This window comes from Carya illinoinensis, chromosome 8, assembly GCF_018687715.1.
Source record: "Carya illinoinensis cultivar Pawnee chromosome 8, C.illinoinensisPawnee_v1, whole genome shotgun sequence".
NCBI lineage: Eukaryota > Viridiplantae > Streptophyta > Magnoliopsida > Fagales > Juglandaceae > Carya > Carya illinoinensis.
This window is the reverse complement of record NC_056759.1, coordinates 966,062-1,083,974: the sequence shown is the minus strand read 5'-3', so window position 1 is coordinate 1,083,974 and position 117,913 is coordinate 966,062. Positions and strand designations below refer to the sequence as shown.

Genomic DNA, 117,913 nt, shown 5'->3' with positions numbered 1-117,913 from the left:
TCGATACTTGAAAGAATTCGGATTTTTGAAACCCCGAATTCAAGTACCCGAGCTGACCAAATTTCGCAAAAAGTCCACTTTTTTTTTTCTTTTTTTGGTGTGTTTAGTTTTTAAATTCAATTAAATAGGCTGTATCCAAGTTAAAAAATAATACCGAATTGTAGGTACCAAGTTTTATACCCAATACCCGCCTCCCATTATCTACCCGAGGCGATAACTGCCTTGAATTGGATTCCAATTTTTCAGATCATGTCGATGAAAAAACTGATTCTGATGAATACTTCCTATACTAAATTATCATGATTCGTTAAGGGATTCTCACCTTGGAATTTCTCTCTCTCATCCAATATTAGCTTGGTGTAGAGAGGAGTTTTTTAATGTTTATTTTATTATTTTAATATTTTTAAGGCAATATTGAGTTAATTGAATTGAATATAGACAAAAATCAATCCGATTGGTAGCAATGATCAAATACAGAATAAATTGACGAAAAAGAAAGAAGTCATTTCCAAATTTTGCAAAGTATTTTAATTGTAATTATAAATTTATGAAAATAACATTAGAGTTACATGCTCTTATTACCAATCTAAAAGGTTATATATTATTATTACAATCTAACATACTAAATTATAATATACAAATTCTTAAACAGATTCATTAGAATCAAATTAATATTCTTAATAAATGAAAGTTGGATAATATAACTCCTTCATCTAAAATATAAAACAATGCTATAGATTATTTAAAATATATAGACAAAATAACGGATGGATCAGTCCAAATAATTTTTCAATATTTTAGAAGAATGTTTTCATATTATTTTTTATCATCTCTATCTAATTATCACACACCAATATCTATTACTATTTCAGTCTCTCATAACTGATCTCATAACTTTAACACATTAAATAAATAATACAATCAAGAAAAGATTTTATAGAAATAAATTTATTAAATAATATAAATTTATATGATATATTAAATTTATTTTATAATAAAACTAAGTTTATAATATAAGGATAATAAATTTGCTTATATAAAAACAACGTTTATCTTCTCTTGATAATCGTACTCCAAGACATGTCCAATGTCCATGCAATAAATCGTACTAAATGACTAATACAAAACAAGACGTTCTTTCTTTGTGCGGTGAAGTGCAGTGCGGTTCGTCCTGTCCTCCCCCACACTCCCACCTAAAAATAAAAATGTTTTTAAAAAAGGAAAAAGTTACTGTACTGCCCGAAATGTAAAGCTGCAGTGTATCGCACTTTTTTTATTTAGTGATTAAAAAAATAATTTTAACTATATTGATATATATATATATATTTTTACTTAATAATTAAGAAAGTAATCAAAAAATTATTTAAAAAAAAAAAAAAACCACTGGTAGTGGGGCGGCATAGTAGCCGCACCCAAAAAAGAAAAAGAAAATTAGAAGACAAGACAAAAGGGGGGAGCTTTCTCTTCGCGGGGGAAGGGTTGTCTGAATACGATGACAGCTGCTAATCGTATCCGTAACTACGTTGAACGGTTGGTTAGTTGGTCCTCCCTTTTGGATCTATCGTTAGGTAACTTGGGTTTCCCTGTCCTTCCCTGGCCTACCCCTCCCCCAACACCGCGCCAACCCCACCCACCCCCCCCCCCCCTTTCTCCTCCTCCTCTCTCTCTCTCACAAAATCACTGAGCTTCGAATCTAACAAGTCATGGATTTCGAAGTTGATCAGGGAAAGGAAAATCAATCTGTTCTAATACTCCTAGAGACGCTGAAGAAGGCCTCCAAAGATCTACAAAGCAACTCCATTTTCCTAACCAACAACAACGATTCGAAAATTACCGTTGAAATCCTTTCTAGGGTGGTCGAAGCCGAGGCTGCTACTGTTCTTCCCTCAGACCCTAAACTTCTCAACATCTCTCAGCTGCTCTGCAACCTCAAGACCTTACTCGAGAAGCTCGAAAAATTTCAGGGCTACGGCCTCAAATCCATCCTTCACCGGCAAATCACAAACTACAAGATCTCCCAGGTTGCTTTCACGACTGAGGCTGAAATTCAATCATTTCTAGACCGCAATATCGTTCAAATCCTTGCAAGAACGTTGAAGGAATCGGCGGACGAGGACAAGAAAGTTAGGGTCTTGATTGAGTTCAAAAATCGGGTGTGCCAAGGTTTCGATAGAGCTTTTCAACATTTGATTTTAAGAGCGAAGGTATTTTCGATTCTTGAATCTTTACTTTGTAACTCAACGTGTTCGAAGCGGGCTCGAGACCATGCGGCTCTGGTCGTAGATGCTTTAGTTAGATTCAACAGGAATGTTTTTGTGGGATTGGTGCTCATGGGTCCTACTGTTGGGGCCTTGATTTCGATGGGTTCATGTCGTTCGGCCAAAGTTCTTTGCTCACTGATCACATTTATCAGAACTCCATTGGTAGATGAAATGGAGTCTAACGGTGAAATCCCAAGAATTATTAACCTATTGAGCTCGGAAGATTTGTCTATTCGAGCTGCAGCCTTGGACTGCATTCTCGAACTTGCTTATTTTGGGAGGGAAGAAGTTATCCTAGCAATGCTTGGAGAAGATTTGGTCAGGAAGCTCGTGGAGTTGCAAAGATTGGAAAATGGAAGTGGTGTACTTGAGAAAGAGAACGGAGGAACTTATGTTGGAACAGAGTCAGACACGAAATTAGACGAAAAAGGGAGTAAAAACATGGAGAATCATCCATTTGAAAGCTGTGTTACAAGGTTTGCAGTGCAAGTGGAAGTGGGGGAAGGATTGAGTAGCATAGAGAAAAGAGAAGTTAAATTGGAGATTCTGAGGAGAGTCAGAGAGACCTCTATTTCCGATGCAGAGTCAGCCACCATTGAGGCTGAGGTATTATGGGGTTCTTCTCCTTGAAATTAGATTAAAGGATGGCCCTTTTTGTCTTTTTTCTGTTTTTAATTTTGGGTTTAGTTCGGAAGGAGGAAGAACCAGCCAGCCCACCATTACGTGATCTTGTTTAACTATGAGTAGGTATCATATCTTATTTGAAAAATAGTTTACCCACAATCGGATTGCATAAAAATAAATACATAAATTATTGTGATTTAATATAATACGTCAAATTATAAAATTATTTTTATTATAAAATAAATCTAACAAATTTTATAAAACCGTTTTAGTTTATAGGTTTATTTTGTATAATTTTTTTATATCTGTAATAATTCTCAAATTATTTTACAAACAAAAAATTACCTATATTGTGTAGAGTGTGTCAAAGTGTGTTTCCGCACTTATTTATAAAATATGATATTCTAAATCTATTTACAACCATTTTTATTGTCACGATAAAGTTTCGTTTAGTTATATATATGATGAGATAAAAATTAAAAAATTAAAAAAATTATTAGTAGAATCTATTTTTTATTTTAGAATTTGAAATTTTTGAATTGTTTGTTGTATGAGTTTGAAAAAATTATAATAATTAAATGAGATAAGATAATTTTCTAAACATATTATCGATACAGAAGTCTATGATATCAACGTACATAAAAAGTGATAGTATTTTGACTAATTTATGAATATAATGAATTTCGTAATAAGTAATCTATTACCTACTAGAATTGTCAATGGTATAACTCATTTTCAACATAATAAATGATGGACCCTCCTCAGTATATGTCCACGACAACACTCATACCAATAACACTGATATTTTTGATAGGTAATAACACTGATATTTGAAACCAGCCAACAGGGACAACACGAGTGCCCCACTAGCTTAAGAGAAAAACAAGAGCACAAACTGTGCCCCAGAAACCAGTGGCGATGGATATTCTTTGTGTAGATACTGAAAGATATTAGATGGGGGTGAAGGTGCTACTGCAAAAATTAGGTACTGAATTTGATATTTTAAACAAATTTCTAAATGAGCAATGTATTGCTGCTATGTTTGAGAAGGATGTCAAGTACCGACACTTTTTCAGGAAATACAAAATCGATGTCAAGTACTTGCTGTTTAATGAAAGGCTGTCATTTTCTCATGTTCTGAAATAATAGAATCCATAGTATAAATCATAATTCCCTTGCTCTCAACAGCCCTTCATAAATCGTGACTAAAAACCAAGCAAAAGAATAATAAGAGGATCTTCTACCTACACACAAAATCCGAAATTGAATTATCAATTTACTCTCAAATTTAACATGGTTTATAATTTATTTTTGAAATGAAAGCCCCGCGTACTCAAATGCTGGAGAACAAAAAAACATTTGCAAAATCCTAAAAACTTTTAAGAAATGAAATTTTATGAAACAAGCATTGCTGTTTAGGGGAGTGAGAGAGGAAGCCGCGAAAAGAAATAGAATTTCAGCTTTTCGGGTCTTCCTCTCCGAGAGGGTAGGGACTAGAAAAAGAAAGAAAAACCGAGGAAAATGGGAGAGAAAATGTTAGGAAAAGATACCCAATGGCCCAATATTCTCTCTTAAAAGGGAACAATTTTAGAGAGAGAGAGAGAGCGCGAGCGGCAGGAACTATATTAATTAACCACCAGAAGGTTGGAAACTTAATTTTAACACTTCCCTCTCATTCTTTCCGTCCCCGTTCCCTGTGCTTTGGCTTTTTATTTTTTGCAAAGAATCCCCTCCAACAAATCACACACACACACCCCCCCAAACAACGTCAACGCTCTTGTTGTTTCACACACCAGCAGCCCCAACTGTCTTCTCTCCTTCTCTGTCTCCCGATATCTTATTTCTACATGTCGGTGATCCACTGATCGGGGAAACGAAAAAGACGTTTCAGAGATCTGAGCGGACCACTGCAACGCAGATCTTTGGCAATTCCTGTAGACTCTGTATCTGGGTCTTGTTTGATTCGCTATGAGTTGGAAATACAGGGCTGGGTTGTTCCTGATAGCTGCTGTTGTTGTTATATGGGTCTCCTCTGCAGAAGTCACCCAGGTCAGCTTATAGCTATATGCACTCTAATTCTCTCGTTTTTATTTTATATATTTAGTCGGATTCGGGTGAAATCTCCATTCATGATAATGCACTTATGTGCCCTTTTGTTGGTGTTTGATGGATTATAACCTCTTGTTTCTGGTTTGGGTTTGAAAATGATGGAAGATACCATGTGTTTGGATCCATTGGCTGAAATTCAAATCTATCTGCTTGGTAATAGCTTGGATTATTGTCCACCGAACGTAAAAGAGAAAATTGCGATCCTACGTGGTTGGAGACGCTTTTGCATCGTATTTCAGCATATATTCATCTCAAGCGTCATATTCGTTTTCGTTTTTTTTTTTTTTTTTTTTTTTTCTCACAAGGGTCTTATATAAGGTTGTGTTTCTTGTTTCTTCAAGTGTTTGCATAATCATTTATGGGCAATAGTAAGTCGCAATATTTCATCTCTCAGCATGTTTGACATAGCGCTTAGTTATTTACTTGTTGGCATAATACAATATCATGCCAGCACCTGAACTACTTCTCGCGTCAGGTTTCAGCTGACTGCTATCTTATTTGCAGGGCATATTTACAGACTACAAGCAGCCATTTGCAGTAACATATCTTGGAGCTTCTCTTTTGGTAGTCTACCTTCCAGTAGCATTCTTAAAGGATTGGGTGTGTAATATCCTAAAACGTCGGTCTTCTAAAAGTGGAAAAAATGCAGAAAGCATGAATGATTTTTCTGTTGGTTTGAGTTCTACTCTAAAATACATTGGAGGCCAGAAGAACTTTGAATTGGAACTTCAGGGAACCTTGAATAGAAAAGATAGTGAAGCAGACCTTTCACCTCTCGAAGAAGGAAGGCCATTGGTTGCTAAACACAAAGATGATGCCCACATACTGAAACAAGATAGAGAGCTTACAACCAGAGAAATTGCTACTTATGGATTTTACATTGCCCCGATCTGGTTTGTAACCGAGGTAAGGCACTTCCTTGGCTGGTTTCATCAAAATTATATCTCCCGTCCTGTTTTATAGAACAGTTTATCATGAATATTGTTTTCCTAGACCATTTAATTTTTTGGATAAATGTTTGATTTGAATCCATTCACAATTTTGGACAAATGTTTAATTGGATTTTTGGATGAGCAGAAAATGATACTTCCTCTGCATGTATCTTGATTTGTAGAATGATATGAGGCAACACTTGTGTCCTATAACATAAATGTTACAGTAACTGTTCTCTTTGTAGGAATAGTTCTAAGCATTATTGATTGCTCCCCACTTGTTGGATGTGTTAGTTGGTGCTTGTGCTTGTGAGTTGGGAGAGATTTTTTTCCTATAACCGCAAAGGGTGCATGTCCTTTATGTGAACTAGTCTATTACTTTTGGCAGTTTTGTGATGTCTCGGGTGTATGTTTTGTCATGCATTGGCTGTTAGGTGCAAAACAGGTTCTTCGGTCAACTGGAAACTGTATTTTGATTGTTTAATCATGTTTTCTATCTTATAAGGTTCTCAAAACCCCTAGGGGTTGACTCAAGTGGTAAAGGTCTTGGTCTTAGTGGTAAACTCCCTCTAGGTCTTCCTCTTGGATGCAAACAATTTTTAGGGGCCATCGGATTGGGAGAACTTTCCCTTGAATTACTGGAGATGCACTTGCGAGAAACTCCTTGTCGAGGGCCTATGCACCTTCGGGATTAGTCGGGACTTTGTTCTCAAACACCTGGTGCCGATTAAATAAAAAAAAAGAGTTCTCAAGGTGAAGAGTTTAGGGAGGTGTTGTTTATTGCAAAACATGTGTGTCGTGGCATTGACCTAAATCAGGTATCCTTACCTTGTGTGAGGACATGTCTGACGAGGAGGTGAGTGCTTCCAAGTCTAGGCTTACCAGCCTACCTACTACTGGACTGTGGGGCACGCAGGTGAAGAGGAATTTGTTCTAATGTTTATATTCTCCACTATAAGTGAGGGTTTTTTAACAAACTTATATGGTGCCACTCTCTTGAAAAAGAATTCTTAAGGTGTATATCTATACGATATCAGTATTGTGTATTCTTTTGTTACCTATTGACATTGTTTTCATTGACTTTGCTATTGCAAATTTTGATTAATGCACGGTTAGTGGTATTTTCAGAGAAATCTTGTTATTTGATTTCTTAATGGTCGTAAGGCTTTCAATTTAGTATGAAGAACCCACAAATACTTCTTACTTGTGCTCTTTTTTTTTTTTTTGGCTCACAGTATTTATCAAATGCTGCACTGGCACGTACAAGCGTTGCAAGTACGACAGTATTATCCTCTACTTCAGGACTTTTTACCCTTTTCATTGGTGCGTTTCTGGGCCAAGATTCTTTAAACATAGCAAAAGTAGTTGCTGTCTTTGTAAGCATGGCTGGTGTTGCCATGACGACTCTGGGAAAAACCTGGGCTACTGATGATTCACAGACGAATGCTTCTGCGTAAGTGCTTACTTCATGGCATCATGTCCAATCTTGACTTGCATTATACTTAAGACCTATTTCAAAGGTAGATGAAATAAAGGGCTTTATTGATGGTGGTTGATATGGTGTCTAATGTGACAATTATGATGTTGGAATAATACATTATCGAAGTAAATGTAGAGGTAGCAAGGCCTGCTGTTAGTTCAGGGAAGGTGTTAGTTTTCTAGTGGCAAAGCTTTCTTGTTCTTTGCTTACATGTTGGTGTGCTGGCAGGGGTCTAAGATTCAGCCATTCCTGTTAAAGAGATACTTTTAGTAACTCTCTATATCTAGATGGTATAACAGATAAATAGGTTGGCTGTAAATAGACTTGACGTGTAAATACTTAACATGTACAGTAAAACCAGCAGCAATTAGGCGCTGGAATCACGCTGAACATTCGGCGCTCGGTTGTAACTCTCTTTTATACAAATGAAGGAAACCAATGGAAAGGGGCATTGAGACCAATCTTGACAATTCCGAGTACCAATATGCAACTTTACCTATTTATTGACAGATAGGCTGTCCGCTCATTTACCATAATATGAAAATTGTTATTTAATCTCTGTTTCTTTCTATAGTTTCCTTTGCTTATGCTGAAGTTTTTTGTTGGAGCTTTAACTATCAAAAAAGTTTTTAGTTGGAGCTTTTTTGCCGTGCCCAAGATCTTTCCATTCCACTTTATGAATTTGAGAGAAAATATCCCAAGCACTTAAGTATATGAATGCAGATTATGCCGGATACCTGTTTCACATTTCAATATATATATAGATATGTATATGTATGTATGTATTCTAGTTGCATATAGTCAGTTTGCTCTTGTAATGCATGTTTTGGGTGTTGACAGTTGATGTTTGTTTTCAGCAATGGGAAACGTTCTCTTGTTGGGGATCTTTTTGGCCTTCTCTCGGCTATGTCATATGGTTTGTTTACAGGTCAGGAACTGTGTTTGTTACTCAGTTTTAGCATTCATTCCAAATTTATATTGACAAAAAGTATGTAACACTTTTTTACGATCAATGCCGCAGTGCTTCTAAAAAAGTTTGCAGGTGAAGAAGGAGAAAGGATTGATGTGCAGAAGTTGTTCGGCTATATAGGATTATTTTCACTTGTAGCATTGTGGTGGCTCGGTAAGAATCTTGATTAGCTACAATTTTATTAATCAGCTGTCAAGAGTGTTTATAAGGTTCTTTATTTGCTCCTCCTTTCTTTCTGCAGTGGATGCTGACAGTGGACATTTCTTGTCCTTACTAAATGTTTGCTGTCCACGGTCTCACTTTTGAGAGTTAAATTGTTGGGGATTTCTTCCTTCTAAAAATTTGGCAATAATGATAATTTAAGAGACATATAATGGTCCACTTCTTCAAATCAAGCCACTTGTTTAAACGTACAGAAATCAAAGATCTACTTTGACATCCTACTCTTGAATATATCTGAATCCAGGGACACTTAGCATTATATCTCAGTTGTGTAAACTTTTCCTTTTCTGTTTGTACGGCTAACTTAGTGTTTGAAAGGTGTGCGCACTCTCTCTCTCTCTCTCTCTCTCTCTCTCTCTCTCTCTCTCTCTCTCTCTCTCTCTCTCCTCCCTGTGCTGTCTTTCATGTTGAGAGAGTAGTGTAGGATTCTGTTTTTATTTTTTATTATTTTTTATGTTGGGGAACCTCTCCAAGGCAAGGCCTTCGGACCCACCCCTACAGAGTAAACCCTAGTCTCGTGCACTGCATCCTCGGAAGTTTCCCTATACAGAATTGGTTAAATCGCTCACTCTTTATTAGGGGGTGTAGCCCCAAATGATTGTTTGCACCCAATAGGTGTTGAACTTTGGACCTTGATATCCCAAGAACAGGGCCTTCACCATTTGGACCAACCCCTTGGGGTTATTTTTAATGAATATATATCCTTTTGTTTTTTTTTTTCCTTTCAGTTTGGCCATTGACAGCTTTGGGAATTGAACCCAAGTTCACAATTCCTCATTCTGCCAAGATGGACGAAGTTGTTCTTGCCAATGGCTTTGTAGGAAGCGTCCTCTCTGACTACTTTTGGTATGTAAAAGCTACTGCTTCTAAATCAGTGGTGCGGAGCTTACATTTTCTCCTTTGTGCTAAAATATCTCATATCTCCATAGGGCACTATGTGTTGTATGGACAACTCCACTTGTAGCCACCTTGGGCCTGTCACTCACCATACCTCTTGCTATGTTGGCTGACATGGTGATCCATGGTCGTCACTATTCAGCAATTTACATTCTTGGTTCAGTTCAGGTAATGATATTGATAGAAAGATGCATTTTCTTTGGTTTTTGTTGTATCTTGTTAAATCCATTTTTTGAAGGCTTCTAGAATCTGTCATTTTTGTGAATTAGGTGGGGAAAGTGTTGTTTTTTGTAGGGCACGAGTTAAAAGTAGAAGACTAGGGTGTTCATGAATGTGATCTGGTTGCTTCTCTTTTCTAAAAAGGAAACAGTCAGTGTTGCATCCATGTTTTTTTGTTCTTATTATATATATATATATATATATTGAGTTGCTGGAAGAGATATGTTCCAAGTCTATTCATAAAAAATATTGGTGTCACTCTTTCAATGTAGCTGATTTTGATCGAATATATTTTGACTTCGGTTGAAGAGCCAGCTAGTACTCAGCCACTCATCTCTCTCTTGAAATCTTGAACACCAATGAGCGAACAAAAAACTCTTGTTTTATAAAGAACTCTCAATATGAACTAAAAATATTTAATTATCAAACAAGTTTACCACGTCCCTTTCTATAGGTTACAAATCCCAGTCCTACTGCAGATAGAAATCCTAAGAAAGAAATTACTTGAAAACTACCATTCCTTTCAATGCAAGCTACTCCTAAACATTCTAGGAAACCTAAAAGTACATCAATTAACGAGGATGAAATACTGACACCATCAATATCAGTCGCTGTTTATACTAGTACTACACTAGAGAGAGAGAGAGAGAGAGAGAGAGAGAGAGAGAGAGAGAGAGAGAGCTACCCTGCAATGGTGTTCTACTCTGCATTGGAGAAAATTATTAGCTTATTTAATCTCTAATTTATTTTGGTAATCATGCTTAGATCTCTGTATTACACCGTGGTATTCAGAATACACTTTATGGATTCAAATTTCTGAGGCTGACTGTGTCTAAAAGTCTGATATTTCTATGTTCATTTGGCGGTTCATTGCAGGTATTTGCTGGTTTTATAATAGCTAACCTTTCAGACTGGTTCTCAAAGAAGTTGGGATTATAGCATTTCGTTATATTCTTGTTAGCTTAATATGGGAAATCCTAATTCTTTCTACATTGTTTGATTTGGATGCCACATTCATAATTATCGTGACCAAAGTTCCTTTCCGGTATATGCATCAATGGCATCTCAGAAAGTGGAAAGTGATGAATGTTACTGCACTATGGTTGATTGTGTAAATGAAGGTTTTGTCTTTTCGTTGGGTTTGAGTGTTGGCCCCATGTTATAATAACTTCTCATTTTGGTCCGATGAAAATATTTATTTTCAGGCATTTTTATCAATGTTTTTCACCAATGCAATGTTGATTGATATTTTACCTGCAGACCTGGCAAGAATATGAAAACAATGATGATAAAACCATTAACAAACCAACTGATGTGATAAATATATACCGACCCACCAATTGCATCATATCCCATCGAAACCATATTGAAAAGTGTTAACTCAATTATCTTTATATCATTTTTTAATATGACATTGACATAGTATTTAATTTAATTTTAATTATTTGATAAATATAATACAAAGATAATTGAGAGAATGATAAGCAATATTTTTTTATCTGTGTTACCTATTATCTTATAGTTATTTCTGTAACATTACATCTGTAAAAATTTTCATAAAATTAAATTTATAGATCGATATGATTTCATGAAATATGTTAAATTTAATTTATAATAAAAATAATTTTACAATTTAATGTATTGTATTAAATCATGTTAGTTCATGCCAATGGTCTGATAACATACTATCCGTTTCTACAAGTGGAATATGGGTTCGAAACTTCTATTCTTATAAAAAAAATATCAGTTCATGAATTTATTTTGTGAATTTTTTTATTTTAGATAAAACATTTTATTTATTTATTGTGAAATGAACCGTTATTATGCATGGACGGTCTATATTTCACTTATGGACAAACATTGACTCATTCATCGACGGTCCAGAGGAGCCCCACTCTCTCCTTGTTTTATGCCATCCATACAGTCAATTGCGAATGCATGATCAAAAGAACACGGTAAGGTCAGTAACACTGGATCGCGCAATAATAACGAAACGAAACGGTGAGTTCTGAGAACACGAAGAAGAGTCCCCGTCGTATTCTTCTGGCTCTGATTTCTCGTACTTTCCGCAGCCTGTTCCTACGATCTGTGTTATTAGCGGAAGCGACCATGAGATCCACACCGGTTATTCTCTTGCTTTTGCTTCATTCATTGTTATGCTTCTCCTCTCTGTCTTTGTCGCACGCCATATCAGCCGGGTAGGTTTTCTCATCTTTTCTCCCTGTCAATAAAATTTCTTCTTTTTTTGGTTTCTTTGAATGGAAAGCGATCAATATATATAACTGTAGCTTATATATATATGTTGATTATGTGCTGTATCTTAGGCACTGAATTAGAAACATTTTATCAGTTTTGTAGGATTTGAATTTTAGGACCTCAACTTTAGTTTCTTTGTTACTTAATTTAGTTGTTATCGTTTCGTTTTTGTTCTTTTCATTTCCAGTGATGGGTACACGATCAACGGTCGGGTGAAGCTTCGAAGTATGTTGTTCTTTTCCTGTTTGATTTTTAAGTGCAGCTTTGAAAATTGGAACTACCATGGGCTTTACAATCCGACTAATGTGTAAATTGTATAAGTTTGCGTTAAATTCAGTTATTGAGTGGTTGGTTTTAAACCAGAACATTGAAAAACGCAATATAGATGGAATTTGTGTTATTACAACATTAGACCACGAATCAAAAGTTGCTTGTTGACCTTTCATTGCTGCCGTAGGTAAAAGGTTTTGGATATCTTCCCCCCTAGACGTGGTACTTCTTTCTTTGCCACCCCTTTTAAGAATTCATCTATATCATTTGTGAATTTATTTGACAGGTATGGGTGCACAAGGTTTTGGTCTTCCTGGAAAATTATCAAATGTCAAAGTTATACTAAATGGAGGCCAAAGGGTTACTTTTCTGAGACCTGATGGATATTTCTCGTTGTATCCTATTTTTCCACTTTGACATGTATCCTGTTTTTTAACTTTGACATGTGTTATTCTGTTAAAACTATTTCAGGATACTCGGTGTTTTCTGTTTAAACACAGCAAATTTCTCTTCAGAAACCCCGTCCCTATCTTTTAATCAATGTTTGTCCTAAAAAAATTCTCGTTAGTGTTATAATTGTTGAACCATTTCTTTTTCTTTTGTGATTTCAGAAAGTAAATTGGAATATTGAACCTTTTTGCTCTTGCTAAATAGGTATAACTATTGTATACACCGTGGACTTAGATTGCTTTAGTGCTTATTAATGAAATCATCTGACTTATAAAAAAATGTCAGAATGAAGATCTGTGCTCTTCTTTTATGATTCCAAAGAATTTTATTTTTTTTTCTTTTAATTCTACTCTTTTGGGAGGGATGCTAGTGAAGCATACTTTAAAGACTCTTAAGTGTTTCCTTAACACGTATGCTTAAAGCCATAACGTGCCAGCAGGAACTCATCTAATTGAGGTGGATGCTATAGGCTATTTCTTTTCTCCGGTTGGACTCGAAACTTTACTATTTCCTGTCATTTAATTTTCTTTAATCATTAATGGCCAATAAGATTTTCAGGATTACACTTACAAGACAATATGATTTCTCATGATTGCACTCTCTTAATTGTTGTTTAGGTCCGAGTTGATGTCAGTGCCAGAAATCCAGGTAAGGTTCAGGCAACACTTACAGAGAACAGGAGGGGTCTGAATGAGTTGGTTCTAGAGCCGTTGAGAGAGGAACAGTATTATGAGGTTTATTTAGACTAAACTTTTCCTGTTTCTTCTTCTTAGGTTGTCAGTTTGAAGTTATTTTCTTCTCTGACTAATTTTATTTATATTTTTTTCTGCTTTAACAGATTAGAGAACCCTTTTCCATCATGTCTCTTGTGAAAAGCCCAATGGGTCTGATGATGGGATTTATGGTGGTGGTTATGTTTCTAATGCCCAAATTAATGGAGAACATGGGTAAAGTGCTCTGGTTCATAGTGTTTTATGTTTTAAGTTTTAACACCTGGTCTTGAGGCTCTGACTTGCTGTAGTTTTTTCCTGGTTGGCTTGGCTTGGTTAATGTAAAACAGATATGAGTCCATGGTTTCATGAGAGTTTCTCAAGGCTAATTGGGTTTGTTGTGGGTTTCGAGTTATCTTATTGACTATATCCATTTGTTATGTTTTGGTGGCAGACCCTGAGGAAATGAGGCGAGCACAAGAAGAAATGAGGAGCCAAGGGGTTCCCTCTCTGGCGAACATGTTACCTGGTGGTGCTGCCAGGAGTTAAGAGGATTAGTTTGAAAAACTGTGAACCACGGGCCCCTTCTCTGTTCCAAGGCTGAAAGGTTATGAAAAGTTTGAGGTTGGAGCCCCTTTAGGCCTTTGTTATAATCAAGCAAATATGCTCTGGGACATTTATCTGAATTTATGCTCTCAAATTCTGCTTCTTTTTTGTTGGTACATCTGAAATAAAGGTTTTTAATATTTGGGTTTGTGATGTTGACGGTCTCGTTCACTAATTCTTTAGCTCTGTCATCATTGAATTGTTTTCTTGAAAAATTGGTGAGAACTATTCTTCAAGCCCTCTCTCTCTCAATCCGTAATTGTTACCTGGCTGATGTTGATTTGAAGCTTTGAGTTTTATCTTTGCATTTTCGCACTCGTGCTTCTAAAAGCAGAGAAGTACTTCTCCAGACGCTAAAATGTGATTATCAATCAAGAGAAATAACACAAGGAGGATTCCACCAGCATGCTTTCCTTTTCCTACCCAGATAGGCCAACTTTAAGCCAATCTGCCCCGCCATCTAATTTGTTGGCCATGGGGGTGCGATGGAACCATCCGAGGTCTGATTACGGTTCTAAGGGGATTCAGGATTAAGATCTATGAGCCTAATTCATCATTAATATCAATCGCTCCACCCCAAAATTTGTCTGAATAATGCTACTTGACCATCTGAAATTTATAAGAGAATCTATGATTTCAATTTTGTTCTTTTTGCACTTTAGTATATCTTTTTTATTTTAAATATATATTTTTTTAATAAATCACGTGATAACCATGGTGGTGCTACTTCAAAAGAAAAGCTAGAAATGGCCAATTACTCAATTTTCCTACTTCTTCCAACCAAGTTCCGTATCATACATTCTCCTAAAATGCAGGGGGACAAAAAGAAAGCGCACCCTAAATCTCTCTGATATATATTCTCAGACTTCATCCGCTTCACATTCCTAAATGGTTTTTGGGTGTAAATTTGCATTCTGGCATGCTTGTAGAGATACTAAAAGAAAGTTTAATATAAATAAAATATTGACCCAAACACAAAAAATATACGATTATTAATATCATTAAAATTGCATGCTCAGCTTGAATGGTAAAGTTATCTGTTCTTGTATGTAGGTGTGGTCATTCGTACACGAGAAATGTTCTATTTATAAAAGAAATTTTATATAAATAAATTTATAAATAGAGAGAGTTTGATGTGATATATTATATTATAAAATTATTTTTATTATAATATATATTTAATGTATCATATAAAATCATGTCAATTTATACTTTTTATAAATATAACGCTTCTTACACAAACATATGGAAATGCATCCATATTTATAATTAATTCGAATTTCAGATTGAAAAGAAAAAAGAAAAATAAAGGAAAAAAGGTCGCATAAGAATGGGTTCGGCCCACTTATCAAATCTACAGGATTCAAGACTTTAATTACTGGATATTAGATTAGATATTATTTCTATAACTATAAAAATCAAATCATTTAATTCATATTAATATTCAAATTAAATTGCTTAATTAGAAATTTAGAATAGACTTCAAGGCTGTATAGTCTATAATTTACTCTCCCTCCCTCTCCCTCTCCCGGTCGAGATGGAGAGCTTACCAACGACGATGAAATCAGAGCGGCGGTCGAGATCTAAACCTCTCCAGTCCTCCAAACCCTCGCTTTTCATGGCTTTCTTCTCATGCCTCGCTTGGCTCTACGTTGCTGGCCGGTTCGTCTCCCTCTTCTTTTATCCATTCCTCTTAACTCGGACGGAAAATTCTATCTTTCAGCTTTTGCATCCATTTTGATTTCCTGGAGAATAATTTCTCTTCTAAAATGACCGAAAGATGATAGTATCTAGGATGTGTTTGGCTGCAAAGAATTGGAATTAGTTCTCTTTGTAATTGGAGAGATGGGGTCTACAGAATTCAAGTGCAATTCAAGTGTCATTGGTATACGTACCAGCCTAACTAATGATTTGGAATAGGATCCTCCCTTATGAATCCCATAGCTCCATCCAATGGGGAAAAAACGTAGCCTTCAATTCAGCCATCCAATCTATACATGTTTTTTCTTCTTCTTTCTTTAGTTTCGCTGCATAATATGATCAGTAACACATCACTAATCTATGCGTTTTCAATCGTTGATACCTTCTTTTTTTTTTTTTTCCAATAATCAGGTTGTGGGAAGATGCAGAGAACAGAAAATTGCTTACCAATCTTCTTTACAAGAATGCCCTCCAGGTCCTTTTTTTTGGTTCCCCTCCTTTTATTAAGCTCTTACTTCGATAATGAGGAAATTATTGTACCTCGACAAACAATATTAAGCTCATCTTAGCCTATTAAAAGTGTTATGATTGATGATAACTTTTTTCACATATATACATATATACATATATTTTTTTTTTGGATAAGTTATACACATATACATATATATTTGTCATAGAGTTCCTGAGCTTTCAAATCGTGGGATGTGACTTGTGCAAATGTCTGTTTCGCTTCAGTTTTTTTATTCAATACATCTTAAATACGTTGCTGTGTTATTACTCTCAGAGACCCAAGGTTCTTACGGTTGAAGATAAGCTAATGGTCCTAGGATGCAGGTAATTGCTATTTGTCGTTTGATAAGTACCTCTCTTATCTTTCTTTGTAAATATCTCTTTTTAGAGTTGGATGTGCTTCAGTTTCTATATAGTGTTTGTGTTGGAATCTATGGTGTTGATTTTTATTTTTAGAGATTTGGAGAGGAGGATTGTGGAAGCTGAAATGGACTTGACATTGGCTAAGAGTCAAGGGTATCTCAAGGACAAATTGCAGCAAAGTGGGTCTTCTTCTGGCCAAAAGCTTCTTGCTGTTATTGGAGTTTATACTGGATTTGGCAGTCGCTTGAAGCGAAATGTGTTTAGAGGGTCTTGGATGCCTAAAGGTCAGTGGGAATTCTAATTGCTCATTATGCTGGTTCTAACCTGAATGCTCATTATGCTTGATATTCCCAGTTTACTGGAGCTGTGGTAATTTTGGATGTCTGGTCATTGCTGTCCCCAATTTCTGGATCTCTGGCTCTGTCAAATTGAAGCTTCTGACTGTACTTAAAAGTCTTCTTAGCAAAGATTGCTGAATTTCTTTTCATCATATATCTGTATAATTGAGAGCTTATGTTAGTTTTTAAATTATCTCCTCTAATCATAAACTATTAATGAATTGAGCCTGATGACGGGGAAGACACTTCTATTGCTTTATCTAGACAGTAGATCAGATTTGTAGCATTACTCAATTAGACTTCAGTAAATAATTTATATTTATTTTTATTGAAAAAGTTGAAGGAATATTAAAATATAAAAAACTGATCCGTCTGGAGAAACTTCAAAGATTTCTTGTGGTTTTGAATGGAGTTTCTATTGTGTATTGTCTACGAAGTAGAAAGCTAAACAGTAGATTGAAGAATTGAAGGATTGAGACCTTAAACAAGAACGTGCCCAAGGCTTTGAAATTGGATTTTTTTTTATAAGTAAATGAATTTCCGTATAAGCACAGAGGGGTACAATCCAGTTTTCAGTCCAATCAAGACTACTAATGTTTAAGCGTGGCATTTCATATGTTCAAGGAAGGTCATGAAAATTTGCAATACCCCATCCAGTCGTGATATACAAAGCCTTAATTCACAATACCTTCAAAGCTACTTAAAATTTTTGTTTTCGTTTTACTTATAACCAGTTGCTATGCATCTCTATCACTTTTACTTTATATAAATTTTTAGATTTTGTATTATACCATGTCTAACACTAGTGATAATATATATATATATATATGCCATGTCTAACACTATGAGTCCCTTTTGTGAATGGAAATTTCAAGGATATATAGATGCCTCTTTTTTTAGCAATATATTAAAGCACCATTATTGTGGCTTTTACAGGTGATGCCTTGAGAAAACTTGAAGAAAGAGGAGTGGTCATTCGTTTTGTAATCGGGCGGAGGTGTTTACCCAAAAACACATAATCCTTAAAATAGTATTAGTATATGCTTTCTTTTTCCTTCATTTTTTTGGTTGGTTCTTTTAGAATTACCAGGTCTACACTTTGGTTAGTGAGAATGGTTAAATTTCTGTATTAACCTTTAACTTTGAAACTGGCAGTGCTAATCGAGGTGATAGCTTAGATCGCAATATTGATGAGGAATATCGCTCAACAAAGGATTTCTTGATTCTTGTGAGTTAGAAATTCAAATGATACTACAATTTAACTCATCAATCTTTTACATTTGATATATGAACTAACATATAACCTTAATAAAGGGTTCATCATAATGATATATTTCAGTAACGTGTTTTGAAAGGGACAACTTGAAATTTAAATTGAAGCAACTGTCTCAAAGGAATCTCTTTTTTCTTTTTCTTTTTTTTCCCACTTTTAGTTGTTACACTTTTGTAAAAATCTCCATATTCCATAGTCACCAATTCTCATAATCCAAAATTAAACTTTTATTGAAAGATAAATCTTTGATTGCTTAAAGTTTGATGCATTTGCTCGAGTTTGAGTATTTGCTACTCATTTTATAGCTTCATAACATGCTTTGCATAGAGTTTGAACATGTTTTGTTGATATATATCAGGAAGGTCATGAGGAGGCTCAAGAAGAGCTGCCTAAGAAAGCAAAGTTCTTCTTCAGTACTGCAGTTCAAAATTGGGATGCAGAATTTTATGTAAAAGTTGATGACAGTATAGACCTTGATCTGGGTAAGCTCTTATATGTATCTATTTTTTCAGAAAGCTAAAACTTGGTGCATTCTGATATATTCTTTCAGAACTTTTTGATACATCCTTTGCTCTATTTTCTGCTCTGGCAGAGGGGTTAATTGGACTTCTCGACCGTCGTCGTGGTCAAGATGGTGCTTACATTGGGTGCATGAAGTCAGGAGATGTGATATCTGAAGAGTATATATTTAGCATTTTTTCTTCAGATACTCTAAACAGAAAACATTTATAATCCAAACGTTATTGAAACCAGCTTTTCAGCATATAATTGTTCTTTTCAGGGGAAAGTCTTGGTATGAACCTGATTGGTGGAAATTTGGCGATGAGAAGTCGTAAGTGATCTAGCTTGTGAATGAGAATTTTCCTCTCCCTTAATATCTGTTGCATAACCTCAGGAGTCAGGAGGTGACTAGTGTTTTTGTTTGTTACATGATAATTATTTCTGAGGAGTTGGGAGTCTGAAAATAGTTTGCAAAAATTAGGCAGTCTTCATCTATTTTTAGATATTAATAATGTAGTTGGCTTTTCTCATGATGATGGTGCTGCTTGCTGCTCCAATTGCCATGATACGACATTTGATCGTAGTTACTTGTCTTCATTCAGGTACTTCCGACATGCTTCTGGCTCTCTTCTTATACTCTCCAAGAATTTAGCTCAGTATATTAACATCAACAGGTTAGTTTTCAATGATTCAACGACACAGGGTCTGGTTCCAATAGGCAATTCTGTTAAAGTTTTGAGCTGATTACTTTCAATGTGTCTGTCATTAGAGGCTTACTGTAATTTGCTGATACTATAAGAAACTCAATAACTAAATCCATTTGAAAATTGGAACTTGATGGTCAGTTCATTTGATTTTTCTACAATTCTCATTGGTTGTCAACTTGCTTGCTTATTTTGAAATGTGCAAAATGATGACATAATTGATATTTCAGTTTAAATAATGAGCAGGTAATTTGTTGCTCCTTACATTGCATCATTTATTTCCCTCCACTGTATCAAACGGAAGTTGCGGAACCTATTATTACAGCTTTATCATTGTGTTCAAGTGCACATTTCACTCCCATTTCCTTATCATGTGCAGTGCATCTCTTAAATCATACGCTCATGATGATATATCAGTGGGTTCATGGATGATGGGCCTCCAAGCAACTTATATAGACGAGAACCGCCTTTGCTGCAGTAGCATTAGACAAGGTAAACTTTTTGTCATTCTTTAATCGATAGCTTATCTAAAAGTAGCGACCAGATCCTGCTCTTTTGTTTTAACATATGCATCCATTATTATTTAAAAGAGAATAGAAAGAATTTTGGGCAATGGATCCTTATATAAGGACTCTAAAAGGAAGAGGCCTTGAAGAAAAATTCTAATCAGCGGAACATTTTTTTAAGCATCAGTCAGAGCAGGTGAATTTTATGTTGATTTGGGTCAGGGTAGTGGTCAATCTTAATAATTATTTTCAATGGTAATGTTACATGTATAATAGGGAAACACCTTTTTTGATAATTAATGAAGTTTAACGTGTAAAAAAACGTAGTGCTACCCTTATTTTCATGCCATTTACTAGCTATGCAACTTGTATTTAGTATCTAAGCTTCTTATTTCCAGACAAGGTGTGTTCCCTGGCTTGATCAGAGGAAATAGCTTCTTATCAGAGAAATTGATCCAACTACCTTCATGATTCATTCATTTAGCACTCAGCAAGTTTTGCATAAGCACATTCAGCAACTTCTAGGCTTGGTCAGTGGTTGTCTTATTGGTTCATTCTGGGGCACATATCTGTCTTGTCCGTGGGGGATTTGTTAAAGCATCAGCAAGATTATTTTTTGCCTAGGATCAGGAGATTAGCTGCAATTTTTATACAATGGATTTACACATGTTTACCGGACTGTCCTCTCCAGTTGTTGCTCGGCTGTTTGAGCTTAAGTGGTAGCTGAATGCTATTGTGTAAAGTCGATGAAATATTTCATGTTTTGTTTAGTCAATAAGAAAGCTTCTGTTTGCCAGATGCCATGCCTATGCCTTCCCCCCCCCACCCCCGCGGGCGGGCGCGCGGGGTCGGGTGTTGGTCAATTGAACTTTAGCAGCATTTCCTGCTGTGTATAATTTTTTTTTTTTTTTTTTCTTTCCATGTTCCCAACCTATGCAAATTTGCATTTGAGAGCAGAACTTGAAAGAAATCCTTTCAACAAAGCTCCTCTTTCAAAAAAAAAAAAAAATTGCTTTCAAATTAAAGTTCCCAAAACAATGGGACGAATTTTTTGTTGCAACATTCCTCGCCCAATATCCTGGAAGTGACTCTCTTCATCGTTGTCGACGACGGGTGATATGAAACAAATCGAATTATCGAGGAGTGCTGGGTTTAAAAAAAACAAAGCAAAACAAAAACAAACTTTGAATGTCTGACGGGCCTTAACAACTCGGCGGCCCATCGACACTCCTTAATTCGAGTGGGCCGTTTTGGGCGAAATTATCGAATGTGTGTCCATTAGATTCGACTCTTGATATCTAAATGGATAATTTGCAATTCATATGAATTCTGGCTGGGGGCTGCCGAAGCGTACACCCAAAACCACCGCTAAAGCTCAGAAGAGAACCCCGTAATAGCCGGAAATGGCTACGCTCCTCAAGTTTTGCAGACCTTTCTGCCCCATCCGTTTCCCTAACTTGACGCGGAAGATTCGACTCACCACTCACCTCTCCCATAATACCCTCTTCTTCAATCCGAAGTCCGGGAGGAGCAGCCTTATCCGATGCACTCGTCTCAGTTCTTTGAGCTCGTCTCAGCCGTCGGAGCTGTGGCTGTACAACACAATGACCAAAAATAAGCAAGTGTTCGAGCCCAAATTGGAGGGCCAGGTCGGCATGTATGTCTGTGGAGTCACCGCGTATGATCTCAGCCATATCGGCCACGCTCGCGTCTATGTCACTTTTGATATTCTCTACAGGTCCTTACTTCTATTAGCTTCCTCTATATATATATCTGTATGGAGAAAAATATGAATTTTTATTTTTGAATTTTGGTGATGTATTTATATTTGTTCGCAAAACTTTGTGTTTAGGCAGATATCTTAGGCATTTGGAATATGAAGTCCGTTATGTTCGGAATTTCACCGACGTGGACGACAAGGTGAGTTGAATTTACAAGTTAAACTTCGCTTAAGAGTTACAGATTTAACATTGTTTTATCATTCTTGCTTGGTAAAGCGTGTGTGGGCTTGTTGGAATTTCGAGTAACCATGAAGATTGAGAATCCTCTTCATCCACCCCACCCTCCGAATGTGTTTTTCTGGTGTATCTCGTTTCTTTCTACAAGATTTTAACACCCATAAACTTTGGGTTTTTTTCCACGTGATTTCTAATCTTTGTGACTAATTGTTTGTTCACATTCTATAACTTGTTTATTTTGTTTCTTACTATCCTGTTAGACACTCTTGTAATTTGGGTTGTAGCTCTTAAAATCTAAATAGGGTTTTATGTCATTGTGCTACAAGAGCTGGATGCCAAATACCAACTTCCTCTTTTCACATTGGTATGACAGGATAGCTGAGTCTGCGTTTTGCAAATTCTGTAGATAATTGCTCGGGCAAATGAATTGGGGGAGGATCCAATCAGTTTGAGCAGACGCTACTGTGAAGAGTTTTGTCAAGATATGTTGCATCTTCATTGCCTGCCACCTTCTGTTGAACCACGAGTATCAGATCACATGCTTCAAATCATTGATATGATCAAGCAGGTGCCTTGTTTAGTTTTTATCTATTTTTGTTGTATAATCACAATATCAAGGGATTCTACATTGAATTGACACCATTTTTAAAACTGATCTCTTGTCTCAAGCTGCACATCTAGAAGTGTTTTTGACTTGTTAGGATACAGTACACTTTTCTTTAAGTTTTCATTTTTTTTTTTAATTTGTAAGGAGTGTATTTGAGTCTAATATTATACCTCTCTTGTGCTCTCTCTTGGATGCTTTTCCTTGAAATATGAGATTTGTTGATTGTGATTTGCTGACATGCTTCTTGGCAGATTCTTGATAATGGATATGCCTATAGAGTTGACGGGGATGTTTACTTCAATGTATACAAGTTTCCAGAATATGGACGATTATCTGGGCGAAAACTAGAGGATAATCGAGCTGGTGAACGAGTTGCTGTCGACTCAAGGAAGAAAAATCCAGCTGATTTTGCTTTATGGAAGGTAACTGGTCGCTAAAATTAATGGAGAAGTACTTGCATTATGAATGCAAAGTATTAAACAATCGGAGTTTGTAATTATACCCGTTTATGTGTGCTAGTTAACCTGCCTTGCTATTAGCTGATTACAGGGGACTTCACTTTGTAAATTCATGCATGTGCTTTTGTGTGCCCACATGTATGCCTTCATGTTTGTGAGTGGTTTAATGACATATGTCACACTGGTTGTTGTTCTGATTGGTTCTCTTTTTAATATGATTCAGTATGTGCATTTACATGACTTTCTCTGTTATCTTCTGTACTAGAGGCAGATGGACAGAAGACAGTGAACATTGTTATTTATCTTCAGTTCAGAATTTGTTTGTAGTTATTATATAATTTTGCAGGCTGCAAAGGAAGGAGAGCCATCTTGGGAGAGCCCATGGGGTTTTGGAAGACCTGGGTGGCATATTGAGTGTAGTGCCATGAGTGCTGCTTATCTGGGTTACTCTTTTGACATTCATGGTGGAGGAATGGACCTTGTGTTTCCCCACCATGAGAATGAAATTGCTCAGAGCTGTGCTGCATGTAAAGAAAGCAATATAAGGTACTGGATACACAATGGCTTTGTCACTGTTGACTCCGAGAAAATGTCCAAATCTCTTGGGAACTTCTTTACAATACGGCAGGTACAGGATTCTGTCCGGCTTAGAGCATTTCTTTGTTATCCTACTTTTTTTGTGTGGTAATTGACTTCATCACCTTGCTTTGAGCCCTTCATTTTTTGCATTTTAGAAAATTTTGAAATCATCCTTTGGGGATAAGCACATATAATGATTTAACAGGTTATAGACCTTTACCATCCACTGGCTTTGAGACTTTTCTTGATGGGGACCCACTACCGATCTCCAATCAACTACTCTGACGTACAGCTTGAGAGTGCTTCAGATCGTATTTTCTACATTTATCAGGTACCAAAGACACAACCCCCATCTCTCTCTCAGAGCGGATTTTCTGGAAGTTGTTTGATCATTTTTTTTATATCTATTAATTTTGTCTTCAATTTTGAGTCAGATTCATTTTTTGGACCAATCCTTGGTTATTAGCTATTGTTCTTTCTGCTTGGGCCCCTGATGAAAGATATCGTTACAACATGGGGTTTCATTGGGTTTAGTTTTTGGTGATGCATTGCATCATTTGAACTGATCTACTGATATTTTTAGATTTTTTTTATAATTCTTGACACTGGATTTCATATCAAATATGTGATCCAATTGATTGCAGACATTGCATGATTGTGTAAATGTTCTAAGCCAGAACGATGCAGCTGTTCGAGTGGATCTTATCCCACCAGATACTGCAAATTGCATCAATAACTTCCAAAACATTTTTGTGGATTCAATGTCAGATGACCTTCACACTCCTGTTGTTCTGGCTGCAATATCTGACCCACTGAAGACTATCAATGATCTCCTGCATACGCGTAAGGTATTGTGTTTCTGATACACTTGTTCATTTGCATGAATATGTAACTTTGTTGTAGTAATTTGTTTGAATATGGTGTGTACGTCATGAAATAAACTCATAGGATGTATTGGTTTATATTTTGGCATGAGTATATTGTAGTTTCGTTTTATATTAAAGTTTTTTTTTTAAAGTAAAAAGCAGAGAGCAGAATAAGATTACATTGAAGATGTTTTAAGTTAAAGATCGCCACCTGTGAACCAAAAAGATTCATGACCAGTTTTAGGATCTTGTTTGCAATCATCCAAATTTCCGCCATACATATATATATTTCTTTGCAGTAAAGTTGTATATGATTGAGATTCTCTCTTTGTTGCTTCTTCCTACAGTATGATTAATACACCTGGTTCTTGCTAATGATATAATTCCTAATCTATCTTCCATTTTTCTTTCTTTGTGTCCTATGTAACTGAATAATCCAAACAGGGGAAGAAGCAAGAGTTTCGAATAGAATCACTTGGAGCTTTGGAAAAGACAATCAAGACTGTTCTGACTGTTTTAGGACTAGTGCCCACAAGTTACTCAGAGGTACAGAGTATTCATGTTATCAGAGCTCTCTGTTGCAAAATTCAAATTTCTACTTTGCATTTGCAACCTCTACTAAAATTGATCTTTTCTTTACCAATTCACATATTTTCTGAGTTGGTCCTTTTGTCACTGTTTCTCCACCATTTTTGCACTTGTTTCTTAATCAATTCCAGATACTTAAATAGTTTTGGATACCGTACTTCTTATATCCCCCGATTGCTGTTATCTGATGTTTTAGTACTTTATAGTTAATATTTACTTTCTTATGCTACAGGTTTTGCAGCAGCTTAGGGAAAAAGCTTTGAAGCGTGCTAAGTTAACTGAAGACCAAGTTTTGGAAAAAATAGAAGAACGGACGGCAGCAAGAAGAAACAAGGAGTACGAAAAATCAGATGTAATTAGGAAAGAGTTAGCTGCTGTTGGGATTGCTCTTATGGACAGTGCGGATGGGACTACTTGGAGACCAGCGGTTCCACTTGCACTCCAAGAGGAGAAAGTGACGGCAACTTGAATGGCTTTTTGGTCCAAATCTTTTAACTTGTGATGATTTTGTACCTAAGATTTTGAGGAATGCATTATTTAACTGGCATTTAAGGACGGTGTTTTGGAATTTTGGGTTGTGGAATGCATTAGGAAGGGTAGCACGTGCTCTACTATGGAGAGATGTCACACACTGATAAACAAAACAAACAAGACAAAACAAAACAGTTAGAACAAAACGAGTTCGTAGCGAGTTTTGACGCCCATGTAATGATTGTCAATTGATTCATTTTGTTCTGTACTTGTCTAATCTCGTTCCAAATGAAAGCAATAAACTGTAGCCCTATTAGCATTCGGTCCTGATTTGGAATCTTCTTCAATGGTATTATCCCTGTAAGCATTTTTCTCCTTTCCTTCTCTCTGCTAGTTGAAACATGTAAACATTTTATAGCTTACGTTTCACCATCTTATAGAATAAGATTAGAGGAAAAAAATCACTCATATTTGTGACCACTTCTTTGTCTCCCGTACAAATTTGGGATATTATTGTACACGTGCAAGTGGGATTTATCAATATTTGTCGGTGCACTTAACTACATGCAGAGAGATTACTGTAAGGTATTTGAACAAATACAACAGAGAAAGGAGCAACAGTTACTGGATCTGATTGGTTTACATTTATTGGATCCAAGGATGGAATAGCACCAGAAGAAACTACTGTGAGTATTTGCCCATTTAAAAGCACTGTTTGGCTGTGTAAATTCCTATCTTTTGCTGTTAAGTGGTATTCTTCTCTAGTACCATTGCCAATTTTAGACCCTGAAGACATTGTAGCAAATTTTGTTCTTGGATTTTGACTTTCTTGTGAAGTCGAAGTACTGATGCTAGTATCATTTTCTGTCGAAATGTACACTTGAACTGTAGTGGTACCATCTAGGTTGATCAAGAGCAATGTGATTCCTTGCTGCAATGATGAAAACTTGATGAATCAGCTAACTTTCTCTTTCATTTTCCTTCATCAGTTTTTTTTTGGGTGAACTAAACTTTAGATTATTCTTACCATTTTCTTTGAGCAGTGAGCATAAGCACGAATTTTTTTGGTTCCGCGGAAGTTTGTGGATAGAACATTGTTTCCCATTAAACGGTGCCAAAGAAGTGCACTATAAAATGAAGCAACAATATTATAGCTTTGGTGATTTATGGAAAGATGCATAATTCTCTAATTCTGGCTCTTTTGTAGTTATTGTAGGGGCAGACCCATTAATAGATTCGCTTTGGAAGAGAAATATTATACTTGGAATTTAAAGAATAACCTGTAGTAATCAGGGTTTGGAGCGAAACTGGAAGTGTCGAGTAGGCCATAGTTTCCACCAATCAAGGATTGTCTACAATATGTTTTGGTGTCAAAAGAAGACGCCATTCCGAGCTGGTCCAAGTACCTGTTTGTTTATTTAGATGGCAAACAAGATCCTTACCCAACAGCATATTCAAATGGTTATGGAAAAAGAGAGTAAGAAAGTGAGCGTACTGTTACCATAAACTGAAAACAAATGCATTAGTGACAAGATTGTGGCCGCTGTTATAAGCACCGCCTGCTTCGCCAACCCACGCAACTGCTCGAGTCCCACTACTCTTCAGGATGCTCTGAAGGCTACTAAATGTATGCGATACGCTGTCTAGACTAGATGGATCCAGGATCATGTCAACAAGGTGATCACCCACACCTACATTAGAGAAAACAAAAGAGTTATCAGATAAATTCTCGGGCAGCTATAAATGCGGTGAGGCTTACTTATTGTGTTTATGTTTCTCTTATTCTAGAGAATCCAGATTGGAGAGGAATGTCATATAGAAATAACAATATTTTGTGGTGAAATATCACTTCCCCCATATTCTTTTAGTACATACTAATTAATGTACCTGGACCAAGGCTGTAGATGTGGAATGTCACCACCTGAAGAGATTTAGGTGTTTTCTTGATGAATTCTGAGAACCAGTTTGCGTCAAAGAAACCTCCTGGTGCAATGACTAGTGGTTTTACTTCGAAACCAGCATAAATATTCTGCACTATGTTTTGGAGAGAGTCTATATCAGATGCATATTGATCTGCTGAAACTTCTGTTCCAATTCCATTACCACTCAGTTCATTTCCTATCAGGGAAGAATATTTACATCTGAGATTATGTAGCCTTCGGCAATACACTTAAAAAGTAAGTGGGATGTATGTTCCTAGCTAGCTTAGATTACATTGAGTTTATTGATTAAATGAAGAAGGTCACCATGCGTGTTCTGTTAGTTTACAGTTTAGGAGGCAAATGATAATATATCTATTGTGGCATCAGAAAGACTGTGAAAAGCTATTATAAAGCGGCATATACCTTCCAAATATGTGCATAAGATGTCTTACCAAGCTCCCAACCATGAATAGTATAACCCTTTCTGACACTATATCGTATAAGAGACTCAGTATCACTGGAATTCCAAGGTCCAACGGCAGCACCTCGGTTGTCTATAGTCTTGCCGCTTAGCTCATTTAGACCAAAAACAACAACAGCCCTGGATTTCAAACCAAAATGTGATGATGCCATGTTGATAAACAGTTACTAATTTATAGTATTTAGGCCTGTGCAGAATATCCGAAAACCCGACCCACCCTGTTCAACTCGACATGAACTGAACCAAGAAAGATCAGTTTTCATTAGTTCGGTTCAGTTCATGTTAAGCATATATAATTTCAGTTGATTTGACTGACAAAGTTGTTACCCGGTTTTCTTGAAGAAAAGGTTGAGTTCGTCCCAGCGAGACATTGATAAGCAGCCTTGAGAGAATCCCAACAGCTCTGAATTATTTTTGACAAATGAATTGCATTGTTGTCCATTGCCTTCTGTCTCGTATATGACTTTGTTTTGTAAGGTCCCACCTAATCTAATTTTTAAGGGAGAAAAAGCTGCAAAAGATCAAAGCTTATGATCAGTCCTAAACTTGGGTAATATAAGAAATTGTTCAGCAAGTATTTTATTTAGTCGTGACTACTTTACCTTTGATGGCATTCAGTAATATAAAGTTGTTTAGGTCCTACAAAGAAAGAAAGAAAAAACATTAATTTCAACGAGGAAAATGAAACGTGAGCTTGCTCCTTACGACATTGACCATAATCTTGGGAATTAATTGGGTTAATTTAATTTGTTTGACAAGGCGCCCTTAGGAGTTTTTGTTGTTTGTTTTTTTGGTTAACTCTCTTTAAATTAAGGAAAAAGCACCTTCAACCTGCAACGAAAAGTTCACCCAAGAACAAGCAAGCTGAAAGTAATCAGAAGTCTTTAGAATCCAATGTTGGGAAAGCTCCTTAGAATTTGAAAAATTGAAAACCCTTTGCTCTCAAAGGGCAAGTTCAAAATTTTTAGTAGATATCCACTTGAATGCTTTTTGCTTGAGTTTTGCAAATAGAACAGTCAATATTTGATTCATGGACCAAGCAATTTTGTGATGTCCAGTACTTCTGGCTCCTGCCATGCACAGTAAAATCACTCTAAAATGTTTCTGATCTGTTGTTGATAACTAAAAAATTGATGCCACCCCTACCACTCATATTTTGCAGATTTTGGCCATACTTGAGTAATGGTAATCCCCTTTTACGATCAGTGGTCAGTGGTCGCTATCTTCGATCCTAGCTAGATATTCATTCCGAGATGCGAAGTATAGTTTTCGTGTTTCTAATTTGGCATGAGAAAGTGTTGGTCTGTTCGTCTTCCTCCTAAAAATTTTAAAAGGAGGATTTAACTCAAAGGTGGCGATCATGACTAAAAAATTCTAAAAAAGCTTTGTAATATGCAATTGTGGACAACCCTTACCTACCCAGTACCGCCACCTTTGGAAAAACTCTATGGCCAATAATCTCAGTGAAACTATTTATATTTTGAATGATATCAAAGATCGATGGCCGGAATGATGGGGACGGGGTACATACTGAAGTACTATGCGAAGGATATTGATCGGCTTGCTTACTAGATTTAGTATAGAAGCTCTGCCCCAGCTACATCTTCCATAGTCGCATTTCTCAGGAGGCCACCAATCCAAAGTGGCACAGACAAAATCATCATCTATTCGTCCAATTGAAGTTTCCCCATTTATATAAGCCACACCTTCAATGGTATTTCCAGCCGTACTCTTTGAAGACATATAAGAGGTGTGAATGACCCAGTAAAGCCAGAAACACCCACAAAAGAGCAGACATAGAGAACCCATCCCATAAGACAAAGTCCTCTGCATGCGCTTATTTTGTACCCGTCTGCTGCAATTCCAGCCGTAGTTAATTTTAAGATATTACATATACATACATAAATACATACATACATACATACATGCATAGACACAGAGAGAGAGAGAGAGAGAGAGAGAGAGAGAGAGAGAGAGAGATACCAATTGATTGCAGAGGGGAAGAAGAAAGAGAGAGAGAGATGTTAACCAATCTCAAAATCAAGATCACCTGTAGTTGAATATATCAATATAGTTGTTAGGAAAACCTCACCCAGACAATCCAGATAATTAGATATGAAGAAAAACCTCCACCAGAGACGACATTTTTTTATGGACATTTAGTCACTAACAAAACCATAATATAATCAATTCAAGGGTCAACGAGCTGGGCTCTCTCATCTGACATGCAAAAATGCATGGATGCTTCTTCTTACTGGTTTTTGTTATTATTCACAGGCAACAACCCCCATCGAATTCGATTCACTGTCCCTATCACCTTCACGATGATCGGGGATAAGGGTTACTTTTAGATCTTGGAAAAGGAATATTAGGGGTATAGGATTCATCATGTAGTTATGTTTATCATACGGTACATGACAGTGAAAGCCCATGCATAAGTACTGCAAGCACCTAATGAAAACTCTTTTTCTGCTGCGTGATCACGAGGCTAGCGAGTGATCTGTGATTGTGTGGCAATAACAAGATCATCATAAATCGATGAAACCCGAAATACAAAGATTGTATATATATCTTTGAAGTAGCCTGTTTTTTCAGAAAATTATGTCTAAACGCTAAATAAGTGAATTTGGTTGAGTGTGACAAGCAATAAGCATGCACTTACTCTAATAGTACTGCTGCAGGTTGAAGACAATGGGGCTAGCTGCATGGCCAACAAGACAGCTCATTCCAATCGCCCTATCCAAATTCATGGGAGGTTCTAATTACTTCTCTTAGGTCGGCACTGGATTATAAGCCACATACATAGTCAATATAATATATATATATATATATTGTCAAAGGCCTTTAATATTTATTAATATTAGGGGCAGGTACAGGCGGGAACTCTTATAATATGCAGTACGTAAGGTTCGCGGAAGGTTCAAATCTGTCTTTTTGTAGGTGGACGCTGACTATAAAGCCACAATCGAACCAAAAGACTTTTGTCCCTGCTTACTTTAGATATACAAACCATTTTATCTCATTTCATCATCGTTATAATTATTTTAAATTTTCACACAAAATATAATAAATAATTAAATTTTTTTAAATTTTTAAATAATAATAATATTAAAAAATAATATTTTATTCAACTTTTATTTAAAACTATTTTATCTTATTTCACTATCCAAACCAAACATCATGTACTGAGAACCTTGGTAAAATCCAGACGCATGCTGCATGCATTATGCTTAATTTCCCACGGAAAAATCAATCCCAACTAATATTCTTACCCTTTTTATTATTGTTATTATTATTATTATTATCATACGTTACTTAATTTCTGGTAAATTATTGGAATGAATTCCAAGAATAATTTATGCTAAGAAGTCTACAGAATCTCTATCTACCACTTGTGTTAAAAATATATGGCATGGAAGTGTTCAGGCGGCACAACACTTGCAGATTATGTAATGCTACGTCGCCCTTGAAAAGCAAGGGCGTATGTTCTCTCTTGTAAGTTGTAATCCACTGATTCGATATTCCTCGATCAGGAATATTATTTTCCGGGATATATCTATAAATGATAAGAGCTTTGCAATACATAATTCGGTGTGTTACCACATATATTATTTATAATATGACTCATTATAACTTTAAGAAAAAATAAAATACCAATTATTTTTTGAGTAATACTACTTATCATCTCAATTTTCATCATTCCATAACGAGTCATTAGATGATTGGAGATTAGTTATTATATTTCACTTATAAACCTATCATCTAATAACACGTCATGGGATGATGAGAGGATGATAAGAATTGGGATAATGAATAGATTTTTTCTTATTTTTTAGCACAGTTGATATGAAAAGCTTTTACATATATAAGTGGTGTGTTGGTGTATAAAAAATAAGGATTCTAACTAAATTTTCTCTCATTAATATCCATTGGAAAAATTCTACTCATCTTGATCCTCACACTATATACTACGCATAATTTTTTTTTTCTTACCAAATTTGTGATGTATAGATGATAAGTAAAAGAACTCAATTACTGTAGAAAGAATAAAACGAAATAAAAATGAAATAAAAAAAATAAATAAATGTGGTGTGTAGGGATAATAAATAGCAAAACTCATATATATTATATTGGTAAGTGGATATTTGTAATTAACAATACAGCTTTCATCGATTATAGATATAATTATACTAATTAAGTCACATATTAAATATTTATTAGGTGAAATTTAATTATATAACCGATTACAATTTACAATAAATTATTGGGTATCACGCAAATAATGTGATTCGATCACTGATTAGGCATAATTAATAATAATAATAATAATAATATTGGCGAGATTTTTTAGATTGTTTGCATATGCGATGGCTATATTCAAGGAAAATAAAAGTTCTATATGGAATATTCAGGGGGCATGATTTGAGGAAATTAAGTTCTAAATTTCTTAAATATTCATCATTTAACACCACAAAATCTTGAAGAATTAATACTGTTTGGAAACGGTATATATCTAAGATTGACTAATATTCCCTTACCAAAACTGTTCAAAAGACCTCTATTATTTATAAGTAGATCATCGTCGAGGAAGTCACTTGAATCGATTAAAACAAAAAAGAGAGTGATCATATATCATGTCTCCAATGGCTGCCATCATCACCAAAAATTCATTCCTAGTTCTGATCTCTCTGAGTCTGATCATTGGCCTAGGTAGGTATATATATGAATATTTCTATAGTTTATGCATTGCATATACCATCATTTCTTATGATTTAAATTATGTTTATTCAAATTGCAGTCCATTGCCAATGCTCTCTGGAAAAAATTGGGATTACCCAAACTGATACCGGAGCTACAATTCATAATAAACCGGAGTGGAAGGTGACAATTCACAATGTCTGCCCTTGTTCTGTATTGCACCTGAAATTAGCTTGCAGTGGTTTTCAAACAGTGGAAGATATTGACCCTTCAGTCTTGAGCATATCCAATGGCGAGTGTCTTGTCAACAATGGTCAACCCATCTATCCTTCTACTACATTCAGCTTCACCTATGCTTGGGATACTTCGTTTCCTTTCACACCATTGTACTCTGATGTTGCTTGTTCTTAAGGAGTATCAAAAGGCCAAAAGAAAGATGACACGTAAATAAGTTCTACAGTATTTATTCATGTTCAATTTTACGTGTTTATCTCTTTTCTACAAAATTCAATAAAAAGTCAATTCGAATTCCTAATGTTTTTTTAGATAATTTGAGTTTGTTATTGGGTTACTGTTATCTTGGAGAGGACCATTTGTTGATTGTCATTTTTTTTTCCCTTCGCAAATTTATGTTTGTCTTGCCCTAAATAAAAAGAGCTTGAATAAAGTTGCAAAAAAGTGCGATATATATTTTTTTTTTGACACTGGGTGCTCAGGAACAACGTCTCAATTAATTCGAGAGTGCACAAGCTCTCGACAATGAATTTCTTGCAAGTGTATCTCAAGTAATTCAATGATAAAATTCCTCAATCCAATAAGCCCTAAAGATTGTTTACTCCAAAAGGGATTTGATCCTTAGACCTGAGAAAAAAAAGTGCGATATTAAAATCTTCAAAAAGTTTTTCCAATAATTTTTTAAAATCTCAATCATTTTGAAATTAAATGATTTAAGTTCTGCAAACTCAAATTAAACTACATAATAGAGCAGTAGAAATATAAAATAATAAAGTTGATCAAGTGCTACATATTAATTCTCCAGTCTGTTGAAAAGGCACGCTCGAGTTCTACTATCGCAACATTCCCCTGCAACCCGACTAAAGGTGGCCAAAACATTTTTTCTTTTTTGTTTGTTTTTCGATAAGTGGCCAAAACATAAGGAACAAAGATACAAAAATCAAACTTTCATTTCCTCTTCTTCGCAGGTGGCTGAGGTGTCTCTTCCTCATCTTCCTCCTCATCCTCCTCTTCATCATCATCATCATCATCTTCTTCTTCCTCCCCATCATCATCATCATCATCTTCATCATCCTCATCTTCACTTCCACCATCACCATTTGCTTCAGGCTCATCTTCGGGATCCCCATCACCGTCACCACCATCATCATGTGCTTCATCATCATTGCCTCCATCAACTTCATCATCATCCGCAACATCATCATCATCCTCATCATCTTCATCATCCTCTGTTTCACTGGCATCTTTGTTCTCGGGACCAGGTTTTTTCACTGCATGCAGCTCAGACAATGGAAACCTGAAAAATACAATAGGTTGAGTACCACCCTTTCCAGAAAAATAGAGCAGCAATAGCAAAAAGGTGGAAGAAATTTAGTCGCTAACCCTCCAGATGAGTCTGGCTCTTTGTGCAAAATATCCATTCCATTTGGCGAAAGTCCCATCTGAAAAAAAAAAAAAAAATCCAGACTCATGCCAATTAATAAGATCAACTAAAGAGTCCATACAAAATGCTAAAAACTTGGCAGAGGAGTTAAAAAGGTAGCGTGAAAAAAATCAGTAGAATGCCACAGCAGGTCATAAACACAATTTCTACAAATTCTTGCTTATTGCAAATTACCGACTAAAAAGGTAATAATAAATTGGAAATTTTATTGAAGGGTGCAAAGGCTTAGCCCAAGTACATAGGAACTTATTAAAAAAACGCTTATAGGAAATGATGTATAAAAAAAAAAAACGCTTATGTGTGAAGGTACAAAGTGTTGGCTTGAAGTCAGACAATGGTTGTTTGAAGTATTAATCCCACATATCTTGTAATGAGTAGTGTGTATATGACCTGTACCTTCACACATAAGGATAAAGGTCAACATGAATACAAATTAAACATGGCAATTGATGCAAATCATTTTGGCAACTAACTAGAACAAAAAACTAATAACATTCTTCGGGGAATCAGTTGTATGATAACGTGTATGTTGTTTCCTTGGAAATTCAGTTCAATCAGACAGTCATTCCCATGCATATTCACAAAGGAAATTAGAGGATGGTCTGAGAGAGAGAAGTAGCGAGTTGCAAACCCTCTCTACCAATCTACTCCCCACAAAATGAGCATTGAGCACCTACATGTTAAGAAAGAAAAGTGAAAAAAGAACCCACTCAACTAGTCTTCGTAGTCCAAGCCATAAACTAGAACATTATAACCTAGGCATAATACCAGCTAACAAGAGGTAATCTAATGGGTATACACACCTATGACAGCCCATGAAATATGTAAACCCTAAACTAAATTTTATAAAATTTGGTCATGGTTCTGGGTTGAAATTAACTAACGTCGTCAAGCTGGTGTAAACCTTCTACCAGATTTACCAGGTGTACACAAAAACTCGCTTATACAATTCCCACACAAAGGCCCATTAAAATTCCCACGCAATATGTTTCAAGAAACTTGGAAACAAAGATTTCAACACAAGAATTCAAATACAAAAGACCACAATTTTCTGATGCAGATAATCAGTGAAAACACTGAAAATGCTGATGCCAGAATTTGTTTTCCTATCTCCCCCCCCCCCCCCCCCCCCACAAAAAAAAAAAAAAGAGTACAACATAACAAGGGAAAAATCTTACCTTTCGATAACAGATATTGTTCACACTCACAATTCCAAAAAAATAAGAGGAGAAGACGAAAGAAAGAAATCCAGTTACAAACTCAAGTTAGGAAAACCAGAGGTTCGCAGCGTAAAAAATAGAAATATAAAATGCCTATATACTAAATTTAGTCTATACCATCGAGAGAGAGAAAGCAAGAAACTTGGCAGCGACAATGGCAGTCTCAACCACAACAGCCTCCATCACAGAGCAAAGAAAACACTCCAGATCAACGGCGTTCGAGCGAAAAGTATCCATATCCATCTCCCGAGCAGACTAAGATCCTAGAGAGACCAAAAAACCCTAATTGGGAGAGAAGATATTCGAAGCGTAGAAATTTCTTTATAGGGAGAGTTTCCAGGGTTTTAGAAATTGAGGGGGTTAAAATTAGGGTTTTGAAGATGGGGACATTTCATTGACCGCTTTGCCGCTTAGTCTTGGGATAATTCGATCCATCAAGGACTCGTTAGTTGTTACGTCACAAGATGACAGGTGGAATCTGGACCGTTCGCTATGCAGATTCTGAGCGCACGAGACTTCTATCTTTAGGCCGTGCGATTTGCCGGTCACTCTAGCCTGTATAAAATAAAATAAACCTTTTTACGTATTTTATTGACTTAATTGATTACAAGATCAAAATTGTTTATACAGTTATTTTTATATATATTTTATTTATTTTATTAATATAATTGATTATATATTAAAAAAATTAATATAATCAATCACATCAAAAAAATATATAAGAAATACATAAAATAATTATATATAAAATTATTCAAAAATCAATTAATCTTGCAGATAGAATATATAAAAAATATGTAAAAATAATTGTATATATATATATAACATTACTAAAAAAATACCTTAGAATTTCTATTTACGGGTAGCTTTCTAACTTTTTGTGGAAGTAAAAGGGAATCTGGACCGTTGAATTTGCAAATTCTGAATAGACAGCCTAGAAGTAAACGTTCGTAATAAACATTTCCAAAGATTGACGAAGAAACATTGATCATAAGTATAATTCTAGTCCCAAGCTACCGCTGGGAATTTTATTTATTTTTCTTTTAAATAAGTGTTTTTTTAATAATGTTATGATTTAAAAAAAAAAACTAAAAACAAAATATTGAAAAGTGTTAAAAAAAAAATACATGTAATAAAAGTTTAAAGAAACCACATCAAAATAACTAGCCTTTATTTTATGAAATATTTACTGCTCAGGAAATATTGATCATAAACACATCAAAGTATTTGAAGTATTTTGGGCCATCCCGGATATTCGTCTCCATATGTTTCCTTCGTAAACAGCTAATAAACTGAATAAGCAGGCAAGCTTTACTGTCACAGATGGACATCAATCAAAAGTAGAGCTTTCTTCATTATGAACAAATCACAGATCTGCTTTTGAATCGACAAGCTTCAGATTTAAAGGCCAATGGCGACTGTTATTGCAGGAAGCTGCCCCAAAAGTGTATTACTGATGAAAGTAGAATGCCAGTACAAAAAAGCAGCAGGAGAAGAAAGAATGCCAGTCAAATAAATTTATTTCAGATCCAGGCTAAAGGCAAGCAATTGGTTTGTTATTCTTGCCCGGCTAATTGACCAAAAATCAAAAGCATATTTGACTAGCCTAGCAGTTCAAAAGTTCCTTGGCCATATTTTATTAAATTGCAACAAATATTTCAGCATGCATGTAACTACGTAGCTGATACCAAAATAAATAGAAATAGTCCGATAAAGTAAGGCAGGCAAACTGTTTTCCCTGCACCATCAGCTCTGGGGTTGATCCAAACCAAAGGCAGCTCGGGGACACGCAATAGAACTCAGTGAGGGGGGGCCCCCCGGGGGGGGGGGGGGGGGGGGGGGGGGGGGGAAGGTAAGCCCCATTTTCCATCTGATTCCAGCACCTCAAATACATTTACCCCACAATCAGTTAGAATCCTATGGCAAACTGGTTTCGTTCTTGTGGATGTGCAGCTACCACAAGTGAGTATAGTGAAGAACTGCATCAACATGGGCAATGAGAGAAGAAAAAGAGAAAATGATGCCAGCATGCAATTGCCCACCGTTATCATACATATGGAATACCGGCCCAGTTGCCACTGAATGCAAATGCAAAGGGCTACATATCAGAACCGTTAATTCAAAAACTGCACAAGCATTATGCAGAATTAGGGAGATGAGAATAAGAAGTCCCATTAAGTATCAGAATTCGGCTATTGAACAATGGATGGCAAGCAATGCCAAGCAAAGCTGATAGCCCATATGTCAAACTTAATGAGGCATAGGCCAAGTACCTTCACGAATATTGGCAAAGGATCACCGAATGCCTGACATCGAATGGAAGATAAGCAGTGGGGTTCATCTGGCATCGTAATTGAAGATTTGAAGCACCAAATACACGTACATTTCCATCCAAAAAGCTGGTATAAATTAACTGGCTATCAGAAGAGAATATTGCATGGGAGATTGGTGCTGGAGGTTCTTTTACAGTCCACTGGAAACACGTAACTTTGTCAAATATTCTGGACAAGATTGATGGAGAGGGGGAGCATGGTGGAAGGAAATTGCTTATTTCCTTCAAAGGCTATCCACCTCTCAGAAGCTAGAAAAGGCAAAAGTAGAAAGGCTTGCCTCCAAAACAGAGAAGAACAGAGAAAGTAACAGAAACAGAGCACCAAAAGCTTAGAGACTCTCCATCTCTGTAAGAAAATTTTCTTTACTAGATGATGCTGATGGGGGACGGTCATCAGAGAGATTTATAATACGAGGCGGCACTTTCTAGGTATGATAAGTAGAGGTACTTATCACGATAGCATTTTAGGTGATCACTGATTACGAAGTGATCGAAACTGGGAGATCAGTCCGATAGTTGGTCGTCTTAGCTGTCTTTAGATGACCTTCTTTTTTCTATACAAGTACGATTACTAGCTTTGTACCATGCTTGTCAAACCAGTTTTTATTTATCCTGTTCTAAGATCTTGATTTCACAGTTGAGCTTTTTCAAAAACCTCTTTATCTCGATGTTTTAGCTATGCTTTCAGAAAGCTTCTGCCTTTTCTCAAGTCTTACCTTCTTTTTCAATGTCCATCATATGTTTCCTACAAGTTAAAACCTCTTTTTTTTTTTTTTGTTTATTCACAATGAATGAGGATCACTCCCTTGCCAGTTAGCATGGATTTTCTTCCCTTCCAGCAGAATGTTCCACTCTCGTGAATGCTGCAATTATTTTCGTGTCATTATTCGAAGCACATTCTGCAATTATTTTCTTGTCATGATGGACACGATGTGCGGCAGGAGTCGGAGGTCTTTACTATAAAAAATCGTTTGGACTTTCAAGTTTATATGTTTGGGTATTAATTATTTGAAATCTAACGCAAAATACATCAGATTTAGATTGACGCTGATCGCATTGGTTCGTGCCAGAGAAACTGACATGTCATTACTAACAAAGCTATTCCAGTGTTTGCACTAGAGCAGCACAGAAACTGGAAAAACGGAAGAACTACTAATGCGTATGGATAGGGACCTCAATCAAGCATTCTGAATTCGTTTTGTCGTTGTTTCTCCGGATACAATGAATTATGGCTGGAAGTTGAGAAGACAACAATTTTCAAATTCTTACATAACTTTTTACAAGCACATGTTCTACCTTCTCAATTAGACCCACAACATTAAGAGGACGTCTCAAAGAGCATAAGCCAGATTACAAACAAACAAACAAACGACACTGTTCTTTTGATAAGTAGACAAACAAGTGACACTTTTGTCATTACACAATGTTTGTTCATCACAAAATCACGAGGATCCCGCTGGCAAAACTATTTCATTGGCTATCTAATTGTACTGTTCAATGCGTTCATCTCAACGGGGCATGACGAGTTCAGCAAAAGGGGAAGAATGTAATGTAAAGATAAAGAAAGATGGTATCATTCTGCTATATATTTAAAACCCACAAATTCTTTCAACTCAAAAGTGAGCAAACAAACAAATACAGTACACAACTTACAATAACGCAAACCTTATTGGGTAACAGTGTTACCCCTATTTATTGTTTCAACCAAACAAATTCAATCATATACCCGCTATCTCAAACAGTGAACAACTGAAATTGCTCCGGGGAAGAAAAAATAGAATTCCCAAAAAATGAATGACATGATCGGCTTCATGGCCTAACAACTGACGCTCTCCTCAAAACCAACATACAGACACAGGTCGTCTTTTGCTCCCATAGCAAACAACGAGCTAAACACAATAATCCATGCAAAACCTGCATTGACATTGATGACCAAAAAGAACATGTTTTATTCAGTCCATTTATGCTAATTAGATACTGGCATCAACATAAAGATAGAGCAATCATAATTAAAATGAATTTACAATGTATAATAGGGGGAAAAAAAACAAAACAAACAAACAGAAATCATCAATCACTGAGAAGGGAGATCTAGGGGCAACTAATGGATAGAATAAACTCAAATAATTCCCCCCCGGGATATCAAGAAACTCAAATATGCCAACATTAACGTCTTGGAAAGCATTTTTGTCCAATATTTTTTTATGGCTATCAGTTGATGTTCTATTTTTTTTTTTTTTAAATTCCTTCACTCTTTCAATTACAATCTGATTGTTCTGGTTAATATATAAGGTTAGCTGTTGTTATATAAATATGTATACACTAACTGCTCAGGAAATTTTCAATTTCTAATATAAGAACAGATTAGTATAGATACAAGTTACAACTACTTGTAGTCTTAAAAGAATGCTTCACAAAACCGAAACCAAAATCACAATGCAATAAACTTGCTTTACTACTCTACGTAGAACTCATCTGAGGTTTTATTGCAATGACCGGCACTAGAAAGAGATGTGCAATTCTACTCAAATGCCAAAATCAATCACATCCTAACCATGGTTGCTAAAATCCATGTATGTTGTCAAGCATGAGCATTCAAAGTTTTACCTAGTCTCTGTACTTATTCTACTAAATACAAATGTTTGAATATGTTTTATTATTCTCATGAATAACAGTAAGGTAGCGTGTAGCACCTCATTGTTGAACACTTGAATGTTAGGGTGAGGCAGTGTATATGACGTCATGGTAAAACACTTAATATAGATTTCTCTAACTCAAACTCAAAGAGAAGTGTGATAAGACATAGGCTTACCTATGTTAATCCACAAAACATAGCTTTTTGAGCAATGAACTAGAGGAAGCTGAAGCATTTGTTCAGTGCCCCTAAAAAATATGCAGCGCATCAACAGGAAAAAAAAAATCAAGCATGCTCCAAGACTGAATGAAGCTTTGGAACCCGCCTACGAAACAATGGTTCAAGTCGAAAAGATGGAACACCAAATTGCCACCTCTTGGCATCATACATCTCATTCCAGGCTTGTATTATCTCATCAATTTTGAACCCAAGACCTGCATGATTGCAGATTATTAAGATGTTTCACATAACTAGGGAAGCAAAATTTTGCGCTTGTTTTTATATTACCTTCCAATGCAGTATTATTGGAACAATGATTCTTTATCATAACAGCTATATCTGTGGGAGATGCTCCTGCAAGTTCGAACTTCTCAACCGCAACCTCTAAACATTCTTCCCAAGTTGGTAGCACTAGCTTATATTCCACAATTGAACGCTCATAAAGCAAGGTACCCCATAAGAGATATATCTGTGACGTCATGTTTGCAGCCTGCTCTGCAGCTTCGTCAGCAGAAATATCTTTAAATAGCCCATTCAACCCCATTTTCTCCAGAGTTTCTTTATATTTTTCCGATTTGGAGAGTCCATTTAGACGCTGCTCTTCCATCTCTTCCCACATCAGCATGCCTTTCTCCATGCTGTCCTCAGCCTTGTTATAAAGCTGTAGGACCTCTGAGGAAGGTTCAGTCTCTAATTCATTCTTCCTCCCAACTGCATAGTACCAGCAGAGCTTCGCCTGCTCAAACTGCTGCTGCCCAAGTGCAAGATAGCCTTCATAGAAGTCTGGTTTGATTTGAAGAGCTTCTTCATACCTTTTTTCTGCCTTCACATACTCTTTATGTGCCCACTCATATGCAGCCTTAATCTGCTCAAGTACACATTCTCTCGAACTCTCTTCTGAAATGAGTACTCGCTTCCTTGCCCTGGACAAGTGAACATTCCCCCAATTAAACAATGCCAAAGCTGCCATCTCTTGGAACTTATCTGCAGCAATTTCAAACAGTTCTTGAGCATCATCAGTTGTCACGGTATCCTCCATAGCTTCTGAGTATAGCTTCATACCTAGCTCATGAAGATCCAAGTACGAATCAGAATCAAACCCAACATGGTTCTTGAACAGTCGTGCAAACTGAATAATCCAGTCCTCGATAGAAGTCAACCCTGTCTCAACTTCCTTGCCTTTCCCCACATCCCCAATTTCAACAACATTACCTGATTTTCTATCATCCTTATGCACCTTCTCCTCATTGTTCATCCCCTCATAGAGTGGCTCCTGATCAGGACTAACTTCTGCTACATACAACCTAAGAGACCCTTGTGAATCACCAGATGATTCGGCCAACCTCAGCTCATCAGTAGTAGTGATCGTAACCAAATCTCCCTCTTGATCCCTGTACTTCACAAGAACGCCCGTGAGTCCTGGAAACCTATCCTGAACTATATCTCTTACCAACTTCATGCTACAATTAACTGGTACTTGCGCCGCCCTAATATCCTCCCCAAATACCAACTTCACCGACTTTGTAACCTCTTTTTCTTTCCTAGCAGTCTTACTAGCCATTTTCTCTTCCTCGACCATCTTTGTAATCATTTCCTTATCCTTAACGGCACTTATCTTCTCCTCCACAACCACCTTATCCTCTGTTTTCAACTCACCTTTCCTAGCCTTCTTCTTTCTTAATTTCTCTTTCACCACTTTCCGCAACTTTGCAGCACCGTGCAGATCCACATTAGCCAAACCAATTACTTTCTCATCAACAGTTATACCTTTTTCACTCATCGTCTTTCGCAACCTCTCCAAAATCTCCAGAGCGGTGATATTATTAGGTTCCATACTCAAAACAGTATTAACATCTCTCAATGCCAAATCCAATCGATTCAAAGCTTCATAACACCTTGCTCTCTTTAACAGTGCTTTACTATACCTTGGCGACACCTCTAATGCTAAATTACATTCATTGATTGCTCGAGGGTACTCACCGAGACCCAATTGCATATAACAAACAGCCATATTGCAACGTAAATGTGCAACGTCAATGTGATTTCTGGGTAAGAGTTTGAGGGCCTTTTCATATTTCAACATGGCACCCTCGTGGTCGCGTTTTTGGAAGAGTTTGTTACCTTCTTCTTTGAGCTCTTGGGACATGTTGATGAAGATTGCGGTGTCTTCATCCTGGGCTGTCGAGATTCGATCGGAGGGCTTGCTTGGCTTACCGTTTGCATTGCCAGGCTTTTGTTCTAGCTGATTCTTCTTCTTCCCTGTTGGCTTTCCCATTGACTACTATGAAAATGAGAAATGAAAGAAGCAGTCCCTCCAAATTAAAACCAGCAAGCTCTATTTAGCCCTCTTCACCAACCGACTATTATCATATGCATACAAAGAAGTAGAGCCTGTAAGCAAATTTGTTCCAATCAAAACCAGCATGACCTGTTCGTGCAAACGACCACTAAAAATTTTTAAAAAGAAAATATTCAGATATTGAAGAAAAAATAACCCAAAAAGTTGATGCTCGAAAGAAGTCCCATTTCTTTCTAAACAAAACACAGCAGATATTCATGCATATATAAAAACAAGGAACACAGATCCCAAAAACCGAATTTCAGAAATTGTAGACTGTAGTAGCAATAAGCCGATAACAACCCAAAAAAAAAAAAAAGAGTAAAACCTTTTTCAATTTAGTTTATCCGTCTCCAATCAGAATCTGATTCTACAGGTTGGGCTATGTATTTGGGGTAGAGGGGGGGGGAGGGGGGGAGAGGAAGAGGGAGAGTGGACGAAAATGGTATATTGGGTTGCAGAGAAAATGTCTGGCAATGACACAGTTTCTGAGCTCTCTCTCCCCACTAGGGTTTCCAAAACAATAGGTCCGCGTTCCAAAGTATTATTAAATTTCCCACCTTCCGTCGACACACGTGAGATGCTCCTCAGCACCCTGTTTCGACAACTGTTCGTTTTCGACATTCGATGTGAAATGTGAAATACACGCGCCAAAGAGAGCTTGGGCATTCATGATTCAACCAAAGAGCCAGAGAAGCAGGGGCATAAGACAACCATATTTTCTACCTGTGGTATTATTTTTCTTTAAATATAGAATCCGGGCTGAAAGGACACAAAGTAAAGCGTGTTGTTGTCGGTTTTAAACTTTAACGGGTGAAAAATGATTATTAATCCGTTATAATTTTTTATAATTTTATAAAATTAAGATTTATTTTTAAAGACTTCTAAATAAATTATAAAACAGTTGTTAAAAATTTACAGTTCCATCGCTACCCTTCGAAGGGTTCTCGACTTTATCACGGAATATAACTCAACTATAGAAAATTAAAATATGATCAAAGAAACATATTCGATTTTGCAAAAATTGTCACTGTTTTTTAGAAATGTTTTAACCAAGTTTTATTTATAAAAAGTAAATTTATATACTAACGTAATTTTATTTAATATATTATATTTATTTTATAATAAAAATATTTTCATAATTTAATATATTATATAAAATCACGATAATATATATTATTTTTATAAAATATTTTTATAATTACAGCAAAATTTACTAAAAAATCACGATTCGGTAAAATGTCCTCTCGTTTGAAGAAGTTTTTGTAATTCAATGATTTTAAGGGTTTGTTTGGATATTGAATATTTTAAAATATTAGTGAATGATATTAAAATTATTTGAATTAAGTTGTTTTATTGGTATTCTAAAAAATATGGAGACAGTATTAAATAAAATATTATAAAGTTGACAAATTATTTAAATATTATTTTTATTTTAAAATTAAAAATATTGTATTGTTTTTTATATTTTATTTAAAAAATTTTAAAAAATTATAATAATTAGATAATTATTTTTATATATTTAAAAAAATAAATATTTAAGAATACCTAAAAATATTTAAGTATATAAACAAGATCGAAGGATCTTGTAAACGAAACTTCTTTTTATTTTGATTATGTTATGTAAGTATCTTATTTAATAATTCTAGACCATACAAACTTAATAATTCTAGAACTTTACGGAATATTCCAGGAATATCTTTAGCATATATATTTTTCTTGCCTTTTCAGCTTGAGAAAGTCGAATAAGCCGTGTAAATGATAAAAGGGCCGTAACGATGGGGACAAAGGGATTGACCAAAGGAAAATGATACTCTATTCTCTTCGTTATTAATGCCACAGTTACCAATTTTACCATAAATGTTTTACAGATTGATGTGCCGTTATTTAAAATTATAAATTAAAATGTCCAGTTAATATTTATTATTGATTATTTTATACTATACATTTTATATATTTTAATTATTTTATTTTATTATTATTAATTTAATTTAATTGTTCTACTTATTATATTTATTATAAAAAAATAAAAATAAAAATAATATATAATATATGAAAATGATAAGTAAAATTATTCGTAATAAATTTTTATTAAAAAAATTCTATAAATTGAAAATTTGGTTAATCAGAATTCCAGGTCCAAAGCAACCATCCAAATATTAGAAGATAAAGCCCAATAAGGGGAAGGGCGAGATGGGCCGAATGGCCCCTGACCTAGGCCTGCAACCCGGTCAAACCGTTTGGGTTTTTTGGACCGACCCGTGATAGCATGAAACGAACACGGTTCGACCCTACACAAAGTCGGATCAACCCGTAAATCAAGATCAGAATACACCTAAACCCATTCCACCATTTTGCCGACAGCGGACACCGATTGCTACTCGTTCTCTCTTTCTCGTGCATATTCTGCAACCTCAGCTTGTATTCCGTATTCCTCTTACAATTCATTTAATCGTGACCCTTAGTTCGAGAAAGGAGAGGCTTCAAGAACAACTCACCGAGCAGCAAGCAGCTATTCTACAGAGTTGGCTGGGTGAACAGCAACACAAATTTCAGGGGTACAAAGCAACCAAAAATTAGGCGGAAATATGGAGGTGTTTCACAGCAAAATCAACGAAAGAAAAATATAGATCTTGTGGGGCTTAGCGAGAAGAAATGACGCTGTGTGTGGTACTGCTTTGAGGGAGAATACGGGGAAAAGATGGTTTTTTGGGCAATAAAGTGAAGGAGAATCACGGTGGGGAGGGAAGAAATTGGATTTTGGAAGGAAGGAGGAGGGAGAGAAAGAAGGAAAACCAGAGAATGATGCTATATGAAAATCTAAGCTATAGACAGAAAGTTGGGGGAGAGGGACTTACGCGGCTGATGATGAAAATCTTGGGTGTCTTTACACTGGTTTCACTACCATCGATTTACAGGGCTGCGTTCGCCAATCTTGGTTGCTTGCGGTCTTATCGTGTTGGGACTTTGCTCTTGATTTGTGGAGCTTGGCTGTTGTTGCAAATAAAACGAAGAAGAATCAGTGTGAAAGAACAGAAATGGTGAGAGTCGGATGACTCGGATCGTTTTGACACTTAGCAGGTTCGACCCGCAAGCTGGTTCAAACCGTCTTTCTCGGTCGGATCGGATCGGGTCGGGTCTCACGAACGGTCCGGGTCACAAGCTTTTCTGCACAGCCCTACCCTGACCTACTACATAAGACAACCCCAGGGCCATTACAACGAATTTGTGTTATTATCTATCTACCACTTAGAGTATCCACATTGATTTATACGTGTGTGTATATATATATAAAATCACATTTTTTAGAGATCTAATTTGCTATATAAATAAAATTTTTACATTAACTTATGTAAGTTTGAGATAAAATAATAATAAAATATTATCATTTTATTATTTTTTTTACTTTTTTTAATAAGGTTTGATTTTCAAATATGTCAAATATTTGAGTAAAATATTTTTTGACGAGTGAATGAGTAAAATACGTAGAAAGAGAGTGGAATGAGAGAAAAATAATAAATAAAATATATTTTAGAGAGTGAATAGTAAATCTTTAAACATGTAAAGATACTGTTTATAATTATATAAATATTTAAAGATGTATAATCTAATGTAAATGAATTTAGACTTATATTATGTATATATGACTTTGCATATGCATATACATAGACTAATGTAGATGTTCTTAGCCATGGGACAGAAAATTGGGACGGTATATAAACTTTATTCATGGGGGGTCTGCATGTCCTTGTTAGTACGTTATGGTCCTAATTAGGTAAAAAATTTAATATTATCTCCAATGAGATATTTTAATTGTAGCAATATTTCAATTAACTTAAGTAATTTTCATGTACGGCAAAAGTTTAGAGTCCCAGGGTAAAAAATCTATCAAGGAAAATAACTTTCATGTCATTCAGTTTTATTCAAACTTATTTTTTTCTTCTCAATAACTTTTATTCATACTTAGATATGAAGGAAAAAAATAGATAATTTTTTTAAATAATATTAAGGGTATGTTTGAAAATATTTTTTATCACATCTCATCTCATATTTTTCGATTTATTCTCAAATATCGTTCAAATATCAATACTTTCAAATTAATTATTACAACTTTTTCAACTTTTTAAATAATAAACAAAAAGCAATTTAACATTTTCAAATCTTAAAACAAAAATAATATTAAAAAATTATACTCTAATAATATTTTAATTTTATAATATTTTTTAGTCAATTTTTTCTATATCTTTTTATTAAAATCTAATAAATATTTGTCTCAAACTATCCTACAACTATTCACAAACTATCTTATTATTATTTATAAAATTCTCGTATTATCTTATTCTTCAAATATCTCTAAGTTGACCTCCAAATGTGGGTATCAAAACTATCACTAATATATATTTTGTTTAAACGTAATAAAAAAACACAAATTCATTTTTTTAAACATTTAAGCAAAAAAAAAAAAAGTACACTAACTTTTGAGGCACATTTGGAGGCGAAGCATTTTCCTAAATTTTTAAGTAACAGTATGTGATTTAAAACTTGGGAGGCTCTACCGCCACAGTTGGGGCGCTCGACAGTCGACAGTGTATTTTATCTTTTATTTTATTTATTTTTTTATTTCATGCATTTTTTAATATTTTTAAATATTTAAAAAATTCATAATATTATTAAAAAAATACTTCATTAATCATTATGTTAAATTAAAAAAATCATCAGGAGCCCCCGAGAGTAGCAATATTTCTATTAAAACATAATGAAAATAAGGTTGTGTTATCTCAAAATGAAATCTATTACTTTTTTAACTTTACATACAAAAACTTAAAACTCATTTTATTTCATACTTATCAACTTAAAAAATAAAATTTATCTCAATTTAAAAAAATTAAATATATTTTAATAAAATTTATAAAATATTATTATTGACAACTAACTTATACCATTATTCACAAGTAACTTTTAACTCATATTAACGTCTAAACGTAGCCTCGATGTTATTAAATTTCCATTATAAGCCCGGCCCCTCTGTGCACAGTGCGGCCACATGGTAAGGTACTAACTTATTAAGGGTATCTGGTAAGAGTTTTTCTACATGTAAATATAATCACGTATTAATTTATATATTAATATTAATTTATTTATATTTAAAATTTAAATTAATATTATTTTTAATAAAATTTATTTTTTAATCAATCATATTATATTAATACATAAATTAATATATAATTATACTTATAATTATATTTTTTCATTCTCTAATCGTCCACTAAATTTGGTTGGAATTTGCATGGGTAGGGAAGGATGAAGCATTGTCTGTCATGTCAGTTACGGTTAGATCATTTACATCCCACGGGCTGTCTGTCTAAAGAAGAGACAACACATGTGGCATTACATAAAAAGTACAGCTGTCCTTAAAAGGGAAAACTTTACTTTCGTCGCGCCCTGAACCTGAGGCCCTCCTTAATTTCTTCCTACCATATGGGCTCCTTTTTAAGTTGAAGGTACAAATGAAAAAGAGTGGCTCTACAGCCCCCACATGGATTCCAGTCCCGACAGTGCAAAATCTTTTGTTTTTTAGTAGCTTTTTTAATATTTTTAAATATTTTTTAAAAATTTAAAATATCATTAAAAAATACTAGATTTTCAGTCCGGAATAGCCACCTATGGCTTTAGTGAAAAATTTACTTTTTTTTTTCTTTTTTCTTTTTAACTGAGATGAAAAATTTTAAATTACCCAGTAAACTAGTTTGATATATTCATATATCACAGGTATCCGTTGTTCCATATAATATTATTGCTAAAGAAACAACATCCGTGTGATGAACAAGGAGAGACGCGATTTGGATGTTCAATAAATATACCATTATTGCCAAACGAAAGACGTGATTTGCACTTCTCTCTCACTTTCCAGCTCTTTTTCAAAATTTCATCTCCATTGAACTCGCATCATTTTTGTGATGATGCGCACTCATCTCCTGTGAATTTTGTGGGTGTCGATAACGCGCACTCACTTGTCTCCTTTTTCTTCACAAATTCTTATTCAACAAGTTTATAGATTCCACTATTTCTTGGTGGGTTTTTTTAAATTTTTAACATAGTCTAATATCCAAACTTCTTTCCAGCTAATACCACAATCTTTTTTTAATTCAATAAATCTTTATACGTAATATTCGTAATTTTTTTAACTTGTTATAAATACTTTAACATCTTAACATTAAAACTCATTTCAAGTAGACTCTATAAAACTCCTTCCACTATTTTAACTCATTATTATTTTTAAAGAATACAACTTATCTCAATTCAACTTAACATTTAAATAAACCTTAATTGAAGAATTTTGTTTTCCTGCATAAACTAATTTTAATTTTCTCGGCATGAGTAGCAGTTATGGGAAGTTTCTGTTCCAAAAGACCCTCATTTTTTCCTAAAATTGGGTCACAAAGAGACTCTTTGGAAGAGCCAATTCTCTACTCGAAGTGGTACTGTAGTCTGTACCACGTCATATTTTTAATTTTTCATTTATTTTGAAGTCTAGTTTTCAGATTCGAATCAGAGCCCAGATTTGAACTCCATGGCGTCACACCTGCAACAAACCCCACAGGAACCAAACGTAATACATGAACATGGGCAAAGAAAATGAAATACATAAATGAACAAAAATAAACAGGGACAGAGAATCATACATACATGATACATACCTGCCTCGCAGCGAAAGCAACGTAACCTGATAAACGATAACGGCAAGGGTAACGGAACTGACGATGATAAACGGTGACGACGAACGGCACCGTCAACAGGGATGAGGGATGTCGACGGAACGCACGACGGGATTCCTGACGCTGCAAAGAAGTGGACGGAACGCGACTACGGGTCTCATACAAACCAGCTAAACCCAACCAGTCTTTGCTGCCAGTTTCAATCAGATTATTAAATACTGAATTATTCTCAAAATTGATACTAATTAATTACGATTGTTATAATTTTACTAATTTGTTGGAGAAAAATTCTCAAAATTGATACTAATTAATTACGATTGTTATAATTTTACTAATTTGTTGGAGAAAATATATGATGTCCAAAAACTCTCCTCCCACAGCAAATGATATGTACAAAAGAAATTTTCTCTTCGCTACCGCTCCAAAAAGAACAACTACGGTTTCGGGGCGCCCCGACTTCCGTTTTGCAAGAGTTGGCTCGGACCGCTCGGTTCCATTTCTATAAGTGCCGCACAAGATTTGATCCGGATTCCTCATTACTGCGCCGTACTTTGGCATTCAAACTCGCCGCTGACGACTACGTTGACAAACTCCTCCGTCGGATTCCGACTTTCTCGCCGGAATCTAGGACTCGAAAACTCAAAGATGACCGGAAAAGCATGAACCAACCTGTGCACAACAGAAAGAAACTCACAGATCCTCAGCCCTGGACATGATCGAGAGCCGGCTCGGCGTGGGCTCGAATGCGGCTCTTCTCCTTAGCTGATGAGACGAGGGCCTGATCAGAGCGGTCAATGCTCTCTTGACCCACTCTCCCTCTACGCCTCCGATCCTAACCAGCGAGTTCTTCATTGCCGATCTTCGCATGTTCAGCCCATTGTTCGGATACGGCGCCGCATGATGGCTCCCGCGACTGTTTGACGCTTTTTTGTGTAGATGACAGCGAAACGAACCCGGATGAGTCGTCGGCGCGCACGTACACGTCTTTTTGGGGATCGACATGTGGCCATGGTGGCTCGTGATGACCTGGCTACGGTTTGGGGAGATTGAGCGGTGGTCGATGGAGAAGCGGACGGAGGGAGAGAGGGAACCCGAGGTGTAGACGTTGACGCGTGTGGGAGAGGCAGATCTCTGGTGATGGTGGTGGTTGTTGTTGTTGTTGTAGTGATGTCGGTGAAGGTCATTGTGGAAGAAAGTTGTTGACGGTGAAGAGAAACTGGAGCTTGTGTAGGAAGCGAAGACTGAAGAGGACGAAGAAAAAGAAGAGTTTGGAGCAGTGGGATAGTAAAGCCTGGCGGGGGGCGAGAGAGAGCGCAGGACTGGACCGCTCGGTCTGGTTTTTGACGATGAGGTAGCCATTGTTGTTGAGAAAAAAGTGAGAGGGAGAAGGGAGAGGTTTTTCGCCGGAAACTTTTGTTTTTGTTTTTTTCCTCCTAGACCCCTAGGGCGGTTGGTTTGGCAAACTTGACGAGTCTCGAGCGCCTAATTTATAGATAGACATTGGGCCGGATAGTAATTAATCTGGAAACTCCGTGGGTAGTGTGGGGTTTTCGGATTTTTGGGCCGGTTAAGTTAACTACGGTTTAGCTGACCAGAGGTTGGATAGGGGATAACATAGTTTTTGGGACTGATGTGGACCGCGCATGGCGACGAAATTTGGAGGCCGTTACGGGCCCGCTAGAGCCTGTTTGAGATTACGGTTTGAGATTTAAAATGTACGGATAGAATGGTATATAGTATTTATATAATATTATTTATCTGTTTATAATTTCACATTAAAATATTTTTAAATTAAAAAAAGTAAAAATTATTTTTTAATAAAAGTATCAAATTAATTCTTATTTTATCGTGTTATATACATTATGAAATGACTTTCATTATTTTAACACAATGATAATTTTGTAAATCTATATTTTTTATTACTTTTATACAATTTATTTAAAATTTTATCTATCAATATTTTTTATTCTTCTCCTATCATTTATGTATCGTTGAATAAATTTTATTTTTCATTATAATTATTGAAAAATTTATTAAATTATTTTTGTTATTATGTTATTATAATATTTTATTTTTATCAAGTATATGTCATTTTATATCATTTTTATAGTAAAAAAATATTTTTTAAATTTGTTTCTATATAAATTAATATGTTTAAAAATATTATAAATATACGGATTCTAAATAATAAATAATTTTTTAATAACAAAATTTATTACATTAAACTTTAAGTTATAAATTTTAAATTAAAAATAATATTTTTTACCGTAAACATTCACTTAGTGTAAAGACTCTAAACAACTTTTGACCGTGACAAACGCCTGCCACGTATATGGCTATTAAGAAACGGACAGAAATAAAAATGATTTGGATACAAACTATCACTTTTGTTTATTTTTATATATTATTAATTTAATTGATTAAAATAATTATTTAATATTAAAAAATTAATACAACTGATTAAATTAATAAAATATATAAAAAATAACTGTAAAATTTTAAATAAAAATACTAAAATACCGCTTATGTCTCCATAAATATCAATGTCATTACTTTTTTTTTTTTTTTCACACAAATTTGTGTGTAATTGAGAAATGAATAATTATATTTAAAAGCCTCTATGCCATACGTAGTAATTCAATTTAAAAGATAAATTTTTAATTTTATGAATTAAATTATGTAATTAATGTGTGATCTAAAGGTCTTTTTAGGATCGTAAAACTATTGATCTAGATCTGAAAAAATGATCAAACCGAACCGATAATCTTATTAGTTGGTCTCCGGATATGGTAAATGGTTTTTTTAGACCAGATCAAGACTAACCAAATGTATATATATATTTTTAACTATTTTATATATATAAAATAATAAATTAATTATATAATTTTCATCAAAGCGTTAACCATTAACTATATGTACAATAAAATTATTTAATTTTAATTAACCATATATAAAATGTAAAAAAGATCACTTAATCGTAATTTTACTTTTTCTTTTAACTTTTTGTATTAATTTTCTATCAAAAAAGAAAAAAGAGAAAAAAATATTTATAGACCAAATCGAACCAAATGGATCAGTCCAGTCCAACAAAAATGATGGATCAAAAGTTTCGATTTGTGACTCCCCCAAACCTAACTAGACTGATTACATCTCTCGATCTTTCAAATAATACTTCTCAGTTTTAATTGACACAATAATTTGATAAACTTAATTGAAAATTTTTTCCTCCAAACGGTAGAAAGCTTGCCCTATATAATAATTTTATTAAAGGTGTATAAGAAAATAAAAATATTAATAAATATTTAAAAATTAAATAAATGAAGGCCATATAACTATTTATGAAATTATAAGTTAGATTTACTTTACGATAAAAAAATTATAATTTACTTTATGATATAAATAATTTTATAATCTATATAAAATATTGCACTAAGTGATTTATATTTTAAGAAAAAGTCAATTTATGGGTTATATTTTTGTAATATATTTTAAAAACTAAATATTTATCTTTTTCTTAATACCAAGTAACAATAAATCGGTAGGAATCTTCCACCATTTGACTTAGAAATGGGTTTACGGGTGAAAATTGGGAATGGGAATTACGGCAAGACTCTCCTTATATAAGTTATTATATATATATATTGATTTAAAACGTGTTGAGAATTCTACATACAATATATTAAGAAAAATATGAAAAAGTAAAGAAATTTGAAATTGAATTGGTCAATGTCTACATTGTGAAGTTTACAGTTTTTGTTACGTTGGCATCATGAAAGAATATTTGTTCAGGAAGTTATAGTTTAATGGGACGCGTGCGCTCTAAAATTCTCAACGACTATTTTCGTGGACCAATTCAAATCAGTGACCCGAATTATAATTGTAAGCAGTAGACTAAAGTGCTTTGATCCGACTTTTTGCCATCTTCGATTCTTCTACATCGCTTATGCACCAACGTCGCTGCTTTTCACCATCAATGATATGCGCGCGTTCTTGTATCGGTCAAGTTCCACACACGCGCGGCACTGCCGGCCGCAAAAGTTATAACGGATTTGGAAAAAATTATATTCATCATATACACATATAATATGCTACACTTTTTTATTTTTTTATTTACCAAATATATGATATATTGATAATGAAGAAAATAATTTAATTACTTTTAAAAAATAAAAGAAAATAAATATGACGTATAAATATGATGAATAACAAAACTTTTATAAAAAATATTTAAATATTATAAATCAAATAATATTATATTCTCGTTTAGCTGATGGTGTGTTATTTATATTGACTTTAAATATAATAACACATAATTTTGATATTTCAAGACAGCGACTTATAATATTTATATATTTGATTCTTTATGATTCTTCGTTTTGAATAAAACAATATTCGAATCTGAACAATTAAAAATCACAACAAAATATATATATATAATGGAATCAATATTATCTGCTTTGTCATTTTCTTTTATCATATCATATATATAATTAAATATATGCATCTTCCATCTTTGAATCATTCGACTAACTGCTGAAAGGTGAATCTCAAACACAACGTCAATAGATTAAAACGATAAAATGTTATTGAATTTAAATAAAAAGAATAGTATAAACTTGTTGAGAAATCCAATGTAAGTAAAGATCTACATAAAATCTAAACAAACAATAATACAATAAATAAATCAAAATGTGACAGCTATACATGATTAGAATGATTAAACCAGTAATCATTAAATATTATTGTTAAAAGGAATAATATTTCGGAGACTATTGGTGCATGATGCTCGATCTTATCTCTTGGAACGAGGGACACACTGTCACTTTCCCTTATTTTGTCCCTGACTCGGTTCTTCTAAACGATTCTTTTGACATATCTAATTCTAAATAAAAATTAAATAAATTACTATAGATATAATGTGATTTTACAAAATCAAATTTAATTTTATGTGATATATTATATCTATTTTATAATATAAATAATTTTATAATCTAATATATTACAATAAGTTATGTTAATTTATTATGTTTATTTTGAGTATAATTTCTTGTGATATGTTATATTTATTTTATAAAATAAATAATTTTATAATCTAATCTATTATAATAAGTCTAGTTAATTTATTATGAATTTATTTTTATAAAATTCTTCTATATCAATACATTTCTCAAAAATTAATTAAATGAAATCCGGATTAAAGAGTAAAGACAATGATTTTTATAGAATCTTCTGATTTTTTCTTCTAGGCTAGTTTGGATCGATAGTAAAATCATCTCAATTCATCTTATTTTTAACTTTTTCAAATTTTAAAATAAAAATTATATTATAATAATATTTTAACTTTATATTATTTTTATTCAACTTTTTCACCCTCATTTTTTAAAATTTTATAAAATATAATAATTTAAACAATCTCATTATTATTTATAAATTATTTTATTACTATTTACATGTCATCTTCTCTTAATATTATTCTTAAACGGTGGCAGAAAATCACTTAAATATCTTGCTTCGACAAAAATAATGCCTTCTAATGATTTTAGTGCTAAATTATTTTTGCAGATATTGTGAGGCGCTGCTCGACAGGTGTTGTGTAGCCGGCCCTTTCAACATTTTGTTGGAGCATTCTCTAGGGTTTTGGCTTGGCTTAATTCTTTTATTCATACAATGCGTGACAGCTATTACTTTAGACGAAGGGGTAAAAAAAAAAAAAAAAGATGAATGATCAACTGTCCTTTTATATTTATTTATTAAATTATTTGTATCGCAAGATCTAGTTTCCTCCTCTCTCTGTTTGTGCTTGTCTAGATTTGCAAGATCTAGGGCCGTTATCTCTCAATAGTGATAAACATTAGGAAAGGGATTAGCTTTCAAGTGTGATTTCTCCGAGGCATGACGGCAATCATTTCATATTCACGCACTATATTATATTGTAAATATTTTTAATATAAAATATCATTTTATTGTAAATTTATATTTATAATTTTTTTTTTATAACTGTAGTACTTATATATTCTCGTTTTTATATTTTGATAACTTATGTTCTATCATAACTTATCACGATAATTTTTAAAATAAATTTCAGATTGTCCATTCTGCCAATATTATTGTAGATTAAATAAAAAGATCTTAGATATCTATGTAATTTATCATCAATTAAATAATTGACATTATTCCAATGCCCTCTGGCACGACGTAAGGTCGGATATTACTTGGCCGACTCAATTCGCTTTGATTTTAAGTAACAAGATTTTCGAATATCTCAAAAAAAAAAAAAAAAAAAAAAAAAAGAAGAAGAAGAAGAAGAAGAAGAAGAAGAAGAAGGTCTCTACGTTCTTATCAGTTCGAAAATGAAAAAAAATCTATTAATTATTTATTTTCTTATCATTCTCTCACTATTTTATAATATAATATTAGATAATAGATTCATAAGTGAAATATAATAAATAGTTTCAAATCATCTAATATTGTATCACGAGATAATAAAAAAATATTTGATTCAAAAATTCTATATACCATATTACTATTCTACTAAATAAGATCTGGTATATTTATAATTATTGAATGACATTTATTCTATATTTTTATATCATTAAATAATGATAAATACGTTAAATTATATATAATAAAATATAAATAAAATGATGATATAATGTATAGTATTACTCATTCAATTAAATGTATTTTTAAATATATAGAATTGCAAAGTCTGAAGCGTGATATGGTAGTGACATTTGACGGTACATAGATATGGGAGTCCATTTTAATTCATTAGAAAAACGGAACAGAATAGGGCTGGAAACTTCAGGTGGCTACTCGTAGCCCATGGCCTTCATACTAGTCGGTATTTAAGTATTTGGGATATCTTAAATTTTTCTACGTTCTTATCATTTAGGAAATTAATATCCAATTGAATGGTGGGAGTCCTATTTCTTACTTCTATGATCTATCCTCAGAAAATGTAGACGGGAAAGCTGATGCTGTTTTCATAGGTTGTTGTGTAACTTTATTGCATTTCAATTTCTTCACTCAACTTTCCTTGATAATTTATGGTTGTATTAAGTGCTTATTTTTCAAGCAAGAAAACCCTTAACAATGTAAGTGCAACCATCTCAAAGATATTTTATAATCTATGATATATTACGTCAATTTATAAATTTATTTTTATAAAATTATTTTATCAATAAAATATTTGCCAATAACGAATAGATAATATCCGTTTGGGTGTTAAAACATGGAGTAATTAATTATTAGTAATAATTATGAAACAAATTAATAGTAAATTATATGATAGTTTGTATTAAAATAAAAGTGCAACGATTATTCATATTCGATTTCGAAATATTTTTCTTTCTTTTTTAGTTCCAATTGTTTGTTTGGGTATGGTTTTTAAACAAGCGGCCTTTTTTGATCCGCAATCTTCGGCGATATGAGCTGAATTCGGAACTCGATACCATTAAACTTGATAAGTAAAGTTGGTCGCAACGTGATAAGATTTGCTACAATCTCAACGGCAAACCTACTTTGGAACATTAGATAAGACTTTCTACCCACATGATTGAAAAAATGTGAAAGCGTCCTCCAAGAGAGTGAGAGAGAGACAGCAGGTTATTTAAAAAATAAAAAAAAATTATTATTTATTTCTTAATTATAGATGACATGGTGCTGTCATCCTATTATCTCATGTTATGAAATTAAAATATAAGATAAAGATTTTTATAAATTATTTTAAAAAATATTTCTCATTTAATAACTAATTGCGTAAAGAATTGTTAAAAAACGTTACGTGTTCATGATTTCCCTTTGATAAATTAGGGAGGTGTTGGTTGAAAAGGAACCGAACAACTTTGTGCGGGTGGAGTTGGGTGAGTTGTTAAACTGAAGGGCTACCATGGCACAAAATCCAACTTGGTGGGGGGATGAAGTGTAAATAGGGTAACACTTGCGTTGCTTTTTACTTTGGAAAATCCATCAACGAGTGGCTTGAAATGACTTCGAAATGCACTGGGTCAGTCTTTTAATTGGTGTTTCCAGTTCTGAAGACAAAACGATGAACGCTTATGAGTAGGGTTGTTCAACCGGGCCGGATTTTATCCGGCCCGGCCCGGAATCCGGTATACGGATTCCGATTCCAGTTTTCGGCCCGGGTCAAATCCGGGCCGGCATCCGGATTCGAAAAACCAGTTTAAACCGGTCCGGGTACCGGATTTTAATTCCGGATCCGGGTTTAAAACCCGGTACCCGGGTGATATAAACTAAAGATACAAAACTGAAAACCCTACTTCTGTTCTGCTTAGCCCCGCTCCCCCCGAATTCAGATATATATATATATATCTCTCTCTCTCTCTCTCTCTCTCTCTCTCTCTCTCTCTCTCTCGATCCCTTTGCTATAGTCGAGGAAGCTGCCACTCAGCCACCATGAGGTGAGTATTTTACCTTCCTCTAACTTTTTCTCGAAAATCTTCACTAATTTTTTTTTCTTATATTATTCGTGCATCTTTTTAGTTATGGTTCTTTATTGTTGGGTTGAAGGTACTTAGTAAATTGAAATAAAGTGTATAGCGCGTTATTCCGATTTGGGTCTGTGTAGTTTTGGTTCTCTGTTACAGCTTGATCTGTTGCATCCTTTTTTAGATCTTTGAGGGCTCTTTTATTACTTTGTTGATTTGGGTCTATTTTGATGTGAATGTTTGAATGTAAGAATCTTTGTTTTAGTTCAAAGTAGCTAGATGCATTGAACTTTTGTTCGAGTGGGTTTTTTTCCCCGATGACCATCATCTTTTGTTCGAGTTGATTGTTTTGTTTTAGAAGTCCTGCGCCTGTAAGATGGAAAATCACAACTAAGTAAATTCATGGAGTTACAGCCCACAGAACATACTAAGCTGCTAAAGGTTTTGGTAGGAGACATCATGATCGTTACATAGAGTTATTCATCACATCATTGAGGAAAATAATTTCACATTATAAACTAAAATCATACATCTGATCACGGGTTTTAGATTGATTCTTCTTTTTCCTGGGAATTGGTAGAGCTGGAAGATTGCAGGCCAATGGGCTTGAAGTAAAGAACTGAAAGCAGAAAAAAAAATACTCAGAATAAAGCATAAATTTTCTTTTATGATGTAATTTTATAAAAGCAGGAGGAAGATAATAGAAAGTAGTCATTAGGAACACTTGTATTCCTCTTTAGCTATTTCTTTGTTTATTTTGCTTCTGGAATAAGCCTAAACAGCATATGCTTCAAGTTTAAGATGGCCTTCCATTATTTCTCCCTTGTGCTTCTATTAAACTTTAATCAATTACATGGAGCAAAGTACCCTTCATATCCCAAAATCTTCCCTAATACTAGTAAGTCCAGCACTAGAACCTTTCAATTTTAAACTCGTAGTACAAAGTTTTGGTTATACCAAAGAAAAGTGCTGAAATGTCGTTATACCACTAGCAATGAGTACAGAGAAAGAGCTTGCCATCTATTATGTTTATACTCACTTCACTATGGAGAGCAGAAGCAGCATTGCCACGAGAGGTTGGTCTAGAGCAAGAAGTGTAGTCAAAAGGCCAAATGAAGAGGTAGGTAAGGGGCTGAAGGCTTCTTCAAAACTAGGCCTATAATGCCGCGGTGGATGGAAGCTTGCTGGTAGCTTCATTTTGTTCCAGTAATCCTCTGAGGGTGAACCACAAAGTTTGAAGATCCTTTGAAGCTGCTCAACCTGTGTACAACAGAGGTAGAACTTAAAAACAGCCAGTGTAGAATCAATGCACGCATATCCTTAAATAAAAGTAGTAATTATGCAATACATGCATGGAACAGAATCTATCCAATTTTTCTTCTGGATTTGTATTATTAAAGGCGGTTCTACCTCTGTTCTCCCAGGCATAAATGGTCTTCCAACAAACATCTCTGCCAATAGGTATTGTGAAATGAGGGGCAAGGACCTTTTGGATGCAGGAGTAATTACACCAGCAGATCTCTATGAATGGATGAAGGCAAATAATACCTTGTTATTCATAGATATGTAATTTTCATATATTGTAGTTGTGTTTTGTAATGTAATATATAAATATCAAATAATCTAATTAGTTAAAAAGGTAATTAGTTTTATTTTATTTTATTTTTGAAAGGAAACACTTCATATATCATTAACCAGAAATATTTTTTGTTTTATATATAAAAAAGGATGCTTTTCAACATTTTTTCTTGAAAAAGTTGTATAGAATATAGGCTTTTAGATTAAAAAAAAAATTATGCTTTTCAACACTATCATTTTCTTGAAAAAAAAAAATTTAACGAGTAAGATTTTGTTATTAAAAAAAAAAAAAAAAGAGAGAGACTCGGGTATAGTCCGGAACCCGGATTCCGGGTTTTAAAAACCCGGATGAATCCGGGTTTTGGCCCGGGTCATAATCCGCACTAATCCGGTCCGGAATCCGGACCGGATTTGGAACCTGGGTTCCGGGCCGGGTATACCCGAATTCCCGGTCCGGAACCCGGATGAACAGTCCTACTTATGAGTGCATTGAGTGGTAGTGGGTACCGCCCAACTGGACCATGAGTTTATAACCCAACCGTAACGGCGGATACTTGCCGTCCCAAAGCCTATTTCAAGGAAGGTTGTAAAGTCGTTACCAATGTTTAACCTAAGGAAAATTATAAACACACGACAATTTGTTTCATTCAATCTTATCATATCAGTGCCAAAGCATGTATGCAAAATCTGGAAGTTGGTTTCTACGTAAATGAATGATAGAAGTAGTTCTTTTTACAACACATGGAACCCAAACCGAATGCATAGAGATAGTCCATCCTATATGTCCCAATGCAGTGGAAATAATATTAGAGTTTCTCTTACTTCTGCTCCTTGCCTTCTTCAAAAGTTTCGGCTGATTCAGATGTTAACTTTTTGGTAAACACGCGGTGATGCCTCTCTCTCCCATAGATAACCCAGAAGATCAGTGAGAGCATAACTGAAGTGGAGACCATCACCAACCCTATATAGATCCATCCACTGTATTGCCGCAGACCGGGGCAATGGTCTCTATGTATGTCGCTGAATGTTTCCCGCACAAATGTGCAATCTTCAAGTTCAACAAGGAAAGGTGCATAATTATACAACGCAAAGCTAACATTTACTCCGGCAGTCATCTGGTTGTAGAAGGTCGGGGTCAAACGCCCTGTTGTGACACATATCTCAGTTGCTGAAACTTGGCAGACATAGTTCATCCAAACCTGCATGATTTAAATGAAAGTAAGGCTAGCTTCCTTTTTTTATTCTGGCACTGGAGAATGGCCTCCAGATGCTTTGCTAAATTGGTACATGTGAAAATAGTATTTGGAAACGAGACCATGTGATCACTAGGAGTATGAAGAGGGCCAACTTCTTACCTCTGTTGCATTGGTCAAGTCCACTTCACCAGCAGTGCAAGCTCGATCCGTCAAGTCGGAATAAAATGGGTTACATAGGAGGGGTATCTTCGGGCCTGATTGGTTGTAGTACAATGGTGTGAAGTTGGGGAGAAAATTTAAGTTCGAGACATTGGTAATGACCTCATTAAGTAAATTGACAAGCTCAGAAGTGACTTCCTTGCTCCGTATCAAGGTCTCTTGTGCAGTTGCAGTATCCACACATGGAAGTATATCATCTAAAGCTGTATGAGAAGTAGGGTTTTGAGTCCACTCATCCATTGCAACACAAGTGTCTGCGGCTACACTAATGGGTAAAAGGGGAAAAGATCAGCGTCTGAGCTAAAATATTATCATCAAAAGAATGAAACTGATAATTAGCAAACTGAAGTCGAAAATTCTGAAGGACGGGAAACTTTAGCACTTGAGCACTGCGACCATCGATTTTTTTATTTTTTGTTGTAATGCTGAGAATTGATATTCCTATTGAAGAGAAAATGTGTGTATACTATACGCTTATTGAGATATTTTTGCACAACAAACGGAAGAAAATCCATTTTCCTTTTGTTTACAGTTTAGTGTCAAGATTACTGTGACAAAAAGATGTTGAATCTCCTCTATAGTGAAGAACAAAATTATGCTTGGCACTTCATGTCATGGCTCTGCCTGAGCCGCCCCCATTGGTCTTCATTTTGACGAACATAACGAACTTTCTAAGTTCATAAAAAATTTAATTAGCCTCAATTTAGCACAGTGCTGAATAAAGATGTAGGCAAACAACAAATGACAACACTAAGAATTGACTGACGAGACAGCACCCTTATCACCCTTAAAATAGAGCCATAAGGACTCGGTATTAACACGAATCATTCTTGAAATACTTGCAGTCAAATGGAGTGCAGAGAGTTGCCAATCTAGACTTTGTAACCATTTTATTAGAAAGCGATTAGCAACATGGATTGTGGCAAACGATATGAAATGTTCAATATCTAGAAGAAAACTGTAAGCGTAAACTGTAAGCGTTACACATTGTCACAAAACTTACTTGTGAAGGAGAAGAAATATGCCGCACATGATAAATGTTCCTGTAACAAGTAACCACCCAGCGACCACCAGGCTGCAACAAATGCAGCATTTGTTGGAGCGACATGAATGGGGGAAATAACATAAAAGGAAAAAGCAGTGCTGGACATGATTTTCTTACTCACATGTAAACAAGAGACTGCATGCCAAATATTGAGAATACTGAAGCAAAAGCAAAGAGTACAAAAACGAATTAGGATCTCTACGGAAAATGTTTTAAATTTATTAAGTTAATGATACATAGCATTGCAAAAAGGTGATTGACAGTGCTTACAGAATCCAAGAAATGTCAAGACAAGCATAATAGCAGCGATTATGATGAGTGCCAATCTCCTGTAAGAACATCACCATATTCATTTTAGCATTAAGATACGTCTCAGAAGCAAGAAAATAGAGAAGGCAAGACTTAATTCTTTATTACACAGAATCCAAGAGATCCCGAATTTCGTTTGAATTCTTCACTGTTCGGTCAGCAAGCGTACTAGCAGAAGAAGTAATTTTTGTTTCAATCTGGTCAATATCAGTTTGAACATTTGTAGGTAGAAAAATTCGATCTATTCCAATCTGCTTAGCTGCACCAAGATAACCAGACACACTTCTAAGCTTCTCAACCGTGAAATCTGCCTGAACCACGACATACTTCAATGTATTCGTGGTACTACTGTGGAACCTCCCCTGACCAGCGTATAAAACAACACATCCAACACTGTAACCACAGTATAGCACATCAAGTTATTACAAAAGTGGAACTTGAGAGAGAGAGAGAGAGAGAGAGAGAGAGAGAGAGAGAGAGAGAGAGAGAGAGAGAGAGAGAGGATGTACATGGCTGCAATAGTGAAGATTATGAGGAAGATAAGAGAGAGAGCATAAGCCGTCCTGGAATAGCCATAAGGCTCCCTTTTACGACAGAAAGAACAGACACAAATGAGACATAAGCACATTCCAAGTGCAAGGAACCAGATTGCAGCGATGACAAACAAGGGAACTGCAGTAAAACCCACAGACTGCATTTTCAAAAAAGAAAAGGAAACGGGAAAATAAGTTAAGAATAGTAATACAGCAGTTCAAACATAACAAAAAACCATTATAAGTACAGATAAAATGTTATTAGAAATAAATTAAACTGAATTCCAAAATTAAACGAAAGAAACCCAAAGAAGGGACTTGTGTACATAGGAAGGAAATTGCAAATAAGATAATTGATAATAAATCAAAAGCATCAGTAAATTGATCATGAGACCAAGACCTCTATGGAAAATGTGAAAGAAATAAAATGTTGAGACTTTAGACTAAGATGAATCTTATCAAACGATGATGAAACAGAGGAAGCGCCTTATTAAACGAAAATCAGAATATTCTCCCACTATAATTGGAAAGGGAACTGGATGGCACATGCTTGTTTTATTAGTATAATTTTCCTTTTATATACATTGTATGCACTTTCTGCCAATCCCAACCTTAAATCCATTCTAATACCGCACGTCCATAAGTTTCAACATACAATTGAAAAGGTTCCTAATTTTCCTTAAAAAATAAAAAGAAGAAGAATCCGCATTAAAACCATAAAAAAGGAAGAAGAAAAGACAACCGGGAGATCTCATATAAAGAAAAAGGAAACTTTCTTATGAAAGAAATAATAAATTCACGATTAAAACATCCTTTTCTGCTCCTTTTTATTTTTCAGATAAACGTTTCTTGTTTTATAGATTGTGCTAGAGTAAAGACACTTGATGATCAAAATATTATTTATTTATCGACATGTGACCAACATTCTCTACCACAGTTTTTTTTTTTTTTTTTATCCTCTTTAAATCTAGATTGCTCCTCAACCCACCTGTAAATTTATCCACAAGCAATACAGCAGTACTGCTAAATACAAGCCTCCCACTGAATCAAGTTTTACTTGTTTTTATTTTTTTTTTGATAAGTAATCAAGTTTTACTTGTTGGCATTCATTCCCTTGAAACAATAGTGTCTCCGTACTGTACCACCACAGGTTAAGACAATATATCATGATTTAGCACCAACCCACCACTCTAGACTCTACCAGACCGAGGCATGCCCGAAAAGGAGGATGCAAAAGTAAAACTCATGCCGGAAATCAAAGCCATCCGTGTTCAAGACAGCTATCTAGGACAAGAAAACCAGCCTAATTCTTAGGAGGTATAGTTTGAGAAACTTACAGCCCAGTAATGGCGCTCACTGATATTCCATCCTTTGGTGTACTTTTTGAACCCATTGAGAGGGTCTTTTCGGTAAGTTCTCTTTGAAGCCAAGACATATGATGAGCTTTCAATAGGGGCAGCAGTGGGACCCTCCACGAGAGACCTCCAACTCCCCTGAGAGTGATCCACAACATATTTTCCTTCATTTTCCCAGCCTGGAAAGGAGATCAGATTTAAGAAGGAAAGAAACAATTATCTTCCACGCAAACAGTGCCAATGTGGTAGAAAAAGGAAATTTATTTTGGCTCCTTTGTTGGTGATTGTAAGAAAACAGAGTACAGAGAAACCATAACACTGTACAGATATTCTATAATCTTACATTTTCTCAGCAACCAAACAGGAAAAAAAAGAACGGAGAGTAGTACCTGTAGTGGGCAGAGTTTGGAGGGGTGAAGAGCGAGAATCCCCATGTGAAAAGGAAAAGAAAGTAGCAGAGTAAAGGAAGAGAAAAGTGGCCAGAAAAGAAAACGGTAGAGACCAAAAACATGACATTATGAGAGAGAAGAGACAGAAACAGAAACAGAGAGCTCTGCTTGCGCACTGGGTTGTGAGAGAGAGAGAGAGAGAGAGAGAGAGAGAGCGGGGTAACGGTCGGGGAAGTGGGGAGGAGAGGGAGGGAAGTGAGCTGTGAGAGTGGGACTGTGGGATACTCCCTCCAGGTTAGCCAGCCAAGCACCACTGTGTTGGGAACCATTTTGACTGAATTACCCCTTTTGCATTTCTGTTTTCGGCCACACAATTTACCGCTTTAAAACTTATTAAATCTTTGCCTACATGGAAACAAAAGGGATCCCAATAATTGTCCCAATCTTAAATTCCACATAATTAAATAAATTCCGAAATGAACTAAAGAGGTCCATTTCTGTAATTTGAGCCCAAAGCCCACGAGAGGGCCCACTTCATAGTGATTGCAATGAAAGTATGACACCAAGCGCATCTCCACATATCCTGAGTTTTGTTAAGTAAATCGAATATTAATTTTATGTATTAATATTGATTTTTTTATATTTAAAATTTAAATTAATATTTTTTTAATAAAATTTATTTTTTATTAATTATATTATATTAATATATATATTAGTACGTAATTGTGTTTATAACTAAAATTTTCGGTTCTCTTATTCATTCAAAAATAATAAATTGCAGCATCTAAAATTAACACATCACACATTATTTTAAATAATTGCAATATTTAATTTATAAGATTATCTTTTAAATTAATTTTATTATAATAAATAATCATTTTATTAAATGTATTTCTCCGCATTAACTTTAAAATATAGTTTTTCAATCAATAATATCACAAAGTGTTACATAATGAAAGTTGTGAGAATCATTTTTAATTATTTCGTGTTTGACAGATAGAGATTTCGAAAACGTTTGTCAAAAAAGTGGGCTTCATGGGACGATGGAATTCAAAAAGTTAACAGAAGGGAGGGACCCGAAAAAGGCAACACCACTAAGGAAAGCTCATTCCCCAAGAAATTTTCGCTGTTGCTATTGACCTAAGTGAAAAATGCCATTCATTCATCCCCGTAATTTCAGCTTATTGTTCTGTCGTCCTGCTGTTCTCCACCTTTTCGAATTTCGAACTCCTGCTTTTCGTTTTGTTTGTAACTTTTATTGTAAATTATAGTGTATAATGCCATCACCATAATTCAGGAAAAAAACAATGTTGCAAAGATACTGATACCATGGAATATGTAACGAGACACGCGATCGAATTGTTTATTAAAAGGATCCACGTCGACATGAATTGCTTTAGAAATTCAAGTAAATTAAAGAATACGTATGAACACTTCATTCCTTGTACATGGATGCCGTCCAATCCAACGTGAAATACAACAGAAAGTCATGCCAACCTTTATAGGGCCGCCAACAATTTGGAGCAATCGTACGAAGAACAAGCAGTTTCCACAATAAACAGGAATATCAGTACAGTAGCTCCCAGAAACGTGAGACATGGCCAGGAAGAGAGGATAAAGTTCTTAATGATCATGTTGATCCTCACTTTCCAACTTTTGGAATAATAGGTATTAACATCTTCAATAGCCTTGTCAAGAAACTGAACTTTCGTTACTTTCACAGATTTTGTCATCCCATTCCAAAGGTTTGCCACTTCTGCATCGCTTTTGAGGCGGTTCAAGATGATCCCTGCCTCCCGAAGAATCCTCACATCTTCTTCTGTATCAATTATTCCATTCATAAACTCTGTGTAACGTGTAAAAACCATCACCTCTGGTGCAATACATGCCTCATAAGCCACGAGGTTCCTTATCACAACATCAGAGTTATCATCTAATTGAATAATTGGAAGGTAAAATGTACCAGAAGACTTGTCGAAGATTATGATTTTCAAGCCACCCTTGACTGGACGAAATTTGACACCAACTTTATGAAGTTGAGTCACACTTGGGATTGCAATCTCGTCGACTGAAGGACTTTCGTCGTTAAGATGATTATAAAACGTGCCTCCCAATTTTTCTACCACGTTCTCTGTGGAAGGCAGTATATTGGTTACAGTACTATTCTTTGCACGACTCAATATCCGTGAGAGTATTGCAAGTTGCGATGCAGCTAAACGTTTAACAACTTTTGACTGGAAAATTCTCTTGAGAATACGAAGCGGGGCGAATATAAGAAAACATACCGCTATCAAGATTGATTTCATCGCTTTTCTAAACCAGCCAATCTCTTCGTCCTCCTCCAGCTTCTCCTGCTGATCAAAATCAGCCACGAGTGTCAATTTCGGCACAATCATGTAGTAGAGAAGATCTAGCAAATGGGCTCTCGTGAAATATTCTTCCGTAAAATGCTGATGATTGATGTACTTGATGGGTGATAGATACTTGCAAACTCCCAATAGCATGGAGGTCAATACTGCGTCCTGATCTTCATGCTCAAAAAAACCGTGGACTTCTCTGAGCAAAAAGAGAGGTATTTGGTTTTCCATCATGATAACATCCTTGAGTACATGAGTACGGTGTGCGGCTTTCTTCCGCGTGCCGCTGCTTTGACTACTCATATTAGACGAGATTTCCATAAGTGAGCCTTCAGTTTCTATAAAGTAGGTTTGGAGACAGTCCAACAAGAAAGAAGAATCGATGGCAAATATCCATGCGAGTGTTTCTTGGTCGAACTCCAAGAAACGATGGTAGCAAGCTCTGATAGCGTAATCACTTTCTGCGATGCGGTTAACTAAGTCTCGGAATTTGATTTGTTTGAAGTTCTTCTGCATTCTTTTAGCTGAACCCAGTTTGAAGTGCTCCATCTCCAAGAGTTGAGGCCGCTGGTGATGGTATGGGCCGAGGGCTACGAGTTGTGGAGTGTATGTTTCTGGTTTAATAGACTTTAGGGTTGGAGGCACGGTGAAGATGGTAATTGTAGGAACATTTTCATCGTCGTCCTCTTTGAGGCCTTCTTCTTCTAGGGCTCGACTTATCTGTATAACCCATTGATCATGGCTATCGGCAACTGTTGGCCGTAGTTTCATAGCTTTTAACTCAGAGGATGTTATGATCTACTGAATCGGGGAAGGAGATCATGGTGAAAGAGAAAACTTGCTTAATTAGAACGGAGAGACACCGTGTGTTTCTGTATGAAAAGATCTTACCTTCGGGTACCCTTTTATAATGGGTTGGAGAGTTTTTGGAGTACAATGACAAATCATACGATTGATCGAAAGAAGATAACATGATATTACTTTGATTTTATCTGACATCGTGTACGCGCTGGCATTCCTTGTCCGATATAATATATATATTTATATATATTTATAAATTGCAACTAGGTTTTGGTGGTCTATAGTCAAACTTTGGAATCCTGGATAATACTTGCCTCATCCACACCAACACTAGGCATTATGTTATCATAAACTCGCCGGTCAATCGATCTCACTATATTTACGGATCGAGTTGGAATTTTCAATCATGATTAGATTAGTCAAATTATGGGTTATGCATTACTAATTGTTTGGACTTTCCCCAGTTGAAGGTATCAACTATACGTAAGTACGGCCATGAAAATTACTAACCGATGCATGCAGCCAGGGATCACGTACGTACGTAGCTTCCTTACCTTTTTCCCTAATTTGTTTTTTGGGTTTTGTAGACCTTCATCGAGAATTCAACCAATGGAATAGTATCGATCATTAATTATCTTGCCATCTGATTAGTCAAATTATGGGTTATGCATTACTAATTGTTTGGACTTTCCTCAGTTGAAGGTATCAACTGTACGTACGCACGGCCATGAAATTCATAACTGATGCATGCAGGGTTCACGTACGTACGTAGCTTCCTTACCTTTCCCCTAATTTGTTTTTTTTTTATGTAGACGTTCATCGAGAATTCAAGGAATGGAATAGTATCGATCATTATCTTGCTACGCACGGCGTACTCAACAGATGATGATAAGAATGAATACGAAAAGAAAGAAGAATGATCATCCTAAGGTTAGCGTGTTTGAACAGATTTGTGGGTTTTATTCTTCTAAAGAAAATGATACAAATTTGGAAAAGTATGAAAAAATTAACCTGTGACATTATTTTTCATGTGTTGTCTAAGTAACTTGTGCAATAAGTAAAATTAAAACCAAGAAGCCATGTTGAACATGCGTACCGTACGCCAGCCTTATATATATTATATAGTTATTCGTTATGTAATATTACATTTTCCTGGTAATTATTATAACTTATGGGACGATCTGTCTTTTTCCTATAAATATAAATGAGATCATGGCCGACTATTCAGATTGACATCAAAAGCGTAAGTTGAGTTAGGCGCTGACATGACAATAATGAATAGCCGTCATGTTTGACCCTGTAAACTTCTTTACGGTGAATTAGTGTAAAGTGACAATTTTCTTCTCATTTTTATTCTCTCTCTCTTTTCCCTTCTTTCTCTCACATCTTTCTTTCCCCATCCAACTCCAGCAGAAGATTCAGCCTTGATCAGCTTTGCTCCATTTCTCCGGAATATCCTCCATCATTTTCCTAGCTAATTCCCACCCAAACAGGCAGACAACAAGTTCGGCCCATCACTTATCTCGACTCCTAAGAGAGAGACAAGAGAAGACTTAGGCAGCTTTTGTTACTAAAATGAGTTCAACTCAATTCAATTCATTTTATTTAATAATTATAATTTTTTAAAGTTTTAATATAAAATATAATAAATAATTTAATTTTTTAAATTTTTAAATAATAATATTATTAAAAAATAATATTTTATTCAACTTTTAATTCATCTCAATTCAATTCAACTCATCCTCTAAATCTGATTTCGGACAATGTTTTAAAATAAATCTGATTTCGGAAAATGTTTTGATTTTGAAAGCACCATGCAAGTGGCTATGTGGCTACATAGATCTCGAATAAAATCCCTAGCATCTCACCGGTTCCCTACCTTTTCTACATTGGTTTTGAGGAGGATTTTGTTAGAATGGAGAAACAATTGTAAACTTGTAGGGACTAAGAAGGTGGTAGTTTTAACAAGAGATTGAAATATTATATTTGTAAGGAAGAACTCTGTCTGTGATCAAAGAGAAAAAGCAAGAGACTAGAATATTAATAAAAGAATGTAGCACGAGGAAGAAAGTCTGTAATTCCATTTTTATTTCTTGATAGCTCTAATCTTATTTTTATTTTATTTATTTTTAAATAAAAATAAAAGACTAACGACATTATCACATAGCACGTAAAAGGAGTCCATGTTTTTCGTCTTACCTATATTTAGCATTTTCCTTTTATATATATATACAAACCTGACCCAAATTACCCAATAAAGAGACAATAATGAATTTGTTTATCCTCGAAAAAAAAAATGTGAATCAAGTCATGTATTGGCGTTTAAACTTAAAAAAAAAATGGTTTATGATAAGAATAAGATCCAATATTGGCACTTTGAAAATGAACAGTACTATGCAAAGATTATTGATCAAATGAATATGTTTTTTTTTTTTTGTTCCTCATTAATATTATTTGCAAATAATAAGCTATGATTTAGTTTTCAAATTAATTCCCATTGATACTTACATATTATTTAGTAATATTAATTATGTATAAAAAGTAGTCTTTAGCACACATAACAAATTATTATAACTTGTATTTAACTCAAATTATTATTCATCCGTTACATCATTACATCGTCATTAATAATGGTTGAATTTGAATTTTATATTAATCTGTTTTGATCGTTAGATATTGAATTGAGTTTAGTTTTTTTTTATAAATAATAGTAAATTAAGATGTTAAAATGAATTTTGTGATATATCTTTAAGATGAGTTTATGTTTTTAAATATTAAAACGAGTTTAGATATATTATAAAAAATTATAAAATATATAAATCCTTTTATTACTGTTCACATTACATATAATATTGTCACAACCAGAGCAGCGTGTAAACAAAAACTTGTTAAAAAAAAAAAAAAATGAAAGCCGACGTAGATGCTTGCTGACCTCCTGTTTTAATCACATATATTTTTTAATTATAACTCTTTTTTATTTAAAAATGAGGCAAAATGTACAATGAGAATAGTGAAATGTATGCTTAAAATCCTTGAAACCAGGTTTGTCAGTTGTGGGGCCCTCAGATGAATTTTAAAATTAAAGTGCATCTCGTTTATTTTTAGAGAAGAGATGAGATAAGTCGAATAAAATGTTAATAGAATATATTATTTTTATATTGAGATTTTAAAAAGTTTTATTAAGATTTAAAAAAATTAAATTATTTATTTTATTTTGTATGAGAATTTAAAAAAAATTATAATAATTAAGATAAAATAAAATGAGAGTTTTATAAAAATAAATAAAAAATCTGCATAAAACGTTTATTTGAATGTAGAAGGCAGTTCAAAAATAATTTAAAATTATTATTAAGATAAAAGTTGAATAAAATATTATTTTTATTATTATTATTATTTAAAAATTTAAAAATATTAAATTATTTATTATATTTTATATTAAAATTTTAAAAAATTATAATAATTAAATAAAATAAGTTAAAAAGATACTGATGATCCAAACTGAATCGTCCAAATGAGCCCTTGGTTTGTGCCGAACCATCATTCAGTTTTTGGTTCGTGCGCCTTTATGATATGGGGCTCGGCTCGGCCCACTTTATAGCAGAGAATATTTGGTCCTCCACATGACATTCTCAATCCTAATGGAGTTCCTAACTTCCTCCTCCCTTGTTCCAAGAGGCCTTAGTTATTAGTTTTAATTTTTGAAAAGAAAATAATGAATTTATAATTATATTTAAAATAAAAAGTAATTATGTAATATTAAAATTATTTTTTAATGAAAAGATATAATTAAATTAATTAATTCAAAATAAATTATAAAATAATCGTAATAAAATTGCAAGAGCATCATTATCCTTTTTTAAAATATTTAAATTAAATTAAAAAATTTATTTATCACCTTATTTTTTATTATCCTCTCATTATCGTATGATATGATATGATATTGAATGATAAATTTATAAATAAAATATAATAATTAATCTCTATTCATCTAATGATATGTTATAAAATAATAAGAGAATAATAAGAATTAAAATAATGAGAAGTCTTGTTCTAAATTAAAATTCCCTCCCCCCCCCCCCCCTTCCCTTTTTTTTTATATTGAGGGTGGTTTGGTCATTACAGAATGTAGGGCTCCACTTATAAGCTTTCAACAGTCAACACTCATTTCGCTAGGGTTTAAGATTTTCTTCGTCGCCTCATCTGCGTCGTCGGCTTCTACGCTTCCTAAAGTACTCACAAAGCCTCACCATGGCGGAACAGGTTGGATCTCTTTACTCCTCTCTTTCTATCTATCGGAGCATATTGTAATTAGTAAGGCTGCTTTATTAATATTCTGAGATCACCATTTTTGTGCGTTACAGACGGAGAAGGCGTTCTTGAAACAGCCCAAGGTGTTCCTCTGGTAAGTAGTTGCATTTACGTTTGATTTGACTTATTTATGCTCCGTTTGTTTGCTCGGTAAACAGTGGCAAAGAAATCAATGTAATTTAGTATTCGAGTGCTATCTAGTGTACTCGGGCGATGCCTCTTATATCAATAAAATTTACTTCTACCTATATAAAAAAAAGTACTCGAGTGTTATGAGTTGTTTTCCGTTTTCCTCAATCAAATGTGGACAGAATAGGTTTGTGAATACCGCTTTTTTAAGTAAAAAATTTGGTAGAACACTTCGTATTATTTTGATGAAAAATTGCGTAGCTCAAAGAAGTCGGGGAAAGGGAAGAGGCCTGGAAAAGGAGGCAACCGATTTTGGAAGAGCGTCGGGCTGGGGTTCAAGACTCCAAGAGAGGCTATTGACGGTATTAACCTCGCGCGATACATTTTCATGATGCGATTCATGTCTTGTTGATTTTGTCGGCATTTATTATTTAGCTTCTAGGAGTTTGTGCCTTTCGAAATGTGTTTATTGGTGTCAATGCCGAACTCATTCTGTTTCGTTTTGTCTGTCTTGGCTGGTTTCAATTATTGTGCTCTCAATAGTAGAGTGTAATCTGTTGTTGGATTTGAACGTTATTTTGTGTTTCAATTATCGTGTGCTCAATAGTTGGGTGTATTTGTGCCTAATGAGACTTTGCAGAGAGCAAGCAATAGTTTCTAGCCTCGGGGCCCAGCAGATCTTTCCCAGAGTCCCTCTTTGTCGATCCATTGTAGACTATTGTTGTTGTAATTTCATCTTTTTGGAAACTCATCTGACTTGGATCTTCTTGCTACTTCCATGATACACTTTTTTATGTGATTTCGATGATACGTAACCATTTTGTTCTAGTAACTTCGATCTTTTTGAAATCTCAACTATGAGGTTGTGTACATCATATGATTGTATATGGATTTACCAAACTTATTTCTTATGAAATATGGTCGAATCTGATATGCCTTCAATTAACGATTTTGCTATTGAAACTCATGTAGAATGTGATGGTTTAATCCTATGTTTTTTCTTTCGGTTATAGAATTTGCACTGTAAGTGACAGGAATTTGCAACTTGTTTTGTTTGTTTGGGAGCAAATGAAAGGGATTTTGTAATCTTAAATTCCTATGAATTTATGATCATTATTCTGTCTCCCCGTTTTTAATTTTATGGGTGATCCTGAGGGGTTTACAGTTTCTTTTTGCAGTGTTAGTTATTTTGTATATGTTTTTTAATATTATGTAACAAGAATTTTGCCATGTCTTTATAGGTACATATATAGATAAGAAATGCCCATTCACTGGGAGTGTTTCCATCAGGGGTCGCATCCTTGCCGGTACTTGCCACAGCGCCAAAATGATGAGGACCATCATTGTTCGGCGGAATTACCTGCATTTTGTTAAGAAATACCAAAGGTAAGAACCATTTACCTATACTATTTATTTACTTCTCGTGTTTATCGGGTGATAAGAATAACCGTTTATGCTAAATATTAGATATGAGAAGAGGCATTCAAACATTGCAGCACATATATCCCCCTGCTTCCGTGTGAAAGAGGGAGATCATGTCACCATTGGCCAGTGCAGGTTTAGATATTAATTTAAGCATTTTGTGATACATTTTATGGTTAATAGTTTTTCCTGGGTACCTTGTGTTTATGGTTAATTTTATATTTTATTCCCCATCTTTTGCAGGCCATTGTCAAAGACAGTAAGGTTTAACGTCTTAAAGGTGATACCAGCTGGTTCTTCTGGAGGCGGTAAGAAGGCATTTACTGGAATCTGAGTTATCCCTTGTGAAAGGTCTAAGAAGAGTATCAGATTTGAAGAGAATGATGTTAGATCGAGCTTTTCCCTCCAGACGATACTTTTTTATTCTTTTGTTAGTTCTTCAAAATATGAATGTGTTCATGACTTGTTTTATGTTTCCTTTCAATTAGTTACCGAGTTTTTGCCATGTCGATCAAGTTTCTGTGAGATCCTTCTTAAGTTGTTTCTACATGTGGTTCTGTTATGCCCAAAGAACCGTGCAAATCACGTTCATTTAGAAAATTAGAATCCTCTAACCACAATAAACGTTTGGATGATAAAATCTAATTTATTCAAGGGTCAGCTATTATTACAAATTTTGAAACTCTTAGATCGTGTAATTACCCAATTAATTATGTTGTTATGGGTGGTAAGTATTTCACCATAGAGATAAGATCCAGATAAAGTAGTTATGCCATTAAAAAGTTGTTTGGACTAGATTATATGTTTTAGATGGAAGTTTAAAATTGAATAAAATATTATTAGAATATTATTTTTATAATATTATTATTATTTTAAAATTTGAATTAATTTAATTGTTTATTATATTTTGTAATAAAATTAAAAAAATTATAATGATGAAATAAAATGAATTAAGAATATTTTTTAATGACCTCTTATCATATTCTCTTATCATATTTTGTTTTTAACTGAATCAATAATATAAGTTACGATGTTAGGCTTCGACTTCTTCGGATCATTTATATTATGAGCGGTGCTAGTGTGCCGCTTAGTTTTGAGCGTATCCGTATACAAATTTCATATTTTATTTAATTTTTTTTCTTTTTCATATATTTTAAATATTTTAAAATATTTTTGAAAAATAAAAAAATACATTAATATATTAAAAGCCACTCAATTATCATTAAGATAAAATATTACAAAAAAATACAAAAAGATCAAAATGAGTAGACAAACTCACATATTCTGACATTTTTCTTATACTATATATGAGATTGTAGAGAAATGCTTGTATGCCCTCTCCATTTGCCCCCTCCTCAAAGTGGTGGTCATAATTATTTTTTTAATTTAGTGATTAAGGAATTGATTTTAAGTATATTAGTGTATTTTTTTTAAAAAAGATATTTAAATAAATTTAAAAAATGTGAAAAAAAAAAAAAAAACGTGCGATCAAACTCAGCGCTGATAGTAGCACCGCTCGGGATTGTAACCCTTCCCAGCTCGAGTGGAATGTTTTAAGGAATTGCCAGGACAAAATGCAGAAGTCCGTCCGTACGGGGTCGAAAACCTAAGAAGATTAGCATCATGGACAATGGGAGTGGAGCAAGACTGCCAACTACAGTTTATGGACTCCCCGTCCCCACCCATCATAGGGGGAAAATGTATGCAATCCAGTTTGTATATAAAAAAGAAGTATTTAACAACAGTTTTCACGTACACAAAATCTGTACGAATACCGTGCGTCCATGCTCAAAACATGGCGCCATGTCTAAAGAAACCTAGCCTCAGATCTCGTCCCTACGATCCCCAATTTGGAATGTTTGCTGTGGCTTCATTGACCATTTTCACCAGTGTCACCTGCATCGCATAAACTAGCCTATCGAAACCAAAAACAGGGAAGAAATTTCGAAACCTCTTGAAGCAAATATCATTTCTTGAAAACTATTTTCTTTGTATTTGTATGTGTGCGGAGGCGTGTATGAACTCCATTCATAAAGTAGCAAGTCGCTAGCGTGCACGCTACCCCACGCTTGGCTTTCAAGAAGTTGTAGGGTGGATGAGACTCGTTAAATATTGTCTACCTCGAAGGGAGAACTCCCAACCCCATTTGATTGGGGTGTAAACAAGTGAGCCCATAAAACAACAGTGTCCTAAAACCACAACTCAACCATGCTTCTTTGTCAATGTGACTAATTACTGTCCTAGGGTCAACCTCAGCTGGTAAAGGGGTAGCGTGTATGCATAGTTCCTGGGTCAAACAATTTCATGTTAAAAAAATATGCCATGAGCCTCATTTTACCCAAATGTTGGTCAGGCTAATTAAGCAGACCGTTTGTAAGTTCTGTGTTCAAAATTCTAAGCAGAAGAGTTCCCCAGTTAAAAAGAAATGAATTAATGAAATAAAACCAGATGAACTATGTAGCAAGCCAACAATAGATTTCCTACTTAATTGGTGAGATAGAACTTACCACACTTTTTGGAACACCAGGTGGAGGCAATGGAAGGTTACGTGGTGGCGGGATAGCATCGTAAGATCTTTTGTCAAATCTCCATTCTCCTATCTTCCCATATGTCAACTCACCCTATATATCATAGCATGCAGTGTAGAAAACACTTCTCATAAACTGGAAACTGTAAAATTGGCAATAAATAAAAAACCGATAGGCATTTATTCTGCCTAGCAACCCCCCTCCCCCCAAGAAAAAATCTTGAAGTGTCTCATCTCTCCAAGAAACATTAACTCCAAAAAATATATACGAAAAATGAGTCACAAAAAGAAAACTACCTTCATATTATAATCACATCCGTAAGTGTAATGAATTATGAACTTCTTGCCAACTTCTGTATCCCATGGAGGCTGATAAATGTCACAAAACAGCCAACTAACAGTAATTTATACAGTGACAAGGGAAACAAAAGATAGTAACTTAGACAGGAGAATAAATGTTACTATCTTTATTCTTTAGACAGGAGATAGTAACTTAGTCAGTGCGAATAAATGTTATATAAATGCAGTGTATAAATCTTTTCTCACTGAATCCTTAATTACTTCCCTTGACAAAAATTTCATGACTTTGTACCATTACAAAGATGCCTAATATAAAGAAATGGCAGAAGATGCCAAGCATATTGTAATCAAGCTTGTATCCACAAGATTGAAGTGCACTCAGATTAAGAGTAATTACTTCAATTTTCCTCGGTGTTGATGATTCATGATTAGACAATGGTAAAACCAATTACTAGTAGATTGATAAATTGTAGAAGCTAAACAAAGTATGTGCACTCAATAAAAGGAATGGTTATCTCATCAAACCTGAATCATGAAGTCCTTGTACAAGATGTTACCAACTCCATGCAGAGCAGATGCCACAGCATAAGCATACCTATATATGTGACGGGACAGGGACTAGAGGTCAATAATTTAATTCAAAATTCACACAAAATTGAATTGATTAGAGAACCCTTACATTTCAAGCACCCAACCAAAAGCCTTATCTGTTTCAGGATCCTTCTTCATTGCCAAGGAAACATTCATCCACGTGGGAGCAATCTTCTTGAGAGATTCCTATTAATTTATCATAGAAATCAAGAAAAGGCCAAAGAAACCAAAACAGACTGCCATTGCTTTCATTACTCCAAATCACAATACATACCTTTCCAACTATGACAGGGGAATTCCCTATTGGGTCGATGTTAGTTACTGGTCCCTTGTCCTCAGGAAAATACTTCCTCAGTACTGACTCATACTTCTTAGGTTCAATATAAAAGAAAGGAAATGCAGCTCCAAGCCCGTCTGTTGATAAGTTTGGTATGGGCTTGACGATGATATGATCCGGCTCCGCCATCAGTATGTAGCTAGATACATCATATGAATAGTATATGTAAACTAATATCTAGCCAGAACAAGAGAGACCAGAAGGAAAAATCAACTCATCAAAGACAAAAGTAGGTTATTATGAGTTTCATACTCCTCTTTAATGTCTGCTTTTTGAAGCCATTGCACAAACGCCCATGGTCTGTTGAGGACTATATAACCCTGCAATTGCGAGATGTGAGATAGGCAATAGATTATGTTTTACTGCCAACCAACAAGAACAGAGTTGAAGGGGAACAAAAAGAGGAAGCGCATAAAATAAGTCACTACACTTCAATTTCATTTTCATATTTTACTCCTCACAGTTATGGAGAACTATTGTCCATTATCAAACCAAACAGTGAGTGAGAGAATGGCCGAAGAACTAACAGTTGAACAGGATACTCACAGGCCTGACAATTTGAAAGCTACACTTTACGGGTTAATCTCTCATATGGGAAAAAAAAAGTGGTTAAGCACCTCTGATGTTTGGAGTAGAAAAAAAGTACTCACAATTCTGTTTATCCAGGGATTTTAATGGTAAATCGTGCATCTATAATTACTTTCCCATCTATAGCAGACTTCTGCTCTTTGTAACCATGTCTTGTATTTCTTCCCGATGGTAATTGTGATTAGGCATCTCATAAAAGTGATTATAGACCTCCTTATGATGCCGTGTTATGTTTGATAACCCTCAAAGATCCACAAAATAACACAAACTTAAAATCCCACAACGGAAACCCGAATTGAATTGAAATTTCCAAAAAACAGGCACTACCAAAAGTAAAACACACAGTACAGATAAATTGATGAAAAGGAAGGAATAGCTAGGGGAAGACCGACCTGATCCAATCCCGAAGGAAGAGGCTGGGCAACAAAGGTGGGGATCTCGTCCATGTACTTGTCGGGCTTCCCAGAGTGCAAGATCCTCGTATACCCACCCATCTCGGAGTTGGGACTGTCCTTGAATTTCTTGAACCAGTAGTACATGACCCTGCACTGCCAGGTGTTGTAGACGGAGTCCGAGGCCGTGACCGCCGTGTGGAACAGACGCCCTGGACTTTTTGAACCGGCCCCACCTCTTGATCTGTCCACCGGCATCTTGATGATGGGGTCGAAAGATATTCTCGATGAAGAGGATCGAGAAGGCCCAGGGAGTTCGAGCTTGAGAGGGGCATTGGCTGAGATGATTATGTTGTACGTGATTAGAGCTACTGAGAAGGTTACGAGGACAGTGAAGAACGTATTACCGCAACCCATTTTTATCTCTCTGAATAACTCACTCACTCTCAGAGCTCTCTAGTGTCCATGGATTCGTGTTATCTGGTTGCAAAACAATTTCAGAGTCCAGAAATATATAGAGAGGAGAGATGGGGAAGATGGCGTCGGCGTCGACAGGGAAAAGTCGCCTTTAGCTGTCAAGGCATAGTCGGGTTTTAGCAACTCTCAATTCTCTCTCTCTCTCTATAGTCATTGTCATTGACCAGGCAATCAATGACCAAATGAATCGCTGACAAATATAAAAAATAAACATAATAACAGCCTAATGAATATCAAAAAATCCAAAGGAAAAACACTCGTACTCCGTTTGTTCAAATTTTATAATGAGAATGATACATAAAAGAGATTTATAAATTAATATGATTTTATAATATTTGTTAAATTTATTTTATAATAAAAATAATTTTAAAATCTCACGTATTATATCAAAACAAATCAATTTATAAATTTACTATTACGTAATCTCTTTGTAAATAAAATATTTTTATTTTATAATTACATATTTAGAAAATCATTTGGCATTGCCTTTAATTGTAAATAGACCAAAAAAACAAAAAACAAAAAAAAAAAATCCAATAAGGCGAACAGACACATAAAAATTCTTATCTCAAATTCAAAATTTTCATCTCATCATTACAAATTACTTAAATCTCTGTAAAAAATATAATAAATAATTTAATTTTTTCTTAACTTTTTCAAATTTAAAAACAATAATAATATTTAATATTTAATTTTAAAATTCAAAATTCGCATATCAAAATTCTCTATTACCAAACCAACCTAAATCAAAATCAATATCACTTAACTTCTTTGTTCCATTAGCAGTTAATAGCTAACGCAATTGGGGTGCAAGAAGTGCGAGTTCCAAGTTGCAAGAATGCTTTGAGGGTGCAATAGTCCGATCAAAGGTTGGGCCACGATATCAGAGTTTGCCATGCCCCCAACCCAAACTCGGGCGCGCGGATTCTCTTGTACCATAAAAAAGGTAATTACAGAAAAAAATTCTATTAAATAGAGCCCGAGTTCTATAATCCTTGTCTAAATCGGATCTTAAAGGTATTCTAGGCAACGGTTCAGCAATCTCCCCAAGGATCTAGGCTCAATAAATTGAAAGCTGACGGGGCCAGTTACGGTGTAATGAAGGAAGATTTTTCCTTCGGAAAAAAGAAAGCTGAACTCTACATGTTATAAAACTCGGAAAGCCAGCAACCATACACAACTTGGAAAAGCATGCCCAAAAAAAACAGGTGATAACCACATGAAAGTGGAGTAGAATCAATGCACCGAGATCGTAGAGAAACGATCATCATCCCCTCCTGATTTCTTCGGTTGGCAACAAAATAGAATTTATCTCAACTGCCGCTCTTATATGGGGGAACCTAGGAGCCCATCGCGTGTATCCTGCAAGAACACCCCAAAACCACTTGAACAGGATCTCAAGATAAGTAGATGAAAGTTGAAAGATAGTTCAATCGAGTAGAAATCCACAGTTCTAAACAGAGAGGTCGACACTTTTTATACATAAACTGACGAATTCATAATTTCAGAAGTGAGAATTTCACAAACCTGCATTAACAATCTCCAATAGATCTGCCTCTGCATTGGCATCTTCAGACATATCCTGCAATTAATTAAATGCAATAACAGCATATAAGTAGACAATAATCAGTCTGTGGTATCGTTTATTGCTTTAAGCATCAGGCAGGAGTGGAAACCTTCCAAGGCACCTTGAAAACAACTATCGGACTTCAAAAGCCTGGATCACAAATTTCCAACAGAAAAGAATGCTACAGCTCAATCCCAAGTTTGTGCAGCTCGTAGCACATTCTTGTCCCAAAATTATAATTCTGGCTATTGGACGTCACCCCACATTTAAAGCATAAGGATTATTAAGAGGGCTATACATCATGCAATTTACCTGTCCACCTGAAGCCAAACTTCTCGCAATGAGTCTAGACAGACCATTAAGAGAGCCACCATCAAAGTTGGGATGATTAAGAAGAGCCTTCTCTGACGTGAAATCAAATATCAGTGCACAAATGCTTGAAGCCATCATAATAACCGATAGGTCTTCAGTATCCTCTGAAAACAAGTTCAGAAATTTTGACTGAGATGCTTACATAATTGCAATATTTCATCCCAAAGGAAATTTTGAAGTATTAGAGGGCGCAAGTTCAAGGGATCCAAATAAGCACATCATTGACCATGCAATACAGTTGTGGGATCACAACGGTCACCTTCTAATATATTCATTCAGAATTCGGTTATAGTGATTCAAGCTCCCAGCTTATAAGATTAGGACTCAAGTATTTATATTTTCTTTTATTGAAAGTTTTTGTCATATCTTCTTTCATTTTTACTAAGCTTCTAAATTATTCGCACTGAATTTAAGTATAGATTCCGTCTAAGTGTCAAAAGGGGTTAGTATTTGGAGATTGTTTTGGGTGGAAAAATGATGTAAAGAAAACAGAAGTGAACATAAGGTTGAACAAAAGCAACTCTAATAAATATAGATTCGTATGAAAGTTCATGTGGGGGTACATACCAGATGAATTTGTCTATATTCTTCCTTTACCAATAAAGATCACATTTTATCATTGGTTTTAGCGCCCACTTTCTTACCAATTAGATAGCAATGTAACCAGGGTGTTCCAGCACCCTCTTTTCCCAGCTCTCAATATTTAGAACTTACTATATGTTTTTTTTAATAATTAATAAGAAATTTTATTACCAATAATAGGCACAACCCAAGTACACAGGATGTACCGCTACACTCTAGAAGGTCTTACTATATGGTTGACATACTCCAACGAACTTCCTATCCATAAATTATAACCCTATTTTGTCTCGGATACTTTTCATGAGGCAGGACCACTTTATGTTCAATTTGACACTATGCTATATACATTTTTTATAAGTGAACATTACACTACAAACAAAGGTAGAAAATGTTGAAAATTATTTAAACATGCAAGAAAATTAACCTTAAGGAAAAGAAGTCTAATATTTCACTGGAATACAAAAAAATTTCACATCATAGGTTCCCACTTTAGATGCAAATTTGTAGATAGGAGCTGCACGGAGACAATGGTACCTGTCCAATATGCCAATGCTTTCAAAAGATGAACATAAGTTGATTCGTCCAATGACAACAGCACGTGCTCTTTCTATTGATGAAAAAGAAGCAAAATGTGTTATGTGTTGTTGTAAAGCAATATTATAATATGCATTATGAGACTATGTTAACCACCTTTAACAGGAGATTCATGATTGTATCACAAGCCAAGAAGACAGAACTGTCATTCTCAACCATATGATTATCCGGGCCAATCAATTTTATGAGGCACTCCATAACCTGCAAAGAAAATCAATAGGCAAAAAAGATTAATAGAAGTGCTTTAATACAAATCATTCCATTGAATTTCCCCAATTTTAAGATAATTCCATTATGTTACAGTGCCATAGCCATCAAATGATATATTGCTAGGTAGAAGAATAATGATAGAAGGCAAAAGACAAGTGATCATGAGTATTAAAGAAGCCACAACATTCACATTGTGTTACAAGGATGCACTTCCATGTATCAATGGGAATTATGCTTACAGCTTGCCGTCTCCCCTGTATATCTCTTTTTGTTGATCATCAATAAAACTTATCTTACTTTTCAAGAGAGGGAAAAAAAGAAGAAGAAGAATTATGCTTACAGCTTTATGCCCTCCGGAAGAAGCCAAAGCATTGCATCCTTCAATCTTCATTGTTATTTGACACAACATTGGAAGCAAAAAACATATTGAGTAGAAAGGGCTGCAATTCATAAACAATTTGAGCAAAAATCATTCTCCAACTATTTTCTTAAAAAAAAAACAGCACAAATACCAAGAACATAAAAGAAAAGAAAACCAAAACCAAAGAACTAATTATCAGTCCATCAAGGAATTATGTTTTGAAAGCTCTCAAACCTTTGTTCATCTTCACCTTCGATCAAAAGCATATACTCTAATAGTTCCTCGATCTTCTCTTTGCATGCAAAGGGTGCTTCTGCAAGATAGCTGATTCAAATACATTTTTAGCATATTGGTGAATTTCAAATTAAATAAAATTTATCAAATACCATATGATGAACAGTTCTTCATGCAATGTAAAGGTGGAAGTTTCTCTCTTTCTAGGGAAATCAATTGTATGGTTTGTTTTTTTTATAAGTAAAATCAATTGAATGGTTTGTATGAAGCAAAACCCTTCTCAAAAAACATTGCTGACCTGTATAGCCTCTTAGCCTAGTTTGTAATGGATATTTAGCAACATATAAAGGAAGTTTGTCCTTCTACCAAAAGAAGTCAACAAAATGGAAGTTTTAGTCCAAGATTGTGAACAGAAGCTTGATACAGGGAGTTTCAATAAATGTGGCATTAAAGGAAAAATAACAGTGATCATAGTTCACTGTAAAGATAAAAAAGAAAAAATTATGCGAATAAAATGGGAATTTGAGCAGACCTCCCAACAATCCGCACTGAAGCAAGAAGATCATCTCCTTTCCTTTGTCCATGTTCCTGTATAATCCAAAAGGTAAATTTACGAAGGCAACACATGAAATCTTATTGCCATCAAACCACTACCTTACCTTTGCATCCTGTAAATACTCCAAAACAACACTAATTGTCTCATTAAGTGCCCTGATCACATTTGTTAAAGTGCTTTCATCAATAGAGTCTCCTGAAAATGACCACAAAGATTATTGAAATCAGTTAGGTGATCAAACTATAAACCTAAACAACAGCATACCCTAAGATACAAACTTCACAGATAGCATACATACAAGTAACCCGCAGTATTTTTTTTTTTTTTTTAAATGCGTACTAAATACTAAAAAGACAAGATTTGCCAACTAAATTTGTAAAAAAAACTCAAATTTTGAGGATACAAGTGAAATATAATAGCACATAAGATAAATGTAATTTTATATGCAAAATGTAATAATTTCTCATACACAAACACAAAAATCTTCCTTGAAGAGAATGTATAACTGCCCCCCAAAAAAATACTAATGCGATCACACAAATCAAGTAAATTCAAGTGCACGGATATTCACAAACCTATAACTAATTTAAAAAAAGAATGGAATTATGAGCTGGCTACTATTGGAATTTTTTTGTGTACCTTCATTTCCACCAGTGTCTGATATTAATTTAATTATCTTCTCCATCAAGGAAAAAGCAATAGCCACATTTCTTTGCTTTAAAAGAATCTTCTCAGCAATAGATGAACAACTCTTAGATGCTTCAAACTTCAAGTAGGCAAGCTCATTAAGCAAAACAGCAACTTCAACCCTTGATTGCTCTAAGACAAGCAGCAGAAACCTGACAAAAGAATGCAGTGATAAAGGAAATAAAAGGTATGAAAATGAACCACGTCACACTTGATGTGGATGGCTTTAAAACCATAGCATTTACACATATCACCTACCTGTCAACTGGAACCAGATCTTCTTTATGAGGCAAGTTTACTTGACCAAGCAACCACTGCCCCCCAAGTATGTTTACCATAGTCTCAGCCAACATAAGAGCCTCCAGCCTCTCTGCGGGTGCTGTACAAGAGTGGGAAAAAATGGGCATCAATATGCTTTTCAACAGAATTTAAAAAAAAAAAAAAAAAAAAAAGGGATGTGGGTTATGAATAATAAAGCATTATCACACACACACACACCCCCTACAAAGATGAATGCTGTAAGAAACACAGAGAGCTTTCTTGCCCTCAAATGATAAAGATATAAGAAATCTTAAAGAACATTCTTGAGGAATGGGAGGAAAAGGGTAAAAACATGTTTTCCCAATCTTGACTTGGGAAAAATTAGAACAAACAAAAAATACAGAAAAACTATATATAAATGGTATGAATGAAAAATTAGTTCAACATACCAACACGACTGTGTAGGATGGCTGCAATACCATCACGCATATAATATGACCAACTTCCGTTTGGCATTACACGAAGGGCATCATGTAGTGGTGCCTGCAAGTACAAAGAACGCATCACAATCAGTTTCATAATCAGTTGAATCAGAAAGCATATACATGATAATATAAAGATGCAATGATTATAAACATAACTTGCAAATTCATGATCTGAACCTAAAAGGTACAGAATTAAATGAGGATACCTATGAGTAGCTTCATATTCATTGCTTAAAGGGATGCTTGGGTAATGGGATGAGAATTCCGTGAATGGTAGTGAAATGGTTTGAGTTAAAATGTTTTATTGGGTTTTGGGAAATGTGAGAGAAAAAAAAATTGAATAAAAATATTTGAAGTTAACATATTGTTTGAATATAATTTTTTAATATAATTTTTGTTTTAAAATTTGAAAAAGTTGTATTGTTTTTTGTGTTTTGTTTGGAAGTTTGGGAAAGTTGTAATGATTAGGTAATAATTAAATGAAAAAGCTCAAGATTTGAAATTGAAAAGTGTTCGTGTTCAAGTGATGTTTGGGAAGGAAATTATGAGAAATTTTGAGATTGAGATCGACTCAGACGTTTCACTACCTTCCATATAACAAACTAAAGTCAACGAACTCTAGCCAAGGTGCAGAGTGAACTCGTTGGTTCAAAACCCCCATTAAGTTCACATCTAGCTTACCAGAGGAAAAAAATAAATACAAATATAATGACTATATTAAATCATGCCCAAAATTTCAAAGCTCATACAACAGATCAAATATGCAATTTCCAGACATATTTCCAATTTATATTCCTGAGAACCAAGAAATAAATCGGATATAGTCAAGGTGTATGGGTGCAGCCACCCACCCAATTGATAAAATCCCCACAGTTCAATCTGAATTTCTGGAGCTTTCATTGGTGTACTTATGAACATTGCACCAAACCTTTTATCATTATGACTAACAGTATTTGACATTCAGACTAATATATACAATAGCATTAAGACTAAAATATCTGGGGGAAAAAAAAAACTTTAAAAGAATACAGCATACCAAATAATTCAATGAGATGATGGTACAGAGTAGGTGGAGCAATTCAAATTTCAAGGAATTCTGCAACACTGCAAATGGCCTCGCCATTGTTGACACCTAAAACAAATGAAAGATGATAAAAAAAAATGTTCACTTTTGTAAAGAGTAAAAGCTATGCAAACCAAGTCACTACAAATTTAATAGACCACATGATTGATAACAGAAACACAACTTTAACATAAAAAAAAATGAAAAATGGCTAAACTTACAATCACCGAGAGCTCAGATAAGTAGTCCTTAGCAATGACATCCAAAGACAGCTTGCTCAGTATCAACATCACGAGTTTTGTAGCTATCTCCATTAAATGAGAATCTGCACAACATTTTGCAGGGTATGACTTCTGTTAAAATTAGATGAAAGACCACAAATTCATAATCTAATAATGTCAAAATTGTCAGACTCGCTTAAGCACAACAGCCACATAGAGCCTTAGCACAAATTGCAAAGCACAGCATGCCTGATTGAACTAAAATTCTCTCTTTTAAACACGTATCAAGTCACTTCGGATCTCTAGGTCAACAAGATTGGAAGACTTCAACGCAATAACTTGGTCGGTGACCACAAAACCAAATAATTAAACTGTTAAAGAAAGACAGAATACAACATTTTTAACAAATTTGTTTAAACAATTTTCTTTAAAAAAGAAAAAAAAAACACTGAATCAATGCTCATCCACCTTCCCTTGGCAAGGAGTTTCCAGCAAGTGCACCTCGGGTAATTCAAGGGGAAAATGCAAAGGCCTTTACCACTTAAGCCAACCCCTAGCGGTTATCAATTCATATTTTATATGATTTCCCCCAAAATACTATCCAGCAATGTTAATTTTTTATCCAACCATTATTTATAATTGAATGCATATGCTTGACTGCACTCCCTTCACTTCAGGGTTTGGAAGTGCCCTTCTTCTGGCACCTAGCCCTTCAGGTGCATGTTTTTTTTTTTTGACAGGTAATCAAGATTTTTATGCATAAGAAAAGGAGGCCTAGCCCAATTACACAGGATGTACACGTGAGAAGTACCTAACTTTTTCAATGATACGAACATTAGTTCATAAAATAAAATCCAAAATAAGACCTGATTTAACCCTATACTCCTAATGACTTGACCCTCAAAACTGTATAAGAGTGGTAATGTTACACATGACCTGTCTCAATCAGATGTTTCACAAATGAATCCCACACATGAAAATTTTCAACAAGATTAATGATAAAATTCACTAGAGAAGAATAATAATACTCACCATCTGAAAAAGTAGATATTTGAGAAGTCAACACTTTCATTACTCCAGATTCATACAATGTCAAGGCTCCGTCTTCAGAAGCAGTTGATACTAGGTAGAGAAATTCATAGCATTCTTCAAGCACAGATGAGCCTGAGCTGAACAAGAAAGGAAGTCCACAAATCAACAATGAACTATGAGTGAACAGTTCTGAGCAAAAAAGGAATTCCCAGACCAAAGAAAAAGGCACCATTAAAATTTAATATAGAACCCAAGTTCTTTCGAAAAATAATGCACAATCAACAGAATAGATAATTCATTATTGAAAACAAAAGGCAAATAAACAGATATCACTAAGCAAAAACAGCAGACAAGCACCAAATCCCATATAAGCATAATGAAAGAGATCAAGCCAATTGAAACAATGCAGCCAAGATTCACACTCAAGTCATAGGAAACCACATCTCTTGGAATATTTCAACAATGAACATCATCACTATGTATTTTTTTGTTTGTGTGACCATGAAGTAAGACGACTTTCTTAGAGCTCACACCTGTTGAGGCTACTATGTACAACATTTAATATATAATACAATCATGGTCAATCAATTTGCTTTTAATATGCATACATGACAGCAAACTTGAAGTATGAACAGCTCAATTTGAAATCAAACTATTAATAAAAGCCTAAAGAAAACTAAATACAACAAACTTATTTTGATATTTCCTTTTCCCCCTGCGCCCTGCCTGGGGGGTGGTGGTGGTGGAATTGATTTCCCAGGAGTAAGCTTGGCTTTACATATTACACTAATTTGCCTTTTCGGTTCAAAATATTTTTTTTCTGATATGTGAAAAGATGTTATCAGTTCATAATCTCTAAGCTCTAATCCATTCCTTTTTTGGTAAATAATCATAGATGTTAATAACAGACGCAAGGAAGCTCCAATCCCTTCCTTGCTCATAACAATATTCTCAGAGGCCATAACTAAAAATTATGCTACAATAACAAAATCTGTTGGTCAAATTTCAGGTTGAAATCATACGAAAGAATAAACACAGGATAAGAATTTTGGAAATATTTTCAAGCTTGGGCTCGTTCCAATTCATCAATTTATAAAGAAAATTTAATGACAAAATCTTACTCCTTCGACATTATCTCTAGTATCAGCGGAATCTTCAGATTCATATCTTTTGAAGAAGCAATTTCAGGCACACGACACAAGGCAGCAAGAACGGTAATAGATAACTTCAAGTATGCATCACGGTTGTCGGCTCCACTGCCACCAACGCTTCCTTTTCCCATCCCTTATCGCATACATTCACACATGCACGCAAAATTCAGGGTTTGAGCTTCAATTTCTTGAATACCGCACTGTCCAATATTTGAAACCAAAGCAGGAGATGACTTCACTCAACCGATTCCCTTGATGGCTTCGGTTGAGGTGGGTCTTCCAACTTGGAAAAATTCAAGCGTAAAATATTTTGGCTTTTTACTTTCTTAATTTTCATTGTCTTCCTTGAACCAAGCGGGAAGACGAGAAAAAAAAAATTGTAGTAAGAAATTATTCCAAGATGTAATTTCATCTTCATCAAACTTTTCTTTAAAAAAGGAGAAGTTAAAAAACGCATCAATCTCATTAACCAATTAAAAAACAAAATATGCTCGAGACTGTAATAACTACCAAGAACAAAGACTAGTAAAACAACTTGGTTTTCTTAATTCAAAAAAGAATTAGAATTTAAAAGCATTGGTTTTCAAAATTTTCTTCTCTCGAAATCCAACGGGGGATTCAGAAATTACCAGTTCTAAGCAGACGATCCAGGAAGTGAAATCCGACGGCGTTGTAAACCCTGCGAAGCGAAGCGTTGTCGTCACCTTTGCAAAATTTGGTGACCAGAAATAGACCGGCGAGGCGCTGCTCATCCCGCTCGCCTTCCAAGAGCTTCAAGCAGTCTTCCAGTGACGGAGATTGTTCCGGCTGTGAGTCCTGTAAATTACGCAAAAGGAACCCTCAGAGAGAGAGAGGGAGAGAGAATGGAAGATAGAGAAAGAGAGAGATGCTCACCATGGAAGCTGTGGAGCTGCAAGTGAAGCGAACGAAGAGAATGGAAGTTCAACGGAGATTCTGGAGGGTTTTCTTTCTGTTTGAAAAATAAATTTAAATAATAAAAAAAGAGTTCTTATATGGGGGCCGAGAATGTTGACGATCACTCGATGTCTGCCCGGAGTACTACAGTGCGCTCAACAAAATTATAGACTAACTACTTCGCTGGCTAAATATTATTCTAAAATAAAATAATTTATTTTTTCACTATTTTGATCTCAGCACGAGAAGAAAATGTTAATTATAAGAGTAATGTTACATACAGTTATTTTTGCACACTCTCTGCGCACTCCACTTATATGATTGGCTGGATTAATTTTTTTTTAATACACAACCAACCATATCACTGGAGTGTACAAAAATATCCGCAAAAATGACTGCACATAAAATTTTACTAATTATAATATGGTGTGAAAGTTGCAACCTTGGGGGTAGTGCGTACTGACTGATTCTAAGGCTTTGGGTTTGAATATGTTGTATAAATTATGATTTGAAAAAAGTTCAACAATTTTTGTTTAAAAAAGACGTTGATTTGGAAAAAATTAAAAAAAGTTAGAAAATTAATTTGTATTCTTTTAATAATGAATAAATATTTAAATTATAATTATAATTAAAATAAATAAAAGATCAAAATCAATATTTTAATATAATAATAATAGATTTGTTAAATCTATTATTTAGTATTGTGAAAAGTGACTAGCTAATATTTATAAAAATGAATTTTCTAATCAAATTTTGGTTAAAATTTATTGAAATTACTACTAATAGTCTAAATTGCAATAAGAAAGAGTCATCACCGTTTATACAGATTCAAGCCAAGTGAAATTTTACATCATGGAAAGGCATCTTTTCTCTTGTTGTTAAATTAACAATTATAAGTTATCTTTACAAATGGATTACACAAAAATAATCTCACAAACCGACGTAATTTCATATGATATGTCGGATATGTTTTACAGTATGAGCAACTTTATAATCTAACAAATTACATTAAGCCATATTAATTTATGAAATTATTTTTATATAATCACTTTGTGACTAAAATATTTATTTGTTTTGTGATACTAAGGTTGCTTTTGGATGTTGAACTCAATTTTTTATGAATATTAGTGAGTTCTGTGAGGCTCGTCTAAGATGAATTCAAATGTGTTTAGATGTTAAGATGAGTTTAGTAATATTTATGGGAAGCTAAAAAAGATTGTGAATCACATGTGTAAAAATGTTTTGAATTATGATGGATTTAGTAATTTAAGAATTATGTGTTTGAATGCTAGACTCAACTTAAAATTAGATTAAACTGAGTTGATCTTAATACATTATAACAACCAAACTAGCCAATAGTTGAATAAATGAGTGGATATACAACTCATTTTACGACAAGTTGATATGATAACGCCACTTCATAAAAATGTTATATATATATATATATAATTACTTTATCTAGTGGTATAGGATCGACAACGCTTGCTCATAGTGATTTTGTATTTTCATTTTCAACTATTTTATAATTCATTTTACTATTAAATAATGCAATCAAGCAAACTCATTAGAAGTAAATTCAAATTTAACAAAATTTCCCTTAATTTCATTATAAGTAAATTTGCAATTCTGACGGACGAAGAAAGAATCCTAATTCACACTAACACCTCAAGCATCTAACAAAGCAAATACTGAGGATTAAGGATCTTTGTTTTTGTTGATTGATTGATCGGTGTAGGCATGTCCAATAACAAAGGGCCGTGCAAAAAGTGGAACTCACGAACAATTCTCCTCAATACTCAATAGCTAATTAGTAATTGCATAGAAATACAAAATGGGTCTTAAATACATATTCACCTTTACATCCCACTTCCCATTTTAAATCCAAAAATCCAGTTTCAGAGCTTCTTGTTCGTGCTCAGAGCCTCTCTCTCTCTCTCTCTCTCACGGCCAATCCACATGAATAATGGGCCTCCATTAGTGAAGCGAAGTTTTGAATTAGAAGAGAATGAATGGGTTGAAGAAAATGGGCTTCTCTATCAGTCTCAGTGGTATTCCATCACACTAGAAAAATATTTTCTTGAATTATTTTAGGTGTGAGACTTTACTTCAGATGGTACCCAAATGACAACAATGGCATACACAGATATCTGCATACGCAATGACATCAAGCAGTTTTCGGAAGCATTAGAGGTATTAACAAGAAAAAGGAAGAATCGGTATCAGCATCATCTGCAGAGTTACCCGCTTCAATTTGATGATGGATTCAATAGACAAGAATGTTGTGTATATCTTGATGTCATTTTGCTTACTCGATAGACGGGCTCTAGGACTATCTTTTACAGTTTGACATGGTAACGGCATTTGCATTGATATACAAATTAGCACCTCTGTTAGAGAAAACAATATCCGAGAGAGTAAAAGGAAGAAAATACACCTCAAACTCATATTTCATGCCAGTTATGGCACTGCAGTTGCTGGAAAGAGCATCATGATCAAGCCATCAACAATCAAACTGTAAAAAAACTTTCATGCAATATATGCTACAAATTTAACTCTGCAATACAATTTTCAAACTAAAGCTATAATCACGTATAAAAGTAAGGTAACATGCACAGATTATTACACTGTATACCCACAACCCTCACCATTATTATTCACAGCCATTAAGAAGGTAAACAAAAATCATAATCTTGCTGAGGCATCCAAACCATTTTCAGTATTATAATTTCTAAAATATTGGATTTCCTAATGAGATTTGCATCATATGCACTAAACTGTCTAAAGCCTTCGAGCATATATGTGCAATGTCACAAACCAGTTTCAAAATCCCGAGTCCCAACCTCATCCTCAATGTCTGCCTTTTCGGATAGAATTGGAGTGTTTTACTTGAGCCCATAGTCATACCATGAAGTCCTGTGCAGTCACAGTTTTTTAAGTAGTATGTTGGATTGATTTCTTGAGAAGAAGCACGAACAGAGCTCACTTGAGAAATCGTTCTTCAATTTTCTTCCAATTACATAAAACGATCACGACTACTTTCACCTGCATTACTTCTTTTCAAATTTTGGTTGGTGCAAAGCTCGTGGAAAATTCAAACTAACAAACATTCTCTAAATTGAAATACCTTTTGCGTTTGCTCTTCAAGACAGTAGAAGTTGAAGGGTTGCTGTGCCAGTTCCTCTTCCTCTGATTGATGAACCAATTATTTATCTGCTTCAATTGCAATCCCGTTTCTTGTACCAATCTTGCTTTATCTTCCTCCTGAAAGCTCATAAAATTCAGGGTATGGATCACTCAAGGATTATTGCATTCGTTTTACTCAGATGAAATTAACTCTTAAGCAGCTTACCCATTAAAAGGATTTCTTAAAAAAGCAGTTTCACCATGTACCTTAAATACAAATTGTACGTGGGTGGTAACCATTCGTGTTTGTATGGGTGTGTTTGCACTTGTTAGGAAGGAGAATTTGTGGTTTTTGACCAAAGTATAACCCTAGACGTTTTTTTTTTTTTTTTTTTTTTGTGGGTGTTGGGGGGGGGGGACGATCATATTTGCTCTAGTTAGTGGCTTGCCCATAAGACCTTTTGCCCTATCAAAATGTCAAATTATAGGTTCAAAAAGATTAAAAAATCTATTTGCAAGCCTCATTTGGTACACACCCAACACACTGCTGATGTGAGAACTTTTCACATCAGCTATGTTAAAAAATGATTGGTATTTACGTTTTTTTAAAGTTTTAATGGGTCCCCCAATTAGTGTGTTCACACACCAGATTGTGTGTCAGTGTAGCAAAACTCCAAAAAGATTCCTCAGCTACTTCCAACTGGCCAAAACTTACAGTGGGGTACGGCCACTTCGAATGTGTTTGCCACCATGCTTTTAAAACAGAGGTAGTGTCTCCAGGAAGCTTTCCTGCTCTTCTCTTCCGTAAAATTTCCTCTCTTATGTCTACAATTTTCTCCTTGTATCCCTAAAAAAGAAAAAGAGAACAATGTTCAGGTGGCAACACTGAAGATGCCATAATACACATTGCAAACAATAATTCCAATTACCTGTTTCAGTTCATGCTTCAACTCTTGCCTCACACGCTCCATTAAGGACCTCTCAGTCTCTGTTGGGATCAGAGGGCCAAATCCCATGCTATCTGGACCCTCCAAACCTCCATCAAACAAGTTGGCATCACTATCTACTTGTTCATCATCATCATCAGACATTGTTGCACCTGTACCTTCACCTGGAGAGACGCCTGTTCATGCAGCATGTAGGAGCAATTATAGCTTTGGTAATCGATTATTCCATGCGAAATTGCTTGCAGATCAGTGTAAAAAAATATGGATATGTGAATACATCTAAATAACCACATGCAGCTTATTTAAGGATTAGTTCATTCTTTTCAAGTAAAATACAGTTATTTTAACCACTCATTTTCCCTAGAATTCCTTGAAATTAATAATGGGTTCTGTTAACTTAGGGCCTGCTTGGGAACACAAATGTTCTCAGATATTCTTTTATCTTTTTATGAATTCTCAGATATTTTCAAACTATTTCACTACTATTCACATATATTCTGAAATATTCTTAGCATCAAAACAAGCCTTAAGTGCCCCCATCACAAGTTGAGGGCCAATTGACCACATAAGCCATGCCAAGGAGAAACCTTGGATTAAAAGTACTGTCACCACAATATGGAAAGGGGAAGCATATTGGGCAGCTGCAAGAAATTTTCCAACCATTGAAATGTATTCTTATTACACTAGCATGGAGCATCCACTAGAATAGGAATAGAACAGAATATTACCTGTTAAACTTTGTAAGGACTGCTCAATCTCCCAGCAAGCCATTACTGCCTCCATTGCATGAACTCGAACATGTTGTTGCAGTTGTTCTTTAAAGGAACAAAGCAACAGAACATAATGTGTCTACATTAACAAAGGAGAAGATAAAAAATCCAATTCTATCATGACAGCCAATGACAAAATAGTCATAGGGACAGAAAGGTATGAATGCATGGAACAAACAGGCATGGAAGCCTTTACAGCTTAAATTAATTTTTAAGCTACTCCCTGTAACTCAATGTCACCTTATTAGTTAGAAACATAGGTAATAACATAAACTGAAACCTTTAGCCAAGAAGTATTTTCGAAGAATCTTGCCATTGTTCCGCTTTAAGATGGATAATCTATCCTATATGTCAAAATTGAAAGAGAAAAAAATGAAGCGAAAGAAACTTTGAATGAAGAGGATATCGAGTTCCAAATAACATTTCCTGTATCCCCCAAGTACCCATCTCATGTACTCAGAAGTTTTGACTAGGCACTCCAACTAATTGACAATACCATATGCAATCTTACTTAAGGTTTCAATAAAGAAAAATATAGTACATTGTGAAATACCTTAGTATAATGTAAGTATCATGCATGAATCTAGCAGTCCAGCAATATCCCGCTGCATACAAGCCAGATTATGACTGACATTGAAACCTTTGTGTGCCGGCAAGTTTTTTTTTTTCTTTAGTATTTCCAAAACTAACCTCGCGGACGAAGTACATAAATGAAGGAGAGGAAATCTACTCCCTCCCTATCCAGGATTTGAAAATAGCAAAGACTAGAATTCTGCCTAATTTTCCAACAGGCACTAAAACTTAATAATAGGAAGCGAGTCAAGATATTTTCTCAACGATACACTACAACTACTGAGTAATGATGTTCGGCTGCCTTTGAATTTATGATGAGAACGGAAAACCTCAGATGTACTCATTCATGCCAAAATAAAACTTGTGTATCTAGGATATAGCTTTCTAGCACAGGGTTGTTATGCCCTCTAATTCATACATCTCAGTTTGTGATCTGTATTTCCTTCACAAAAGCCCAGAACCTTGTTTTATTTAGTGACATAGATGTTTAAGCGACTATGTTCATCCATCAAAGTTTCCTTCATTTATCCAGTCATAATCACCACCACGTCTCACAGCCCAACTTTGCAGTAACCGAGCAACCTTGAAAACTTTCGATGATTTTTTTTTTCTTTCCAAGTATATTTATCCATAGAACGCATGTGTTCGGGGTTTTCTTTTCAATTTGTGTTGGCTGAAAAGACTAGGAGTTTCTATTCCTATCTTTTATGACTTGAATTGAGGCTACAAAAAAGGATGCGTGGTGTAAATTTCATTCGGACGTCCAATTATTGGCATTCAGGAAAAACTTGAGAAAAATAATCTGTCGGTTAAAGACACATCTGATCTGCTTTCAGCTTGGAGGGCAGCGTTAACTATGTCAAGATCTTTCTGTTTGCTGTAGCTTCATCTGTTTATTCTTTCTTGTCTACGTATAGTTGGCCGTAACTCAGTCTCAACAGCTTCCCATACCCAGAAATGCTTGAAAATCGATGGGCCACAAGGAGGCATGCTTCGTAAAAGAGTTCACAATTCATGGAATACTTACTTGACAGTCTATCAAATCGTTTGTTACCAACCCGGAAATTTACAACTAAATAGTACATCCTTCCCTGTGCTTCATGAAAAAAAGTTGCACCATCAATTTCAAATAACAAGCCACGAAAGGCCAACTAATCTTGGGTCCCAATTGAATTCCATGAGCAAAGATGTGGTCTTTCTTAACACCACCAATCGATCAATCCTCACGCAACAAAACAGATTGGAGTAGTGGAGTTATCTTTCGGTGCATCAGACTTTACAGTTCAATCACCAAGAATTTCTAGTCGGAGAATTGTCATTCAGAGGAAATTTTCCAACAAAATACTGTAAACCCAACTGAGTTTGATGAAACACAGAAGAATATAGCCAAGTTGGTGCACACAGATGAAAAAGATAAATAGTGAACCCATAACTTTTTGGTATAAAAAGCTTTTATTTGCAACAATTGCAAACACATGAATCAATGAATTTTGAACAACAAAACGACGACAGCAGAGAGAAAAAAGCGTACCAAGAACTGATCGAGCTCCTTGTCGTCCCCAACCATGCTCGGAGTCGCATGTCCGAGAGCCGAGTATTTGGCGACTACATTTTCGGACTGCGCGAGCTGGGCGTCGATCCTGGGCAACTGGTCGACCGGCGTGGCGATCCGGAGGCAGGCCACGTGGGCGGAGAGCAGCTGCTCGTAGAGCGGATGGGACAGAATCTCGGCCTTGTATCTTGCATTCTGCCAGTTCATCACTCCGTCTGCCCCGCTCTCGACCACAACACCAACTCCCACACCTCCCTCGCTCTTGTTTGGGTTGCCGCTGGTGATGTTGAGGTTGTCGTTTCCACCGTTGTTCTTCAAGTTCTCGGCCGAATCGCGGGACATGGTCGCGGCGATCATGGGGTCACCGCCGCCGGCGGATGCGACGTCGTCGATGACTTCACTGTGGTTTCGGTGAAGGATGGGGCGGGAGAGCCATTGGTTGGAGGATTGAGAGGCTGCGGTTGAATCAGAGGCGGTGTGGAGATTCAAGAAATTGGTGCTGTTTGTGTTATTGTTGTTGTTAGTGGCGCCGGCGGCGGTGGTGTTCGAGGTATCGTTGTACTGGGCTTGCGTACGGAGAAGAGCGCTGTTGAGCCAATTGGGTGCGGTTTGGAGATGATGGTGGTGGTGATTGGAGCCGGATTTTGAGCTGGGGTCAGAGGGGGAGGAGTGGGCGGCAAGCTGGTCGGGTAAGATGGTGCGCAAGGCACTGTTATCAGGCAAGCCTTGGTTTTGCGCTTCCCGTTGATGGGATTGGTCCGCGAAGTGCTGAAGAGGGAGGTCTTGGGAGAGCTGGTTGTGGTACGCCATGAATGAAACAGAGATATAGAGAGAGAACGTAAAGAAAGAGATTTTACGAGAACTCCTCCTGGAAAACTACGAGGTACATGGCTTTAATATAACAAGATTTGCACAGGTACGAACTTCCAAGAAGAAGAACCGAACGCGAGAGAGAGAGAGAGAGAGAGAGAGAAAGAAGTGATACGAAAAAGGAAGCAGAGGGGATGCAGAGAGAGACTGGAGCTGCAGGTTTAGGGAGAGACGGTAGGGTAGGTGGTTTTTTGTGAGAGTGGTTTTCGGGTGAGGTAAAAGGTCGAGAAACGGCTCCAGTCTGAAAATGATGGAGGAGGATGGTTTTCAGGTTCTGGCTACTTAACCAGTCTTTTAATTAAAGCGAGTGATTATGTCATTAACTCTTCCTTCCATTTTATAATTGTTAGTTGTCGTTGTTATTATTGTCGTTTTTGTCGTTAATCAGAACATAACATAGATGGGATTGGTTTTGTACACCTCCTCATTTTTATTCATTTTATCAGCATATATCATGTCTTAAGGTTTGTATGAATAAATATAACGTACGTGGCGTTGAGGCTTAAAAGAATAAACACATTATCCATTATCCAACCCACCCCTTGTTTTTAACTATTTCAAAAATATTAAGAAATAAATGTTTATATTTAAAATGCTTATTACCTAAAGGCTGATGATTATAAACTCTTGCCCTTTAATTATCGTTAATTATTAAGGTGATCAAATATCAATATTGTATTATTTGTTGACAAGACGTTGCTTTTGTAGTATTATATATATCAATTTAAAAAAGAGTGCGGAAAAACTCTGTATTTGCGTGGACTTCTATTGGTCGTCGGTTGATTATTAATGTGATCGGACGTCACAGGACAGTTAACGTGGCAAAACAGTTGGTCTTGGGGATGAGAGACTCTGGATTGAGGTTGGGACAAGAAGCGCGTGGTGAACACACGGCTGGTTTACGTTGGGGTCAGGTTTTCTGCTTTTGCTTTGCTTGAAGAGTCAAGACAGAAGCAGGAGCTGAAGTTATTTTCTAACCGTAGCAACGACCATGTCTATGCGCGTCGGCGTACTGTTTCTCTCGTTGTACAAATCTACTTAGCTACTGCCTACAAATCATTTAAAAATATAATTATTTATTATTTTATTATTATTTATAATTTATTTCATATATTCTTATGAAAATATCATTTAATTTTATTTGATTTTATTTTCAACTTGTTTACTAAGCTAAAGCCAAATGATTTAAACGTGTTACCAAATGTGGTTACTTATTTTGAATATTTTCTTTATATGGAAGTAAAAGTGAGTACTTATTACTTTATATATATGCTTCACGTATGCATATAAAAGTACACAATTGTATTCATGATACGTGCGTAGTGCTGACCTTGTCCTTGTACCCATTGGAGCGTGTCGTTCACGTCGTGCCATTGTAGCATGAAGGATTAGGGATTGAAAGCATAATCCATTACGAATAATGATATTAATTAGTTTATACTTACGAGCATTCTCGGTATACCGTTTGTTCGTTAGGTTCGGTGGTTCCATGACCGGCAATGGCCGGTAGAAGATAAGAAGAGGGAGAAAACATCGCGAAAAAGGAACGGGGAGAGGCGGGGACCATGAATTACGTCGGTAAGCTCTCCGCTACTCGCGGGAAAACGACACTAAGACACGCGTCGAGAGCTAGTTGGGTGGACCACGAGTGGGGCCGGGATTCAAAGCACGCACCAGATAAGCGTATCAGGACCGTCCAAATGGAGACATCAGACGGGTTTGGACCACCAAGAATGTTGACTTATCTGACAGCCGCCGGCTTAATAAATGGGTACTGTTCACCTATAAAGGAGCTAGGTCCCCTACCTACTTGCACTTGTTTCCATTTTCCATTTTTATTTTTATTAATTTGCGGACCTGCCGTCAGGCAAACCGCATGGCACCTCACAAATAAAAGGGCTTACGTAATTTCCTAAGATATGTCCCATTTTGTCTTTTTAAAAAATAGTAAATCTTAGATTTATATAAAAATAAATAAATCTTTTAATAATAGGTCTTATCTTTTTGAAAAAATGGACGCGTAACTTCCGCATATCTAACGTTACTGTATTTTAAAAGAAAAAACAAAAAACCTAAGTCTGACACTTGCTTCCATCCCATTGGGCATTACGGGGTGCAGAGATCACGACCCTAAGTAGCAGTGTAATACCGCGATACGTGCATAATTTAATATTATTAGTAAAAAATAAATAAATTTTATTAAAATTAATACTAATTTAAATTTTACATATAAAAAAATAAGTATTGATATGAATATTAATATATGACTTTATTTATATGTGATAAAATTAGTATAAAAAACATGTAATTGTCTACTCTCAAATTATCTCAATTTATCTTATTTAATTTAATTATTATAATTATTTTAAATTTTTAAACAAAATAAAATAAATAATTTAATTTTTTAAAATTTTAAAATAAATTAATATTAAAAATTAATATTTTATTCGACTTTAACTCTTATCTCATTTCATATGTGTAACCAAACAGTCTGGCCCAATTTGGACAATATAAGCATTCATCTATTCTCATCATTATATTTTTTTCAGAGTCGCATACAAAATATAATAAACATTCAACTTTTTTAAATTATAAAATAATAATAATATTAAAAAATAATATTCTAATAATATTTTATTTAACATTCAACTTTTATCTCATCTCAAACTCATTATTCAAACGACATTATAGTTGGTCTCCTCTCAAAAATGGTTATTTGAAAATTTATTCAAAATATAAACAAGGAAATGTTTCATTTTCATAGACAATTCATTGTTTATATTTTCAGAGTGACATTGAATAGTTTAGATTATTCAACACGTCATTATGAAATATAAACAATGTTTGCCCTAACAAGCTCATTAAACACGTTTAATATGTAAATTTGTAAGTTGTAACACGTGAACATGAGTGGGTTGAAATCTCTTTAGAGTGTTTTTGTAAAATATAAAGGGTTAGTGGATTAGAATTTGAATCCTAAACATTCCTCGTGGTTAAAGTTTTAAACATTGTTTGTAGATTAAATAATATCTGATTATTGCCTTACCAAAATCAAACATAAACAATTAACTAAGTTTAAAATTCAATATTTCCTAAAAGTTCAAAAAATATATATATTAAAAAACTAATACTATATACAAATTATAAGCATATAGGGTGAAGTCTTGTATAATCTATTTTTAAAAAATAAATTTTTTTATATGAGTCTTAATTTTTTTCAAACGGCCGGTACGAGACTTTCATATTTTAAACTTATAAAAATAATTTTTCTATTAATATTAAAATGAGTTATACTATATATAGTTACTTTTGCGTCAACTAATATAATTAACAAAAATAGTTATTTAATATTAAAAAAATTACATATCTAATTATGTCAGTGTAATACATAAAAAATACATAAAAGTGACTATATATAAACTTTTTATTTAATATAATCAATTGATAGTTTTTAACCAGAGAAAAAAAAAAAGAATATGAGATTTATTTCTCACAAATAATAGTTTGGACTTTTGAGACATATTTGAGAATAAGAAAATTCAAAACTAAAACTGATAAAATCCAAACTAAACTAACTCCAACTAAAAAAAACAAAAAAAGTGTGGAATGAAGTTATTGTCAACAGCAAAATATCTGCCTAATTTATTTATATTTTATTCTCTTAGAAATCAATCCAAACCAAAAAAATGTTGAAAATTCAGGGAGACGAGGTCTACATTTCTTGGAGCAGCCCTTAGTTTCGCAGCCACGACGTGCAGTTTATATGGGTGGGGGGGACCGTGACGCATCTTCTATTGGACGGTACTGATGGGCCCACTCGTTTTACAGGATCCAATCGGCAATACCTTTATGGATTAATTAAATACAGATATTATAGTTAAAAAAAAACATTAAAATAAGTGATTTTGTTGGTTGAAAAGATTATTATTTTAATCGCACGGGGTGCTGTATTTGGTAGGTTGGGTTTAATTATATTCTAAACTTGGTGGGTCCACCTAATTATGTGGAAAACAATAGATTATATTATATTATATTATATTATTGGGGTGTGGAAAGTAAATGTTGAATCTAAGGTACATCATCATCCTTGTCTTTGTCTTATTAGGTGCCGAGTCTTTTAGTAAAAATATTTGATAAATTTGTCTACTTTTTGGGATTGGGTATGGACTTTTTAAAACATTACATATATAAATATATTTAATTATATTATATAGTTCATAGGTAGGACTTGGAAAGTTCAATGCGATGGACAATGTTGTTCTCCTTTGTGGAAGCATTAATTCATGTTTGAATTAATTCTGGTATTCTTTGTGAGACTGAGGTAGGAAAATTTCAAACTCATGTGAATTGGTTCAGAGGTGCATTTATGATTCTACTCTTTTTTTATTTTTTATTTTTAACTTTTTTATTGAATTAAATTTAAATGGGAAAACTCCTATCAATTTTGGGATTGAGAGTTTTTATTTGAGGTTGAGATTCCGATAAGTTTTGAGAAAAACTCCAAACCAAATTTAGAAGAGCTGTTTGAAGAATTGGTATTTATTTTTTCATGCATGAACATAGCCAAACGATATTCATGCATATCATACAGGTTTTATTGTGCTCCGAATTTGTTTTTCTTAGCTATAATGTTTATCGGAATCTCGTCCAAAATTATGATTTAATTGATTGAAACCCAAGCATATTAGGTAATTCATTATTAAATAATATTATAAATAGTCATAAAATGTATAAATATCGTACAGTTATTTAAAAAAATAAAATTTATTATTAAAAAATTAATATTTTTTATGTAAATTTTATATTTATTTCTTTTTTTTAAAATTAATTACATAACATTTATACACCCACGATGCAGTTATACATTCTCTCTATTGATGGTCGAGATTGAATGGAATATTTTGGACTCTTCTCTTGCTTGGCTTGACCAGGAATAATAGCACGTCTGTTTTTTTGTTTTTGGGGGGGGGGGGGGGGGGGGGGCGCTTGGCTTTTCTACACTCTTCTCCCTTATCATCAAAAATTGACAAGCCATACTAATCCCAAACTTTGGTTTTGGGTCAATCGACTGTGAATCTGTGATTAAATTATTTCTAATAATGTTATTTTTTTATCTTAATTTTTTTATTATTTACCGATGCCTCGTATTTTATGTCATTTATTTATCAACTACTTAAGTCGAAAATAATTAAAATATATTATCTAATAAATAAATATGATTGAAAATAATAAAATTAAAAATAAGACTAATATTTTATATCATATATAATAATAAAAACTTATAATTTTTACTCACATAATAATATGTGCTGATGTATGTTTAAAATTATTAAATTTAAAATTAAAATTAAAGAAAAACTAATAAAATGAATATTTTATGTTCATTTAAGTTCACTTCTTCCATTTGTATTAAACATCGGACTGTCTTAATCCTCTCCGTTAGGCGTGACAATGCCACAATGGGCTGCTGGCCCACAACAAACGATGTGATGGTCTTATCCACAAAAATGATGATGAAAGTTGAAACGTTCGTAAGTTTCACCTCAAAGACTTTTTCTAGCACCCGAGAAACCCAATAAAAAAATTAAAAAAGAAAAGAAAAGAAAGGAAAATGAAAGTACATGTGATATTTGAATGTTTAGAACCATATAGGCTGTTAATTTGTGGACATTAATGATCACTATATATACCGACCCACTCAAGAAAAGGAAAAATACAAAAGACTTTGCTATCTATGTCGCACTTAAATCACTAAATGGTCGTACACGTTCAAAGAAAAATGGTATGGTATCCATCAATTTGGAGCGATGATGGGGGAGGGAATTTGGCAAAAAGTGGTTCCAAGATTAATGTTGTTGGTTTCTAACAGGGACATGCAATTGGTTTGAATATGTGCAATTCACTGTATTCTATTATGGTTCACATCAAACATGTGTTTTCTTAAGATAAAATGACATCATTTGAGAGTCAAGATATCATGCTTTTACACGAGATCCCTTGATTCGTATTCTCTCAACAAATCATTTTAGTTGAAATTTTGTTTTCAAAATGCAACTATAATTGTGTTCTTTGAATATGATTTACACCGGAAAAATTTAAATACAAAAATATTCTCTCAAATTTGTAGATCAAGTGAGAGATATAGATATAATATTTACGGATTATTGCATTTATTACTCATTTAATATTGTTTGAACTATTTATATGGACAATAATAAATCAGATAAATGATATTTATAGTCTTAAAGTCTACAATTTTTACTGTTTTTTTTAAAAGTAAATAAATATAAGATACACATAAAAATTTATTTTTTTAATAATAGACACTATATTAGTAAATATAGGATACACATAAAAATTTATTTTTTTAATAATAGACACTATATTTTTTCAAAGAAATACGTGAAGATTTCTGTATACTTTAAAACTATATATCACATTAACGTAATAAATAGTGTATGACCTACTTTTTATGTTTATATCTTTTTTGAGTTTTGCTACACAGAAGCCTATACACCACATTTTTTAAAAAAAATTTAAAATTTTGAGTTTATTTTTTTAAAATTAATCGAATTCTTATGCTTGTTATTCATATATTAAATATTTAGTAAGGGAAAAAAAAAAGTTGTGTATGGTGTGTGTTTATCTTTCTTACTCTGGGTTCAAAGTTCGAGTAAAAGTTGTGAAGTGGGGGGTGTCGTTAATCCAATTAAAAGGACAAGAATTCTATTGACAAAGACTGGTTCTGTTATGGGTTCAAAATTCGAAAGGATGAGGTGGGTGGTTACTAGAGATGAGAAGAGATGGGTTTGTTTTTGGTGTGGCATTCATTTCCCACACTCTTTACGGCCTCATGTTCTGTTGCCCCACTTTGTCGCTCAAAAATAGGCTTTTTCCTTCATGGACCACAAAACCACTTCGAAACACACTTTCCAGGACCACACAGCCACTTACCTCTCTGCTATTGCCTTGCATCTTGCAAGTAAACACCCTCCACCCCCACTCACTAAAAAGAATCCAAAAAAGAAAAAGACCTTGCATTGTAAATTTCCTCCTGTTGGAATGTGTAATTCTATGGTCTTGAGGATTTCTAACTTCATCCCAATTTAACCCTGATTGGAAACTTTGTATCATCTTCAAAGACCTACCTCAGTAGAGATCAGAAATTCAGAAGCACGGCACAATACTTCAAAAATATGTGCTTAAGGTTGTGTTGGTCATCCTAATCTGTTTACCATGTTGGACACAATGACAAAATAAAGGTGCTGAACGTTGGATGAAATGAAGTTAAATGTTACTTGAGGTGTGTAAAATGATGCACTCTCTTTTGGAGGAAGTTCACCTAGGCTAGCTGTAAGTGTTTTTGGGAACATCCATCAGAATAAGGAAAGGGGACCCAACTCTCCCACAGGCCAATGTAGGTGAGATGATGGATCAGGAAAAAAGGCATCAAAGGAAGGACTTATGATAAGGTGAAGCATGGCTGTGATGGTTGTGTTTTGATTGCAATTCTTCTGTTGTGATGTCACCCCTATATTTACTTTCTCTCTATCTGTCTCTCTATTTTTCTCTTTCTCTTTATATTTTCAGTAAATTCTGATAGCGACCAATTAATACTTAAGGAAACTGAGAATTCATGTACACACACAGTTATAGATGGGGGAGGTATATATTTCCCATTGACAGGATGCGTAAGTTCTGAAAGTGACCATTTAAAGTATACTTTTTAAGGAAACTGAGAATTCATGCACACAAATACCATAAATTGGGGCATATTTCCCATTTACATGATTTGATGGTACGCACACAAATTGTCACAGAGAAAGAGAACTTTAGACAGAAATCTTAGGTCATTTTGTCAAAACAAGGCAGACACTGGGAATTGGCATCGTGGCATGAAGGTAGAGGACCCGTAGGAATAATATTCATAAAATGCGACTGTCAAAGGCAGTGAAGATAACTTGATACCAAGGCAATAAGGGAATAAAGTTTGGCTGGAAATTGTCCTATTACTATTTATTCCTGATGGCTATTTAGCAATGAAAGTATGCGAGGAAGATTGACGACCTTTGAGGAATTTCTTGGACGATTTCGTGTATCCATAACAGTGAGGAATTTTTGAATCTTTTTATGTCGACTCGATCATTTTAATTTAACAAAATCCAATCATTCTGAAGGTAGACGCTAACATGAAATAATGAACTTGAATTGCTTTGATGTTGACGCAGCAAAGTTTTAACAAAACCGGTGTCCTGATGCATGGCTTGAAACGGTAATTTAAACCTGAAGAGAAGCTTCATCCTGCATGCTTTATCTCAAAACCTTGAGGGTTTTAGACTAGGGTAAAAGTTCCTCACGAAGACCTTATTCAAGCAGCCATGATTCCAAGAGTTTAAAATTTCTGTTAGGCATTACTTCACCTTGCATCCGTTCCCAATTAATCAAAAAATTCACCAAAGCAATGTTCAACATGAGTCGCATTGATTTTTGCACGGGTTCCTGATACTTTGGGTTTGGAACAATTAGATCACCTAACAATCAATTTCTTTTACGTGTAAAAAGTGGCGACTCATTTCATGATTAAGTACTAAAGGAAACTCCTGACATGCACAAAAAATAAGGAAAGCGTTTCAGACATGGATATACAAACCAATACACAGACTTAGGTTATACATTTGTCAGAAACACACAGAAAGAAAGACTTCATTTTAAGGTGGAAGGCGGGGTTGAAGAGTTGAGGAAGAAAGCCAATGCACGATTCATGCAGCTGCCAAATAAAAAAATTGGCAATTTTGTCTACTTTGAGCAGCTTTCCTTAATCTACAATGATTTGCTATGAGGTTATCGAATCAATAAAGACGGACCAAAAAATGTCATGCAGTCCCAATGACACGGACATTATATGGAGGTCCACAACAGAAAATTGGCTCATCAGGGGAATCAGTCCGTGCTCGAGCCCTGAGGATGTCATTAGCGTCATCTATCAATGCAGCAGCTACCACTGTATATTCACCTGGGACAAGAAAATACAAAGAGAAAGAATGCCTGCTTTCTTGAAGAGGAGGAATTTCCATGGTGATCCCACTCAGAACACCTACAACAAATTTAGAAAAAATAATAATAATAACACACTAGTCAAGAGATCTTTGATAATGGAAATATACAAAGCGATTTGTCTTGCATCTTGTAAGTTACACTTCAAGATTCTCATAAAACCAAATTAGCACATACTTTTTCAAAATTAAAATATAGGCAGGATCCTAAGTAGATTCGTGAAACCAAAACACTAGAAATAGATGCATTATGAAAGAAACTCACCAGCCCATAAGACAGTTGCCTTGGCACCTTCTATACAATTTTCTCCTGCTACATCTCTGCATGTGATACTCAGTCGCATTTTAATCATATCCTTGGTGTTATTACGAACCAGAACTTCCATAGGAGTCATGTCATGCGCCAGCACAGAACCTTTAAAAGCAGAAGAGAGCACTGACTCTTTAGGAGAATCGAGTTTTGCAGGATCAAGACTGCTTCTAACAAGCCTGAAGCCAAATGTCAAAGGATCTGGCAGAAGCACATCCATTACAGATGTTTGGAGTGCTGCTTGTATAGCATCCTTGATATTTAATTCTCCAGAGCTATTCCGCCCTGAATTCCACCTAACCTTTATTTTAGATATGAGATTCTTGATAGAAGCATTCAGTTCAGCCTTATTATTTTTTTCTGAAAAACTAGAATTTCTGCCACCGGCAGGCCCATCTGCCTGAATATCCTTCATAAAGAAGGAATCATCAAGAATTGGTAGTTTAAAATGCTCTAATGGTATTAGCACCCTTGCAGAGCAATCCCTATCAATTCTTGATTTAGGATAACCATATTCAGCAGAACCCTGGTCCCCGGAAAGGGTATCCTCATTGCTAGAATTTTCCAACTGGACAGAAACACTTATGTCAAACACAACATCAGTCGGATTAGACAACTCCAGTTCAAGAAAACGAAGTCCCCAACTTCCTCTAAAAGGATCGATTTTCACCAATCTCTCCATTTTACCTTCAGAACCAATAGCTCCTTCATTAGAGATATTATCCACACGGACAGGCTTAGGAAGGTCTTCACCAACATGTGCGGGAATTTCCATTGAAAGTAAGCGGGCCTTCACAAAGGACAAACCCTGCAAGACACAAATATGCAAGGGAACAACCAGTCGTCTACCAGGAGGCACAACAGACCCACTTGTTGGAGGATCTCCAGAATTTGACAGTGGCCCTAAGAAGCAAAATGAAAAGAAAATTACCATCAGAAAGTACAATTTTCAAACATTTATGCAGCTCACTTACACAAATGGTATTTGCAGGGAGCACATGCAATGGTTACAATGTTACCAAAAAAAACAAAAATTCAAAAGAAACCAATTATTCTGCCTCCTTTCCTTAGCTAGGAAAATATATGAAAACCCACATTTTGAAGATGTTCAAAAGGCAAAGCACACCAATAGAAGACTTCCATATCTGGATAGGAGCTAGTGATTCATTTTCAAATTCCAAAAACGTGTCAATTGTTCCTCCACAACAAAACACAAAGCATGAAATTTTGTGGGGATTTCAACAGTTGAAGAATGAGCACAATAATGTAACCTAATGAATTAGCTAACAATGCATGAAATTTTGTGGAGATTTCTAGAGTTGAAGAATGAATACATTAATGTAATTTAATGTATCAGCTAACAAAAGCCTGGCCAAAATCTTGCACTAGATCAAGTTAACTGGACTTCAGAAGACTGAAAACAATTCACCAAACTGAATCAATCAGCATATTTTTGTGCAGCTCAACAATTTAAATGTTATCTGAGGAGTTATTTTTATACGTTCACTATAGATGTTTCGCCTACCAGCTTAACACATACAAACCGCCAAAGCCTAGCACATGCCTGCCCTAGATTATTGTGTTTTAGTACAGGTGGCATGATAGCTGGGACAGTGAGACAACTTAGCGCTGGAGAGCCAAAACCTTTTTTTTTTTATATATAGGAAAAATAAATTTTATTCATGTACATAAAGGAATAGGCAAAGCCTTTTTATTTTTAAATAAAGTTTCATAAAGTTACCTGCATAATGGATCAATAATGTGGGACTATTTCCATCTCTCGATTGCCTCATCGTGCTACCCGAGGCACTCTTGCCGGTTGCAGCATCAGAGTCCACAAAGGCAAGCTGCCAGGCTTTTAAGGTCACGGGTATAGTCACTTCTGCACCAGGATTCAAAGGGAGGGAAGCCTTTAAGGTTTCATATGCTGCTGAGATTACTGAGTCTTGGTTTTTCCCCGATAGTGAAATATGTGCCTGCTCAACTGGAACTGTACCTGCATTGGCTAGATTAATCCATACATCACGGATTTCACCTTCGTATAATATAATTGCACCATCACCACCAACAACATGTGACACTAGCAATGGCAGCGGTGGTACAACAGAAATATTTGGAACAAATACATTTCTCAACTTCGCAGACCCACAGCATCGAAAAGGGTCAGAAAGCACGAGTCCTTGTGTTGCTCCAAGCAACAGATTGTCAACATCCCTAAACAGGTGTTCAGTGATAACACCAAAACAATGAACTATGCACCCAGGGATTGTCACTGTACCCACCGAAGTTGGGATTCCTGATAAGGTGATCACCTTAGATGAATTAGGTGGAAGATTCGCACTAACTGGGAAAGCATCAAAGTTTTCTGAATGCACAGAGAGATAGATGCTATCAACCCTCAAGTCAAAGCCACATGGATTAGCTAACTCCACCAAGACTTGGACGGGTTCTCCTACCACCCAGATCAGCTCCTGCTTGCTGCTATTATTTGACTCTCCTTTGCTGAATGGTGTATAAATAAAAGGCCCAGAAGGAGCAGATCCAGCCCACCAATCTTCTCTTGCCGGATTGCGTTTTACAATGTCCATTTGTAAGGGATGGAGAGGAAAAGAATACAACCTGCAATCCATTCAAATTAACATATCATTATCTATGTCATTCCGCATATGAACTAAAATAAAAAAGTGGACATACTCTCATTGATTTGCTCTGATCAATCATATGACTGATCAAGATGACTATTATCAATGAAAAAGTTCTTCACGGGTGGGAAAGCATTCGTATGTTTTCAAAACCAAAAGCGAGTACCAAACTAATGGAAATTTATTGGAATTCAAATACATGTGCTAAATCGGCTTAAAACAGAACATAACCAAACTTACAAAAAAAAAATCTCTTTTTTAAAGCAATTCAAACACAGACTAGTTTTGGTTATATTTCAAATAATATGCAGCAAAAAGTATCATCAAGATAACAAGATGGGTGAAGATAATTAGATTTCAAGACGCACTATTTATGTGCACAAAGACTCCACATTGCAAGGACTAAGACTCAGTAAAGTATTTTCTCATTATCAAGCTTCACTGGGAAAATATAATCAACTTTTGATCACCTTATGAAAGGTAAGGCAGGATCAGCACAGCGAGTTCCTGATGGAAGCCTATCTGCTGAATTTGAAAGTGCACTAGCAAGGCCATTTTGCCCAGCAGGTGTAATTAAAGGGTAGTAAGATCTTAGTAGGCGTGACGCTGCACTCCATGCAGCAAGAGGATCTCCTGCACGAACTGCAGAGATCAGAATCTCTCTTAGCACAACCATCTGGAGAGTACTCCATTGAGACTCGAATAGGGATACTACTGACTGATGATGCACTTTTCCACCATCAGCATGACTCGATCCAATTTGCTTCTGTATAGAAACAAAAGAAGAATACGAAAAAAATTATCTTAGGTATAGCAATGCAGAGTTTTTTTTTTCAATGGAACATAAATTTACGAGAAGAAAAGAAAAGGCTGAAACCATACTTCTAACTTCATTTTTTTTACAAGAAAGATTTTATTAATATAAAAATAGGCATAACCCAATTACCCAGGTAGTATATGAGAGAGTGCACCTAGTTAAACCCTACTTCTAACTTCCTAGAAAACAAAACTAACACAAGCATATTATTAAACAAGACAAGCCACTAAGCAAGTTAGCACATTCTTCCATGGCCCAATTTTAAGCTCCTTACTATAACTGAAACAAATTTAAACCACTGAGTCATTGTATGTAAACTAAGTGAGACACACCCTCTGAGCCAGATTATCAGATTACACAGCATGTGGTGAAAAATTCATCAGAACCTTTCATCTATGTTTGTTTAACTTGGTACTCCTAACTAAAGCAGCCCCACCCATAACAGAACCAACATAAGCTCATATAAGAAACATATGGTTCGGAGTTATTTAAAAAAAGGGTCTTCCATAAATCAATGTCAATAACAGGGAATCCCCAAGCAAGGTCGGTATTATCATAACATTTGTTTCAAAAGGTGAAAAAAAATGTCATTTTGTTACTACTCACTTCAAGAGTAAATATTCAAAAAGAGGTTCACTTTCACCAGCAAGTCATTAGTATTTGTTATTCACAGAGTAGATTATTTCTCATAGTTTTGTGCTGAAAAAAAGAAGACTTATATAGCCCTTCATCAGCACAGAGGACTTCCCAGAGATGGTCCAAGGATTATCCATCCTCTCCTCAATTTGGGGCCTCAGTTATTTTAGGAAGGCCTCACGGAGATCAGAAAAATTTGAATGATTCTACAAAGTATAGATGATTGCATTTCATACATCTATCTGATAACCCGAGCTTTTTTCACTCTTTAACATCAACGATTTGAGGTCACACAAAAAGAGTTTCATCGCTAGAAGTCTTGGCTCAATTGATGACTTGTAGGCATTACCAGGAGATCCATCTTCAGGCAGAAATATACTTGGTTAGGTGACAGAACTCAATCAAGATAACAAACCAATGTGGGCCAGTACTACGAGACAATTAAAATCATGGATGCTTTACTACCAACATAAAAAAGACAAACTGGTTTCTAAAATTCATGAGTTGTGCCAACAGTCGAGATAAGATGCTCTCTCAATTCCCTAAATTTGATGAGATTTATAGTTTAGTATTTGTAAACTCACATCAGGCGGAGAATTTTCAGAGATGGATGCTCTACTTTGAACACGATATGCCTTTGTTGTCAGTGCCAAAACTTGCATTGCACTCATAGCAGCCACTCTATTTTCTTGTTGCAGATACAACTGAGCAACCTGCCTTGAAAAGAAGGCAGCTTTTCGCTGATAACCGAGAGTGCCATACAAACGGGCTATTTCAATGAATAATACGAGCCTATCACTGGCATCAATCAATGATTTTGCACCATCAGCAGCATTGGTCAACAACTCCACCACCTCCCTAGCTAGCTCTTTTCTGTAAAAAGTAAAAGAAGAAGAGAGGAAAGATGAAGAAATTAGTTCAAGAAGAAGATCTTATACTACAAGTAAAGGTTAATAACTTCACCTGCAAAGAAACCTTGCCAATTTCAGTGTAGCCTCAAGTTCAAAACTTAGGGGTGAAACTCTGCACAAAAAACATTTGAGTTAAAAATAATACCGATAGTAATAGAAACTTTCAAGCGGTTTCTGTGATAAGAAGCTCAAGTTTCTCTTACCGAAGCAGAAGAATGTATCGAGCATATCCATTTTACAACCATATGTATTTCATTTTTTTATCGGTAACATGTATTTGACAATCATCATAGCCATCTTAATCGACAAAGAAAAAAGATAGAGCCAAAAATGTTTTTATTGATAATCAGAATAGGCAAGAGCCCAAGAGCAAATTTGAGCCAAAAAATAAAGAGGCTAACAGGATAAAAGGTCCTATTGCCACTTCTCTTATGAGGAGAGCAAGAACTATATATCAACTTGTTTGCACAATACAGTATCCCATACCATCGTTGGAAGACCAAGCCCAGAAACATGTTGTTCCTCTCAGAGTTTTAACAAAAATATAAAATATACTTGTTATCAATACAGAGAGGTCTACTAGCAGCAGCTTGGGAAAGCCAAAACGGGACAGCACAAAGAAATCAGTTTTCTGAAGTCCTAGCCTGGGGATATCCTTCTTGTTTGCCAAAACGGCAAACTTATTTGACAGCTGTGTAGACTACCAAAACCAGAAAGCAACACACCCCTTGTACCGTGGCTAAAATCAGTATATCATATCATCCTGACCACGTTTCTCTTCTAGGCTAGAAGTAGACCTATATATGCTGTCATGAATGCCAGAATTATAAATAGGATTTTTCCTGAGTGTCTTCTTGCTAGCCTGTGTATAAACCATTTTACACTCACCCCCTTGAGAGTAATTTGTAGAATGCAATCAGAACCTTGATGAAATATAATTTTTTTATCGGTAAATACGAATTTCATTAAAAAAAGGCAAAGCCAAGTACACGAGACATATACAATAACACTACCTATGCATGGGTGTCTAAAGATACAAGGAAATCATGTACACTGGTGCCGTCTATTACAATCTACCAATGGAATAAAGTTTGAAGAAAAAAAGTTCTAAGCACGTCCATTGTCTATTCACAATCCTCAAAGCTGCAACCATTCCTCTCCATCCATATGCATCACCATAGACAAATTGAAATCATTTTCCACATAGCTGCAATTTGAGAATTACCCCAGAGGCCTTGCCAGCTGGCCAAAAATTCAACAACCCTTCTTGGCATCACCCAAAGGAGCCCCACTCTGGCAAAGATATCATTCCACAAACTCATAGCCATGTCACAATGCAATAATAGGTGATCTACAGACGCCCCCACTTTTCTTGCACATATAACACCAATCCAACACAATGAGTCGATATTTCCTTAGTTTATCTATTCGGGATATTTTCAAATCATATTAGATTGAAGGTGGGAAATGGGAAGAGGATACTTTTCTGGCATGACTTGTGGTGTGGGGATTCTTCACTTAAGCTGGATTTTCCCTCTCTTTTCAGAATTGCAAGGGATTAAAATGCAGCTGTAGGAAATTCTTTTTGTTGCATTGACAATAATATTCAGTGGAATGTCATCTTTATCAGGGATGTTAATGACTGGAAAATGGATGATGTTAAGGCTTTTCGGGAAAGACTTTACAGTTCAAAGTTGATGCAAGGTAGGGAGGACAGCATGCTGTGGTCCTGTGGATTCCTGCAGGAAATTCTAAGTTCTCAGTCTCCTCTTTTACAGAATATTAACCAGTCACAAGAGCTGTGAATTTCCATGGAAAAACATATAGAAAGTGAAAGTTCCTTCCAAGGTTGCTTTTTTTCTGTTGGGTGGTATCCTTGGGCAAAGTGTTGACAACTGAAAATCTTAGAAGGAGAGGTATGTTACTGATTGGTGTGTTATGTGCAAGAAGGATGGGGAATCTGTTAATCACCTCTTTCTTCATTGTGAAGTGACCAAGTTCTTATGGAAGGAGGTTTTGAATCAAGATGGTTTACTTTGGGTGATGCCCAATGAAGTAGAGGATTTATTGGCAGGATGGAAGAGATTGAAGGGTAGCAAAAATGTTGTTCACGTTTGGAAGATGATTCCTTCTTGTCTTGTGTGGTGCCTATGGCTTGAAAGGAATGAGAGATGCTTCGAATACAAAGAATGTTCATTGGAAGAACTTAGGGATTTTTTCTTTAGTACTTTGAGTTTGTGGGCTAAAACTTTTGTAATGGAAGATAATTTCCAGAATTTGTTTTAGTTTTCCTTTTGTTTTTTAACCCCTAGGAATTGGCTCAAGTGATAAAGGCCTTGGGCTTGGGGAATGCTCCCTCCAAGTCTAAGGTTCAAATTCCCTTGAGTGCAAACAATCTCTATGGGCCATTGAACTAAGGGATTTTCCCTTTGAATTACCCGAGGTGCACTTGCAGAAAACTCCTTGCCGAGGGCCTGCGCACCCCCAAGATTAGTCGAAATACTGTTCCTAGACACTTGGTGCCAATCAAAAAAGTTTTCCTTTCATTTTTGGAAAGTAGTACGTATTTCCTTTGTATACGTCCTGTGTACTTGGGCTTATGCCTATTTCTTGAGAATAAAACCTTTTATTACTTATCAAAATAAATAAATTATATTTCATTAAAATAGATAGAGTTTTGGGGGTGTAATTCTATTTCATTAACTATCTATTTTATAAGAACTCTGATTATCATTGAAACCAGATCTGAGGGTGTTGTTGAACATAGTATACACCACATCACCGTTACTGTATAGAACCTAGCAAATTAGGGTGTACAGTCTACTTAAACTTCACCAGTTCAAATTTGATTGCAGACAACTTAATCTTATTTCTTTTTTTTTTTGTGAGCGACACAAAAGCTTGGCAAATAAAAGGAACAACGCAAAGGCAAGACATACAGAATCTATCAAAAGGGAAATCTGCCATACAAATAGATGTAATAAATGAAAGAGTTTGTAAGTGATCAATGCAAAACACTGAAGTAATGTTTTGAGGAGAATTGTAGTCCTGGACTTGTTCCCAAAAAGAAGGGTGCATTACCAAAAAAAAAAAATGAAATAAGCATCAACTACCTCTGAGCATTGTCTTGTATAAAGGATTTCCTGTAATGCAAAATGGCACTATTGTACTGATATCTAACTACATCCTCCAAACTGGGATCCTTTAGGCCCATGCGATCTATCTGTTAAAAGGAAAAAATACATAAATAAAGAAATAACTCTAAAGAAACAATTGATACGTGGACCAAGGGCATAGAAGTGCACAAGTTCTGCAAGCAAGGATCTAATACCAATCAAGAGAGAACCTTAGTAAAACTCAAGAAATCAGATATTTGACATTTATAATGACTGTTCACAGCATTCTGGACAGCTAAAAAGTTTATTCTGACTAAACATAAGGATGCTCAAGAACTACTGAACTGCATCAAACTGTTTTGTCGGGATAAGAGTGGACAGTGTCTGTTGATGAATTGATGCTGTTCAAAACTATACCCGAAAATTGATGACAACCAAATTTATTATGCAGTGTTGTAGCCCTAAAGGTTGCTGAAAGCCATCAAGCAATTCTCAAAGATTCCCAACACATTCACAACACAATAACCAGCTTCCAACTATCGTTATCACCAAAATCGGAATTTATAACCAGATTGAGCCAATCCATGAAATTTTGGCTTTTCAAAATTTCCATGCAAGAATTACCTCTGTGACACTTTTCCAGAAAAGTGAAAGTCGCCACCCATACTACCAACATGATGTTATACGGTCTCAGTGGATTAGAACACATCTCAATGACCATACAATATCAGAGTTTATTAAGATCTATGCATAAAGATAAATAAATTTATGTGCTCTATGAGAAATCCTTTTTTTCTTAAGAGAGATCAATGTCTTTATGAAAAATCTGTACATTAGACATATCCAAACAATTGTTTTGAGTTCTTTGCGGTGTAAAAGATCTTGGAATAGAGCTCTTTCTGTACAATTAGATACTTAGTTCAGTAATGAAAAGGGATTATCCGTAATAACGACTGAATCCTATTGTTAGTTTTCAGTATAGGCGTCAGATGTAAATGATTATTATCATGGCGTCTGGTCATGTTCGACATGCCATACACAAAAAGGGAGAAAATCACCAGATACGAACTAATTATTCATTAGAAGGAAAGTGGAAGATGAAAAAATACATATAATATATTTTTTGCTAAAAAATCATACCAGTAACGCACAAACGCTACCCTCCAATGCCCCGGCATACCAAAAGTAATCACCAGTCAACCTTGCAAGTTCTAGGGCAGTAGAATAGTGGGCATTGGCATCTACAGGTGATCCTGCCAACAAACAATAGTCACCTATTGTCTTTTGTGCCCGGGCGAGCCTTCGCTTTTTGGCCTTGATAACCTGCATTTGTCAAAAATACAAAATTAGTTGCAACATCAAGAAAATTTCAGGATCTCACAATTTATTGTAGCTTCGAGAACATCTAACTATTCAAATTCCTATAGGACACCTAAACATAAACCTCCTCTGAGCTGAGAGTGGCTTGAGAATCTAATGGCGTCTTCAGTATAGTTCCAGCAGATTCAGCCTTAAGAACCCATTTTTCAAATTCCATCAACAATGAGGCAGCAATGTCTTGCATCATCGTCTGCAAGTGGAACTCTTGAGTTTGAAGATCGGCAGGAGGAAACAACCTCAAGTTACCACCCTTTTTGCCGCCATCCTCCAGCTGAAAGGAGACATAAACTTAGCATTGCTCACACGATTTTGATTGACTTCGCCAACTTAATATAAAATCAAACAAGAACAAAAACAAAACTTTGATTGCTTATTTTCCCAATTACGCTGCCACGAGAACTGCAAAAGCACACGCACCTGCGAATCGCCGGGGCAAAAAGCGAAGCAGCTGTGGACGAGTGCGGAGGAGTAAGCCTTGCAAGCGGAGTTGAAAAGGTCGATGACGGAGTCGAGATCGGGGGAGGAAGGGCAGTGACAGACTCCGATGACGGCGAGGATCTTGCGGTTGGACTGGAAGTCCTCCCAAGGGCTGGGTGGTGACCCACCGAGAACGAACTTCAACCGGAGGCTACCGGAATCCCACGGCTGGTGGGCAAAGGGGGACTTCTGGTGTTCCGTGTAGAAAGAGCTAATCGCCGAGAGCGGGATGGTCTGGTGGCGGAGCAGCATCGACCAGTACTCCCGCAGCAGATTCGGCGGGACCGTTCCAATCGGCAGGACCGCAATTCGGATCATGCAGGAGGTCTCGATGCTGACGTCCGGCTCCATTTCCAGATCAGAGACAACGGGGGTTTAGTTGTGGGAATGGGTGTATCAGATCGAGACCATTCGGATCGACGACATTCCAGAGTGTCACTTAACAGAGAGAGAGAGAGGGAGAGGGGTGCGCTATTTACAAAGCAGTTAGCAAAGGGGAACTGGAGAGGCCTGCTTGAGGTGAGATTCTGATCAACTCACCTGCCGGGTAGGGCTGTAAACAAGGGCGGTAATACGGTTAACTCAATGCAAATACGATATGAAATTTTTGGATTTAATTTTAACGTTTCAGGTTAAAACAAATTAATTTATTAAAAATACGATTTATAAATGCATCAATTTATTTAATACGAAATTAATCTATTTTAACTCGTTTAAAAATTATTTTAAATATTAAAATTTTTTTGTTATTAAATTGTAATATTAATTTTTCAATATGTTTATATTTTTATTTTTTATTTTTGATATTATAATTTTATACTTATGCTTGTATTTTTTATTATATAGTTTGTAATATTGATTTTATTATACGTTAAAATTTGAAAAATATTTTTTAAGATATTGTAGTCATTAATAAATAGAGATTTTAACTTTTATATAAAATTATATTAATCATGTCAAATAACTTATATATTTTTAGTTTAACCTATTTATATAAAATAAACAAATTTAAATGAGTCTTATTGTATTAACATACTTATAATTAATTATTAAACGGGTCAAGACGGATGACATGACATGACTAGTTATCTAAATAAGTTAGATTAGGATTTAAAAGTTTGACAAGCTTAACTTAACAAATTAGATTTTGGTTGACCTATATAATCAAATATTCATAACTTAATACGACCTGAAAACACGATTTTCTATTCCTAAATATAAACAATTTGATCCGGACCAACAAAACCTATCAAATCGAATTATGGACAAGTCGGTCTCAATCTCGAAGGTTTACAAATTTTAGACTAAATCATATCGAATAAGACCGAACTCCTATATATTTTTTAATCGGATTAAATCAAACCAAACTCATATATATTTTTTAAAAGTATTTTTAATAATTTAATATATTATTTTTATATAATAATTATATAAGTTAATGATGTAATGTTTATTTAATTTATTATCATTAGTC

The 117,913-nt window shown here is 35.0% G+C and overlaps 16 protein-coding genes and 1 long non-coding RNA gene across 36 annotated transcripts; 6 read left to right on the top strand and 11 right to left on the bottom strand.

Annotated features, from left to right (window-relative positions):
* The first annotated feature begins 1,621 nt into the window (after nt 1-1,621).
* Nucleotides 1,622-10,945, top strand: LOC122318303 (uncharacterized vacuolar membrane protein YML018C-like). Of its 3 annotated transcripts, XM_043135544.1 has the most exons (9): nt 1,641-2,867; nt 3,700-4,934; nt 5,499-5,900; nt 7,162-7,379; nt 8,264-8,334; nt 8,428-8,529; nt 9,327-9,444; nt 9,528-9,663; nt 10,591-10,945. In XM_043135544.1, exons 2-9 carry the CDS (start codon nt 4,854-4,856, stop codon nt 10,651-10,653), a joined length of 1,191 nt encoding a protein of 396 aa, XP_042991478.1. In that variant the 5' UTR covers nt 1,641-2,867; nt 3,700-4,853; the 3' UTR covers nt 10,654-10,945. The 3 variants fall into 3 exon arrangements, with proteins under 3 accessions (XP_042991476.1, XP_042991475.1, XP_042991478.1); XM_043135542.1 differs by lacking the exons at nt 5,499-5,900; nt 7,162-7,379; nt 8,264-8,334; ... (2 more) ...; nt 9,528-9,663; nt 10,591-10,945 and having other exon boundaries at nt 1,622-2,867; nt 3,726-4,018; XM_043135541.1 differs by lacking the exons at nt 5,499-5,900; nt 7,162-7,379; nt 8,264-8,334; ... (2 more) ...; nt 9,528-9,663; nt 10,591-10,945 and having other exon boundaries at nt 1,622-2,867; nt 3,700-4,018.
* Nucleotides 10,946-11,662: 717 nt separating this feature from the next.
* LOC122318304 (ER membrane protein complex subunit 7 homolog) lies at nt 11,663-14,159 on the top strand. Its single transcript, XM_043135545.1, has 7 exons — nt 11,663-11,912; nt 12,158-12,195; nt 12,527-12,635; nt 13,113-13,176; nt 13,308-13,424; nt 13,529-13,637; nt 13,855-14,159. The coding sequence occupies exons 1-7, from the start codon at nt 11,824-11,826 to the stop codon at nt 13,947-13,949; spliced, it is 621 nt and encodes a 206-aa protein (XP_042991479.1). The 5' UTR covers nt 11,663-11,823; the 3' UTR covers nt 13,950-14,159.
* A 1,323-nt stretch (nt 14,160-15,482) lies between these two features.
* On the top strand, nt 15,483-20,698 carry LOC122318419 (hydroxyproline O-galactosyltransferase HPGT3-like). The gene is made up of 12 exons (XM_043135739.1): nt 15,483-15,668; nt 16,119-16,182; nt 16,492-16,541; nt 16,674-16,864; nt 17,855-17,915; nt 18,074-18,146; nt 18,550-18,673; nt 18,784-18,871; nt 18,973-19,023; nt 19,295-19,366; nt 19,776-19,888; nt 20,301-20,698. Exons 1-12 carry the CDS (start codon nt 15,544-15,546, stop codon nt 20,321-20,323), a joined length of 1,035 nt encoding a protein of 344 aa, XP_042991673.1. The 5' UTR covers nt 15,483-15,543; the 3' UTR covers nt 20,324-20,698.
* Nucleotides 20,699-20,848: 150 nt separating this feature from the next.
* LOC122318416 (cysteine--tRNA ligase, chloroplastic/mitochondrial) lies at nt 20,849-25,759 on the top strand. Of its 4 annotated transcripts, none has more exons than XM_043135725.1 (9): nt 20,849-21,640; nt 21,759-21,822; nt 22,267-22,428; nt 22,719-22,889; nt 23,272-23,553; nt 23,710-23,835; nt 24,149-24,352; nt 24,815-24,916; nt 25,191-25,759. In XM_043135725.1, exons 1-9 carry the CDS (start codon nt 21,306-21,308, stop codon nt 25,425-25,427), a joined length of 1,683 nt encoding a protein of 560 aa, XP_042991659.1. In that variant the 5' UTR covers nt 20,849-21,305; the 3' UTR covers nt 25,428-25,759. The 4 variants fall into 4 exon arrangements, with proteins under 4 accessions (XP_042991659.1, XP_042991660.1, XP_042991661.1 ...); XM_043135726.1 differs by having other exon boundaries at nt 21,412-21,640; nt 21,755-21,822; XM_043135727.1 differs by having other exon boundaries at nt 21,563-21,640; nt 22,234-22,428.
* Nucleotides 25,760-25,876: 117 nt separating this feature from the next.
* On the bottom strand, nt 25,877-30,648 carry LOC122318418 (heparanase-like protein 3). Of its 9 annotated transcripts, none has more exons than XM_043135732.1 (11): nt 30,495-30,648; nt 29,816-29,882; nt 29,402-29,687; nt 28,435-28,471; nt 28,160-28,343; nt 27,775-27,952; nt 27,317-27,458; nt 26,931-27,120; nt 26,710-26,835; nt 26,457-26,556; nt 25,877-26,360 (listed from the first exon to the last, which is right to left on the bottom strand). In XM_043135732.1, exons 3-11 carry the CDS (start codon nt 29,663-29,665, stop codon nt 25,986-25,988), a joined length of 1,596 nt encoding a protein of 531 aa, XP_042991666.1. In that variant the 5' UTR covers nt 29,666-29,687; nt 29,816-29,882; nt 30,495-30,648; the 3' UTR covers nt 25,877-25,985. The 9 variants fall into 9 exon arrangements, with proteins under 9 accessions (XP_042991666.1, XP_042991663.1, XP_042991667.1 ...); XM_043135729.1 differs by having other exon boundaries at nt 27,317-27,547; nt 27,804-27,952; XM_043135733.1 differs by having other exon boundaries at nt 27,317-27,463; nt 27,804-27,952.
* Nucleotides 30,649-32,254: 1,606 nt separating this feature from the next.
* Nucleotides 32,255-33,220, top strand: LOC122274277 (TPD1 protein homolog 1-like). Its single transcript, XM_043083317.1, has 2 exons — nt 32,255-32,542; nt 32,631-33,220. The coding sequence occupies exons 1-2, from the start codon at nt 32,467-32,469 to the stop codon at nt 32,939-32,941; spliced, it is 387 nt and encodes a 128-aa protein (XP_042939251.1). The 5' UTR covers nt 32,255-32,466; the 3' UTR covers nt 32,942-33,220.
* Nucleotides 33,221-33,497: 277 nt separating this feature from the next.
* On the bottom strand, nt 33,498-35,829 carry LOC122274276 (prostatic spermine-binding protein-like). The gene is made up of 3 exons (XM_043083316.1): nt 35,546-35,829; nt 34,148-34,206; nt 33,498-34,061 (listed from the first exon to the last, which is right to left on the bottom strand). The coding sequence occupies exons 1-3, from the start codon at nt 35,669-35,671 to the stop codon at nt 33,713-33,715; spliced, it is 534 nt and encodes a 177-aa protein (XP_042939250.1). The 5' UTR covers nt 35,672-35,829; the 3' UTR covers nt 33,498-33,712.
* A 3,483-nt stretch (nt 35,830-39,312) lies between these two features.
* Nucleotides 39,313-43,433, bottom strand: LOC122318949 (protein PHOX1-like). Of its 4 annotated transcripts, none has more exons than XM_043136719.1 (4): nt 43,281-43,433; nt 40,903-43,042; nt 40,573-40,829; nt 39,313-39,674 (listed from the first exon to the last, which is right to left on the bottom strand). In XM_043136719.1, the coding sequence occupies exons 2-3, from the start codon at nt 42,887-42,889 to the stop codon at nt 40,681-40,683; spliced, it is 2,136 nt and encodes a 711-aa protein (XP_042992653.1). In that variant the 5' UTR covers nt 42,890-43,042; nt 43,281-43,433; the 3' UTR covers nt 39,313-39,674; nt 40,573-40,680. The 4 variants fall into 4 exon arrangements, with proteins under 4 accessions (XP_042992653.1, XP_042992657.1, XP_042992655.1 ...); XM_043136723.1 differs by having other exon boundaries at nt 40,903-42,974; nt 43,281-43,422; XM_043136721.1 differs by having other exon boundaries at nt 40,903-43,005; nt 43,281-43,417.
* Nucleotides 43,434-49,965: 6,532 nt separating this feature from the next.
* LOC122274737 lies at nt 49,966-51,145 on the bottom strand. The gene has a single exon (XM_043083751.1). It carries the CDS (start codon nt 51,025-51,027, stop codon nt 50,359-50,361), a length of 669 nt encoding a protein of 222 aa, XP_042939685.1. The 5' UTR covers nt 51,028-51,145; the 3' UTR covers nt 49,966-50,358.
* A 7,401-nt stretch (nt 51,146-58,546) lies between these two features.
* On the bottom strand, nt 58,547-59,292 carry LOC122274330. Its single transcript, XR_006228299.1, has 2 exons — nt 59,158-59,292; nt 58,547-58,737 (listed from the first exon to the last, which is right to left on the bottom strand). It is a non-coding gene; the product is annotated as an uncharacterized LOC122274330 (long non-coding RNA).
* A 1,024-nt stretch (nt 59,293-60,316) lies between these two features.
* Nucleotides 60,317-65,021, bottom strand: LOC122274329. Its single transcript, XM_043083377.1, has 9 exons — nt 64,743-65,021; nt 64,336-64,532; nt 62,975-63,156; nt 62,574-62,858; nt 62,427-62,485; nt 62,278-62,314; nt 62,115-62,186; nt 61,052-61,376; nt 60,317-60,895 (listed from the first exon to the last, which is right to left on the bottom strand). Exons 1-9 carry the CDS (start codon nt 64,867-64,869, stop codon nt 60,515-60,517), a joined length of 1,665 nt encoding a protein of 554 aa, XP_042939311.1. The 5' UTR covers nt 64,870-65,021; the 3' UTR covers nt 60,317-60,514.
* Nucleotides 65,022-66,241: 1,220 nt separating this feature from the next.
* LOC122318652 (putative UPF0481 protein At3g02645) lies at nt 66,242-67,870 on the bottom strand. Its single transcript, XM_043136210.1, has one exon. The coding sequence runs from the start codon at nt 67,868-67,870 to the stop codon at nt 66,242-66,244; it is 1,629 nt and encodes a 542-aa protein (XP_042992144.1).
* A 4,159-nt stretch (nt 67,871-72,029) lies between these two features.
* On the top strand, nt 72,030-74,264 carry LOC122274771 (40S ribosomal protein S11). The gene is made up of 6 exons (XM_043083796.1): nt 72,030-72,160; nt 72,262-72,302; nt 72,599-72,699; nt 73,579-73,723; nt 73,805-73,894; nt 74,003-74,264. The coding sequence occupies exons 1-6, from the start codon at nt 72,149-72,151 to the stop codon at nt 74,091-74,093; spliced, it is 480 nt and encodes a 159-aa protein (XP_042939730.1). The 5' UTR covers nt 72,030-72,148; the 3' UTR covers nt 74,094-74,264.
* A 1,070-nt stretch (nt 74,265-75,334) lies between these two features.
* Nucleotides 75,335-79,115, bottom strand: LOC122319262 (hydroxyproline O-arabinosyltransferase 1-like). The gene is made up of 8 exons (XM_043137254.1): nt 78,495-79,115; nt 77,767-77,834; nt 77,452-77,653; nt 77,266-77,363; nt 77,112-77,181; nt 76,584-76,655; nt 76,267-76,380; nt 75,335-75,655 (listed from the first exon to the last, which is right to left on the bottom strand). Exons 1-8 carry the CDS (start codon nt 78,909-78,911, stop codon nt 75,596-75,598), a joined length of 1,101 nt encoding a protein of 366 aa, XP_042993188.1. The 5' UTR covers nt 78,912-79,115; the 3' UTR covers nt 75,335-75,595.
* An 806-nt stretch (nt 79,116-79,921) lies between these two features.
* On the bottom strand, nt 79,922-89,404 carry LOC122319260 (neurochondrin). Of its 2 annotated transcripts, none has more exons than XM_043137248.1 (18): nt 89,242-89,404; nt 88,977-89,163; nt 88,318-88,480; nt 87,197-87,333; nt 86,165-86,268; nt 85,917-86,012; nt 84,845-84,938; nt 84,393-84,513; nt 84,087-84,286; nt 83,551-83,642; nt 83,424-83,479; nt 82,892-82,981; nt 82,637-82,736; nt 82,183-82,287; nt 82,027-82,099; nt 80,851-81,014; nt 80,499-80,553; nt 79,922-80,333 (listed from the first exon to the last, which is right to left on the bottom strand). In XM_043137248.1, exons 1-18 carry the CDS (start codon nt 89,242-89,244, stop codon nt 80,239-80,241), a joined length of 1,935 nt encoding a protein of 644 aa, XP_042993182.1. In that variant the 5' UTR covers nt 89,245-89,404; the 3' UTR covers nt 79,922-80,238. The 2 variants fall into 2 exon arrangements, with proteins under 2 accessions (XP_042993182.1, XP_042993183.1); XM_043137249.1 differs by having other exon boundaries at nt 88,977-89,154; nt 89,242-89,397.
* Nucleotides 89,405-91,775: 2,371 nt separating this feature from the next.
* On the bottom strand, nt 91,776-97,388 carry LOC122319261 (homeobox protein knotted-1-like 3). Of its 3 annotated transcripts, none has more exons than XM_043137250.1 (6): nt 96,207-97,388; nt 94,061-94,181; nt 93,315-93,508; nt 93,101-93,232; nt 92,387-92,523; nt 91,776-92,315 (listed from the first exon to the last, which is right to left on the bottom strand). In XM_043137250.1, the coding sequence occupies exons 1-6, from the start codon at nt 97,035-97,037 to the stop codon at nt 92,276-92,278; spliced, it is 1,455 nt and encodes a 484-aa protein (XP_042993184.1). In that variant the 5' UTR covers nt 97,038-97,388; the 3' UTR covers nt 91,776-92,275. The 3 variants fall into 3 exon arrangements, with proteins under 3 accessions (XP_042993184.1, XP_042993185.1, XP_042993186.1); XM_043137251.1 differs by having other exon boundaries at nt 91,776-92,312; nt 96,207-97,387; XM_043137252.1 differs by having other exon boundaries at nt 91,776-92,304; nt 96,207-97,387.
* An 8,326-nt stretch (nt 97,389-105,714) lies between these two features.
* Nucleotides 105,715-116,995, bottom strand: LOC122318479 (trafficking protein particle complex II-specific subunit 120 homolog). The gene is made up of 10 exons (XM_043135858.1): nt 116,380-116,995; nt 116,027-116,233; nt 115,723-115,905; nt 114,580-114,689; nt 111,519-111,578; nt 111,140-111,428; nt 109,573-109,868; nt 108,202-109,079; nt 106,416-107,363; nt 105,715-106,191 (listed from the first exon to the last, which is right to left on the bottom strand). The coding sequence occupies exons 1-10, from the start codon at nt 116,788-116,790 to the stop codon at nt 105,971-105,973; spliced, it is 3,603 nt and encodes a 1,200-aa protein (XP_042991792.1). The 5' UTR covers nt 116,791-116,995; the 3' UTR covers nt 105,715-105,970.
* Between the last annotated feature and the right edge of the window lie 918 nt (nt 116,996-117,913).

Coding starts and splice junctions, on each gene's coding strand:
- LOC122318418 (XM_043135729.1), bottom strand. CDS start 29,665: ATGCAGAGGACTTTGTCTTATGGGATGGGTTCTCTATGTCTGCTCTTT. Junction 28,344..28,434: donor ATTACTGAATGCCATCAAAG/GTAAAGTAGTCA, acceptor GATCTTTTGCAG/CTTTTTCTCCCTTAAAAATT. Junction 27,953..28,159: donor CTTTTCTTCAAGAAAACCGG/GTAACAACTTTG, acceptor TTTGAAATCCAG/GGCTGTTGTTGTTTTTGGTC.
- LOC122318652 (XM_043136210.1), bottom strand. CDS start 67,870: ATGAAACTACGGCCAACAGTTGCCGATAGCCATGATCAATGGGTTATA.
- LOC122318949 (XM_043136719.1), bottom strand. CDS start 42,889: ATGGGAAAGCCAACAGGGAAGAAGAAGAATCAGCTAGAACAAAAGCCT. Junction 40,830..40,902: donor CAATAATACTGCATTGGAAG/GTAATATAAAAA, acceptor GCAATCATGCAG/GTCTTGGGTTCAAAATTGAT.
- LOC122319262 (XM_043137254.1), bottom strand. CDS start 78,911: ATGGGTTGCGGTAATACGTTCTTCACTGTCCTCGTAACCTTCTCAGTA. Junction 77,835..78,494: donor TTCCTTCGGGATTGGATCAG/GTCGGTCTTCCC, acceptor TCGCAATTGCAG/GGTTATATAGTCCTCAACAG. Junction 77,654..77,766: donor AAAGCAGACATTAAAGAGGA/GTATGAAACTCA, acceptor TGATGTATCTAG/CTACATACTGATGGCGGAGC.
- LOC122318419 (XM_043135739.1), top strand. CDS start 15,544: ATGGAGAGCTTACCAACGACGATGAAATCAGAGCGGCGGTCGAGATCT. Junction 18,872..18,972: donor GGAGATGTGATATCTGAAGA/GTATATATTTAG, acceptor TGTTCTTTTCAG/GGGAAAGTCTTGGTATGAAC. Junction 19,024..19,294: donor AAATTTGGCGATGAGAAGTC/GTAAGTGATCTA, acceptor GTCTTCATTCAG/GTACTTCCGACATGCTTCTG.
- LOC122274329 (XM_043083377.1), bottom strand. CDS start 64,869: ATGTCATGTTTTTGGTCTCTACCGTTTTCTTTTCTGGCCACTTTTCTC. Junction 64,533..64,742: donor CCAAACTCTGCCCACTACAG/GTACTACTCTCC, acceptor TCTCCTTTCCAG/GCTGGGAAAATGAAGGAAAA. Junction 63,157..64,335: donor GTGAGCGCCATTACTGGGCT/GTAAGTTTCTCA, acceptor TTGAAAATGCAG/TCTGTGGGTTTTACTGCAGT.
- LOC122274277 (XM_043083317.1), top strand. CDS start 32,467: ATGTCTCCAATGGCTGCCATCATCACCAAAAATTCATTCCTAGTTCTG. Junction 32,543..32,630: donor GAGTCTGATCATTGGCCTAG/GTAGGTATATAT, acceptor TTCAAATTGCAG/TCCATTGCCAATGCTCTCTG.
- LOC122274771 (XM_043083796.1), top strand. Junction 73,724..73,804: donor TTTGTTAAGAAATACCAAAG/GTAAGAACCATT, acceptor GCTAAATATTAG/ATATGAGAAGAGGCATTCAA. Junction 73,895..74,002: donor GTCACCATTGGCCAGTGCAG/GTTTAGATATTA, acceptor CATCTTTTGCAG/GCCATTGTCAAAGACAGTAA.
- LOC122318479 (XM_043135858.1), bottom strand. CDS start 116,790: ATGGAGCCGGACGTCAGCATCGAGACCTCCTGCATGATCCGAATTGCG. Junction 109,080..109,572: donor CCTGCCTTACCTTTCATAAG/GTGATCAAAAGT, acceptor AATGGATTGCAG/GTTGTATTCTTTTCCTCTCC. Junction 107,364..108,201: donor ATTATTGATCCATTATGCAG/GTAACTTTATGA, acceptor TTTGCTTCTTAG/GGCCACTGTCAAATTCTGGA.
- LOC122274276 (XM_043083316.1), bottom strand. CDS start 35,671: ATGGATATGGATACTTTTCGCTCGAACGCCGTTGATCTGGAGTGTTTT. Junction 34,207..35,545: donor TTGCTTTCTCTCTCTCGATG/GTATAGACTAAA, acceptor TTTTTTTTTCAG/ATGGGACTTTCGCCAAATGG. Junction 34,062..34,147: donor GAGCCAGACTCATCTGGAGG/GTTAGCGACTAA, acceptor TGTATTTTTCAG/GTTTCCATTGTCTGAGCTGC.
- LOC122318416 (XM_043135725.1), top strand. CDS start 21,306: ATGGCTACGCTCCTCAAGTTTTGCAGACCTTTCTGCCCCATCCGTTTC. Junction 23,554..23,709: donor ACTTCTTTACAATACGGCAG/GTACAGGATTCT, acceptor ATGATTTAACAG/GTTATAGACCTTTACCATCC. Junction 23,836..24,148: donor GTATTTTCTACATTTATCAG/GTACCAAAGACA, acceptor AATTGATTGCAG/ACATTGCATGATTGTGTAAA.
- LOC122319260 (XM_043137248.1), bottom strand. Junction 84,287..84,392: donor GATCTGGTTCCAGTTGACAG/GTAGGTGATATG, acceptor TTCTTTTGTCAG/GTTTCTGCTGCTTGTCTTAG. Junction 80,554..80,850: donor GTTTGGCTTCAGGTGGACAG/GTAAATTGCATG, acceptor AATTAATTGCAG/GATATGTCTGAAGATGCCAA.
- LOC122319261 (XM_043137250.1), bottom strand. CDS start 97,037: ATGGCGTACCACAACCAGCTCTCCCAAGACCTCCCTCTTCAGCACTTC. Junction 94,182..96,206: donor AGGAGCTCGATCAGTTCTTG/GTACGCTTTTTT, acceptor TTGTTAATGTAG/ACACATTATGTTCTGTTGCT. Junction 93,509..94,060: donor GTCCTTACAAAGTTTAACAG/GTAATATTCTGT, acceptor CTGCATGAACAG/GCGTCTCTCCAGGTGAAGGT.
- LOC122318303 (XM_043135541.1), top strand. CDS start 1,704: ATGGATTTCGAAGTTGATCAGGGAAAGGAAAATCAATCTGTTCTAATA. Junction 2,868..3,699: donor CAGCCACCATTGAGGCTGAG/GTATTATGGGGT, acceptor TATTTTTGATAG/GTAATAACACTGATATTTGA.
- LOC122318304 (XM_043135545.1), top strand. CDS start 11,824: ATGAGATCCACACCGGTTATTCTCTTGCTTTTGCTTCATTCATTGTTA. Junction 11,913..12,157: donor TCGCACGCCATATCAGCCGG/GTAGGTTTTCTC, acceptor TTTCATTTCCAG/TGATGGGTACACGATCAACG. Junction 13,638..13,854: donor CAAATTAATGGAGAACATGG/GTAAAGTGCTCT, acceptor TTTTGGTGGCAG/ACCCTGAGGAAATGAGGCGA.
- LOC122274737 (XM_043083751.1), bottom strand. CDS start 51,027: ATGGCTACCTCATCGTCAAAAACCAGACCGAGCGGTCCAGTCCTGCGC.